Source organism: Rissa tridactyla, chromosome 1 (genome assembly GCF_028500815.1).
Source record: "Rissa tridactyla isolate bRisTri1 chromosome 1, bRisTri1.patW.cur.20221130, whole genome shotgun sequence".
Taxonomy (NCBI): domain Eukaryota; kingdom Metazoa; phylum Chordata; class Aves; order Charadriiformes; family Laridae; genus Rissa; species Rissa tridactyla.
In genome coordinates this window covers 129,948,275-130,090,533 of record NC_071466.1, presented here as the reverse complement: position 1 = coordinate 130,090,533, position 142,259 = coordinate 129,948,275, and the positions used below count along the sequence as shown (strand labels likewise).

The window sequence follows — 142,259 nt, the reverse complement described above, 5'->3', positions numbered from 1 at the left end:
TCCAGCTGACCAGACGGCAATTACCCAAAGCTGCCACTTCTCTCCGAAGCGTGTGTTAAGAGTTAAATCTGCAGCCGCAGGCCCAGTGTGGAAGAGCCAGGAGGTAGGATGCAAAAAGTTAGTTGGCAGCCCCTCGGGAAGGGGGTGTATGTGGTGGGGAGAGGGTGAAGGATTGGGGGACCATGATGCAGTGTCTCCCTACCCTACATAGCTCTCAGCCCACCCCAGATGTGCAGGTCCCTGCTTCTGGGGTCTATGTGTCTGTGGCCCCACTTTGATTTTTCTTCCCTAAATGGCCCTCAGTAAGGGAGGATTCACTTCTCCCAGGCATTCAGCATCCTTTCCCCATTCCTCTCCAACACCACCTTAATCCAAATTCTGCTTGTGTCCCTTTCATCTGACTGAATGGGACTTTGCTGCCAAGGAACTGAGCAGCTTGACTAACACTCTTGTCTGGAGAGAGGAAGTGGGTCCATGGGAAATACTTGTAGCTCCTGCTGTGCTGTGTTGTTCTAGGTAGAGATAAGTCATCTCTGTTCCAATGGGACCAGAAAATGAGGGTTTTGAGAAATCAGGTTTGTATTCTGAGCCACACATCGATCTCTTGCAGCAACCCTAGTGGATGTTTTGGTTGAGGTGAAGGTAGAAGAGCGTATGGCAGGTGGAAACCCAGCGCAATCAAATGTGGGGGCACTGTTCCCTCCTCAGGACCTGACACCATTTTCTCCTTGCCTCTCTCACATCCTGGCTCCAAAAACTCCCACCCACTGCTGACCCTGATCACTCTGTGTTTCACAGCACAGAGGCCACCATACAAGTGAAACAAAGCAGAGAGAGCTTCCATCTTTGCCCACAGGAAACTTTTCCATGACCCAGTGCAACTTTGGCCATGTAACTTTCCTGACACCAAGTTGGAAATACCCTCTTTTGCTCCTACTTATGCCAGCTTGTCTCCCCTGTCTCCTTAGCAGTCTTGCCCTTTAGCTATTGATGAATAGCTGTGTTCCCTTTTGGTCATCTATTATCCCACAGATATAGATTTAACTTCTGTAATACTTGCTGTAAATTTGACCTTCTAGTCCTCTGACTGGTCTCATCATTTTTCTCTGATCTCCAGTTCCAGAAATTGCCAGAAGTGCTACAAGTAAACAGCTGATGTAAACTCTTGCCAGAGTTAGATTATTCCTCATCTTTCTTAGGCGCCCAAAGCAACAAGGACCATCCATTTTCAGCACATTTTTATATTAAAACCCTCTGTTTAGTTGGTGCTTCCTCTCCCTAGGACCTATGCTGTTACCAGAAACATTTCACATATCTTCTATTTGCTGAGTATGTGCTAGCAATATTTTAGCCTTGACTTCTTAAAATGAATCCCATCTGGACATTTCTTGCTGAGGTTTCCAATCTCTCTCTCGCTCTGTTCTTTGCTTGCTTTGGTCTTCATTATTTCATCCCCAAGGATCCAAGAAATGGTTCTATACTCCTCCTTTGATGTTTATCCTTGTCTCCACTGCCTGTATGTTCTCCTTTTGCATCTTAGTTCATTGAGAAGTTCCTTGCTTATCTAAATGGGCCTTATGCTGAAATACACAGTCTTCCTGCCCAATCAGATTGTTTGTTCCTAAGCTCTCAATAATTTTGCTTTAAGAATCAGTCAGCCCTCCTGGGTATCTTAACCCCTCCCGGCAGCTTCTGAAGTGATTCTGCCTAGAAAGTCTCTAAAAAAAGGCAAAGTCTGTGAAAGTCCAGAGTGTTAACTGCTGTTTACCTTCCCAGCCATCCTTTAGATCTTAAACTCAATTATTGTATGGTTACTGTGGTCCAAGCTACTCTCTGTGGCCACATTCACCCTCATTTTTCCTTGTTTGTGAGCAGGAAGAAGACAATTGCTTTGTCCCTGTAGCATTTTGAGTTTCCTAGGAAATTCCTGGGTTTCCTGTTGCCCTCACAGCACGTGTCTGGATGATTGATATTCCCTGTGAGGATATCCACCGGCAGTAAGAAGACTTCTGTTAGGTGTTTTTAGAAAGCCTCATTCACTTCTTCTTCTTGGTCAGGTGGTTTGTGATGGAGCCCCAGTACAACAAGCCTATGTTTCTTCCTTTGCTGACCTTGATTCAGAGACTGACCATTTCATTGCAGTTTTGTGCAGTCAAGGAGCTCCTTTATGTAGGACTGAACTCCCTGTCCTCTTCTCCCCTGCCTGTCCTTCCCAAACAACCTGTAACTCATCCATGACCATGGCTCCAGTTGTGAGTAACATCCCACCACATCTCTGTGATCCCATATGTTCCTTCCTTGCTCACTGCAGTATGAAAGACGAAGAGGAAACTGGAGGCAGGTTCACCCTGTTCCTCCATGTGACTTCCCTTTGGGCAAGAAGCCTCTTGCACTTTGTGTTGGTTCCTGGCCATATTTCCTTACCTTGTGATCATCTGTGCTGTTCCACGCTGGTTCCTCCCCTGCTGCACTCCGAAAAACCCTATTGTCTGGTGTCACTGAGCAGAAGGAAGTGTTTTCTGAGGCATGACAGTGAAAAAACCCTAAACCAAACACAGAAACATAGATGTTCAGATTCAGCATAAGGATAAAAAGAATAAATAGGCCTTAGCAATAAAACGTTTTACAGCTAAAACCTGATTTTCACCTCTGCCCTGTAAGATGGGTACTATACCTTATATGCTGTGACAGGGTGGTCTTGCTAAAAGCAAAATGATGTGTGATGTGAGTGAGAGATTCATGGCACGTTGGAGACTGCCTTGTCTTGCTTGCCTGGCTGAGCTTTGTGTGAAACTGATACACTCTGATTATCTGTGATAATATGACCTGATGGCCAGAGGGAGCTCCGTTACGCAGCACTACAGCAGAAAGAGACTTGGTTAAACATTCCTGAGTAGGTTGAGAAACTCTGATGGAGTAGAGGACTACTTCCAGGCTTTCCTCCCCCAAGAAAAACCATTTGAATGTCTTTTGATCATCACTGGATGGACGAATTGGCAGGGAGGATGAGTCAGGCCCTAAGGAGAAATGTAAGCAGGTGAATGGAGCTCAGGTGATTTTTGTCCTGCATTTTGTTTGCCCAGAGGGACGTTGAGCAGGATTCACCAGGACCTTCTCTGCTTGATGTATTGAATGGCTGACAGCCTAAAGCCTCCCGGACCTCAGTCCAAAGCTAAACCCCAAACGCTTCCACCACATTTTACAGATAAGAGAGAGAAGCTTGTAGGGGAAAATCTCAGACAAAAGCAGCAGGGCAGGCTGGCTGATAAAACTAATCAGGCTGGCAGTGAGGAAGAGCTTTGTTGTTACTACCTGCAACTGAAGATAAAGTACTGGTAAAATGGTAAGAGCTGTTTGGGCTGAGTGGGGAAGGGGGATGTGAAGATTATGGGATGGAGCAGTTGGAGGAGAATCTCTGAAGTTGATTTGCTATGACTCTCTCCTGAACGAAATCCCAGGAAGCTCTGAACTGTACTTCAGAAGCGTAAAAAAAAAAAAAGACCCTCCCTTTTTAATTTCTTGTAGGTAGAAGCACACAGGCATGGGGGGAGAGGGGAGGTACTCAGCCAGAGGGACAGCTAGTGGGAAGAGCTGACAGCCTTAACAAGTTTGGCAATGTGTTTGCACATAGGCAAAGGCAGACCGATGCAGGGCAATGCATGGTATCAAGAAACCATATTTCTCCCCACAAACAGTCCTCCAAACCTTGGGTGAAGAAAGGAAGCAGCATATGTGTTGGTGTTCGCAGCTAACAGAGTCACTGCCTTTGCTGTCTGTTCATAGCACCCGCTGCTTCCCAAGAGCTAACTTCTGCTTTGAAGCACCAGGTGCCCTCTGCTTCACCTAGGTGATCTGCTAGATCTGCAAAGCAGAGACAGATCCATTTCCACGCCAGGCCTTGCCAGAGTGTACAGCTGATTGCCCTGGGGGAGGGATGCAAATGCAAACCTGCTTTGCCACCTCTAAAAGGCTACACACTGCTCTCTGGACTCTGGGGGCCACAGACAGCCTTCCAGCATCTCATGGATCTATTTCTGCAGCCCCAAGCAGAGGTTATTTCAGCCTAGTTGGGGGATGTGATCCCTTACAGAACTGATGGAAGCAATGTTCAACCTCAGTGAAATTAGTTCAAAAACTAAATACTCAAGGTGGGGATGAGTATCAGCCGCCGCCTTCTTTGCCTTTCCTGCTAAATGTACACTGGCTGATTCAGAGAGCCAACACCTGAAGTATCTGATGGGCACCGTGAAAATTAAAACCAAGTAGTTTCTAAAGTTGGAGTCATAGGGGAAGTGCTGAATTCCTAGCTCCAAAAAGCAAGACAATTTTAGGGGTAGAAGTTTATTATCAGAGTTCTATTTTTGAATTTTTGCTTATTACCATGTCCCTCTGACCAATTTGCTGAAAAAAAGCCAAAGAGAAGAGAAGTAAATTAGATGGAAGAAAGTCAATGCACCTTTGATGCAATAAAAGAAGCCCAGAGCCAATGTTGATAAGCTCTGATTTTAGGAGACCATTAATAGCACAAATGCATATGACCAAAATAGGACTGGGAGCAGTAGCCAAGAGAAGGACACGGAGAACAGTGTATTTTATATCAGGAAGAAAATGTGCCCTTGGGAGCCACGGTACAGTACTGTAGAGAGGCTGCCTGGCAGTAACGCAGTTCTGCAGAACCTTCAGGTCTGTGCTTGCAGGGAGAGGCCAGCATCCTCCGGCTTGCTTAAATACACAGGGAGACAAGGATACTCATGTAACGAGGTGCCACTCAATTTCGCAGCCCCGAGGTGAAAAAAACAAACAAGAAGGCGTGGAAAAATGGTTAATCATAGGGAGGATGCAATCCATGCATATGGGGAGCAACCCTGGGCGTACACTGCGTGGACTGAGGGAGGCAGGGCTGGCTGTTTGAGGTGGCACTGGTTTTTTTGCTTCCCCAAAAGTGTAATGGTTCTGCTGGGGAGCTGGTAGGTTAACCGTGCTGGCAGGCAGCCCGATAAAAGAAAGAAGCTAATTGCCCACCAGCTCCTGTGCAGCCAGCAGTGAATGAGAGAGGAGGAGGTGCTAGCTCTGGGGTGGGAAAATGTTTGTGTTGCTTCCATGAGGAAATTAGAAGAACTGGAAAGTTATTCCGGTTTATTCTTGATATAAACCTGATCACTCTTCCACAGGAAAAGAAAATAATCCCCTGATTGTATGAAGCCAGATCTGACACTGGACTTTGCCAAACACTGCACACAAAACCATGCCTAATTGCTCAACATAACAACGATTTTTTGCTCACAGTATTTAAGTTTAGACGCCCCGTCTTGCACCTAGCTATGCCACTGCCACCAGCCCTAACTCACACGCAGGAAAACACGCTCAGCAAAAGGGACCTGGTTTGCCTGCAAGGGTCACGCACTGAGTCAGCCTCGGAGTTTAACAAGAGAACATGCGACTTTACGGATGCGTGCCCAGATCTCTGGTTATACCACCTTCCCAAACCTGCCCCCGGGCCCTGGGTGGCATTTTTCTGCTCAGCCCTATGAAATGCACTGTGTATTAGCAGACAGAGGCCACAGAGAGTCTTTTTACTGACAGAACACTGCTTCACCTGAAGGATGCCAGAATTTCCCCTTCCCTGCGCTGATCTTCTCCTAAATGACTTGGGAAAGAAGCGGCTGTGGAGGAAATGTGGACTACCAGGCTGGCAGCCTTGATGCAAATGTCCAAAACAGCCAGGTCTGGATGACATTAATCCTTTGAATGAAAGATTGCGGCAATAGATCTGTGTAAGGGGCGGTGAGGTCTGATGTATGAAGACAGTTTAAAACAACTAAATATGTGTACTGTAGCTTGCCTGAACGATTCACACCTGCCAAGTGACACCCACACATTTCATTGTGCCTGTCAGTCTGCCCAAGCCCAGAAGGGGAAAAAAAAAGTGTGTTTTTATCTTGCTACTCCTGTTACTGCCCTTCTGGGTGTTTGCAGGGCAGGTAACCTCCCTTCTCCCACTGCCCCATTTGCTGAGGTGGCTCTCATGCTGAGGTACTGCATCCTCAGGAAAGGAGCCCTGTCAGGTAGGGCATTTTTGGAAAGAGCCTAGATGGAGGGTAGCAGACATGCAGCGAGGAGCCGTTGTGCTAGGAATTCTCAGGGGTAGAGCAGATGGGAATGTTAGCTTCAAGAAGCAGTACACAAAGATCACAGCTTCTTATAGGTCTGACCTCTTGAGACCAAAACTCCAGGCCAGAGAAATCATTTTTTCCCAAGCCTCATGATTCTTGTCTGACTACAAGTCCTGCAGCATTGATGCCTGTCTGAAGACAAGCCATGCCAGTGGCATGAAGGGTTCATCTTCTCCGATCTTGCCTGCCTCTTGGGGCAGAAAATGCAATGAGGGCTCCAGTGAGAGGCAGGCTTTGCCTCTGCCTCTGTTCCTTACTCCCTCCTACCTTATCATCTCCTCTCAAGAAGGAAGGAGGTGTTTTTCAAGGTAGGGGTAGAAGAGAGGCAAATAGAGAATGCATCCACCTTCCCTCCCACCTGTCCAAGTACAGAAAAATGCAATAAGAACAAAACAATGCCCAAAGTCACCCCCACTTTTAGGCTTGGGAAGGGAAAAAGGCTATGGCTAGTGCCACCTCGAGAACACAAGGTTTTAGAAAGGGGAGAGAAGAGCTCAGCCAGTAGCTGCAGGAGCAGATCTGGAAGAATGAGGTTGCTTTGGAGCTGAGGTTCTCCAAATCATCTGCAGGAAAGGCAAGGAATGCACATACAGGTTTTGGGAGCAGCAAGAGGGAGGGTACAAGCATTAATTATATGAAGCTTTGAGGGAAAAGCTGGGAACTCTTCAACAGGGGCCAAATCACTTTGGCTTTATTAATTTTGAGAGAGGGAGTGACAGGGTTTTTTTAATCCACCCTGCCAAATACACGTGGATGCAGAGAGGGGGGTGAAGTCCCTCTGCATATGTCTGTGTGTGAGAGAGAGAGAGTAAAAAACGCACAATGATCTTCTTTCCTTGATCTAAGGTATGTGGGAAGGGATCTGACTCAGCATTTGGGGTTAGGCACTCCACCAGAGAAAGAAATAACTCAAGACAAAAGTTGGCGGACGGTGCAGTTGCAGGGAAATTTAACCTAAGCAATATAGGGGCTTCATAAATACTATTCCTCCGGTTCTCAGATTGACAGCAGGTTGTGCTCCATCTAAAACCAGGGCAGCTCAGAGATGTCTGGCTGGAAGACAAGAGGGGGTGGTCCAGCATCCTGGCTTAGCACTATATCATTTAAACAGAACTCTGCATTCAATTCTTCCTGAGAGATTTCATGCATCTGATTTAGCATCCTAAATAAGATATCAAATATTAATACAAAATATTACCTCTACCTCAGGGACTTGCAAGCTGTTCTTGCCATATACTCAAGGCTTTCATTAAATAGGCCAGGGCTGCAGCTGTATTATTCTTATAGGAACAGATCTCTTTTTCTGTGCCAGGGTACTGCTGTTGTAGAGCTATGAGAGAGGGAATATGAAAGAAAACAGTATGGAGCAAAAGTGATGATGAAAGAGAAGGAGATACAGGGAACAGAAGCTGGAAAGTAGGAGCTGGGGAAAAAAAATCAGAGAAAGGAATGAAGGTGTGTGATGATGGAGAGGGGAAAAGAGGCAAAAGAACGGAAAAAGATGTGGCCAAAGAGAAAGAGAAAAGATTGTTTCTGATTCATGAGGCTAAGGCATAGTCGTGAGGGGACCAAGGGACTACTCTAGAAATGCTGGGAAACCACATATGATTAATAATTACCTGCAAGATGGAGTTCAGTCTTTTTTTCCCTTTGGCTTTTTCCATTCTTTTCCCTTTGCTCAGATTGCAGGGACAAGTTAGCCAGTTCGACCTGCAGGAGCCAGCCCCTGGGCTGGCAGGGAGAGAAACAGTACACACGTGTTCGTACCTCAAATAGGTGAGGTGCAGCGTCCTCCGGATAGTGGGCACTAGTGCGTGGTCTGTCGGTGGTGGTGATCCCCCATAAATCTAGGCAATTCTTACCCTCCTATGGCCTGTGCTATGCAGCCAGCCCGACGCGATGAATAAAACAGCCCCAAACTGTTTTGTAAGTATTATCTTGGACTGCAGTGCTGTTTTGTCCTGGGAATTAAAGATCTTTCATGGCTCTGCGGCTGCCTTTAGCACAACACAGTATTACTGAGTAATACCAAAGGGTTTTGCTTAAAGACAATCTTCCAAATGAGAGAAATGAGTTCAACACTCTCCACAACGCTGTGCCACAGATGATCTTGTTCTCATGTTTTGCTGATTTTTAGGGACCGCTACCCAAACCTCTAAAGGCAACAAAAACGAAGACAGATGAAGGAGCAGTACAGTGTTAGTTGTGATTCTCCAAGCTCCCCATCTGCTTCCATGGCAGACAGTCAGCAGAGGGGAATAACACGTTCACAGTCGGCAGGAACAGACCCTCTCTTTATTTCTTGGAGATCAGATTTTTACAGCATGGTGTATTTGACCAAGTGAACGCAAATGTAATTCCTGGGTCTGCCGAGTTTCAGGCTAAAAGGAATCACAGTTTGATCAAGCAGTCTGACCTTTTGTACACCGTGGGTTCTTTTGCATTCTTACTCTGTTGCCACTGTAACGACAGGAAGAGCTTCTGTTTGATGAAAGCATCTTCTTTTCAGATGAGTACTTAGTCTTGATTTAAGGACAGCAGGGGATGGGATGTCCATATCTTACGCCAGTGGCTGTTTCCTTGTTAACCACCCTCCCTGTTGAAATTCATGCTTCATCTCCAGCACAGATTTATCCAGCTTCAGTTTCCAGTCAGTGACTCCTACTCTGTTTTTTTTCTGCTAGATTAGACACCCTTTTAGGAGCTGGCATTTTCTCCCCATGAAGGTACTTGTACATTGCAATCAAGTCACTTCTCAGTCTTCTTTTGGTAAGCTAAACAAACTAAACACTGAGTTTTCCACTGAAAGGCACTTTCTCCAGCCCTCTAAACATTTTAGTGGCTATTTTCTCTTCTTTTTGATTTTTTCAGCATCCTTTATGTGATGGAGACCAGAACTGAACATATTATTCTAGACTTAGTCACACTAACACTGTTACACAAACATAGAATAACTTCTCTACACCAGAGAAGTAAGAAAAAATTGTTTTTCTTCTGTATTCAAGGCTCTTATTAGCCCCCTTTATCACATGATGGTGTGAGATGACCATCACTTGTTTGCCACAGCCTCTACATCCTATTCAGAGCCGATGTGTATAGAGGCACTTTGGGTAGGAATAGCTTGCACTCTTTCTTCTGAGCTTTGCATTGAACGACTTCAAAATGCATTTTGTCAGTAAGCACACACTTGCTATTGAATGAAATTCAGAGTTCATGACTGTCTTTTTTCTTATATTTACTACTCTGCCAAACTTTATGTTTCTGTAAACTTTACCGGCTGTGATTTTTTATTTACTTACAGATCATTAGGCATCAGGCCCGGTTCTGATTGTGGAGCTGTGTGAGACAATGTCCCCATTTAAAGAGTTGTTCTTCCTGACAACTCTTTTTAGAGGTCTTACAGCTGTCTAGTCTTAATCCATTCATGATATGCTTTATGGATGTTGTAAAATCATCACAGGTCTATTTTTTAATCAGAATATCATGCACTACTAAGTAAGCAGAAATCTCTGTGGTTATCTTCATCAGCTAAACTTGCGAATCCAAGAAAATCACAATAGGTTTGACATATTCTCTTTCAGTAAGAACATTGGCATTAATTATATTTCTGCTCATTACTTTGTCAGCAACTGACGTTTGGCTATCTGACCTACCATTACTTGGAACAAGCTGCTTGCACCTTTTGCTACATTAACACAGCATTAGTGTTCTCCCAGTCTTCTGAGATTTTCCCTCCATGCCAAGATTTGTTTACTGTAGATTACTGTTGCTAATCAATAGGTGACACAGCGAACTCTTTAGGACTCTTGAGTACAAGTCATTCAGGTCTGGAAACTTTAAAATATCTAACCTTAGCAGGTGATGTTTAATATCTTCAGACACTAATGGACTGGAAAGTACTTCTTCATCCTCTTACGACATTTTTTCACCCTAATATATACCAGATGAAGTACTTAAGTCAGTCTCCTTTTTTCCAACATATAATAAAATATTACCTCCATTAGTCATGAACCCATGCAATTGATAGTATTTAGTTCCTAACATCCTTAAACTTCTCCTTATTGTCCTTAGCTCTACCAGTCACTTGTTTTCAGCTTGTCTTTAGTTTCCTTTATCAATTTTCTATATTCACGACTTCTAATTTATATTGACTGCCATCTATTTCTTGATACAGTACAACCCGTTTATCATACATGAATTTCCAGTTTCTGATTGCTGCTTTGACTTTGCAGATGAATAAGGATGATGAGCTCTCAGCCAAAGCATGCCTTTTGTTGATTGCAAAGCCATACTTTTTTTTAAACAAACTCTTCTGTAAGACCTGCCAATTTTCATTCATCTTTCATGCCTAATTTTTTCCCCATCAATTTTGCTTGTATTTTTCTTCAGCTGTTGAGAAATTAGCTCTTTGTAACTGCCCTCTGTTTGCCCACATTTTATGTAATCATCATGCAGTCATTATCATCTGTGATTTTAGAAACCTTTAAACTGCATCAGCTCCAGCATATATCCTTAAGACAGTGCTTTCATTTTTTCCTTCTGCAGTAGGTATGAAGAAGATACAGGTGCTTAAAGAATAACTCACCTTATTTTCTGGTTTGATTTAGCAGTCTGGAAGATCCCTGTACCAGCTTGCCTCCCGGGTTTTGTTAGGTAACACATTAATCCATATGCATTCAGCATCCTTTGGTTCTGGTTTATCAATAACTCTAAATCAAGTAATGATGTCTTTAATGCAGACTGCCACCTCCACTTCTTTTATCTGCTCACTTATTCCTAAACTGATTAAACCCATGGATTTTAACATTCTAGTCATGCGAACTGTCCCACCAGGTTTCAGCAATGCCAATTATATCAATGAGAATTTCTAATTTCGTTTGCTTGTTACAGAGTCTCTTTCCACTGCAACACGAGCAGCTGAAACATTTCTTCCCATATATGCTGCCACATCGGTGCAGTTTATCTGTGATGAGCCGAGTTCAACGTCAGTTTTTCACTCCTGCGCTCTATGGCTTAACTCGCGGGGTGTGGAGCGTATGGTCTTGTATCAGGATTGTATCAGCATCCTTGTTTTGTAGCAGTGCTAGAGGCTAGCTTTGGAGATGGCTTGCTCTTTTGCCTGCAAGAACCATTAAAAACTACTGCATTGGAACTTGGCACCTGTCAAGTCTGTCTGTCTTCAGTGAGCTCATGATATGATATTTAATGCCAAGACATACTAAATAAAGGAATGCAACAATGTCTTTCCTTCTCATATTTACAGCTTCAGGGAGTTTTGTGCGGAGTTAGTGGAAAAGGTACCTCCGGTACTTTGGTCCAAAGATGATGAGATAAAGAGTCCAGGACACAGCTGAATCTGTGCAACTGCCCTGGAGGGCAGGGAGTCCCTTAGCTAGTAGCCGTAAGGCAAGAGTATTTCTCCCTACGCTTCAGCTAAAAGCCTGTCTTGCCTGAGTTGCTCTCCCTTTAGTTAAATATCACAGGGCTCATTGAAACTGGGCCAGTGGTGCTGGCCGTGTCACATACATACTCAGTTGTTTAGCAATAGACTGGGAATCAGTGACTTGTCTCCATTTTCCCAAGGGTTTTCAGAGGGTTGTGTTTTAAGCTGTGCAGGTGAGAGCTTCTGAGGCAGATGAGCAATTGTCCGTCATAACGGGATGTTTCCTCTGTAGCCTCCCTGGGGCCTGGGTTACAGGGACTGCTTGCTGAGCAGAGGACAGACACTTAGATGGGAGAAAAATCTTTGTAGCAGAGGGCACTGAATACCAAATAATAAATCTGAGACAGGAGATCTTGCAATACTGATAGTCATACACATATAGATAGAGTGATAATATAGATTAAAATTTCAATACAATCCCTTGAAAGAATTATTGGTTTTGTAAAGAGCCAATCGCACAAATGTTGAGATCTCATTCATCAGTTTCAAATCCTTGGGAACACCAGGAAAGAGAAACTGACTCAACTGACAAGTGGTTTTCCCAACCCATAGCGGGCTTGTTGGGTTCTCCTGTAACAGGCTGCAGGGAGAGATCCAGCGTTGGTTCTTACTGGAACCAACCAGCCAGTGTCCTCACCTCCTCTGTAAGGGAAAGACTCATTGGTGACACTGCTTAATGTTCCTCCAGCAGGGGCTAATAGGGAACAAACCAAAGCAAGAAAAAACAAATCTCCCTACCACAACACATACCTTTATCAGAAACTTGCTCTTGGTCCATGCTTATCATTAATTCAGACTCTCAGCCACAATCTCTGATGCTTTTATCACTAAGTGCAACACCAGACAGAGATCTTATTTGCTCATATGCCTCAGCTTGCTCTTGCACAGCATAAACAAGCAAACAGTAAACACCCAAGAGGGCAATGAGTGGTTTATCTGGGAAATGCAGTGTGTAAAATAGCAGTTAGTCTAAAATCTGATTCCAGCGTATGCTCATAACACAGTATCTATGAAAACATGTGGGATATTGCTGTCCAGCTTGCTGTAAACCATAGTTTCTCTTGCCATTGAACATGGGTCAATGTGGGTACCTTATTCCTTTGCCCCAAATTGCAGCCACTTTCTCTGCCTGCCTATGGCTTATCTCTTCCTCTGTCACATTCAACGCACTGTGAGCATCAAGTGACGAAGTACCAGCACTTGTGTCACTCTGGGCTGAGGAAAAGCTCAGGTGCCTGCTCCAATGCAAATCATTCAGGACATGCTTGGTCACCTCTCAGCTGAGTCAAGCATTTAAAGGAGAATATATCAGAGAAAGGGGCACATCAGCTGTTTCCTCAGCCTTTCGTACTGCTGCCCACATGATAAAATGGAAGAGGAGCTCAGCTCCATCTGAACAGTATTAATCATGGCTGGATTGTCAGCAATGCTACAGGCAGAAAGGTTTAACAGCAGTGTGGCTGAAGAGAAACATATTTGTCACAAAAGCTTAGGGTTCCCCGATGGTGGCAGGGGGTTCCAGAGTGAAACCCTAGGCTGACGAGGATATGGTGTCAGGTGGCTGTTACCTTTCCTGGCCCTCAGAGTCGTGGGGTCCTGCTGTCCCAGTGAAGACTACAGACAAAAAAATCATGGCATTGCATTGCAATACGCCTCGATGGCGCTTAAAGAGAGATCTTGCAAGGAACCACCTCAGGACATGGGCACTGCAGTTCATACTGTCTAAGCTCGGAGCAAAGCATGATTTAAACCCCAAGCCCCCCTGTGCAAATGTGCTCCGTGCCTTCAGGACTGAAGTGTCAGGATTTATTTTACCAGACTCTGAGATTATATGACAAATTTGCATTTTCAACTAGGTCTTACAAATTCCACCACTTCCCCCAGCATGTAGCTGTACTTTGCTCCATCACTAGTGGCTCTCTATTTCAGCAGGACAGCTGAGGGAACAAAATATTATTCATCGTGAATAAAAGAAATAGCAGATAACACTTAGGGAAACTAAGATGAAGAAACTGTCCTATGGGTCAGATGTTTCACCTGCAGCAGAGACAACCAGGAGTATGACCAGAAGTTTAGCTTGCAATGGGGCAAAATTCTGCAGGGTTTCGTATCAGACACGCTTTACTAATTAGAGCTGGAAAATTCTCTAGCTAGATGTGTAGTTATTTAGGAACATGTAAAATTCTCTAAGGTGATTGGATCTGGCCCCTGCTAACAAAAGCAACTGTACTGCAATTCTTCTTATAAACAGATCAAGTCTGAAGTAGCTATGTGGCTTGACCCCTCCCTCCCTTGGACCCCACATAATGTAAGACCAAAGGCTGTGAAAGACTTGGAAGCATCTAAAAAAAGAGAGGCAAAAACTGCCATAGTGGCAGAGAAAGTTCAGCTGCTGAACACTGATGCATGCAAAGGAATCACGTCACTGAGCCCTATATGTTACAGGACCTAAATTAGCTGTCCCTAACGATCAGGTTATTGAAAACTTCATTCACCGCTTCATTGCAGTGTTAGTTGAAAACAAACAGAAAGAGGAAGGAAGAAGGGTGCAGCACTTCCATCCACGTTGGTGGAAATATTTGTTGAAACTTATGTTTGTGAGTGCAGAATTTTCATTCTGCGGTGGCTTGTGCTGACTAGGAGTGGTTACAACTGACCTGCAGGATGATAAGTCTGAATGCGGAGTGGGCGCCGCTTGTCTTTAAGTCTGCCTGTAAAGCACACAGTTTTAAATGATGCTGTATTAAATAAATCACTTGCAAAATGATCGAGGTTGGGAATTTTCACAGTGTTTGTCTTAATGGAAAGAGTCCCAAGAAATGCTAACTGTACTTTTCCTGTTCCATTTGCTGTTTTATATCCCCCTAACCAAACTATTCTTATTTGTCTTTTCTTTAAGCTAAAGGATCACATCCTTCTCAATCTTTCTTTAACAGCAGCCTCTCAAGCAGATAATCATTCATGACACTGGTCTCTGAACTTCTTCCATTTCTACTGCAACCGCTTGATGGCTGGTGACTAGCACTGAACACAATATTCCAAGTGAAAGCACACTATTGATTTATTGAATGGTTTTATATTTTCAGTAATCTCTTTCACACACACTTTCTTGCTACTGATGCTGGAAGAGTAAATGGATAAAAAATGTCTCTCAAATGCACTAAAATGGAAAATCTCGAGTACAATCTCTTCCTTCCCCCTGGAAAAGTAACACATCTGACACCCTCTGTGCTGCAGAAAGCGCACATCCATCTTGGCTTTTCAGAGAAGTGAACTTTTGACTTTCTGTGTGACTTTCAAGAAAGTTGGCATTTATTGTGTTACTGCACATTTTCAAAGTACCTGTCTCTTATTTATGGAGGTGGGATTCAGTTAGCTGAAAATCTGAGTATCTTTTATTGGGCTGATGTATGTTAAAGAAGGGAATGCTAAAGGCCTTTTCTTTGCCAGCATCCATTTCTTTAGATGGATTTTAGCATTAGGCATCTGTAACTGTTTTAACAAAGGATTCTTTTTTCATATCAAATATATGGGTCATCCATAACATAACGTCTTATAAATATGATGGCATAAGAATATATACCAAAACTGAATTCCTGAAATAAGGCCCAGAATATGTATAGAGGCACTCAGATTAGGTATTAGAAACCTCTTTTTCTTTAGGGCCTTTTTTTTGAAATTTCTGTCTGTGCAAGAATCACCTCTATGAATACACCAGCCCTTGGAACAAAAAGCATTAGCAGACTAAAAGTATGTTATGCCCTAAAAAAACAATTTTAAGGGAGGGAGAACCTCCTGGTTTGTATCCTGTGGGAAATAAAAATCAAGAACTTTTAGGAAGTCAAGAGGCATCAATTTGTTCTGCCCACCTCTTCTGGATGCTCTTCTCCACCATCTTCTGGATCCCTATAAGGTGCAGTTGGACCTTAAAAGTGGGAGGAGCAGGGTCCTTGCGTCCCTAAAGCAGCAGTGCAGACACCCTCACAGGCAGCTTTGGACTGAATGTTGGCATCCTTCCTGCTGACTCTGAGAATTTTCTGCTCCTGTAAGGACTTAAGGATGAAGCTTCTAGACATACAGCCACTTAGACTCTATCTATCTTGGCATATGCCAGTGTAGATAAAAGAGTATATGGCTATGCGCTGAAGCTCTCTGCTAGAGCCAATTGACAAGAAATAAATGAAAAATGTAACTGTTGTCATTATCAGCGAGTGTTTTCTAGACAACAAGGATCACCCTCACCGGGCAGGAGCTCAGTCTCACAGAGACTGAGCATCATGAAGCAGGCAGTAAGATGACTTTGCACCCACCTTTCCATCTATTGTCCTCTCCAATGTCGAAAGTCCAATACTACAGTTTCTCTAGGTACAGCCATACAGCATGGTCCACTAATTGATTCAGGAGTTTGTCCTAATAAAAATAGGCAGCTGTGTGAATATTGACACACCTAATTTACCTTTTTTTGGTTACTGAAAACCACGTGAAGTTTTCAGTATTGGTGGAGAAGCAATCCAGCCCCGGAGAGTAACCCCAGCCTCCATTATAGCCATGACTACAGAATTGAACATTCGGAACTTGCACAGCTTTACCATTCACTTGTGATACCACACGTGTTAGACAGGGTTCCTACACACAAAGATCTCCCCCAGGTGCTTATAAAAAGCACTGAACTATTCTAATGGACTTACAAGTATGAAATATTAATCTTTAACATTGAGTGTATGTATGGAATTAAGAACAGTTATGCCTCTGAATTTTACACAGCATGTATTTGATGTCAGCTTACCTATCATCAAGCAGCACAGGTGATTAACAGACATGGATCTAAAAGAGTAATGTCTAAGGAGGTTAGGACTCCATGCAAAAAAACCTGTGGATTAAACAGTGTCTTGTAGAGTTTGCTAGACATGATGCATTTTCACGCGACAGGGAGAGCCGCTCAGTCTGTTATTTGATCTTGCTCATCTTTATCACCATGGAATCTCAATATTAACAGTGAATGCACGCAAATCCTGCAGCGAGACAGCAGGGAAGTGGTGGTCAGTCAGCAGGGTAGTTATCTGGGAGAGACAGTTCCTCTCTGAACAGCTCTTTTAGCGTCACATTCTCCTGCTATGATTGGATATATTGCTGTGGTGGGAAGATGAGTGGATAAACAGATGCATAAAATGGATGATATGGTCCAGGATGATATGGTTTAGGTCATTAACCATTAGTTTGATGGGTCAAGTGCAGTCTCCATCCTTGGAGGTTTTCAAGATCAGACTGGACAAAGCCCTGAGCAACTCAGTCTAATCTCATAGTTGACTCTGCTTTGAGACGGAGATTAAGATTAGACCAGATGACCTCCCGAGGTCCCTTTCAACCTATATTAAATTACCCTATGATCCTTTCTTTTCTTTTCTTTTCTTTTCTTTTCTTTTCTTTTCTTTTCTTTTCTTTTCTTTTCTTTTCTTTTCTTTTCTTTTCTTTTCTTTTCTTTTCTTTTCTTTTCTTTTCTTTTCTTTTCTTTTCTTTTCTTTTCTTTTCTTTTCTTTTCTTTTCTTTTCGAACAAGAGTAATCTGCATTGTCTAAGAGCCTACAAGTCAGTAAGAGCCACCTGACAGATCCTGTTGACAGGGTCCCAAATCAGTGCTATGATGCCAGAACACCTTCAAAGTCTGGCATGCTTTCTTAGCTGACTGCAATCATGCTCTTAGTTTCACTCCTTGCAATGTACACTTTGAAAGCATTCTGCATTCGATGAAGCCAAAGGTCTAGAAAAAGAATATCAACAGGGAGTCTGGGGCTGTGAAATGCACAGCCAGAGGTCAGGCTAAAATTGACGAACAGTAACTATAAACTCCCATCACTTTACCCAAACACATTTACCTTTCATTAGGACTAGCAAAATACGGTGTCTGTTTTCCACACATAATGTCTCCCCACAAATACACAGCTTTCATTTTTTTCCCCCACCTCTAACTTTGTTTCATTTAGGTATGAACCCTAAATCATAATTTCTGTTTCATTTCATGTGGACCATCTTTTTTCAGTCATATCAAACAATTTCATCCTATTTCAGTTCTAATAGAAAAATGTTTGTTTGTTTTAATACCCCTTCCTCAGCCTAAACAAACAAAAATTTGGAGAAGAATCAAGTGCTTTTTTTATTCCAAAGAATTAAAATCTCTAAGGGAACAAACATTTCTCGTGAGCATCCGTTCCTTTGAAAACTCAGTTTTTGTCCAGAAAAAAAAATATAAAAGCAAGCCTTTGATGAATATATTAGCAGCTCACTCTAACCGTAATAATAAATGGAACCCTCTGGAAGTAAAAAAAACACCCCACCAAATAGCCTCTTAAAACAGATAGCTGCCTGGGATGGCTTTTTATGGGCTGATGAACTTGGCACAGCTAGCTCCTACGCTGCTTCTGCAAGACACTCTCCCACCTCCAGCTTAGGGCTACTGTGCAATAGAAATCCCCATACCATGGCAGGAATCTCTCCGTGAATGGGTGCAATGCATATAGGGGCTATATATAGTGTGAAGTCAGGTTAATTGTCTATAATAGTACCCTTCACTCTCTTTGGCAAGTTTATTGTTGGGGAAAGATGTCAGCCTGACAACTGCTGGGACCAAAATCCCTGTGTTCCACGGGAGAGATGATGACTCCAAATGTAGGACAGGCTCCAGCAACATTTCATCCCTTCTGATGAGACTGGGTATAAAGGAGGCAACTGTGGTGACAGTTTTGTGACCCGGCGAGTTCCTCAATAGCAAAAGGACAGGATCGTCTGCAAGAGATAGCCATTAGTAGAAGGTAGCCACTAATGGTTACTTCTGAGTGGAAGAGATTTGAGGTAGTCATATTATTTTGAAGTCAGAGGCTTCACACATTTTGGTGTATATGCAGGTTTCTGTATCTTTTCAGTTCTGTGAACTCCCAATGCAACACTGAGAGTAAACGGCAACCCCTCGGAGTATGCTGTTCATGGCATAAAGCAACCAGGAGGATAATACAAGGGAGAACAAGCAGGTAGACAAGGATGATCGCAGCACAGGTGGTACCCTCACCAACCAGGCGCGGTCCCACAGCACCAGGCAAGGTGCTGATAGAGACAGGGTCCACTGACAGCCCCAGGCAAGGCCAGGTGATGAGTCAAGTCCAGGGTCCCTCCAGGGAACAAGACAAGGCTTTCTACAAGGTGGATCCAGCATTTCTCCAGAGAAAAAATTGATTAAGCCAGGACAGAGCTGGGCACTGGTACATGGGCAACATAGGCCAGGAGCTTTATTTAAGCTCAGGTCTGTGCAGAGGGTGCACGGATGGAGTGCTCAGGTAAGCCAGCCAGGGCAGTGACAGCCTGTTAGTGACTTCAAGGCATGGCAGATAAAAGTTTGTAAATAAAGGGGAGCACCATTAAACCGAGAATGTGAACACAGAATCACAGGGAGCTGTCTCATAGCATCTTGTGAGCAATTGCCTTAGGGCTAAGTGTGAATTGGTTATTCCAAATTTTTTGTGGAGTTTTTTTGGTAAAGTGCAGAAAGCATTTCCTTTTTGCATCGGCCTACAAGCAGTAATACACGGGCACAAAGGATACACATCACTCAGCAGAACAGCCGTGGATTCAACACAGAACAGCAGGGTATTTTATGGAGAAATCAAGGGCAGGGGAAAACAAAGAGGTTAGACCGTGCAAAAGAACACAATTTGCAGGTCTACCTAGTAGGTGAAAACAATCATGGCTGCCAATTGTCATGTGTCAAGGTCTAAGTGGATCATCGTCAGGAAGGCATTTCTTTCCGAAGTACACATGAAAACATGAGATGTGTCATCAGCTATTTTACTACATCTTAGAACACATCTGTCTGATCATTTTCCAGGAGCAGATACCATAATAGATGGTGAACAGAACTGCTCTAGCATGAAAATTTCCACTCCTCCTCTGGCTCCTTTGGATATGCCACGCTGCATCCCCCAGCGATACGGGGCTGGTGGAGCCCTGTCCCTGTGGAATAGCGGGAGGTGTCCCTGCCCATGGCAGGGGGGTTGGAGCTAGATGATCTTTAAGGTCCCTTCCAACCCGAACCATTCTGTGATTCTGTGATTCTGTGAATGTTTTCTCTAAACATAAGATGTGAAGATGAGGCAGCAATGGGGATTATAGTAATCAGAAGGCTCTTTATTTCTGTCTGGAAAAATTATTAGGACTTCTGTGGGCCCGCCCCTAGAAAAATGTGGCATACCACTGTCTCCTAGTGCTCCCCACACACACTTCATGTGTTATTTGCACATAAGAAGGAGACTTAGACAGCAGATGCTGCAGAAAAGGGAATCAGTGAATATTTATTCAGATTCTGCACAGCTGCTCTTCTCCACTCCTCCCCCACTCTCTTTTGTTTCTTATTCATGAGGACTGGTGTGAATGGGGTTCTGCCTGGCATGTAACGTTTGGGACACAGCTGTGGCAGGGGTATTTTCTGCATGAGGACGGAGAAATCTTGTAATTAAAAGCATTCTGACATGCAGTTCAAGAGCAGTAAAGCACAGCACACCAGCGAGGGAGCCACTTACGCGGCTCGAAGAGGAGAGAGGAGCAAGCTGCAGACACCTCCCACGGACCGAAGTTTATTTGCATGAACCATTAATGAAATAATTACCAAGAGCAACAAAAAGCAAAGTCTGTTTCCTAATGATTCATGAGCTGGATAAAGGGTTGAATTAGTCGGATAATTTATTTGTAAAAATAATCTAGCCAGCTGTAATTAGAAGGCTGGATAGAGTGATCTAGAAAGAGAAGGGAAGCATTCCCAACAGCACACCACCTTCCAGAGGGTATTGCTGTTTTTAAACAGAAGCATTCCCAAGAGCCTGTGAATTTGCCTGGGTGCAGGGTGGAGGCCTAGGAACCAGGATGCTTTTTTTTTTTTTTTTTTAAATGTAGGTATCCTTTCCTTTCTTGACTTTGGCCTATTTGAGCAGTTGGTGCTATTCCCAGTGGATTTTGAGCGTAGATCAAAGCGCTGCTGAAATCACTTTCAAGTCAAGCAGAAAGCATTTGGAATTAGCTCAGCAACTAGCTTGATTTTAAGAGAGTTAAAAATTTTCTGTTGAGAAAAAAAGGGTTTTTTTGAAACATAGTAGAGCATTAACTTTCCTGGAAGTCTCTCCATACAGTTTAGGTCTTCTCCCCAACTCCAGCTCTTTAACTATAGAAGCTGAGACAGGGAAGCCCCTCGTGTGAAGCGCCATCGTCTAGGAACAGTGCATCTAGCCCATGATGAGTATCTGCAGGCCCGTGTATGATTGATCCCAGCACCCCTCATTTAGCTTGCCAAAGACTTGAGCTCAAATGATTCCTTGTCTTCCAGCTGGCCTGACCCTGACACCAGCAGTGGAGGCTGACAATTCTGCGTTGTCCTTGGCCTTGCTGCAGGGCTGTTTTCTTCTCAGCCGAGCGGGGAGCACAGGGGACAATGAACTTGACTGAGCAACAGCAGGAGGGGAAGGCAGCCACAGGCAGGTAGGAAGCACTTGGCAGTGTTGTGATGCTGTGGACATGAGGAGTAACCCACCTATGCAGAGCATTGCCATGTCCTCCTCACGCAGATCAAGACAGCGTTTGCTATGGACCTTCCCCTGAGCACTCATCTCCAGCCACGTATGCACACTAACAACCATGGAAATGGTGGAGCAGCCCCTCTGGATGTTATCTGCTCCCACTGGGCCACTGAAGAGTTCCTCTCTGAGCACTGTCTCCCTGTTTCAGCCTAGCAAGCTGTGTGACTGGAGGCAGGACCCTCCTCTGTCAAAGGGAAAATCCTCTGGACGGAAGACAAGCGCTGGCTGACCCGAACATCAGCAGTTGTGTCAAGCTCACCTCGGCTGGTCTGTGCTTTAATCATCCCTGCCTGTTTTTGTTGGCCTGCTCTGAAGCCCTTGGAACAACACCCGAGGGGGCCTTTCCTTGAAGCTGCAGTGAAATGTTAAAGGGACCGTTGCAGCTCTCCATTGCATGATGAAGCGATGAGAGAAGATATTATGCCACTGGGTTTCTAACAAAGGGCTCTCATAAGTGTTCTCCCTCTAAACTACGCCGACTCCTCCCTTCCACCAGGACGGGCAACAAAACTCTCTTTCATACTCACGGGCTGCTGCAGCTCAAGCCAAGCCCTTCCTGACCTGCCCATTGCTGGAGGGAGCTCCGTTCCCCTGCCGGCGAGGGCCAAGACCCAGTTGGTGTCAGCCAAAACAGGGTCAAAGCTTCATCTAGGGGTTAAAAGGACCTCACATGGAGAAGCCTGTTTTTGAACAGCTATGCAAATCGGTGTAATCATTTTAAGGACACTGGAGATTGCTCTTCCAAGGTATATCTGGGAGCCACAGGGAATTTTTCGTCTCTCCCAGGAGGAAAGACAGTAACATTCAAAGAGAAGCAAGTCCCTTAGATACTGAAAAGCAACTGTTTGTTGCCATCTATGTAACAGACCCGTATGGAGGGACTTGAGAAAAGGGTGGGTGGGAAGGGTTTCCACTAGATCAAAATAAGGCTGTGAATCATCAGTGTCACAGTGTTGTAAAAAATGTGTAAGACCATACTAAGAAGTATGGCTAGGCTCCTGTTAAGTCTGGGGAAGTAATCCTTCAGCACTAGTATTGGTACGAACTCAGCTTGGCAACTGGCATCACACTTCAAAACGTTTGTGGATCAGCTGGGCAGAGTCTAGGAGGAGGGTGCCAAGAAAGGTCAGCGGTCGAGAAAACAAGATCTGTGAGAAAAGACAGAAAGTGCAGGGCTAGCTTAATCTAGAGCAGATGACATTGGCTGAGGAGGAGGATGTGATGCACAGTCTTCAATACATAAAAGACCACCGCAAAAAGGGTGGGAATAATCCTTTTTTCATATCTGTGCTGGGGAAAGGACACATAGTGACCTGCAGCAAGAGGAATTCAAGCTGGGCATTCAAGTTATTTGCTAAGGCTAGAGACGCACTGAAGTAGATTATCTGGGATGGGTGAGTTTCCATTAAGGTAAACTTAGATAAATATCTGCCAGGAATCGCTCAGATATAGGTAATTCTCCTTTGGGCAGGAGATAGATAAAACAAATGTTTGAGGTCCCTTTTAATCTATATTTTTTTATTAGTCTACAATCCATATGATAAAGCCTCACACTAGCCACACGCAGAGGATAGGATTTTGGCACTGGAATATGGGGAGAAGGAATGGACATTTGTTCCAAAGATTGCTGAGCCTTGAGAAGGGAATCAGAGAGTTTCCAAGTCAGAATATGAAATCAAAAAGAATTCATTTCATGCATTAGTATGCCAAGCAGAATGCTGTCCACACATCATTAGGAGTCAAGGCCTTTAAAATCTGCTCTACACTGGCACAGAAAACAAAAAAATTGCCCCAGTAGCCTGTGTAAAAAAAAAAATAAAAAATTAAAAAAATCTCCCTCATACCCAGCTGCAATGCACTGTCTACTGAACACAATTTGTTTGTCACCCTCCCGCCCGGTGATGGTTGCCTTGCAGTGGTGCTGCAAGTACGGCGGAAAGGTGTGCAGAATACTTCAGGATGGAAGTTTCTCCCCACAGAGCCATATGGCCACAAGCAGATAACGCTGTGAGCAGCATTCATTAACAATTTCCAAATCTGCAGCAGCTGGAGCGTGGGATCATTTAAAACATGACTGATTTACTTCCTGCAGCCTTGAAAAGGAGGGATCGGTTGGAACCCAAATGTACAACACATTTCTCCGGACTTATCAAACGAAGGCACATGCCTCTCATTACCATCACGCACACGCTCGCAGAGGCTACCTCTTGGGGAGGGTGCTGGAGAGGCACACAGGACAGATGCTTGGTGGAGCATTGGCAGGGAACCAGGTATCCCACTTGCTGGGGTGGCTCCAGCAACTGAGCAGAATGGCACGAGCGGAAAGAATATCTATAATAATCCTGCCGAAAACAAAGCGCCAGGCTACTATTTTATTTTAGCCACAGCAAGAACAACAATAAAAGCTGTCAGAGGCAAGGACCGTTCTTTCAGCAAAACTGTTCTGTGAAGGCTTGTAATGAGCTGCACTCACCTAAAAATAGTGTTCGAGTTAACATGGTGTACCTTAATTTGCGGGACAGTGATCCATCTTTGTGCCCACCAGATGTTACTGCATTAATTATTGACAACAACATGGCATTTTTATAGCACTTCATAGTATTAAAAAGAGTTTTATAAATAGATAGATAAAAAATTAATCAATCAATTTTGTTAGACAATTAACTAGCATCCACTGTTGTAGTCTGAGATGATGCCAAGATGATGTTGGTTTTTTTTAAAGCGTGCAAGAAAGGAGAGACTGAGCTTGCCAGAAAAAGAGAGAAATGCTTCCAACTTAAAAAATGTGGAATAATTTCTGAATGTTAAGCAACGGGGTTAAATGTTTAGAGCCTCCAAAAATTTTGGGCACCGGGAAGGAATTCATCTCCCTCAGCTTGATTGAATGCAGACGTTTGCAGCTAGGCTCATCATCATGGGCTCCCTTTATAGTCAGCAAAAAGAAGTGAACCATGCCCTTCAAGTGCCTGTTCCTTTCGGTTGATCATAAAAAGAGATATTGTAGACGACAAGCTCTGACGTAGGCATCGCACAGCTGGGGGAGAAGAATCCTCCCCTGACAGCTCCTTTGAAAGTCTATCGGGAAAAACATTTCAAGCTCCAGCCCTGGAGCTGCTGCAGTTTAGTCCTCTAAAGATGAGGTGAGAGGGGACCTCAGGGGAAGGACCACCGGGCACATGGTGGGCACAGGCCTTGGCCAACCCAATAAGGGCACTTCCTCTGAGAAGGTGTCCTGTAACAAGAGCACCCGTCAGATGTCACAGAAATCTGTGCTCCTCCAGCACCTCACCGTGAGCTGCACGGCTGCAGAGAATAAGTGTCCAAGGTCCGGGTTATGAGAGCTGATATTGTGCAGGCAGTACATCATGCCCTGAAGGCTGAGAGGCTGGCAGTGAAAAATGCCAGGATCTGGATCCCCTCTCTGGACAGCAGAAGCCAGCACTCACCTGATTTTTTGTCTGGCAGAAAAGGACCTGGGGATGTTGGTCGACAGCTGGCTGAATATGAGCCCAGGTGGCCAAGGCGGCCAACAGCATCCTGGCTTGGATCAGAAATAGTGTGGTGAGTAGGACTAGGGAAGTGATTGTACCCCTGTACTTGGCACTGGTGAGGCCCCACCTTGAGTACTGTGTCCAGTTTTGGGCCCCTCACCACAAAAAAGACATTGAGGTGCTGGAGCGGGTCCAGAGAAGGGCAATGAAGGTGGTGAGGGATCTGGAGAACAAGTCTTATGAGGAGCAGCTGAGGGAACTGGGATTGTTTAACCTGGAGAAAAGGAGGATGAGGGGAGACCTTATTGCTATCTACAACTACCTGAAAGGAGGTAGTAGCGAGGTGGGGGTCGGTCTCTTCTCCAAAGTAACAGGTGATAGGACAAGAGGAAATGGCCTCAAGTTGCACCAGGGGAGGTTTAGACTGGATATTAGGAAAAATTTTTACACTGAAAGGGTTATTAAGCATTGGAAAAGGCTGCCCAGGGAAGTGGTGGAGTCACCATTCCTGGAGGTATTTAAAAGACAGGTAGACATAGTGCTTAGAGATATGGTTTAGTGATGGTTTTTGTCAGTGTTAGGTTGATGGTTGGACTCGATGATCTGAAAGGTCCCTTCTGGCCCAGGTGATTCTACGATTCTACAACTCAGGATTTCACCTTCCCAGCTGGAGAGGACTGCAGGGTCTTGCTGTTGGAGGAGGCACAATGGGAAGAGAAAGAGGAAGGGAGAACTCCTACAAGCAGCGATGAAAATCCTATTTCTTCCGCCTGTTTTGAAGGCTGAGACTAGGACAGCTCTTACTGTGGGGACAGCAGCATCCAGCCCCACTAGAATTTTATAAATTTCACTAAAATCTTTCCTTGTCGTTTCATTTTAACAGCGATGTATAGTCACAGCACAATGCAACAGGTATTTAAGGGAATAATATTGTACAAAGCAAGAGCAGCAGTGGTTATCATTATCAAGTTAATACTAACAAGACAAGAACATTTTGTTGTTATATGTTGGAAGACAGAAGACATGGCCATTACATTGTAAAGGAGTAACCTTTACAGCTTTCTCCTATACAAGACTTTATGGGTTCATCTGAGTTGACACTCTCCAAAATATTCAAGTGTTATTTAAAAAAATATATCCATGGAAACTTGTTATGAGTACTCATAATGAGTTCTCACAGATTTATACACTTCCTAAATAATGCTTAAACATTTCAGAGTTCTTCTGCATTTGTGCTCCTGTGCAGTAGTCCTCAGTGGGGATTTCACTGTTGTCCCCAGGCTCGGAGATGGACACAAAGCAACACAAGCTGACTGCAAAGACAGGAGAAGCAGGAGAAGGCTACAAGGTCTTTAGTGAAGTAATGACCATTTTTCACTCCCACCCCTGAAAGAACCCTATATTCTCTCACCTTGATAGTAATATCTTGATTATGAATAACCTTTCACTGTTCTTGTATGATATTCTTCCTTTAAATCTCTATTATATTATACATGCATAAGCACACCTACTATAAAATTTTCTTTTAAGATTCCCACCAGCCAGAAAATGCTGGAGCTGCCAATGGCCAGGATGCTGATTCTTTTGCCCTGGATCTCCTGTGACTGTTGGATTTTCTCCTTTTTCTGTAGTAGTGCCTGGTTTCTAGAGGCACACTACTACATTATTTGACTTGTGCCTAAAGCGTTTGTGGCACCCTCCTGTCAGATAGACACATATAGTTCCTGCCCTGAGGAGCTCTTGACTGCAGCTAGGTTAAAAAAAAAAAAGAAAAAAAAAAGAAGATACAAACCTGATGATAGAGAGAAGAGAGTGAAATGCAAGGCTTTTAGGGAATTGCTTGTGCAGATTTTCTCTGCTCCAAGCTGGGGTGGGATGCTCTGTATCTCTCCTCAGAATTAAGGGTCTCATTAGGGAAACCGTACCAGCTCATTTGACTGCTCGAGGAAGCAAGCAGCTGTGGAGTGCGTAAGAGGGCTGTGAACAGTCTGAAGCCTTGACTGAGATAACACTCAGACCTTGTGGCTGTTTATGGTGTGTGAATGGGCCATGGGACAGAGCAAGAACAGGGTCAATAGGAGATTTCCCTTACCACAAACCAGCCTCCTCATGCTTCTTGCTCCTCTGCACCTCTCGCACCTGGAGACTTCTGCAACATGGAGACTTCCTCAGAGGAGAAGCTTGGTTCTCATCCACCTGCCAGGGGAAACCAACCCATGCTGCCTCTTCAGCCACCCAGGCCCTTTGCCTGACTTAGTAAACCGAGGAATACTTCTAAGCAGGCAGGCTGATAAAGAGGGCCAAAGCTTTTTGGCCTTTTCAGCTGAACATCCCCATATTTATCTGTTGGCCGCTCACAAATTTTGGGTTTGTTTCTGCCAAGAAAAAGCTGAAAAGGCGATTTTCAGGTGACCAGCTGAGCTTCATCCTAGGGGGAGTTAAAACTGCACGCTTCAGCACGCTCCAGAGACTGAGATATTACTCCCCTGGGAGCAAACATCATTTTACCGCACCAGAGAGTGGACTTCAGATGTGGTTTGCGTCGTAGCACATAGGGTTCACCCCCTGCCTTAATGCACACAGAAAATGGGTTTAATTCCCAGAGAGGGAGAAGGAATGGAGTTTCTCTACTTTTCTAAATCTGGAGGATAGGGTATGTGATTTCATCACCTCTAACTCACAATTGCTATTCTGATTTAAGCATTATTTTTATTTTCTCTCTCTCAAAATAAATAGGTAGAAAACAATTGCCTTAAATGCTCCAAAACTCTTAATATAATTTCTGATTAATTTATAATATAATTAATAATTAATTTATAAAATAATTTCTAATTAATAGAATTTCTGATTCTTTTCTATTTGCAGCTGTACACAGTGGGCCAAATTAATCTCTGATAAAATATTACTAATCCCTGTATACATAGTTCATCTGACATTTCCAGGCAGAGAGAACAACTATGCCTGACCACTGTCTATCTGCACAGGTTGATTTTAGCGGTAAGAAGCAGATCCTGCAAGTTCAGAGGAGCTGCTCACCCTTGCAGTCCAAGCTGAGTTCCTTAGACATAGAATCCAGCCAAACTTTTTGAGAGCATGTGATTTCCCTATGAGATTTTGACTGAAGGTTGGGCTAAAATCATGTTTCTGAAGGGATAATGATATTTTCCCATTCTGATTGTAGGAAATGTGAAAAAGTACAAAAATAAGGAATGTTTCGATCTCTTTGTAACCCTTCAGAATTGTTAGGTTGGGTTGCGGCTCACGTCACCTGAATCACTTGTCTCTTCCCTACATTTTCTTTTAATATAAAAGATGGCTCTATCTGTGCATTCATTATTCAGTTCCCAGCAGCAGATCAGCTCCATAAGACTCTCCTGGTTGCAATCATAAATGGCACCAATCAAATCTGAAGCTGAAATATCCCAAATTTCTTTAACCTCAGCCTCCCGGCAGACTTCAAAATTAACTATTTGGACATTTTCTGTTGCTTTACTTGGGTTAAGACCTTCCTGCTATTGCTTCATTAGCATGGTAAAATCATGCATAATGATCCAAGAGATCATAAGCAAAGAGATCAAAACACAAACCTTAAAAGATGTTGCTTTTCTGGATGTAATGTGGCCCAGGCCCACCTCTTAGCTGTTTTTGTCCCTTAATCAAATGGCAGTGCAGGAGAGAAGATGCGTAATACCGAGGTATGTGGCTGTACACACAGCACGGAAGTGTGGCCTTGGCTGGTGGAGGTGTCCGTTCTCAGCTTGCCTGGTCCCGCACTGTGACCCTTGCACTTTCTGGTGTGAGCTCTGGGATTATACCACACGTTACCACTAGATGTCAAACTGTGTCCCAAATCCCACAAATGCCTCCCGTGTCAAGCAGGGAAGGCCCCTACATGCTGTTCCTGCTGCAGCCATCTCAGCAACAGTGTCAGGGTAGATTTTTAATTTTTCCTCAGAGGAAAATGATTGACATGTTTAAAGGGCTTTAGCTACTGCAGGCATAGAGATTTCTAAAGGGGTACTTTGCCCAGAGAGGCAGGCTCAGGTGTTATTAACAGATACTAACCGTGATTTTGTTCAAAAATTAAATCTACCTGTTCACATCATGAATGAAAGAAGCAATTAATATAGGTCTATAGAGAAAAAGTTAACTTATCAGCAACAGAGGATATATTATTTCCTTGTTCCCTCTTGGCCAGTTTGAGCTGCTTTGAAACCAAAATCAGTGAAGAGAAAAAGCTGAGGAGCCTTTAGCTTAGGACTGCAGCTCTAGGAGCACTCGTATGTCAAGTACAAAAGCCGTGATCGGCATCTGGATCAAGGAACCCCACACACACAGCAGACCCACATGAGCAGCTGATTCATTCGAGTGGCTTACTTTAGAAGCGCTGAAGTTGCCCCTTTCAGATGAGCTGGACACTGAAGTCCCTAATGAAGGGTGTTTATTAGAAGTCCTGTGTTTCCTTCCTCAGAAAAGGTCTATGGCGCTCTTACTATGGCCAGGTTTGATCTCATTACGTTCCACATGTTTGATTTCTCAGATATGTGCTTCTTCTCATCATCTTTGTGGTTAAATGACAGCTCTGTTATCACCCAGATAGGGTTGCTTCTCAGCAGGAGGTGAAGCAATTCCCATCTAACTGAGTGCCTCTTTCCACGAAAGCTATTACGTAGAGGACAAGATCTTGCCTTTACCATGTGTAGGAAAATACATAGTTTGTTAGGTGTAGGCTTCTGAGAGGACACCGCTTGAGCTCTTTTTAGCCTCACCAGCATCCTTCCTGTTTCTACCAAAAATAAACACACCAAAGGCTTTTCTTCTCTAGCACTTTTAATCTTTCCGGGGCTTGTCACAAGTTGTGTCACAGGATGTCCCACATCACCACAATATACCACATCACCACGGCAGCATCTCAGCCCTCTCTTGTTGGGGGAAGTGGCTGGCCCCTCCTGCCTGCAGTTCCTCCTCATCATCTCCCAGCAGATCAAGTGTGACCAGGTACACTGGGTGCAGAGCCAGCACAGGCATGTGCTCCCTCCACAGCCTAATCAGGAGGATTTAATCACCTCTTTTTGACCTTCTTGTTTAGCAAGGCACTCAAGCTCCCTCCCTGCATTTAGCCACAATCCTTGCCCTGTCCATTCTCCACATACCCTGAGTGCACAAACAACATTTAGTCACGGTTCATGTCCCTTACTGGCTTGGTGCTCCTCAGTACCTCCTGTTGTCCTCTTCTGTGACCACCAAGCCTGTAAGAGGTCCTGAGGCACAGATCTGTAAGAACAGAGGGTCATGTCAAATGGCATGGTGGTGGTCTGCCTCCTGCATGGGGAACTGAGGCGCTGGCTGGAAAGCTGTGTGGGAAGGAAAGGCTGTCTTGGCCTGAAGTCCTTCAGTCAAACCTGTGACATTATCTGGAGGCCTGCAGCAGGTCTGAGAGGAGAGTCTCCTTAACCAAACAGGCTGCAGAAAAAGTGTGGTTAGAAAAGCCTCTGCTGCTGGTTACTTGTCCCCAGAGCTATCTCATCAGCCTGAAAATTTCATCTTGACGCACGAGGAGGGCCTCCTCAGCAAGTGTGATCTATCAAAACCAGGGAAGAAAGGGGCCTTGTGCCAACAAAACCAGGCCAAAACTATGCAACCTTCAGCACGTTTAAAAATATCTCTGGGTCCCTGTACATCCCACTTCTCCTGGCTCCCTTTCCGGCCTGCTTCTCAGTGCGAGAAAGGACTCTGTAGCTAGCCGGGGTTTGGGATGTGGTCGAGACGTTTCTGTGGTAAAAGGGTGAAGTTCCCTTGTTTTCCTCTTTTTCCCCAAAGTACTGTGTCTCTTGACCAGTGCCTGTTCAAAGAAATCATCACTATTCCTCTCCACCCCCTGCCTCTACTTCCGTCACTGGAAAGGTAAATTAATGAGTTCAGGGATGACAGGAGCCTGCAGCAAACCTGCGCTTTCCACCAACCCTCTCATTACAGCAAGGTGGGGCCAGCACACAACCCAGGAGGTCAGCCAAGACAAGCACTTCCCCTCAAGGGCTCTCCTTCAAACTATACCAACGTTGGGACACCCTTTCATGGGATTTCCTTACTATGGCAACCCACACAGTGTTTAGAGGAAGGATGCTTTTGGTTTTTTTCCGTGTGACTACCTGCTCCGTTTGCCTTCGGAATCACCTCCTGCTCCCTGGGTGGGGAAGTGGACATAGAAAACACCAGGGTGCCCCAGGATAGCAATGAAATGAAGTGGTTGTTGGCAGCCTGACAGTATAATTTCTCTGTTGTCATTTCTCTCTCTGAATTTTGTATCCGAGATTATATCCAATTCTGAATATAATGAAAAAGTTACTCTCATTCAATGACATGCAGTCCTATATTTAAAAGATTCTTCCTTCTTTCATGTTCACTTTCCTTAAGTGAAAGATACAGTTAGTAGCAACTTAAAGTAACAATGATGATCTTTTTGCAGTCAAACATTGGCATGTGACTATGCTCCTGATTTTTCTCAAGCCGTGCAGTCTCACTCATCACAACTGGCCCATATGCCTGAAACCACAACTAGACAAGTATCTCCCTTAAAGTTCCCAGCCAATCCATGGACGAGAGGAAGAAACTGCAGAAAACTTGCCAGATAGCATAAGATAATGACGAACCTGAGGAAATTGCCATCTGCTCTGGAATACTCCACAAATGGAAAAAGAAGCAAGATTTGCTGAATAAACAATTAATTGCAAAATTATTCACTGAGCTCTAGGCGCCAAATAAATGGAGGGAGAAGGATCCAGAATATGTTATGATAATAGAAGGTATGGTGGCATTGTCACAGGAGAAATGTACTTCCTAGGAGCGATGACAAAGAGGATCTGTCTCCTTATTGGCATTTTTCAGAAGCAGAACAAGAGGTAAGACTCTGGAAGAAAAATAGAAGCAGTTCTTATCCACGACCCATAGATCCTGGGGCCCCAGAGAGGAGCTGTCACTTCTTATTTTTATATCCTATTCCCAGTGTGTGAGTGTTTTACCAAGATGTTTTCTTTTCTCCCATTTCATATTTTCAGCAATTGCTATTGTTCTGCAGCCTACAAAGAGGCTCTGGGAACCCAAGGACAGCATGAAAAGCTGAAGTATGGGAAGCATTGTACCAGGAAAGGGCAGAGCAAGAGGACTGATAAGGGTGACAGAGACTCCAAGGTCTTCTGGAAATGTGGCACCTAACTAGCCCTGACCCAAGAGCTGTGCTCAGATGCAGTGGCACTTCAAAGCTTAGGCAGCAAGTTCAAAAAAATTTTATAACCCTCAGGTACTGAGTAACTGTGGTTTCACATGTCTGTAATAAGCAGTAGGTAGTGTAAGACTATAGTGAACAGAAAAAGTCTTGTTTCGATACTTTTTACTTCTGTTTGGAGGGTGCTAAGCACATATTAAGTGTTGGGGGTCTCCACTGCTATCCACTTCTGCTCTGTCCATAAAGAATGAGCTACACTAGTGAACATATGCAAAACCGTGTTACTTACTGCAAAGGTTAACCTGAAAATACATGATCCAGCTCAAACTCATTTGTGGGCAGCCCAGAGAGTTTAAAGGGGAGAGGACTGTGAGTTGGCACGAACCGGGGTGTCTCAGAAAACCATTTGTAAAGTTTCCACGACTGATGTGTGATAATGTCTGTTCAAGATGGTGTGATTTAAAAATATCAGATAGCAAAAAAGGATGATTGGAGCAATCTATTTTAATTATGCTTCATATTTGTAGTTATTTCCAAAACCCCATAAAAATTACCAGAAAACAAAACAAAACTAAACTAAAAAGGTTGTTTCCTGTTAGCTGGTAATTAAAGCATCCTGATTTGAAACTAAATATAGCCTTTCCACTAAATTTGGTAGCTTTTTGCTAGCCTGGGCTCTCTGCACATGTAAATAGAACAATCTAATCGCTCACATTTATTCAGATTCATAATTTGCATTTAGTTATGTTAGAAAATAGTGAATGGCTTTGCTTATTTACATGATAATTATTTTTTTACTTTGATTTGTGTCAAGCTATTTTTGGATTAGAACTGGAATTCAATTAAGATGCAGAAAGCCAGCATTTTAATTCTCCTTTTTATTAGATAATGAAGCTACACAGTAGCTATGCAGGATATACAAGACAAGTTGATCAAAACTGATTAAGCTAGGAAAGGACATATTATCTGTAGGTAGTGAATTGAATTGTTTCTTTTTGATCAATATGTCTTACAAGGTTTTAGAGCTAATAGATCTCAGCTTTTCAAGCCTCATTTATACTGAGACCAAAAGAGAAAATCCAGTCTTCCTTGGTTTTCCAACTTGCTGTGAACTTCTGATCAGAACATTAGTTATTGAATCAAAAAAATAATAATAATGAATTAATTTAAGAGAACCTTCTAGAACTTCCAGAAAAGGCTGCAAATTGTAGGAAAAGAGCTTTTTGACTTCAGCAGACTGCTCCTAGACTTTGCACTTGTGACTTGCCTCACTTTGCTGGTGTGAGCTTAGGCCTTTATTACACTGTCAAAATTCCACATTCATTTTTCAAACAGCTTCACTTTCTAAAAGGAAGATCCATTTAATTTAAAGGCTAAAAACATAATTTAAAACAAAAAAGCAGCTATAATTCCTCCCCAGCAGTCCTCCCATTGCAACTACTCCATTACACATCTGAACAAAAGTTTCTGCAAGAGGCTCGTCCCAGAACAGGGTCCACCATGCAACTACCAAACGCAGGTTTTTGCCATGGGTTCCTCAGAGAACTATCACCACCTCAGCAGCCATTTCCTTGCCATCCCACAGCTTCTCAGAGTGTCATTAATCCACCTTCTCCCCCAATCCTCCCTGCTGGTAAGCTTTTCTGTTTCCTGTTCAGCTGGAGTTCAGGTCTTCCTCCACCTGGCTGTGCTGCCACAACAGGTCACAAAAGGACCCCAAGTGTAAAATCTCCTTGACCATTGAAGCAGTCACCCAGTGGCTTTCCTATAGGTAAGGGGCTGCAGCGCTATCTCGAGGAGAGTCAGAAGAGGGAAGTAGCTGAAGGCCAATCCCTCTTGCATCTCCTAAGCAACCACTAAAATAGATGAACAGGCTTTTCATAATGGCATCGTGATAGAGCGATTTGGCAAAATGAGAATATAATTTCCTGTTGACTATCAAAGCTCCACAAATGATCTTTAGTCACTGAGCACAGTGGATCTCTGTTCTGCAATAAACAGCAAGTAGGAAATAACCCCCTTTATTATTGCAACACGAACCAAGAGGATCCCAGATTTCTCGGCCAGCCTGTGTGTACCAAATCAGGAGCTGCTATAGAGACAGGCTGTTGTTTATTAGCCTGCCATCCAAAATTTTCTGAGCTTTAGAGTTTGTGTCTTTAAAATTTCTCTGTGCACTAATGAAGGCTGTAGCTTTTTTGGTACTGCTTTCTACTGAAAGTTGAGATTCTTACAAGAAATCCCCTGACTCCAGGAGCTGGGACTTTAAGACAGTTGCTATGTATGACAACCCAGAAACCCCAACACATATGAAACTGCCTTATTTCCTATAGCAAGGGCCATCCCCAATTGACTCCTCCAGTTTTATTAGTGACATTTGAGGTATTCAAGTTGTCTTCTGTGTTATGTTGAAGTGCAACAGTGCAGAGTCCTGCTTTCTGTATCCTATAGATCCTGTCTGATAGGGGTCAGTCTGAAATGCAGCCTTTCCTTGCTGCATTCATTTTTCCCTTTTACCTGATTTGCCTGCTGTAATGCTTGAACTGCTCCCTGTACTGTCTACTCATCTACACGGTATCTGCCTAGGACTTCTGTCCTACAATGCCTGTGAATCGGTGTTGTGTGCCCATGGCATCCAAATATTATCTACTTATTTCTCACCCAGCTGCATTTTTTCCTGCCAGCATGTGTTCTCCTAAGGTGTCCTTAAAAGTTGGTTCCATTTTCAAGTTGCAAATACTCTAGTATCATTACAAAAGAGATGCTACATAACTATAACTCAAACCATTGTATTGGTCCCAGTATCTCTTAAATCTGCAGAGAACAGTGCATATGTGGTGATCAGTGGAGTGAGAGTATGACACACTGGTACTGGGAGCACACGTGGTCCCCCTATTCCCCACAGGAGATTTCCACCCCTCTTCTCAGGCAGGACCAGCGGATGCCTTTGTGGTTTGGGCAGATAGGTTTTTAAGTGATCTTTCTCTTGCCCTAAATTTTGCTATAATTCTGGTACTCAGCACCTTTCTTTCCCTGCTGGAAATGTTGACATCTATTTTTTCGTAAGCTCTGACCTCTCTAATGCTTATGGGCCTAAAGGAAAACCCAAACCAGATCCAACTGAAGGATGTTCCTGGAATCTCCCTCAGGGATACACATGTCCTTTTCTGGCTAGAGAGGGTTTGGCTCAGGAGGCCAAAAGAAGCAACAAAGCTGGAACCTAAGGTAATGGAACAAAATCTGCTTTGGATGGAAATGTACAATTTCCAGGCTCTCATCATTTAGGCTGCTGTGGATCAGGCAGACCACTCTGTCTTAAAGAAATCTCTGTTCATTCTCTTTTCTCCTAGTCTGGCTTCCTCCCCCCCGCCATTCCTCCTATGTTTTTTTCTTTGGCTCCATTTGTTTAAAACAAGCAAAAGTAATCTTAATGTGGTTCTTGCTCTGCACATCAGTAGGGCTGGGGCTGCTTTTTCTCTCCCCTTACAGTGCTGAGGTTGTAGAAAATGGTAGCCAAACACCACAGGAGTACAGAAAAGAAACACTGGGTGAGCGAGAAGGGCATCTCACCACACCTGTAACCCTATATGTACATGAACAGCTTCTACTACGACCAGGGCAGATAGCAAAGGCTTTCCAGGAACAACCTGCTGCTAAAACATGCTCTGGCAGGAATACAGGATTAGAGGTGAGGGAGAACAGAGAACAGATCTTACGTTGCTCCTTGCCACCCTGATGTTTTGCCCCTTGGCATTCTCCCCCATGTCTTCGGACACCTCCTCAAAGACAGTCCCCGGGGTAGGGCCACACCACAGACCTCTTAGCAAGGGGGTAAAAACTCCATGCTGGAGGTTGAAGCAAGAAGGACTATTGCTTCCCATTCCCCAGTACAGTATGTTACAAAGGGCCGTTGCAAAGCTTGGCCGCCTGACAGTTTTGCAAGAGCAATTGGCCCCTTTCCAAGCAATTCTTTCAGGTCTCATTGTTTGGTAGGAAACAAACAAGGGGAACAGCACTGGGTGGGCACACCAGAAGAGGGTCTAAATATAGCAGGGCAGCGTTAGGGAGCCAGGCTCCTTAGCCAAAGCTTACTCTAAAGATAACAAAACCCCTCTGCTAGCCTGCAGAAAAGACACCAGTCCTGCTGTAGCCACCCTAGTTGCAGGAGAAGGCTCCCCAGATGTCCCGATCACATTGGCCAGCTATAATGATGCTACACTAGCCATAAAAGTTGGAAGCAGCCTGTTAAGCTGTGTAAGTAATTGCATAGCACAGAGAGAATATTATTGGTTCCAGCCTGAAGTCTTCTGAGTACTTTCTGCTATAATTCACACCCAATATAACTTCAGCATAAGTCAGGAAATAATCTGAACTACAGATTTAGACAATGAGGTGTCAGAGTGAAGGCAAGCCAAGCCCTTTTGGCCTGTGATGGAAAGAAGATAACTTTGTGTCACCTTTGCCTGGAGGTGTTGAGACTCAGTAGGATTCAAACGAAATAATGTTGCTGACAGCACTGCAGGGCTGGTGACATTTCCGAAAGCAGAGGAAAAGAGAAAAGCAAGTGTGCCAAAGAAGCTTAAAAACATCCTCCACAACCTGGCACATCCCCACAGAAAACACCTCCTGCTAGAACAGCCAAGGCGCAGGTAAGGAAATGCTAAAGGAGAAACGTGGCTTTCCCTGAGGGAGCATACGGAGAGCTTTAATATTATACATCCTGAGAGAGGGGGCACTCAAATCTCAGGCAGAAGGAATCTCCCCACACAGCTGATTTCCCTGCTCAGTGTCTTCAGCATTTGAAAGCACAGTAAAAAGGCAAGTCATTTTTCCACTTAACCTAGGCACACGCCTGACCGTGAAGAGGGATGAGGTGTAAGGCAGGAAAAGAAAGGCTAGAAGGGAGAGAGGATATGGTTAGCCTTGCAGAGAAGACAATAGGAGATCATTTGTGCAGACCCACCCATGCTTTCTCTACAGGGACTTAGCTCATCGAGTAGAAATAAGAAACAACAAATGTGCCGGAGCCTGCCACTTGCAAGAACACCTGGCCTTGCCTGCCCCAGCTGCTAGCACTCTACCCATCACAGCTGACAGCCCCCTTGTAGAGGTGTTTGTAAGGGCGACATGTGGCTTTTGCAAACTTGTATTTCCTCTCTTCCCCTTTCCGGCCACCAAATCATACTTTGCCTTGCTGGAGACAGAGAGAAGGGGTGAAATATCGGTCTGCCCTAGCTGGAGACCATCATCATAGTTGGCAATTCCTCGTAGGAACTGTTCCTTCTGGTGCTAAATGGTCAGACACAATAAAAGGAGTCTTAGTTGAAAGCTTGTTCTAAAGACATAACTCTCTCACAGAAAAGATGATCCTCACAAGTGATCAAGAGAAGACCCCAGAATATAAGAAGTCAGGCTTTAAGTGACTTCTAAAAATAGTACATAACAGGTTAGCTTTTATCCCGAAAATAGTGAGCATTCCCTGAGCTATTTGTTGGTTTGGCTTTTTTTTTCAACAAATAAGATTATTACAAAACAGCCCTTATCTTCTACAGAAAGTGATCAAAATAAATTATTGCTTGAGTGGACACCTAAACTAATTTATTTCCTCCTTTCCAGCTTAGTCCTTATAATAGAGATTCTTTCTCAGTCCTTAGCCTTGCATCAACATTAAAATAACGCAAGTGCAATGGACTGCTGGTTTTATGCAGTCAGGTTAACTCACAACTTCCTTCTCCCATGGCAACACGATTAGCAGAACAGATAATAAGAGATGGGCATCTGAAGGTGGAAATACAGGCAGTGAAGTGGGTGTTGGTGTCCTCTGAGTGGTGGTGAGCCGGGCTAATCAGAAATTATACATATGGGGTCTTTTATAGTATACCAGTAAAGCTGTTGGTTGGCAGAATTGAAAGAAGGAGAGACTAAATAGTTTCTCTTTTAGAGTTATAGGCCTCTGGCTCAACAGATTTCTCATTTCTGCTAGAACAGCGCATATAGGATAAAGGGTGGGAAACTCCTACAAAACCAGTGGGGTGCAAGTGCGAGGAACAGATACTGAAAGTCTTCTGCTCTCCTTTAGGCTGTGGTAGTATAGCTGCTGGGCATGGTGACTAAGCAACGGATGTCTGAAGTGATAGATAGATCTTGGTGTTTTCTTCCCCAATTATGTTTTCTCAGCTCCTAGAGATCCTGGCTGTGCTTGAGAATCCTGGTTATCACTCGTGCTCACAGGTTGGCAAGACATGAGAAGCAATGGGCTTATAGTTAAGGCATTTCCCAAGTTCATACGTGCTGTTGATTTGGCTCTTTGCTCTGCTATAGGGTCACAATGCAGTTTTAAGCAAGTTATATAATTTCGGTAGGTCTCTAGTTACCTGACTGGGGGAAAAAAGGAGGCAAAAACATTTTCTGGTTTGGTGGGAATCCTTATTGTTGTTATTTGCAGTGAGGCAATGTGTTGAGGATATCACCTCTCTCTCTGTGACATGCTGTCTTGCTTGTACTCAGGACAGGGCTGCCAGCTGCCTTTTCCATGTTATCCAAAAAGCTGCTGGCAGAATGCTCTTGAAAAGGCCTGTGTGAGTTTGGAATGGCTTCATGGTGTGAGGTTTGTGGCCTTCCTGCCTCAACCAAATGGGTCATCTCATTGGTAAGATGCTTGGAGAAGGTTCAGAACATGCCTCTGAGATGAAGGAAGCTTTTGCTAGCTGTGTGGCTTGCCTGGTAGAGTTTTTCTCTGAATGTTTGTTTTATAATACTGCCGTATATTATTGCGTTATCAATAAAGGTTTACACTGGGAGACATAAAGCCTTTCTATAATAGTCTTTATGTTGTTTAAATAAAGAACAATTGGAGTCCCCAGTCAAGAATTAGAGTTCCTCTGTGCTAGGTGCTGTACAAACACAGGATTAAGCAACCATCACTATTCAGATAAGTTTGTGCTCTGAGTAGGGGAAGGGAGATATGTTCCTCATCTGTTTTTTTGTACACAAGACACCTCTGAAATGACTGTGAACAGTGGGAGAAGGCAGACTGGCTGAAAACATAGGTGCGTGTTTTGTAGTTGTGGTGTGTATAGTCAATAACTGAATATCATGCTATGACAGGCTACTTAGGTACTTCAGACTTTACTACATCTGTGGCGATACTCAAGGAGGTGGAATGGGCAGATGTTTATGTCTGCTCCTAATATGTCAGTGACTACACCTGGTCTTCCAGCCATTGATCATTGCCCTATGCCCTAACGAGCAAAGTGGGAGAAAAGTACCTTCCTGGCAGAAAGGGTGTCCACTTATTCTCTTCTGGTTGCCTGGCTGGCTTCTATGACATCACTGTGATGACATCATGTCATCATGCAGGCTCATAACTACAGCGTTCTGGGCATAGGGGTGTTGTATCTCCTGGTTACACCATTGTGTCATGGGTAGGCAGCCAGCAGTAAGAAGGCTTGGTAGCATGTGAGTGTGAGGTGCCTCCTTCATTTGTAACTGAAGTGCTGGGATCTGCAAAGTAGCTAACAAAAAGCTTGCATGGGGCAGGCAGACACACAGAAGAAGGTATGTCATGATGTGGGTTGAGAGGGTCCTCTGGAAAGCAGAAAGGAAGGTGAGAGCTAGGGGAGACAGGGCTTGTGGCTGTGAATGAGGTGAAATTAGGAACTGAGAGTGGTGGGTGCCCTGTGACAGGGAAGCTGAGGGGTAGCTCCATAGTTTGCCATCCGACGTGTAGTCAGAGAAACAAAAGCCTCTACGCCAGGCTTTCAGCTTCACAATACACTCCAGCTTTGGCCACGGAGATGGGAGTAGACAGGAAACTGGGCTGGAGAGGGGCAGGAGAGGAAAGAGAGTATGTTAAGGGGTGGGGAGGGAGGGTGAAGTGGCGTGTCAGGGTCTAACAATGAACCGTCTGTGTCAGGAAAACAGTCGTACTCGGCAGGGCTATTTTTAGAGGTTCAGATCCCCCACTCCCTGGGTCTTCCATTCCCCAGCCCCCCCTTTTCTTTTGTGCTGAGTGGCGCCTGGCAGATTGGTGGCGATTTTAAAGACACGGATAGGAAAGAGCTCAAACACAATGAAGGAAACGCAGCAGGGAGGGGAGAGATGGGTGCCCAGAAATAGCTGTTGTGACGCCTCCACCATGGCCCCCGGCTCTTAGAAGGGGAAGAAATACTTAGGCCTAATGGCCAAAGCTGTTGCCCAGGCTCTCTGACTGCTTCTGGGGTCACCAAAACCTCATCCATGAGAACAGAGAGAACGGAGAATTATCTGTCCTACGTTAATTTACCCACAAACACTGGCTTGCCATACCCTCACTCAAGCCGAAGGGGGAGGCATCGGAGATCAGAGAAGTGGGATGGGAAGGTGCCCCATTTTCCTGCATGAACCTGTAGCCCTCTCTGACAGGGAGGTCTTTGTGACTAACTTCAAATCCTGACCTATTTTTACGAGTTCAAAGGGAAGGAATTAAAGCAAGTGCCATGGGCCGTGACTTCCTGATTTGGGCTGCGGTACCATGGGGCAGCTGGCCACCACACTGTTTGTATGGCAGTGGGAACTAGGAACTAATCTCTATGGAGACATTGCTTCTGTGAGAGCTCTGGCTTGGCATGGTGTTGCTCTTATTCTGCAGACTCACTTTTTTCTTTTTCTATTTTTCTTTTTTTTTTTAGGAGGGAGAGAAATTCCCCTTTCTTTTCCAGCTGTTTCGGCTTTGAACTCCTTTTTGCTTTTAATACTTCTGGCCCAAGCTCTTTTCCTCTCCAGCTTTGCCTGTTCTCATCTGTGAAATCTTTTCCAGGAGGGACACTAGTTTACTCCTTAGCCCTGCCGCTCACCCTAACTATTGCAGAGACCTCCCCTGCCTCCTGGGTTGTCCAAATCCAGACTTCTTATTTTTTCCTCTATGGAGGAGAACACCGCTCCTTTCCCTCGGAAAAATCTCCTGGCTCAGCACTGATTTCAGGCTCCGATACCAAGCACTTTGTTTGTAAAGCCTCCCTTGTTTGGTTCCCTCTCACCTTGCCTGACCTCCTCCTCCTCCTTCTCCTCCTCCTTCTCCTCCTCCCGGCTACAGCTCCAGGCTCCCTGGGCAATCCTGCAGGGACCTCCCCTCTGTCCTCTCGATGAACCTCATCCTGGCACAGGGAAAGCCACCCCCATGGCCCAGCCTGCCTGGCAAGAGCTCTTCTGGACCTCCTCACGCCTTCCTTTGCTGGCCATGGCGCATGCCTCTTTCCCCCCGCCTGCCACCCCATTTCCCTCTTCCTTCCATGGGGTACCCAGCATGGGGAAGGCCAGAGAGAGCCTTTAAGAATAAAGTAGGAATCTTCTCTGTCTTGTTTCTAGCTTCTCTTCCCTGGATTTGTGCTGCAAATACTGTTTTTTCTTGGCAGGGGGGTGGCAGTCTCTCCCCGCCCCACTGTGGCACCCCAGTGGCCATGGCTGATGGTGGTTCTGTGGCCCTGGGCAGCCATCACCCACCCGCAGCCCAGCTGGGGTCAGGGCAGCCCAGCACAGCCCCCCAGATAACAAAAATCAGACAGGGTCTGGAACTAGATGACCTTTAAGGTCCCTTCTAACCCGAACCATTCTATGATTCTATGATTTCTGGAGTGTTCTTTGGCCAGTGGGACCCACCACCATGGCTCCCCAAAATGGTGCCTCTCTCAGCGGCTGCAGGGAACTGCCGCAGAGCTAACTCCAAGACATGGTGCTTTCCATTTTTTCATGAAAATGCCTCCCCGCCTGTGCGAAATGCCAAGGGGCAAGGGTGGCGGGCTGACCCAGCGGGGCTGGCCCACGGGCCACTGAGGCCCCTTGGAGCAGGGCTGTGCAAGGGAGGGGAGGGGGCCTGTGCTGCATGGCAGCCATGCCAGGGCCTGGGGCCATAGCTCCCTCGCTGGTGACGTGAGGAAGCCATATGCATGCAGGGGTTGATTTTATTTATTGTTTTTTAGTTTTGGGGTTTTTTTTTTGAAGGAGCCATCCTCTGTGGAAGACATCCTGTTCAGGTAGGCTTGCAAGGGAGGAGAGGGGAAAGTGTATCTAAGATGAGGGAGGGCATGGAGGTGAGGACAGGAGTGTGGTGCACTGGGTCACCAGGCAGAGGGCCGTGGACACAGACCCTGTTAGTGATGCCGTCTGATGTAGGGTGATGGAGGAGACCAGCACGGGGAGTTTAAATGTTCTGTTTTGTTCATGGAGGGAGGGAGGTGTCTGCAGAGAGAAGTTCGTGACTTCGAAGAAGATGGCGCGATTACTCGCTGGCTGGCATGTGTGGGAGGACATGCCTGCTTCCCGAGGCAGGGAGGAGAGGCCTTTTTCTTCCTTGAGAAGGCAGCCAGCCCCCTGGGCAGCGGGAGGATGGCCTGGTGAGACATCCATATCTGAACGTCCTGTTGTCTGTCTGCCCCGTTTGAAGCCTGCCCTTTGGCAGGCTGGCAGGATGGGCTGTGGCACGCGATGGGTCTGGCCGCATGCCGGAGCAGGGAGGGATCCTGCATGCCGGCTTGACATCAAGGTGCTGTGAGATGCCCAGAATAAACTCAAGGAAGGTTTAAGGGTTTCATGAGCACTGAGGGTCTCTGAGAACAACCACTGGTCTGGTGGTGAGGGGTCAGTTACCCCCCTTAGGAATCCAGATTCCCCCTGGGAATCAACAGGGCAGACATCTCTCTGGCACTGTTCTGCAAATCATTTTCCCCTCAACCCATCAGACAGCAAGCTGTGAAACAAGGATAATGATGATAATTACAGCGATAAACTGCACAATAGGAGTTATAATTGCTCAAGGTCCTTCACTAGGGCTCTCGGTGTTTTTTACTTGTATGTGAAGTGATAACATCCAACACTTTTGAGGGGGGAAAAAAAAGTCACCATACCAACAGACAGAACCTGGGTGGCTTTTGTCAGCAGTTGGCTCACAGTCGGAGGCTTGATTTCTTTGAAAGATGTCTCTTTGTCAAAATAAAGGGGTGAGGTGCTGATTTTGCAGAGGTCTGTGGGAGGAGATGGCGTTCCTCTGCTGCGTGAGGGTGCAGAGCCCAGCGTTGAGGAGGGAGGTAGGTTAAGGGAGTCCTTTGCCCCATTTCCTGACCAGTTTTCCTTCAAACAGAAGCTACTCTCCCCATCTTTGGTCCAATTTTTGGTGAAAAGGTACAATTTCCTGTTTTTCATTTGTTTGTTTATTTTTCACCCAGACCCATACAGTTATATTTGGCGTGGAGCAAGAGGGGATAGTGAAGCCTTAGAAGAGTTAAGTTTGTTTCCCTAGGTGAAGCATGTGGCCCACCAGGACACCCAGTCGCGTACAGAGGTTGACTTTATGGGATAAAAAAGTGGAGAAAGTGCAAGTGACTGCCCTCATGAGCAGAAATGTGTGTGTACTGAAGGTTAGACTAGAAAGGTGTTGGCAGGGGACAGTGAAGCTCAGAGTTCCAGGGCAGACCTGTCCCATTTCCCTTCTTGCTGCTACTGGGTGATTTCTGTTCCTTGTCTTTAAACCACTTTGTCTGTCAAGGGGAGCCTTTTTTGGGAACTGACTCAAAAGTACGTGAACTTAGATGCTGGGATGGCATCTGTTTCTGCTTGCCAGGGAGCTGGGTAGAAGGCAGCTGAAGGTTTCTGTCCTCCCCCCTCTCTAGTTTCCAAACTTTCTGCCCCACTTCTTGTGCTTCGATAGCTCCAGCCTGTGCCTCTGGAGAGGAAGGTGAATCCTGAAGCAACAGAGTCAAGGGCAGGAAGGCACCTTGTGACGATGGACTGGATGAACGGGAGGCAGAGATTTACTGTAGTGGCTCCTGATCTCTCTCCTCCTCACCGGCCCCTCCTCGGGCCTTTGCAGAGCTGAGCCGTGGTAGCGCAGGAAGCGCCTGACCGTGCTGCGGGCTGCGGCTTGCTGTGATTTCCTCTCAGGCAGTCTGTTATCTGTTGACTGTCAGGACAGACTTACCCTCTTCCTCCCCCCCATCCCCATCCCCGTCCCCCAACTCCTCTCCCCGCCTTCCCTCAGCCTCTCTCTCGCGCGCACACACACACATGCACTTTACTGCCAAAAACTGTCCTCCGCTCCCCCCCCGCCCCGCCTCAACTAACTTCCTTTCAGCATTTTTTTGAACTGGATAATCCTAGGATTTGTAAAACGGGGGAAAGGAGAGTGTGAGCGAGCGGGAGTCAGAACAGGAAACTGGTTTCTCATTCCTCTATAACTGTCCGAAGGCAGGAGGAGGGGAAGGGGGGGAGCCAAAGAGGAGCCTTGTGCAGACTCTTCCCCGGTCCCTTTTCATTACTCCGTTTGAACTTCCAGTCTCCTCCAAAAGCCGAGAGAAGGAAGACCAGACTGGGACGCTTTCTGCTGGAAGTGGCGACAGCGCGGCTGACAAAACCCAGAAGGTGGACGTAGCGGGTCCCGGGACCGTGCTGAGAGAAAGACGTCCCCTCCACACCATCGCCTGCCCCCAACTTGCCAACTCTGATGCGGGCACCCGTCCACCACCCACTTCCCTCTGATGAGAACCCTTCCGGGCTCGGGCTATGATCGCTGCTGCCGCCGGCTGGGGAGCCTCCTCTTGCCCTGACCTTCCTTTGCCACAGGAGAAGCCCAACATCTGGTGGGGATTAATGTTTACTTCTCCAGCTGGACGCTGTACGGGACCCCCGATGTTACTCCCTGGGAGCGGGACACGTGCGGTGGTCTGAGAAGAGCAAGATTTTTGTTGCCCAGCGTGAGGCTGGGGGGAGGGGGGCAAGGCAGGAGGGGGGTGAACCTCTTTTGGGACTAACCTCATGAAGAACAAGGGAGCCAAGCAGAAACTCAAGAGGAAGGGAGCTGCGAGCGCATTCGGCTGCGACCTGACGGAATATCTGGAGAGCTCTGGGCAGGATGGTAAATGCCTCTTTATTCTCACTCTGGTAGCGGAGGAGCAGAGCGCGCGGCTCCCCTTTTTTTTACCGGTAGGACTGCGAACCGGACCTTTCCCAAGGCTAAGGGCTAGACAACCTGGAGCTGGTTTATTCCCAGGAAGTGGAGTCACTGCCCAGTTGCTCACAATGAATGAACAATCGGAAGATTGCTTTGCTGACGCGTCTGCATGACCCTTGCATGAGTAGTGCTGTGTGTGGGGAAAAGACAGGGCTAGGGCTCTTGGGCTGCCTAAGTATGGACAGAGGTGGCCAGCTGTACGTTGTGATGCCCTCTCCCATCCGCCTGGCCATGGAAAGGGGGAGCAGGCTTTTAGGGAGCTAGGTTTGGAAATCAGAACTGCACTTAGCATTGCCTCCTGCCGGACTTGGAAATCCTCCCAAAGTCCATGAGACTAGAGTATTGCAGGGCTGTAGGGAGGAACTGGGAACGTCTCATCTGCTCCTCCTGGACTCCGCTACAGTTCCCATATTTTCCTTTCACTGCTGGATGGAGACAGGATAGAGACAGGGGGGTGGGGTGCAGTAGGGATGGGTGTGAGGTGCAGGGGGCAGCTGAGCTAATATTTTCACTACTTTGCCTGTTATCTTTTTCTCTTTTCCTCCTCCCCCTGACCTCCATGCCCCCAGATACTGCATGAGAATACGGTAGTTCAAGAGCTATCTGCGATAAGATCAGAGGGCCCTGAGCTTGAAATGGTCAGTCCTGGATGAGGGAAGGAGCAGAACAATTTTTCTTCAAGAAGGTTGGATGATGAAAGAAGCAGTTCAGAGTTTGGCATACAGAAAGACCTGCAGTTTAGCAAGAGGAAAAATAAATACATGCCTGTTACCAGCCCTGATGTGAGCATTATGTTCCAGGTTCAGCATTATGTTCCAGTTTGAATTAACTAACTTTTACCAATGTCAGGGTACTCCAAGGAAAAAAGGTTTCTAGCGGCAATGTCAGCTTTGTACGGGGAGGGCTGTACAATCAGGTCTTTCATTTGCTGATGAGCACGGCTGATGAAGTACAGTGTGGAATCGCACTAGCGGAGGGATGGACTACATAACAGTAGTCCTTTCCGTTGCACAGCGAAGAGGGCGGTACATATATCACTAAGCTAAAATCTTACATAAGTGCATTTATTTAGGTATGGGGGAAACCCAGACATTCAATTTCATTGTGAGTCGTCTGTAACAATTACTGTATCTTTTCATTTACATAGCCCTTAATGGCAATTGAATTGAAATAGCAAAAATAACAGGCATAATGAACTGATACCACTTTGCCAGGGCGAGGTACAGATAGACAAATTCCATCCAGTGCTAACATGAGCTGCCGTGGTGGAGGAACAATTTATAGCTGTTTACAGGAACACTGAAAAACAACTCAGGGAAGGCAGGCACAGGCAGTATATTCAGTTGAAGCAGCAAGGGGGATTTTAAAGAGAAAAACATAGTTACTGCAGCTGAAATTAGGCCAGAAGAACAAAATTTATTATCCAAAATCCTATAGTTTTTTGAAATAGTTTTTTAAAATATTTTTTGGGCACAAGAAAGAAGGACATTGTCTCAAGCCTCATTTGTGGGATGGTTCCCAGTTCCAACCTACTTATATCTCTGTGCTGAGGGGCAGTGGGGGAGAATATGAAGTTCCTTTCCCTTTATGCAGTACTGCTATTTGCTGAATAGCACATCCCGTTGCCCAGTGCTGTGGGATCCAGAAGTGAAAGACTCAATTGTTATAGGTTTATTGAGAAGGGTGTAAGTTAGATTGGATTTGTTGGGACAGGGAGAGAAGGAGAGAAGAACAAGTGGGAGAATTAGAGATGCTGATTTCTTTTGCTGGTAGGGCTCTCAGGATCAATAGAAAAGTGACCAAATATGCCAAAGTGATGTCTTGGGAAGAAATGAAGGTTCAGATGTCACCAGGACATCACAAACTTGCAACCTGTAACTATGAAACAAAATTAGAAGAGCATTTAGGGTATGAGAGATGTTTGATTGGGGGATAGTTGAATTGTCCTGCTAAGAACGATTTCCAGTGATAAGCCAGTGCTCCTGCAAGCAGGGGCTTTGGTGGAGACATAAAGAAATAACTTTCTCCCTGCTTTAGATAGCACTATGTGTTTAACTGGTGGGATGCAGGCTCTGGTTGTTCCCTACTTGGACGCAATGAAGATGTGAGACTGTTCGTGGTACCTGGGTGTGATGAGGAGGGGGAGAGCACTTTGACTGCTGTCCAGAAAGCGTTTTGTTGTGGACCTTTGTGAAAGCAAGTTTTAAAATGCACCCAGAAGGGTTAATTGAAAAAGAAGAGGAGGCTGTAGGACAGGCAGGACACACGTCAGATGGGTTGTGCTTTCATGCTCAGGTCTGCTTTACGCCATCCTGCAGTGCTACTTTTTGTGACTGGTCCTGCACGCTTGCACAGGCAAAGAGAAGTGGAGACCTGATTTGCTGGTGCTGGGCATGGCAAAGGGAACACAGGGGATGGCCAAGGCTAGTGTAGACAATTCAGTTTGGCTTTTTTCCCTCTGAATTAGTACACGGCCGTTACAGTTAGGGGGTGCTGCACTACTTGTGTGGTGTTTTGTGGAGGAGATGCACAACTTGAGTCCCTACATGCTTGTGGTTGTTGAAGAGCAGCTTGTGCATTCTGCAAGGACCTTACTCCCTGTGTCGTTGCCAAATTCCAGTGGACAGAATTATATTCTGCTTAAGGTATCAGCATTTCCTCTCCTGTCATTTAACTGTTTAATAACTTGTTTTGGTCTGCTTCAGAGATGGCTGAGTTTCAGTGGAGGGTGAAAAGATCCTGCTGTCTCCCTTACCAGACACATGTCTTACCCAAGACTCTGTTATAAAGAGCTTTATGATAATACAATAAAAGCTGTGGCAGAACTAAAAAGTATTTGAGAGTGGTGTAGATGAAAAGACTTTAGCAGGTACAGCGGGGTAACTCAGGAGACTAAAAACGTGATACAAAGCCTTGAGCCCTAAGTCGATTCTTCAGATCTGATCCAGGTCAGTGGTGATGGACAGATGTTGCTGTCTGCTGGCTGCTTCGAAGGTCAGATGTGTTGAATTTACTGTATTTCAAGTCAGTTCCTGTCACTACTGCATTTGGCCCTACTTGGCCTACTGGCATTCTCTACACAGAGACTGGTAATTCTCCTTATGGGGACAGACTGGTATCAGTGCTCCCAAGCATTTAAAATCATGACTCAGGCCACAAAAATAATAAGATAAAATAAAAATCAGAGCTGAGTTCTTTTTCTGCTTTCTGTTTTCTGAAACTTCAGTGTGCATCTGAGTTGCATTTTCGAGTCTTTCTACTGGCAAGAGGGCTAGAAACTTGGGGAAAAAATAGCTTTTCTTCCTTCCCACTAAAATTCTCAAACAATGACTTTAACAGCAGTGGATTTGAGGAAAAGCTCACATAAGACATAAAAGAATGGTGGCTGGCAATACCAATAAGTGAAAGTCATCTGATTGCACACCATCCCTCTTCTGTGACTGCTAGCACTGAATCTACACATGGAGGCAAGTGATCTTTTGGAGTGTCAGAGCTTCACTAGAAAGCAGCGTCAGGCTTTGGGGATAGATAGGCACACATGCAGGAGGAAGTTAGCGCCAATTTCCTCTACTAAAATATTTTCCTGTGTCAAACTTTAATAAAGTATTGTACAGGTGCAATGGAGCTAACAGATATTAGCCCTCAAGGATTAGCATTAGAACCATATTTTTGTCTCTCGATAAGCAGCCTGATTTCCAGAGGAGAAAAGCACATAGTGCCTCTACTGAAGTCAATGGAAGCTTCAGAGCAACAGTATAATTTTCTAGTGACGGATGGGCCAGCAGAGAATACAAGACTCAAGGCTGTGCACAAAACCTTAGTTGGGGCAGGACCGTTTGAACTGCCTAAGAAAACAGTCACAAAGAGTAGTCTTGCTTCTGGTTATATCACAGAATTGTTGTGAGAAGGGGCTGAAAAAGTCAAAGCTGTTACAGTGAGAAGGACTAAGTCAAAATGGAGTTTAATAGTCTCAGTACTTCAAACCGTGGGAGATTCAGACTGTAATTTCAGGTACACAACCAGATACAACTTTAAAATGGAAATAGACACAGCATCTATAAAAATTTGATCATGCTGGTAGAAGATAATCCAGCCTTTTGCATAGGAACTGCTACTGATTCAGACCCGCCTTTGCTTCATTTGCTAAGAGCCAGGTAGGACTCTTGGAGAAAGACTGAATTGTTTCCTTCATTTTTAGTATGATGGTGTCTAGATGTTGGGATAGGAGGTGCTACCAGGACTGCAAAAAGCCAAATCTCAGATTAGAAGCCTTGTTCTCAGGGTGCAGGTCAGCTCTGTGTGTCCTAGCTTTCCCTATTTGCTGTAGAGTTAATTCTGCTGTTGCTGTACCCCTCTGTGGTTTCTTGCACATCTGTTTCCTGCCTGATGTTGTCTGGTTGGGATGCAATGAGATCAGCTTTTCCCCTTAACCCCCTCCCACACTCCCCACAGCTCCCTCAATGCCTCTCATCCTGAGCCTGTGGCACCCAAAGCAATTTCTATCTCTTTGTCTAACGCTGATTATTTGCTGTGTTTGTTATTTGCTATAGAAGTGGAGCTGCTTCATTTGAAGAGCTCTGAAGCCACCGGCCCCCTCATGCTCTCCACTTGAGGCTCCTTGCCACGGCAGAGAGCAGGGCTGGCCAGCAGCACTCTCTGAGGCCTAGGAGAGAAAGGGAGCTGTTTTCTGCAAATGTAGCACAGAGAGATGGATGAGGAAACCCTTACAAGCTCCTGTATTGAAATATGGGGAAGGAGACAACAATACAGGTAGCCCACATGATATTCTTCCACAGTGTGTGGCCATGCAACGGTTGCTTCTGCCTTGTCACAACTGCATTTGAATGAAAGAGTAAAGGAAGTTTTCATTTAGTGTTAGTGGTCTCATAAAAACATGGGAGCTCCGTCTGGCACTGACTCCCCAAGCAAGATCTTAACCACTTTTAAGAGCTGCAGTAGGTCAAGACTTTACTGTAGGATAGGCACGTATTTCTGAGGGAAAACAGTAACAATAATTCAGCGGTAACATGCTTTGTACAAAGGAAAGGTGGCCTTGGATACTCTTTGGCTGTTTTGGTACAGCCCCTTAGCATCCTTCCTTCTGCCTGATTTTGATGCTATGTGTTTCATTGTGAAGCTGCCTCACTTGTGCTCAGATGGATGAGGAGACCTGTTACTCAGCAAGAAAGTAGTTTGCTTCAAGAACAGGCTCCCTTCAGAGCCAGTCGCTAAAGCTGCTACCCAGATGTGAAGCAGCTTTTCTGGGTCATGTAGCTTTCGTTCCTCACACTTGCATGCGCAGCTGCGTGTGTTTGTGGGATGAGAGCATGCAGGGATGTGCATGAGGGTGCATGCAAGTCCATAGCACATGTAACTGTGCCACGCAAAGATGCATTTGTGTCCACTTAGTATTTGTTTTTTTTAAGCTGCTTTTCCTGCATTGATATTATGAAGTCAATGCATGCCCATGCATTTTGGGTAGGTGCTTTTGGTTAGTTATGCATGCAGAAAGTCCTGGGAAAACTGCTGAAGGATCATTAATGGTAATGTGGAGGAAAAAGACAAGGCTTTTTTTTTTTTTTTCAAGTCCCTGTGGAAAAATGAAAATGCCACACGCTCATTTAATCTGCTGCAGAAGGATGAAGAGCTGCATTCATCCTGCTCTCAAAATTAGAAGCTGTGGCGCTGGGGATTTCTGTCTCAAGAACTGATCGAGCTGCAAAGAAACCCTTTTCTCTCTCTGTGGCCAGGTTGCTTCCAATCCAGATCTCTTCCCTGACCTACCTCACTCTGAGCCTATACAAACACTTGTCTTCCTGCAAGGAAGGAAGCAGCAGGGCCTTGAAGAGAAGAGGACAAGAACTGCCTCTTGGGCTGGCTTGAAATGCATTAGTCCTCTTTTTTTTTTTTTTTTTTTTTTTTTTTAATCTGATGTGCTGCTGCAGTCTGCTCTACATTTTCACCCTGCTGATATACTAAGCAGCCCCATGACCCACGCTCTCTGGGGGTCTGTCCCTGGCTGTACTCATGCAGCCTGTGTGGACACTTAAGGCTGCATCCCCTCATCTTTGTGATGGAAGCAAAAGGGACAGTTGGTCTCTGAAGTTTGGGGGCAAAAGAAGGGGGACTGTGTTATTGTACAGTGGAGGAGAGCTGTGGCAGAGCGGTCCAGAGGCTTGAGTACATGAACTAGCAGGTGGAGGAGCTGGACCAGGCTTGGGGGGAAAACAGCTCCCTGGCCTTTCAGAGTCTGCCAAGGCATGTCCAGCAGACAGGGGAGTGAGAAACTCTGCTGCCAAAATGGGTAGTGGGGGGGAAATTATTAATAACATAAAGGTTGCTTTTTCTCCACCCGCTCTCACAAGCGGAGCATCACATTATGAGTCCCAGATATCAGCCTCTATGGCAACAAAGTGAGAGCAACAAGACACTGGGAACAACGGGAGCAGAAGCCATCTGTCTGCTTCTGTTACTCCGCTGTTCCTCCTTGTTTTGGATGATGTTTGTGTTACTTCCTCAATCTGTTTCTGGTTCCTGGGAGCTGGATTTTTGTGTCTCTGTGGCACAGTGTTACTGCATTTAGACATCCATGTTGCGAGCTCAGCTCCTTGATCTGTACTGACTTTCCATTGCTAGCGCTGTGTGATTAGCAGAGGGCTCTCCCATGCTGCCTCTTGCTTCACATTTCCCTCACCAAGCGCTGCAGGAGGCACACGTGTTGTTTGCATGCACTAAGCCCCACTTTGATCCTGCCTTCTCCCCACCCCCTGCGAACAGCGTGAATCGCATGTCTTGCCTGCAGATTCTACGTTAGAAAATGTATCTTGATTTAGCAAATGTTTTCTCTTTGCTGGTAATAGCTGATTTCATCTGGACTTGGGAAACCAAGGAGTAGGGGCTTCGCTGCTTGTGGTATCACGTCTCTCAAAGGTTCAAGGATATAAGTGCAGTGGATGAAATGCTGCCACTGCACAGGTTGGTTTTACGGCATAGACCGATGCAGACGTGGTGAACAAGTAGACTGGGAGATCACTAATTGTCTGCAGTGTTTGGATCCAAAGCTTTGGTGTAGGCCTGGTTCTAGTTTGGAGAGCTCGTCACACAAACAAAATACGAGAAATCTTGCATCTGTAACTTGGGCTTTGCATATATGACACGGTTCTACAGCAGTAACATTTACTGGCAGTGGGGATTGTGCCAAAGATTTTTATTCCAGTGTTTCTCCTTTAACGGTAATAGGGGAAATAAAAACAGCCTGTCAGTAACGGCATACCCAGGCCTGCTCTAAAGAGCCTGGGGTGGGGTGGCTGTCAGACTGACTGCCCACATCACTGCTTCAACTGGATCTCTTATCCGCACTGGATGCAGTTTTCCTAAGTGTGAAACACAAATGGAGGGTGATTAAAGGACGGAGAGCTACCAGTGTCTGCCTCCAGTCCTGAACCACCAACAGGGTGCCACTGGGAGCTTTGAGACAGAAACCTACAGATACCTTGTTACAATACAAAGGCTGCTAATTGGCTCCACTGCTGGTTGTTTTAAGGGCAACTAGTGTTGCTAATTGCCTACTAGTGTCTACTTTCCATACATTCCCAGAATCTCAAGCCCCAGCTGCCCTTTGTTCATATGCCAGAGCCTTCAGCTTCTCTGCTGATAACTTCAGTGAATGTGTTTTGCATTGTCAAAAAAAAAAAAAAATCTGCAGCATGTTTACAATGGACACAGGTAGAGAACAGTGTAACATAAATTGAATTTAGTGTTAAATTAAATAATGTGGGGCAACTGTGCTTATTGTATTATTAACTTTCATACTTAATTCAATAATGTAACCCTCTGTTTTCTATATTTGTCTGAAACTACAAGCAGACTTTGTGGTCTTCTGCACCAGTGTGATTGTAGATATGAAAGTACTTACCATAGGCTTGAGACATATCTTGTTGTCAAATCTCTAGGCCCTTGCATGTAATGAAATTATAGACACCAATACTAAACTTCACCCTCACTTAAGTTATAAATCAATGCTATCATTGTGTGTGAGGGCAAGGAGTTTAGTCCCTAACACTGCAAGTCTTTTGGCACACCCCACTTAAGTGGACAGGGAAGTCCCAGTCTTCTTCTTTCTCATCCTCCCGCCTTGAACACGACCCTGGAGCTGGATTAGATTCCCCCTTTTTCAGCCCAATGAGGAGGTACTTTTGATCTCAACAGTGCATCAACAGGGATAAAGCAAAACCCATGCTTTTTGCACTTGCCTTCGTTGCTGTTCTCCTGTTTGGGAGCAGCAGCCTGGCTGAGGTTCAAACCAGCCTACCTCCATCCTGGTGCCAGCAGCTGATGCTCTGTGTGACAGCCCCATTTCCAAGCAATGCTGGCTTGACTGGATGGCCACTTGGACTTCAGTAATTTAATGTGCATGTGGGAAGAGTTATCTTAAGAGCAACAGAAAATGTTACAGAATTATTGATATAAGCAGGGACCTCTTGAGGTTATCTAGACCAGCTCCCTGCTCAAGCAAGGTCAGCTAGAGCTGGTTGCCCAGGACTGTGTCCAGTTGAGTTTTGTATATCTCCACAGATGGAAACTCCACAACCTCTCTGGGCAACCTGATTCAGCCATTGACTACTGTCACAGTAAAAAACTGTGTTCAGATGGAATCTTGCCTTTTAAAATTTATGCCTCTTGTCCTGTCAATGGGCACCACTGAGAAGATCCTGGCTCCCTTTGCTTCATTCCTTCCCATCAGGTATTTGTACACATCGATAAGATCCCTCATGATCCTTCTCTTATCCAGTCTGAACAGTCCCAGTTCTCTCACCGTCTCTGCATATGAGAGGTGCTCCAATCCCTTAGTCAGTGTGGCCCTGAGTTGGGTTCACTCCAGTAAGTTTGTGTCGTTCTTGTACTGGGGAGCCTGGAGCTGGACACAGGACTCCTGGTGTGGGCTCACCACTGGTGAGCAAAGGGGAAGGATCACATTGCTCAACCTGGTGGCAGCATTCTTCCTAATTCATATTTTCATAAAGTAATTTATACAGTTTCTATCAGAAATTGGCCATGGTCTCCCAGCCTAGGCTGGCAATTTCAGTCAATCACTAACATGCAACTGGAGACAGTGTTAAGGATCCTTTCTGCCCTGGTTAATGCTGAAAATGAATCATCTTTTCATAAAGGGCCGCTGTTCTTTAATGGTTTCTGCAGTCTTGCTGCTGGCCAGCTCAAAAAAAATTAATGTATGCTTTATAAAATATGCTGATATGCTGCATCTGATGAGGGCTTTGCAGAGCCTTGGCTTACCAGAGAGCCTACAAATAACACCATGAAGCAGCACACCTTTCTCAGGTGAGGGTTGCACGGCCCCCCAAAGGCACCGTGCACTGAACCAGGGGCTTGTGGCCGGAATTCTTCCTTTCGCGGTGGCTGTGTTAACGTGCACTTCTCCAGCACGGGGACCAAGCAAGGGGAGCGGAAATGTGCAACCCCGTGCAGGATTCTCAGCTGTGGCTGCTGCTCTTAGAAATATGCCCTGAGCAGCTGAGCTGGGTTCGTAGCCATTTATCTCCAGCTCCTCTCTCTGCCCTCTTCTACACTCAAGGCTCAGCTAACTAAAAGCCTTTGGAAATGCTATTATCTCCTGTGCTCTCTGGGGCCAGGAGCAGCTTGAAGATTTATCATCTGGAACAGGAGGCTTTGTTTAGTTCTGTAAAGCACAGAACTGTTAAAGAAAGAACAAAAACTAAACCTCAAACCAAATGAAAAGCTCTCTTTACAACTCCTGTCCTTTCTTCGCTTTCTCACATCTGGGAACATGCATGCATTTGGTTTTGTAATGTGATTTAATGTCACATGGTGAAATTGTTAGAGGAGATATACCTGCATGCCTAAAATAGGCATTGAACATCCAAGGGGTCAGGAGACATTCCTGCTGTAAGTTAGTTGTGTAGCTTGTTTCCTATAGAGCGTTAGGCAGGAGAACAGGTCAGGTTCTCCAGCACAAACTTCATTTAAAGGATGCCTCTGTGGTTTTCACCAAACACAGCAGCATTGGTACTGCCTTTTTTTCTGAACGGTGATGACATGCTCGCGAACTTTCTCTACATGTGGGATGCAGGGCTGAGAATCCCTGGGCTAGATCTGTGCCTGATCTCAGCGTCTATATTCACTGGCTCATCAAAAAATGCTGAATTAGCAAACCCCAAACGCTGGGAGAAAAGGGAGGGGCTTGTTTATTTGAATATTTCAGTTGGGATACAGTTGATACTGTAAGTATTCTGTTTGTGCCATCTCTAGCAGCGAATGTGACTGTCAGTCCTGTTGCGGACAGGCGGCTTGGCAGCACAACAGGGCCAATCAGCCCGTGGAAAGCCCTTTGCTCCACGTGCAACTGATGCTTGTTTTTCTGTTCATCTCTCATTGTGGCGCTGCTGGTAGTGCTGGCAGCCACACCTCAGGAGGTTCAGAGGTGTGATCAGGCAGGGCGAGCCTCCTTCTGGATCCCTGGCGTCTGTGCTGCAATTTGGGTGAAATAAATAAGCCGTCAGCAGGACTGAGTTGCTTTCTTTCCTTATGCAAAATCAGGGAGGGAAACAGCTTCACCATTTTGCTCTTTCTGTTTTTATCTTCCTAGTGTGCTCCTCTTGGTATTGCATTTTCCTTACCCTTGCTCTGGTCAGGTAGTTTCAGATACATGGGAGGCTGAATGAGAACAAACTGTCTTATGAGATTTATTGCATCTTCTGCTTCTAATCAAGCCAGAAAAATAGAGCAACAGACTTCCTTCTTTAATCCTGTTCTCTCCCTTCCAGTCCCGGCTGGAAACCCAAAGTACAACAAGGTAGAGGAATGCAGCTAAAAAAGTTAAAACAAATGTCCTGGAACCTCTAAAAGGGGTATGGGGTTTGGCCTGAGGCGACGGCTCGGGGTTACAGAGGGGGCATGGGGGATTCTCCCTTCTCTCGAGTGCTTAACAGTTCCCCTTACTTTGTTGGGGTTTTTTTTTTGGTTCCCCCCCGCCTCCATTTCAATAACTTTATTGCCAGGATGGCAGTATGCACATGTTGCCAAAGTCAATATATCAAGCGTCAGCGCCTAAGGCGGGCTTAAGGGCGGTAAATGGGAAGAGCTGGTTTTGATCTATTGAGTCCATCCTTCTTCCTTCCTGGCTCAATAGCAAGCACCAGTCACATACTGCTGCCCGAGGTTTGCTGTGTAAAGCCACAAACGGGGTCTCAGTCAGGAAATTTAGTTCTGGATCGCAATAGCTTCAACTTGGGGTCCCCTTCTAGACATCCTCCTAGAGCCCCATCCCTAGATCAGCCAGGCGCAGGCAACCCGTCCTCAGGGTGGCAGGCAGAGCGTGGTGGTGGTGGAGGCGGCCCCCACCCCCCCACCCTGGCACTGCTCGCAAACGTGTTCAGAGGCGGGGAAGGAACCAATATAATAAATACAAAGAAGGGCTAGGAGTCCTAATTAGTCCTCATTTCTAGCCTGCTAAAATAACCATCTGTCACTCTGCTGCAATAATGAGATTTGAGAAGATTAACTGGATACTACTTAGGTTCCTAAACATGGCAGCTCAATAAGTGTGCTGCTGTTCAGCCTTAAGCCGTGCTTGCAGCAATTACGCCCTAAGCAGGTTTATGTCTGGTTAGCGCTTGCATGGGAGTTGCCCAGAAAAATCTGCTGCAGGAACGGGGTGGGTGATTCAGAAGATGGCAAGCATAGTATCAGCTCAGTCAAGTTGCTGCCTTGGCATTAATTAGGGAAATGTTGCCATTTGGGCACAGGGTAAAACAAGGGCCCCAGTCCTTTAAAAAAAGCTCCGGTTCATCTTTCATTTCTAGGGGATAGGGATTTTTGTACATGTGTACATGCTGTGCTGTGTCTGTCCCTTTCCAGAAGAAATTTCAGCTGGAGCCATGATTTGTTTTTTTTACTCAGTGTCCTAAACTGTCACGTAGTGTTGCTCTGCCCAGCTCAACAGCTGCCATCTCCCAGCCTAGAGGTGGGTGGAGTGAATCTTGTTTTTGCAGTTTGTGAAATATTTCAGGATGTAAGGCGCTCGTTAAATTGTTGATGTTAACTCTTGGACATTAAAGACAGACGTGAACTGCAGCTCTGGATCCTAAGGGCTTTGGAGGCTTATCCCTGCCCTTATAATTGTTCCCTACCTGGGATTTTTCATGCATCTCTTACTATAGATTTGAACTCACTGCAGGATAGTGGAAGGATTTAGCAGATGGACAAAGGGTGACAGCAAGGCTTTAATTTGCAACATTATATAGCTATGAAGAAAATTTAAGTGAGCATTGGTAGAAAAAGGGGACACACATGCGTGTTTTCTTTGGGAGAATGGGAAAAATCAGAAAAATGTGTTCCTGCCTCTTGACAGAGAATGTTTGTGGGATATGAAAACAGTTTGTATAGTTGTGATTCAGGGGACAGTGCAGGTGCACCTGACATCAGTTCTTGTGGTTAGGAAAGGGTATTTTACCTTGTGACGTGCCTTATTCCTATCTCTTTCTCCACTTCTGCCTCCTTGAAAAGAGGCCGATAGCAATAGTGCTACTTGCTTCACCTCATGGTGACACCAGCGTGGAGGTTGGGACATTCACTATAGTCCTGTCTCTGCAATGCTTTCAGGTCTTTGATTGGGCTGCAGTGGTGAAAAGTGAGGCCATGGCCGATGCGGGACAAGGGAGAGAAGGCAGCAAACGCGGCACTGCACGCCGCTTGAGATCTCTGGGCATCTTCAGGGGCTGCTCGCAAGTTCACAAGGAACTGACTGCAAACAAAAACCTGGGTATGGCAGGAAAATCCTCCCCCATGTTTGACGAGGTCTCCCATATTTGGGTTTGAATTAGAAGTATTCAAGAAACATCTCCGTTCCCCTTCCCTTCCCCACCCATTCTCCCCTCCCTCCATTGGGATGTTGTAGTTGCACACAAACCTCCTGTTTATTATCGGGGACAGTAAGTGGTGAGGGCCATCTCTGACCCTCTCCTTCCCTTGGCAGTTTGCATGTTAATTAGCTTGTTCCTACGAGACAAGCGCTCAGCCCGACAGAGCGGCGATTCAGCTGCCGAACAATGTCCAATTATCCTGGCCCGGGGAGCAAGAGGCCAGCCCCCAGCACGTGGGCTCCATATCCCTGGCCAGATGGCTCCTCCAACTCCCTTGGCCAGGCCAGTAACGCTGCTTGGGGGATTTGACACGTGTCAGCGGTTTCGGCTGAGCACATTTGCAAGCTACCAGTGGCACGGTTGTCTGAAATATTGGGAAAAGCTCCACGTGACCCCCAGGCAGTGCTGTCCACTCCATGCCCTGTGCCGAGGCAGTGACCGGTGGCTTAATGCGAACATGGATATTCATGTGTGAAATGAGATTTTTGCACTTTGGCTTCCTTTGTCCCGCATCCGGTTTGGTGACCTGGCAGAGATGTAAGGACACCTTTTGCTTTTCTCTTTAAATTGCTCTGTTTGTACCTGAATGAAGGCTGATTTGCTCAGATTGGAGTTCAAATTGCGTAGAGCAAAGGAGGTGGTGAGAATCACATCAGTGGCAAACTCTGCTCCTGCCACTGCTTGACTCAGGGAGACACCTTAGGCCACACCTTTTTCCACATCCTTCTCCCCTCAGTAGTTAAATGGTGCTGCTGTCGTCTTCTTTTTGGTACAAAGCTCTCAGAATTATTAGTATTGTTTTGTTATTATTATTTTTGTTTAATGTGAAGAGTCTCAGCTGTTTTCATCACCCAGTACTGAAAAGTGGGCTCTTGCAGCTGTGGGGAGTGCCACGCTGGATGACAGAAAAGGATGGCACTCGCCCAGCTTGTCTGTGTCAGGCAGGCCTCATACCAAAAGCCTCAGAGGAAGACGTGAGGAACACTGGGGTGGCATTACATGCCTAGAGAGGAAAGTTGCTAGTGCTTCCTTCTGACTTAGTGAGGCCTCTGCCCCGATACGTGACATTTTAGCTTTGAAGAGAACATGACAGTCATTTACCAACTAACCTCTGGGTCTAGGAAATGGAAAAACAATGCAGCATCTATCTGAAATAGCAGAAGAGATTACCCTAAACTGGAATTTGGCCAGGATGCTGTCTTTAGTTCTGCTAATCTTGCAAAAAAAACCCAAGGGAAAAAAAAGAAGAAAAGTGCTACAAAGAATTTCTGCAAGACTGCAATCTTCATTTTATAGCCTCTGATTTAGAAGGGAGAATATGCAATAACACAGCTTTCTCTTTGCACGCCATGGGACATGGTTCATTACTGGCTCATGGAAAGGACTGCCCCTTACAAGCCACTGGCCGCAATTTCAATTGATTCTGGTTTTGGGACCAGAACCAGCCTTAGGTAATTGATAGAAGCTAATGATAATGCACACAAAGAAACATCTGGCTGGGAGGGAAGAAGTGTGGCAGAGAAATGAAAAAGGAGACCAGAGGGAATGAATGAGGAAAGGGAATAAGGGCAAAGGTGGATTGGGGAAAGCATGTGAGGAAATACCAATATGCTTGAAACGGAGGAGGGAAAGCTTGGAAAAAGTAGTCTGAGAGCAAAACTGACCGTTTTGGAGCAACTGGAGACTGCCACAATGAGAAAGGGCTATAAGTGAGAGCAAAATTCAAAATCCTGGCAGTTTTGGTAGAGCGGATGAAGAGATGCTTTTCTGGGTACAGGCAACCAGAGTATAGACAGGAATAGTGTATCAGTGGAGAGTAAAGGAAGATGCTCACAGTGCCAGCAATTCTTGTTATCCAAAACTCCTCTTCCAGATTCTTAAGCAAAACGGAGCCAGGGCGAGAGGTGAGGGAATTATTTCTGGCTCCTTTCAGCCCTTGAAACAAGCTTGGTTTTGGAAAGTGCACGGAGATGCCATTGAGTTACTGCATTGCGAGTGATGCATTTTTTCATCAGTTAACTACAATTTTTCATTCCCCCTTCGGTGCCTAACTGATGTTAAAATGAGCTTCAGTCTCTGATCAGTTCCAGAGTCTATGGGCATGAGCAAGAGCAGCTTTGTCTCGCTTGGATAAGCTTGCAATACTTAACATTTAGATGTGCTCAGCTTCACTGCCTGCTGAGGGCATGCAGTGCCTCAGCTTCCTTTGCTTTGGAAGCCTGTCCTGTGAATCAAAACTTCTGTGATTTTACAGTCTCCAACAAGTTCCTGCTTTTAAATCATGCAGTTCATCCCCCTTTGAAATAGCCTGGCGTTTTTTAACTCTGAAACCCATCAACCATGTACTAACATCAGGATACAGGTCTTGGCCTGAAGTGTGTGGCTCAGCTGTGTTGGCTGCAGAGAACTGCAAAGGCAAAGAGATGATTGACTTGTACGGCAGTACTGTAGCTATCAAAATGCAAGGAAGTTTGATTAAGTATGATCTCAACGCCCTTTTCCTGCAACACCCCTTCTTGTGTTTGCAATGTGTTTGTTAGTGTCTCAAAGCCCTTAGTACAGCAAGATCCAGGAGTCAGAAAGACAAAAGAAACACAGCCCAGAAACCCAACTCTTTGGCATTTGCCTTTGAAGAAATGTAGTGTATTAAAGGATTTTTTTCGTTGCTTCCTCTTTCCTTGCTTCCCCCAATCTTTGTTATTCCCAGCAACGACCGTATTTACTTATTTGTCTCTTCCCAAACCACTGGACAGACAGCAGCTTCAGCAGGGAGCAGTTTAGCAGGACTGCTGGTGTGGGCAAAACAATGGGGCTTTAATCAGGGCGCCTCCAGCAGCCGCTGCTGGCCAGAGGTTTCTCTGAATTCCCAACATGGAACAGTTGCCTCTTTCATGAAGCGCCTGTGGGATGAGCACAGGATTGCTACACCCAAAGCATTTTCATGCAGCAAGGGCTCTCTGAAAGGAAACGCTGCCGAGGACACCGCCTGCAACACCCCAAACTGCTGGGGTGTCCAGTATGAGAGCTTCTTTCTTCCAGGCCTGGGCTGTGTTTGCCTTCCACATGCAATCTGTGAATAGCTCAAGTCTGGAAAGCGTTTAGGAAAGCATCTAACTTTTCTCTTAAAGGAGAAAAAAAAGAGAAGGAAAAAAAAAGAAAACATCAGGGGTAATGAAATAGTTTCCAATGACTTGATGCAGTGTGGCCAAACTGTTTGTAATAATTTCCTTTAAATTCCTTTTATATAGAAAGAATTAAATATGAAATCATGAAGCAGGAAGCAGTCATCCTGCCAGCCAGTGACATGTACCGAGAGATCAGAGCAAAGTGAGAAAGACACAGAACAGCAGGAGACTTGCAAAAACCTTTTTCAGCCCTCTCTTTTTCTTCCTCTTTTTGTTTAGTGTACGCATCCATGTAGTACTAACATTTCTTACCCAAAAGAAGCTGCGGGAATCGCCTGCTGTTCCTTGTCTCTCCGATGACAGCCCTGAACCTTCCTGTCTTGATGTGTCTCATCTGTCTGTGTTTCCTGATGGATTTTGCAGTCCCCGAATGTTTGGATACCTGATTCATCTCAAAGGAGACTGTGAAACATTAAGTATTTTTAAATACCCAGCTTTATAATTGCTTTGTTTAACTTTGCAACATTCTGAACTCATATAAGGCAATAATAAAAATCACTGCTGTTTTCCTTCAAAGGATTTTGTCGTTGCTGCTTCTAAATTTGTGTGCGCACAATGGCTTTTGCCTTTGCTCTAGCAAGGTTATAACATTCCTGTTTCACAAATTCATATTTTTCCAATTCTCTTTTTCAAACCTTCTATAAAGATTCCTGTCAGGAGTGCCGAGGCTGTTGTGTAAAAGAGGACTGAGGTTACCCAAGTGCTACCAAATCGAAGTTAAGAAATTTCCCCAACAAAACCTGAAATCAGAAGAAAAAGACCTTGTGTCTGTTGCCTACAAAGATCTGGAAGTCTACAAAGCTGGCCTGAGTTGCACCTGAGTTTTGCATATCTCAAGAGCCTGCTTTGAGTACACTCTGGAGATCTGGCACTGGCCTCTGCTGTCTCCTGCCCAAAGTGGGAGATGAAGATGCCTGTCTGGAGCCCAGCTCATTTTAAGCCAGTTCTTCTCAGGTTGCTCTGATCAAGGTTGTATTTGAAGTACAGATGCCTGAGTTCAATTTCCCTGAAATCTGGGGTGTTCAGCTGCAGGGTTTTTATCTGAGTCTGTCTCTAGCTTGGCTCCAAGGGAAGGAGGAGTGAATACTACAGGCCAGGAGCCTACAGGTGCAAAAAATTACAGGCTTTAAAATGTCACTAGCTGAGCACATAATAGATGTTCTTTGTATTTTATGATTAGCGGTTGTGTTTTGTTGGCCAATGCTGCCTTCCTGATGCAATTTATAAAGGAGTCTCGGGTTGCAGCCAGGCAAGCCAGATTCAAAAGTGGATTCCCTGGGAACGTCACTATATTTTGCAACATTTCCTTTGTTTCTTCTGAGCAGGACAAGCTTGCTGATATACACCTGGCTGCCACTTCCACCCTTTTTGCCATCTCCACTTGCAGTCCAAGTCCAACAAGACATCACCCACCCAAATGTCTGCTTGCATACTGCAAAACCAAGGGGACAGTTAGGAACCAGGCTATGCTGCTAAATCATGACTGTTATGCCCAGCATTTCAGATCAAGGGTAGTGCATTCTGTGCGGGATTCATACAACCGACTCCCATTTCTGCCCAGAGCCATCCTAAAAGCTGGGATGGCCCGAATGCTGTCTGTGTCTCTGTGCACAAAGGTGTCAGTGCTGTGCATGCGGTGTGAAACCAGGCTCTAACTCTGCATGGGTCCGTCTGTGCACAGGGCACTATGGCATGGTCTACACTCCATGACAGCTGCGTCTGCACTTCATGCATTCATAGTGATGTGTTTCCTTGCAGCCCCTTTCCTACTCTGCTCAGGTGGGCCAGAGGCACAGCTGAGGCCTGACAGAATATCCTCTGCCCAGCTGTCCTGGTGCATGAAGCTATGGAGTAGACGGGAATGTGCAGGGCTATGGGGCAAAGTTGGATGGTGCAGGGCTGTACAAGCCAAGGGATCCTTTAGGAACATGCTCCTTGGCTGCACGGTGCACCACAGGCCTTCCCTAGCATGTGGCTCTTGGTACCCCATGTGTCCTTTGAAGTGCTCCAACACGTGAGGTCTCTCACAGAGGGACAGAAGTACAAGGGATTCACATGCTGGCAGAGAAAGGGTGTCTTCATTTCGTTACTGTGGCTCTGAAAAGTTTTTCCAGCACCTTGCAGCACTCTGACACTTTGCCTCCATTTCAGCATGCTGACTTTTACCGTTGAGCTCCTCCAGAAGCACAGCCTGCATGGCATCAGGCCAGCTTCTGACCTCAGTGACACTAGTATAAATCTGTGATGCTGCAGCCAACTGGTGTGGAAGTACTTCAAGTCTGCATATACAGCAAGTGTTCCCAGACGTAAAGGGGCTTATGATTTAGGTTTGCGAAAAGCAATGTCTACGTGACTTGGGTACTTGTGAATCTCCCCTGTGACAAAGTGCTTCTGCGACACCCACACTTTCCCTGTTACCACCAGAGTGAGCCATGAATTAGCTCCAGGGAATTCCAAGGAATGCACAGGACAGAACTGGTGTCCAGAGTGAAAAAAACACGAGTTTTAGGTGGATTTATCAACAGCGCCGTTGTAATTCACTGCAGTTGGCATTGAACATGGTGCTAGTGTCAACTCCAAGAGAAGTAGATTGTGTTGGCCTAAATCTCTTGTGGGACAGACTGCTGAGAAAGTGTTGGTGAGGTTGGATATGTGTCAGAGGAGCACTCAAGTTGAAAGCTTCAATGACAGTGCCTGGATGGGAGGTTCTGGAGACCTGGAGACAAGGCATTGTCTGTTTTGAGAGTGCTTGACCATAGAATGACCTTCCTTAAATGAAGCCAAGCTGCAGACAAATACCATCTTTTTTGAGCCATGCTGCAAAATTCCTCTTTGGCCAGGGCCCTTTTCTGCTGTAATTGGAGAAAATGAATTAGTAATAAGCAGTGGGAAAAAGCATTGTGGTAGGAAAAGACGGACTGAACAGGAAAGGTGCAGAGCAGAGAGCAGGAAAAGCCTCAGCTAATTCCTAAATATGATCACATCCTTAACATGATGGCTACCAGGGAACTGCAGTAGAGCAGCGCTACTGGGACTCTTCAAGCTGAAGCCAAGCGCATTATTTCAGAACAGCTGAGAAGCCATGGCTAATATTTTGCAGCATCTTGGTAGGCAAAGCAGAGAGAGGAGCACAAATGTCCTGGAAGCCTTGAGGCTCCCCCTTGGTACAAACACTTCAGGTGGGCAGAGGAGTGATGCTAAGGCAACCCTTACTGGCCAGCACAGCCTCAAAGTGGTTCCTGTGGTGGGGCAGAGAAATGTGGCTGGTAGCTGACCTTTTCTTTTTCCCCGCCCCTCCTGTGAACTGCCCTGCTGATGCTGTGACAGCAGGCAGGCATGTTTTGCTGGTACTTCCCACAGCCCAGGCAGAGCCTGCTGGGCTCTGATCAGGCTCTCCTTTAACCTCGAAGGGAACAACACAGGTCATGATGGCTGGCAGGGCTGTCTGCCCCAATGCTACTCCCAGGTCATCTCAGACCAGCACCAGGGGCACCTCCAGAGGTGACAGGAACTACCTGGTCTAAGGCCATGCCTGTGTCCCCCCACTTGGACTTGAGAGAAACCATTTCCACTTAGAAGTCAGCAGAGAGCTAGAATAGCGGTGAGGGCTATGAGCTCTGGCAGCCCTGCAAGTCTGTTGTCTCAGGAGGTAGTGTTAACTCATATATTTTGAGTCTTCCTCCAGACAAAGTGGGGAATGTCTGAAGGAGTGGGTACCCATCCCAGTATCCGAGGAGAGCCCCGAGTTCCCAGCATGGTTTCCTGTCCTCCTGGCAGCATCAGCAGCTGCTGGTTTGGAACAAACAGCCTGCATGTCTCTGTGTGAGCCAGGGCAGCTGGAGGTGGATTTGTTTTCTGTTGATTTCATGGCAGTGTTGCTGCTTCAGGCCACTGCCTTGGTGTGAGGAACAACAACATCCTAGAGGAGACACCCAGTGAATTGCTGACTGCTCCACGGCTACCCAATCTGCATGCCCAGCATGGGAAGCGGTCAGACCACCCTGACGGCATCAACAAAGCCATCATGTTTGCTGCCATTTCAAGGGAAGAGAGAAGGGAAAGAAAGCTGTGAACAAAAGCTAGGAACAAAAGTCTTTGATCCAGTTTAGAGCGGCAGTTGGAAGCTACGGGCCTGAATCATAAATGCCAGATCCAAGTGCCTTTTTGCTGGGGAGGGATTTTAAACCTCGGTCTAGGTCCCAAAGGTGGGGCTGGAGTTTGGTCTCCATGGGAAGAAAATTATGCTGAAAACCGAGTGCCCTGTGAAATGAAAATGAATTGTAAAGAAAGGAAACCAATGGATAGTTGAGGAGGTGGAAGAAGTCAGAAGACAGGGAATACAAGAAGTTTGGTATAACTGATCTGTGAACAGACAGGACATCTTTTCCAGTGAATTCAGGCCTCTCCTCCCACCCCCCGCCAACGTCCCTTCCCTGAAATGATCAGAAATAATGCAGTTCCTCCCCAGATGGCCTCTGGGTAGCTTCTTGCCATTATTGTGGTATTTAGTTATGAGAGAACTACTCAAGAGCAAAAAAAAGGAAAAGAATTAGAAGTGAGACAAAGCCACAAAGCGTGGATCCAGTTCCAAACATTCCCAGGCACAGGGGTACTGAAGTCTGGTCTTTTGGTACAAGGCTAACTTTTAGAACAACCAACTCAAAAGGTTGCTCCAAGAATCTGATCGGTGATCTCTGACTCAAATCTCCCTCTGAGGTTTTAGTCTGTGTATCCAGATTTTTGGCTAGAAATTTGTGTAGGGACGGCCTTTCTGATTTGGTAGAAGCCTGGGAAGTATTGAGACTCTCCCAGAAAAACTCATCTGTGTGAGATTTTCAGCTTGGCTTTCTGGGTCGGTGATTCTGATAAGCCAGTTGCAATCTCTGTGTGTTTTACCAACTTCTGAACTTTTGAAGGTAAGTTTCTATTTACCAGGAGTTCAGATACAAGAAAACTGGCGGTGTGGTTTAGTTACAGAGCGAGAATGAAAGCCCTGGGCTCTAACCTTAGTTCTTCCACTAACTCACTGCATGACCTCAGGCTGCCAACTCATTTCTGTTTCTCATTTTTTGCACCTATGGGATGAGAATGATACTTATCCTCTGTTAATTCATGACTCCTGGCCAAGGGGTTTTATTTTTGCTGACAGAAGCAAAGCACATTCTGTGAGACTGTACTGGGGTTTTATCTTCACAATGGGGGACGTCAGATACAAGCAAGATTTCAAATGAGGGTTTTTTGTATCCCGAGGGTTGAAAAGCAAACCCTGGGACACTATCCTCCTTTTTCTCTTGTTCATTGACAAGAAACACACATAATATTCTGTGCTTCAGCTTGCAAGGAACAGTGCTGCTGTCCTGAGAAGTGTACAGAGAGGAGCAAACACTAGCCAGTCATTGATGATATCACTTGATACCCATTAGACCCGGTTCCGATTTTGCACTGTGCTCGATCTTCCCCTACCGCAAGACTTCCTTTCATCTGGAATTGGAATAAAAAAGTAGAGACTTCCCCTAAATAAAAATTCTCCAAAAGGCTATACTATGTTGAAAATAATGATATGGAAGTAAACATATTTCACCTTCTACAAACAACATATTTGAGTGTTTCTTTGGTCAAAAAGTCGAACTGAATCCCTGCGTTCCAGTGAAACATTTTGATTCTGTGAAATGCACACTTTCCCACTGGAAAATCATTCTGCTGGAAGATTTTCAAGTAGTCTTTCTTCCCGCGTGCTTCAGTATCCAATTTAAACTCCAGCTGCTGGTTGTGGTTGTCCCTTGTTGTAGTGAGTGCTGGCACTATATACTTTCCTTTATAGTTAACATAGAAAGCTCTTCCAGGGGATCTCGCTGTGGCTTAAAAGGCATCGCCTGATAACGGCATGGTAAGGTCGGCAGGATTGTTTTGTCTTTGTCACAGCGGTCCATGCAGGACCGTTCCCTTCAGAGTAATCTCCTGCCCAATTTTAAATATCCAGGCAGAACGGCTCCCACCCCCTCCCTTGAGAAGGAAATTCTACAACATGATACTATGTCTCACTCTTAGGAGGTTTTTCCTACCATTCAACCTAAATTTCCCCTCATAATTTCATTCAGTCACTCCTAGTTACAACCCCTTGCTCATCCGGAACAAGCCCTTTCCCTCGGTGGTATTTGCACGCCGCGCAGGCCGCTGTTGTGCGCGCTCTTTTCTCTCCTGTTAATTTGGGCCAGCTGTGCCTATTTACCACTGCCACTTTGTTCTTCCTTGAGAGTCAGTCCCTGTAGATCATCAGAGTTTCTGCTCCTTTTCTCTTCCTCCTCCCCATATGCAGCATGGTATCCTGTTTTCCTTGTAACTGTAGCCATGCTACAGGCCTAAAAGATTCAAGGATTTTTCCATTAATAATCCCCACGCCCTTTTCCTGGTCAGTACATTGCTTAAGAGGGATTGAGGTAATTCACTCACGAATAGCAAGCTGTACTAAAAGAGAGGGAGAGCACAACGGGAAAATGTGAGCTCGGTGGAGCCTGTTCCTCTTGCGTGCTCCTTTGTCAAAATGCGGTTTTGCTCTTGAGAGCAACTTTGGAAATGGGGTCCCATCCCGCAAAGCACTACCAGCTGATGGCCAACTTCCAGAAAAGCCACTGGCACTGTGTAGGCTGGAGCTCCCTGAAAAGCATAGGGAGGTCTCCTCTCCTGGTCCCCCATCCCGCAAGGCATTGCCAGCTGATGGGCACCTTCCAGAAAAGCCACTGGCACTGTGTAGGTTGGAGGTCCCTGAAAAGCACGAGGAGGCCTCCTCTCCCGCTCCCCCATCCCACTCTTGTGTGCAAGCAGCAGCACAGCTCCAGCTGAGTTGATCCGTGCTTGGAGCATCTTCCGTGGCTGGGAATGCTTACCTAAACGACAGCACTGACAATTTCCGCGGCCCTGGCCAACCTCTGCTGTCAGAATGTAGGTGGGCTTTTTTTCCTTTGCATCTTACCATCAAGATTTTGCAATTGCACCTTGAGTAAGAATTTCTTCTTGTGAGGAAAACTCAGCCCTGGTTCACTCTCTTGCAACTCCAACCGGCTCTGCCAGACTTGGGGCCACATCTGCTGCTGGCTACAGTTGCATAAAGCTGGAGTAATTTTGTCAGTCTCTGTGGCAATTTATGGCGAGAAATTGGAAGTGTAACCCTTTGCTTAGTGCCTACAGTGACACAGGAAGGTGACCAGGCAACAGATAGGAAAAGAAGGAGAAAAATCACATTATAGCAATATATTTTATTGAAATATACATTAAACTCATCCCAGAGGACCTTTAGGAGTAGTAGTTGAGACTCCAAGGGACAAGTCCCGTCCTGGTTATTCCTAGGGATCCCTTAGAAACACCCTTCCCACTCCAACTGTGTCCATAGTTTAGATGTGGTATAGAAAATTCTGGGGGACTCTGTTTCCTCAGTCAGGGGAAACCTCTGCTTGCAGGGGTGAACATGTCCTAACGCAAGGCAGCTCCTCCCCCTGTGCTGGAGGCCGTGGGAGCCCCGTGGCTGAAACATGTCGGAGGGCAGGCAACACTGCTGCCATGGCTGGCTGTGCACCTTGCGCTCTGCCCTGTTGTGTGTCCCCACCACGACAGAGCCTGTAGTCACACGTTCCTGGGCTGTTTCTTACCCTGTGCAGCAAACTGATGACCTCCTGTTGGGAGCTGGAACAAGCCCATGAGCTTCTCTAATGGGACAAATGCAAACTTTGGATGCTGTGGTAACCAGGGGAGGTCCGAAATGGTGTCTGCCTAGGTAGGTTTTCCCTTCTCTGCTGGGGCAGTGGCTCATGCAATGGCAGTCTGTGGAGCTGAAGTGTTTCAGCTTGGCGTAAGCCATATTCTGCAATCATCGTTCAGTTTCTCAACTGTTGATGAAACGGTGCTGGCAGCGGTAGAGATTCCTCCATTTGAAAGAATAAAAATGAAGGCAGTGGTCTAGTGTAAAGGTCTTGGCATCTCCCACAGTTTATGACAGTGCCGCTGGAACACGGGCGCTGTGGCTGCAGCTTTTCTTTTGTGAGCTTGCATTCCTTAGCAGTGGGAAATCGGCAGCTGTAATTAGTCTCTGATGTTCTCTGCTAATAAGTGATTTCTCTGGTACTTGCAAATACCGGCATCCCTGAGACATAGATCTATTGTTTTGACCTCTTATCTCTTCTCTCTCCTCCTCATTGAGAGGGGCCCCAGATGTTCTTCAACACTGCTAGGAAAAAAACCCATCCACCCCTGCTCCTCCCCATTATATCCCTGTCTCGACTACTTTTTTGTCTTTTTTTCCGCCGCCCCCCCCACCCCCAGCCCCAGCCACTGTGTAGGAAAATGGCTCCTGCCAGTCCTCATGGAAAAGGACACAGATGCCGGCAGGAAGCCCATTTGCTTTGTGAGGAAGAGGGGCCTGACATCAACAGGAAGCGCTGTGCGGCAGAGCTGCTCCTGCCTCCAAGCGAGGGGGGCCTTGAAAACAATGTCAGCTTGCGGTTTAGGACTCGCCGGCAGGAAACGCAGGCACGCTGGTGTTTGCAGTGCAGAGGAAATGATAAGCACTACCTGGCCTGACTTGGAGCAGAGATAGCGCCATGAAAAAAATAAAAAAAAAAAATAAAATATGGGGGGGAAAAAAAAGGTTGTTTTTCCTCACACTGGTTCAGAGCCTGTCCTTTGCCAAATGGAAAACAAAATAAAGAGCAAAATACGGAATGTATCAGGAATCCGTTGGGGGGCTTGGAAACTGAGGAGTAAAATTGCGAAGTGAGTAGATTAACTACTTTACTAGCAGCTGGATATTGCTTTTTTCCCCCATTGTTTGCACTGAGAATGACCCTCAGTTTGATAACCCGTGACATGCACATTTATTGAGAGATGAAAGGAGGAAGAGGCTTGTATCCCATGTGGAAACAGGGGGATTTTCTGTGTGGTAGAAAAGTCATGGGGACAACTGCTCCTGCTGGGGGCAGAAAAGGAGAGTAGCATGTAGACAGATATCTCTCCTGACTTGTCCCTACTAGGTGGGGGATAAAAGCCTGTTTGGGGACTAAGATGGCATCATGTTGTAATATTTTATTCAGCTGTGTTTCTTTTCCCCTTCTATTAGGGTCCGTAAAAGCCATATCATGCCTCCTTTCATCACTGACCTTCTGACAGAACTAGTTTCTGTTTCTGACACCCTTACCACGCTGCCGGGCAGTTGCAGAGGGAGAAACCATGCCGTAGGCTCTGGGTGCATCTCAGCCGTTATGCGCCGACATCCTGGGGTGGAGGTAGACACAAAGAGCACGGCAGGAAATATTTTCTTCTAAACAATCCCAGCCCAGCATCAGCCTCTAGAAGGCTGGGAGGCTGTGTGACGCCATGCTGTTCTGCCTCCTCTGCTGTCCTTGATGATTCTCACAGGCTTTGGAGAGCGAGCGAGCTGCCCTCTTGCAACATATGTGAAGTGCTGATCTGCCACAAGGCTGGCAGATGGAGCAGAGCTGTATTCCCTGCTGTTTCTGAAAGAAGCCCTGAAGGTGCAGCACCACATCCAGATGCTGGAGCCAGGCTGCTCAGCAGCTTCTTTTACAGCTCTTTACCCTCCCTAGTATATGTAAGGGAAAACAGGATCCCTGTGATCAAGGCTGTAAGGTACACTTTAGAGGACTGCAGCCCCTGAAGATGAAAAGGTGTGGACAAAATGACCCGTATCCCACCGGCTACCCTTCTTAACTAAGCTATGGAGTGAAACCAATCCACTGAGCCTGGTTCTGGACTTGCCAATGTAGAAATCCACGCATGCTTGAGGAATCCACCCCCAAACCAACAGCTTCCCTTGGCTGGGAGTAAGTACTTTACCCAGAAAGGCCTTCAGCACAGTAGCAATACACAGGGCAATGCACTAGCTAAAGGCACTTTGGCTGGGGCCGGAGAGCATGGAAAATATGTGTGGCAACAGCTTATTCTCTGGCTGGCTAAGCAAGCTTCAATAAGGAAGAGCACCAGCATGTAGTGTTGTATCCCCCAGACCTGTGACATCAGCCTAGCAAGCCTTTTGCAGCTTTCGACTCTATAAATACCACTTTTAGGCATTAGGCTTTGATTGACACTTTATTAAAAGATAGCTATTTCTCTCAGAAGAATTTCCTGGTAATGTACGTGACATGTCTCACACACATATATGTATATGTTGATATATACATAGATATACATCTATTTGTGTATAGAGGTATGTGTGTCTGACCAGGTGCTGCTTCTGGCAGTATTTTCTCCATGCTGCTCAGACACAGAAACTGAGCCCACAGGCTGTGGCAATCATATGCCCTGGGCATTACTTAGGACGGGTAGAACAGCACCTCGTTTCACCAGGCAAACGTTAGCAATCTGAGTCACCCACAGCTTAATCCTCTTCAAATAAAGACTGTCTTGTTTTCAGCCTCCTCCGAGCAGGGCTGGGAGGAGCATTTCTAGGTGACCTTCCACTGCCAGCAGCAGCCTTAATTCTCCACTCTGTGTTGAACCTCACACCATCATTTTATGTTCCTGTAAAGCTGGTGAAAATGCTTGTATCATTCCTACACCTCGTTTGCTAGTATTTGCATGCCACGGTAAGAGGTAAGAGAGAGCAGAACAAACAGACTATTTTTTTTTCTCTTGTGGAATATGCTGCTGAATTCAATGGGATTTTTTGTATGAGCGTGGTTCTTTGGGTCAGGCCCAGACAGCCTTGCAACGAAAACACAGTCTAAATATATGCTCAGCAACCGAGCAAAGATGGAATGGATTTTGTGCTGCTTGGCTTCAGACTGTAATGACTGATTATTGCTAGTGCCTTCGCATGTTTGTTTTCAATCAGATTGACATCATAAAGCCTTATTTACTTTTTCTCAAAAGTCTGTTTTCATTTGCCTTTCACTTCTCATTTGCAGCCTTTACGGGTTTGTATTTAGGCTCCTCATCTGTCTGTCTGTGATATATAATGATCCTCAGCAATTTTCCCTGCTCTTTGCCCTAAGTTGTTGACTATCTGTAAAACAGCCCATTTGGAATAACCTCTGGAAATTGCTGTATCCACTCTTCACTAGGAGAGCCCTAGAGGCAAGATCATTGGAGAGGCCTGAGTGAAAGAACATTGCTGCATAATCTAGTGTCAGTCTGCATCAGTCCATCAGTGTGACAGAGGGCAAAATAAAAAGAAGAGAAAAGATATAAATATGTTCTGTGAGATTCAGCCCTGCATTTTTTCATCCATATGAGAGCTTGGTCCAGGGCCAGCTTCTCAGTTACTTCATACCTTTCTACCAAACATTAACCTGGGCTCTCAGTGGGGTGATTGGCCCCTGCTCTCCCTTTCACACACCTGAGCTCATTGGCACTGCTGTTCTGCATTAGTTGGCACAGTTGGACGTGCGCTTTAAAGTCTGGGAATGGCTGTCGTATATGCTTGTAAATGGCTTGCTGTGCAGCAAGCATGGAAGGAGAACCATGAGTGCTGATGGACCTCCAGCCTACCCTTGCACATTCAAAGGGACAACAATAATTTCCTGGGAAAGAACCACAGAGAGAACTGCAGAAAAGCTCACCTTGCTGCAGCACCAGAGTTCATGAGACAACTGCCCAGGTCATCGCTTTGCTCTGTCTCTTCACCAGCAGGATAACAGCAGCATCATTTTTCCTGTTGCCTCCCAAAAGCTTCTATTTGGGAATTAGTTGCTTTGTCACCAGCATGCCATCACTATGAAAGTGGACTAAGGATCTATCTAACAGTGAGATAGCATGACAGAACAGCACAGAAACTACAGACAGATTCTATATCCTATAGAGATTGCTATAGATTTCAGTGTATGGAGGTGGTGCTTGTGAAAGGCACAGTACAAAAGACTTCAAAACTGTTTAACTGGTCACTGGTATTTTTCAGATGCATGTCAAGATTTAAGCAACCATAATTTCTTTCTAACAGCCCCAAAATGCTTCCTTTTAAAGAGAAAGCTGGAGTCCCTATGGCCTGGCACACTAAAGTCTGAGTTGAAAAGGAATAAGGAACAAACTAACATTGACAGCCAGGGAGGGGATATGCATTGATCCCCTTGAACTGCCTTTCTCCAAATTCTGGGATTCTAAGAATCCCATATAAGAGTTCCCATGTGTCAAGGGAGATGTTGGTTTCTACAGTCTTTTTACAGTCAAAAAATAGGTGTAACAGCTTACAAGTCACCTCTAGAGCAATTTTGGGACTGTAAGAAGCTGAGCAAGTCTGTATCAGCTAGCAGGCTCAGGCAGAAGATGGAGACTGTGCACTGTTTGTTTTCTAACTTGCTTCTGAAGCCCTTGTAGATGAAAACATATAGATCAAAAGCTCTTGAGAAGAGGAAAAAAACTTATGAAGCCCATATAGTTTCCTTGCTTTGTTGCCAACAGTTAAGTAGGTTAGTGTGACTTACATTGGTGTCCATGCTTAAGAAGGGAGTGGAGAAAGGAAGGAAAACATGATACAGAATGACACCTGCAGTCTGTAAGCTTGTTGATTGATCTGGATGAAAGACATTGGGCACTGAAAAGACTTCAAATGGAGCCTACATCACCGGCCATCCATCCCAGCGCTCAACACTTACCTGCTCTCTTCCATTGCAGACTGCTTCTCCCATCTCCCTTGAGCTGCAGCGTCGGCATTGCCCCAGTCGCTCCTGGGCTCCATCAGCCTTTGGATTTTGTAGTGGTTTTAGCCCATGTTGTCAGCAACAAGGTTAACAGCAGAATCCCTGCCTCACAGCCTCCTTATCCTCACAGTATATAGGCAGTCACCAAGATGGAGGTAATTTCATTACATGCACTTTCAAAACTATTCTGATCTTTTCTATGTTTATACTTGTGTCCCTTTCCTGAAACAGCATAAATTGTCCCGTTGTGCCTACGTCCAGAATTAATTACCCCAATTACTCGTGCTGTGGTGAACAAAACGCTGTACAATATCCACCCTAATCTGCTGTGGATCACAGTTGTTAGGATTCAAATAGCTATCTGAGGCCATCCACAGCTTATTGTCCTGCCCTGCAAAACCTAAGCCACTGTTTTCCGAGGTGGCCATACCAGAAAGTCATAAAAGTTAGGAGTGGAGATATCCTGTTCAGTTATCTGGTCTTTTTTTGCAGGAAACCCACAGCAGGATGTTTCCCTAACAAAACTGTTCTAGCATTTAGTGCAACCTCTTTTCAAAAGTGCCTGCATGACAGAATCTGCCAGCTATGTCAAGGTACAAGTCACGTTTCAGAGGGGCACGGTGACCGCCGGGGTTGAGAGTCAGCAGTCAACATCTGCTTGTGCAGTGCTTTCTCTTAGGCTTTCTTTGATGTGCGCTGTCGATGAGCTGGCCGGGTCTGCTGCCGTCTCTTTCATTTCTGCCTGGAACATCACAGTTGTCACATCTGCTTTGGAAAATCAGGTGTTCCTACACGTCTTATTTATACATGTGAGATGTAAGCTGGGTATAACATCAATGGGAAAAAAACCCTTGACAGTGGTGCCATTGACTTCCTTCAAACTCACACTGGGCCTGCAGGCTGTGTTGAAATGCATTTGCTTGAAATCAGCGTGCCACATCCCGAACTGTGCTCAGCGTTTCCATTTCCCGCTCAGGCCACGGAGGGTGGTGATGGCTCGCGGCATCTGACAGATTCGAGATCCGTTTTTCCTATGTCTTTGCCCACCAGAATCACAACTGCACTCAGGACGGTGCTTTCATCGCAGGGAACAGCACTGTTGTGCTAACCTTTGTGACATTGCAGAGACGTTTCCCACAGAAGTAGAGGAAAAAAAAATGTGAAGAGTGTGACTTATATGGTGATTCAGTTGTGCTGTCCATGAAGAGAGGATCACCTCGGCGCCAGCCGTTTGACTTTTTTAAACTGTGTTTATGGCAGCTAAGGGGGAAGAAGGGAGGAGGACTCTAACAAGGTGATTTGTTTTTAAGCCTGTTTGGTGCTGTTTAGCTATCTCACGCTATTCAAACACAGGTGTGTGTGTGCATAGGGGGGTTGTGGTAGCTCAGTGCTAACTGCCAAACTAAACACTGGAATTTGATGGTGAGACAGTTTATTTTTTCTTCTTCTGTAAAATGAATTTAGTGCCGGTGAAAAGTATGCATAGACATCCTGGAGACTGAAGCCCTCTGTTTGTCCTTGTAGCGGTTACGTCCAGTCAGGGCAAAACCTCCCTGTCCCCAGCTCTGCCAACACACTTCATCTCTGAGCAGGAGAGATCCTATGCAGCAATTTTGGATGCTGTGGTCCCTTCCATCCCTGGCCACCGCTGACAAGGAGACCGTGGAAGGCAAAGGAGATGATACCTGGTGGCATGGCAGGATTTATCCTTAGCTGCCACAGGTTAGGGCTATGCATTGGGAAGCAAACTGGAATCGTGACTGCTGTGCTGGTCTGGGGCTTGGGGGAGCTGCAGGGAAGACAACACAGTTTGATCTCCTCTGGAATCTATTTCTCAGCCAACCTTATGCCTAGTAAAAATCAGACAAGATCAGGAAAAAAAAAAAAAAGAAATCTACTGAATCAGCATTGAAGCTCGTGATTTAAAGTAGGAAGCACCAGGAAATGCAGAAAAATGTCACATCAGAGATGCCGACTTTCAAGTATGTTGCCATTTACACAATGCTGTTCCTTTCCTGTGATTAGGACACCAAGTTAATATATTAATATGTTCTAAAATGTGTACTGTTTTGTTATTTTTGTTTGTACAAAATAGCAGCTCTTGCTTAGTACAGACTGAAGCACTTATTTTTTAGGAGGAAATATTTCCTAATTTAGTCATTTAAATTGAAACAAGAGACTATTTTGACCTTTATTGTCATGCTATTGACATAGCATGGTAGGAAGCATGCACTACTATTGAGGGCAATGGAAGACAATTTAAAAAAACGCTAATATGTAACAAAACCAAAATGGTGAAATAAAAATGCTCACAACTTTTTTTTTATGGCACGGGATTAATTTTTGGAAGCAATAAAAAAAACCCCACAAACTATTTCCTGCAAGTCAAACATCAAAAAGTTGACGTTTCAGGTGAAATGAAAGGTCTGCATTTATCCTCCTGTTGCTTGAACTAAAATAAAAATAAAATTAGAGAGGACATGAAACCTCCTCCATGTGGTATAAACCAACCACTAAGAAGGACCTGAGTAGTTCTGCCACTAATTTTTATCCTTGCAAGGAGTCCTCTGAGAGAACAACAGAAGGATAAAGACAAAAATGAAGCCTGCTGCTATTCAGTCCAGTTCAGTCTAGTGTACCCTGAATACACAACCCAGTCTGGATTAGCTAGTTTTAAGCACAGTCTTACTGGACAGTATTTGCATTGACTGGCTTGGGTGGCTGACTTAGCAACCTCCTCCCTAGGGTAGTTCTGGAGCCCTTGGAGACTAAAAGTTTCTTCTAGAAGATGGCACTGAAGGCTACAGGTCATTGCTTGCATCTGCGGCTGGACCAGAGTCTTTCTTGCTCTTTGCTGGCTTTTGTGGGAGACCAGGAGGACATCCTCCCACCGGTCGTATGATGGGGCAACTCTTCCTGGTGTTCCCTCCTACTAGGGCTGCTTGGTGATTAAGTTAGGTGCATGCTTAAAGGTCTCCCTGGCTTTTGATCCTAAATGCTCAGCCTTGTGCCAGATGAAGCCTTAGTCAGGCAGGCAAAGAGTGAGCACCTTGCTCACTGGTGGGGAGGTTTGGTGGGTGGTAACACCATGGCTGGGAAGGGACAGGAGAAGGGAGAGATGCCCCCTTCCCAGCAATGCTGGGAGGCGAGAGGCACAGCGCACATCGCTGGCGCTGGAAGCTGATGGGATCGGGAGGGGAGGGGAAGGAGGTGCCATACCTGACCTAGCAGGAGTCACACAGACGTGTAAAGGAGGTGGCATGAGCTGTGGTCACGGAAAAGACCCTGGTGAAGGTGAATGTCTGAGTACGCTGAGCTTGGAGGTGATATCCAGTGAGAGTGGAACGAGTTACTGTGCATGCCCTTCTGGTTTATTTTTGTCTAGGGGAAGAGAAGTATTGTCTTTTGTGTGCAGTATGTTTATAACTCAATTTCCCTTCTGACTGATGCCTTGCTCCATGCTCTCTTCTCCTCCTCCATCTGGTTTCTATTGTAGTTTTAAATGAGGACAGTTTGGCTGTCTGGCAGAACAAGCGGGGTCTGTGTGACACCAGCTGCCTCTTCCAACTTCTAAGCCTCCAGCACAGTTTTAATTATAGAAGTGTCAAGATTGGACACCCCCCACCTCACCCTCCCCATTTCTGTGCCTGCACGCACATGCACACCCCTGCTACAAATCACCACCCACGTCCAATCTTCCTTCAGGAGAGACCCAGCTCTGTGATTTACATGTGCCCTGTAATGCCAATAGAGTCCAGTTGTAAAGGGTGTGCTAGAGTCTGTACCTCGCTGAACACAGAGTTGATCACAGGATTTGTTTTGGTTCATCGGAGAACCACATCCGAAATAATCAAACCACCTCAGAGATGGCTGGAAGTGGGAGGGAGCTGCTCACTGCTGCTCTAACCTCACCTCCCCCAAGTGCCCAAAAGACTCAGCTTTGTAGGAGATCAGAGCTGCTCAGGAATTTCAGAGCTGCAGGTTTTGCTCAAAGAAAACATTTATTGTGCTCCAGTTTCATACAAACACTGCATTTAGGAGCTTGCTTTGCAGAAAGTTGATGCAGTCCCTTCACCTCCAGGGATCTGAGGTCAAAGTCTGTAATTTTTGGTTGCAAGTGAAATGTGTCCTATGTGGGATTTTTTTTGAATCACAAAACCACCACACATTTTGGCATAACTGGCTGTTTCTTTTCATAAGAGCCAAAGACCTGGTATGACAGAAAATCATGTACATGATGAGTGAAGGGCACTGGCAGAGGTATGTTAGAAGCCCAGGGCTGGAAAAGCAGGGAAGATTGTGGGGCTGGAAGTAAGAGATACTGGCAGAGCTCAGTGCATATTGTCTATCTGCAGTCTATAGGTTGTCTCTAACGTGGAGTCTTCACTGGCTTTCAAAAATGGGTTGAATTTTATACATTTGGTACAGATTATTCCCCTCAGGCCCCTTTTTTTGCTTACCAGTCCTCAACAGATGGATCTAGCCTTTTCTGGTTTGCATGTAAGAGATTTGCTTACCTGCCTGAGGCCTCTTGACCTAATTTATCCCAAGGAAACTTAAAAGTCAGCAAAAAAAGTAGTATGATTTAATAGCTCTTCCTTTCAAGAGGTCAAATTAATCACAACATCAGTATATGCATTTTCAGTTGTTGTGCTTATTAACACTGGGGTTTTAATAAGTATCTAAAGAAGGGTGCTGTGGGCATGGACCCCATTTGTATGTCAGCTAGGCACCATCATATGAAGTTTGTCTCTATGGAAGACTACTTAATTTTTAAACAAACCTTGTCATGTGGCTATCCTGACCAAATAGGTTTTCTGTTCAATTAATTCTTCTTTTTCCAGGTGGCATCCCACCCAAATGGATCTGAAGTGAGCATGGATCTGTCTAGCTTTCATTTTTGCTGTTTACATTAGATTTATTCCCAGAGACCCTACCAAGAAGGAAATCTTAATACGGCATGTACGCATAGCTCCTGCCACAAAGATGGTACAGCCTGACCAGCCAGAAATGAAGAAGAGGCCTGAAGACATTTCCCTTTCCTTTTTGTTATGTCTAGCATGGTCATCATCATATGATCTGAGCTCCCTACTGCAGTTACAGATAATCAGGTCTTACTCAGAGATAGGAAGGTCCTCTTTCTTGATGTGTCACTTGGACTTTTCTTGGGAGAGTTTTAAGGAAATTTCATGCTTTTCTTTTTCTCTGTCTCCTTCCACATCGTCTAGTCCTCTTGGGAAGTAGGTGCTGTAGGCACTGAAAGGAATGCTTCCCATGTTCCTTCTGGAAGGCACTGATGTGCCTTCTCCTCAAAAGTCCTTGAGAAGAGAACCCTATAACTCTGTGACTGCTGTGAATGAAGCTTTGACTCTGTAGACTTCACCTGTTCTCTTGGTGATTTCATGGTTTCCCATGAACGTTGTTGTTGTAGTAGGCTAGGGCTCCTGCCAGAAGCTGAGCTGTTAGTCTTAACCCAACAACTTGAGGGTCTTAAAAACCAGTCCAAGGGCTTTAAATGAGACACATCATGACTAATGCGCCTGCATGATTAGTCTCTGCTGAAAAAAACATGAAGTCAAATTTTCCCTGTTGTTTTGGAGAGGCTCCTTTAATTTAAGGAGAATTAGTCTGTTTGGATCATTCAGATCATTCCAAGTAACACACTTTGTGTATTCCTGCATTTGGGTTAGCCAAAAGAGAAGAGGAGGGACACACAAGATGGATCTCTTAGGGACATGGTTTAGAAGTGGCTTTTGTCAGGGTAGGTTAAAGGTTGGACTCGATGATCTTAAAGGTCCTTTTCAACCTCAGCAATTCTATGATTCTATGATTCTTTACCATCCTCAGTAAGAGCTGGGAGGCAGAAGGGTAGCACTTCCCTGACCAACTGGGCTCAGTAATAGGCTGTTACTGAGGAAGGCACCAGCTTGGGAGCCCTCCTCACCAGAGCCTGTGCCCTGGGCTGCTTGGCAGAGGCAAGTTCACCCATGAGCTGGCTCTGGCCTCAGTGGCACCAGTGAGAAATACAATAATGTACCATCTGGTTTTTGTTCAGTCTGTCCTTGGAGTGCTGTATTTGGATGCCACCTGATGAAGCACATGTTAATATGTCATTATGGTCCTGAACTTTGAGCAGAAGTAGTCAGGGAAGGTCCAGCCAGAGGCATTATCTCTGTGGTGTCGCAAAGATGCAGTCATTGCTATGCCTTGCTTTCCAGACAAATGTATGGCTTGGTCTGTTTTCTTCGATACGGCTTTCCGAATGTGCAGTGCAGCAGAGTCAGCATTACAGCGGGGAAGTTTAACTTCTGCATTTACTGACTTTTGGGCTTATGGCTGTGTGGAGCATTGCGTTAAATACACAGTAGTTTCTAGCACCTAATAAGGAAGGGCTCTCTTACTGTTATTGTTATAGCTAGGGTTGTTATAGTAGTGGGGACAGGGAGGCTTGGTCTGACCAAGAGGATGAGGGTTTCCTATACCTATATAATGGGGAAAAAATAAACATAGGCTTTGGGTCCAGGTCTAGATGTAAATGTTGTGCCTCAGGCTCCTCTTGGCTTTAAGTCTGGTTAAGTCTTTGGCTGGTTATGTTGATGGAGTTCTTTCGAAGACAATGTCAGATTTTGTCAGTATGCAGATCTAGTCAATATTTGAACTTTACACCCCCTCTGTGGGGGTTTATGAGCACTAAACTGTGGGTATGTAGGCTTATATGGAAGTGCAAATGCTTCTCTGATTTTTATCCAAGCCAATCAGACCTTTTTGGCACAATTCAGTGAGGCTGGAGCTCTGTCTTGGGGAGGGGGGAGGTTCCCAGGACCTCATGCCTTACCTCATGCTTTCAATTAGAATGAAATTACTTCTTTTTGTGGAAAGAAAAGAAAAAGGGAGAGAGAGAAACCCTTCCTTTCTTCCCACAGTGTTTCTGTGACTTCAGGGTCTATCACTGTCATACGTCAATGAGTGTGGCATGGCACAACCATAGCATATCCTCACTTTGCAAACTGGCTACAGCCATTTTATGGTGGTTGTTTTCAGCTTGCCCTGTGTTTCTCCCATTGCTATACCTTTCCCTGCATCTGCAGAGAGCCTCTGCTGTTGTTTCATGAAACTATCTCCTCTGAGGTGACTTGTGGAAGTTCTTGGTGTGTATTCATTGGGCATCTTGCCTTGCTTTCCCCTCCTAGTCCCTTACGTGCTGAAGAGCTGTGCAGAATTCATTGAGACTCATGGCATTGTGGATGGGATCTACCGCCTCTCAGGAGTGACATCCAACATACAAAAGCTGAGGTAAGGGCAATCTGTCTGAGTGCCAGAGGGATTCGGTCACATTGCTGGTACTTTTCACTGTTAGTCCCTCAGGCATAGACTGGGGTCACCAGAGCTCTACACTGATGCAGAAGATAAACTGCCTCTGAAGCTCTTAACAGGGAAATAGAACATTTCATGTTTCTTCCATGACAAAGAAAAAAATTATCTCCCTCTGCCTCTATTAATGGGAAAGGCCTGGAAGGTCTCAGCACAAATGCTGAGTTGTTCTCTCTCAAGACAAAGCAATGTCTTTATATCAGTTTGGGGTCCGCTCATGGGACTATGTTAAGGAAACCAGAGACTAGTTGAAACCTTGCAGCCTGATCCCAGGAGACAACCTGGGCCAGGCTGCAGAGACATCTCTGCTTTCCGGTTTGTTTTTTCTTCTAGCTGTGAAAGAGTACTTAGGGTGGAGTACTGGGATGCTACAGTTCTTATTCGCCTACATTGTTATGTTTCCATATTGTTTCAGACAAGAGTTTGTTTCTGACCAATGCCCGGATCTGACAAGGGAAGTTTACCTCCAGGACATCCACTGTGTGGGGTCGCTCTGCAAGCTGTACTTCAGGGAACTGCCCAACCCTCTCCTCACTTATGAGCTCTACAAGAAATTCACGGTGAGACCCTTCGCTATTCCCGTTCCTCTCCAGCAGTGTGGATGTGCTGCGTGTTCCTCCATGACAGCTGTTTGGGATTCACTCCGATGTCTTGTCTTCTGGTGCATCTATCTGTATAAACACTTCTCAGTGTTCTTCCCTTCTTGTCTTGTGCTGGCTCTCTTTCCCTGTCCTTGTTTCTTTCCCCTGTTTCATGTTTGTTTCTCTCAGTTTCTCTGCTGTTTCCTCCCCTTCATCTTGCTCATTTTTTCACCGTGTTGCTTCCCTGCTGTTATTCTTTCTCCCCACAGTGCACCTCCTCCCAGAGGTACTAATTCTCTTTCTTTTCCTCATTACTGTCCATCACTGAGAGTCTTCTGGGTCACCTGGGGCTTACGATCATAATCACAAGGGTGCAGTTTCCTCCTCCCTGTTCCTCCGACAGTCCCTGACACCTGCACAAACTGATTGCTCAGCCCATGTATAAAGCACCAACTTTTCTGCCTCTGTAGCATTTTTCATACAGTTTGTCAGAGTGCAAATGATGACACAGGTTATGCCAGCTGTGGCGTATCTGGTCCATCATGATCATGTCATAAATACAAATGGCAGAGGGAAGTGGCAGCTGGCCAAGCAGAAGTCTTTAACCTTGTTTAAAGAGATTATAATTCAAAGAGTAGTAACTCGATTCTGCAAAACATGCATAGATTATACACAGATAGAGTTGGAGCCTAGGAGCAGACTGCAGGGGAGCAGAAAAATAAGACCACAAAGCCTGAATTTTTAGGAGAGTTGGCTAATTTTGATGACAGATAATATTTTATTAAAAGGTGGCACAGCAAGCTATGCTTGTTGTTAAGGTTGCCTGCTTCTTACCGCTCTAAGTCCACTTTCAGTTGCTTATGACTCCAAGAAATATAAATCAAATCATTCAGGCTGAAATTTTTTGTGCCAGAGGTGTGCATTTTCAGCTAAAAGAAATCACCAACTTGGGTGGGGGGATAGGAAAGATTGTTTTCTCAGTGTTAGAAACATCCGTCCTTTGTTAAGAATTTCTGTCATCCTACTCTTTCCCGTTTGCTGGGAGGTGGAGGGGACAGACATCACCAAACATGTCAGATGTTGCAGAGAAGAAGTTTTGCAAAATCATGTCCTAATGAAATGGGAAGTGGCAAACAACTTTAGCTTCAGGTGTTACTGCCTGCATTGCCTCTATCCCGAATCAAGCACTTCCAAGTGGTGCCGCTATGGCACAGGAGGCACTGAGAGCAATCCTCGGCATCCATGCAAGAAGATGCCATTCTCCAAAGATTCCTTGTTGCCTGCTATGGGAAGAGGCAGGCATATCTGTGCAAGGGAGCTTGCCGTAGGGCAAAGCCCGATGGGACCAGCCAAGCAGCAACCTGCTTTAAGAAGTCAGGTAGCTGTTAGAGACTACAACTGAGCTGGGGAACACAGGGTGGGAATTGGCTCCCTGCGCTGCCTGACAGATACGCAATAGTGTTAGGTGTCTTGCTGTTTCGATGCCAAGTTTTAAGTAAGATTGGTCTGTGTTTCAAGGTGATGTATAGTCAAATCTTCAGCCGAAATTCTGAGCACATTTGAAAAATTGACCTGTACCCTCAGGATATAAGGATCCTGAGGATATAGGATAGGATCTCTAAACTAGAGACAGTCAGGATGAATAGGATCTTGAAAATACAGGGTATTATTCAACCATTCACAGTAACTGATGAGTCTCATTCTTGTTGAAGCTATTTGGCTGGTGTCTTTCTGGCTATCACTACTGATTTATGAAAGAAAAACGCTCTAAAGGAAACATGAGGATTTAGATGGAAACTTTTTTTAGGAAAGAATGTTTGCTGAAAAGTGCAGTTTTGAGATGATGACTTGCAGATTTTTGGTAGATAGATTTGGTAAATAGTTTTATTCAAAAACAAAAGGGAAAACATTTCTGTAACTGTCTAAATGTTTCTCTTACAAATACTTTCTAAAGGAAATGTTTCAACATTAAATCAACACATCTAACTCTTAAATAAAACGTCTTTCGGAAAAGGGTTAAACAGCCTCAAATTTAAATGATAATTTCTTTCACTTACGGTTGAGTGTGATGTTTTGGTCAACCTCAAACAATTGTTTTTTAAAATCCTGTGCCAGATCCCCAAAATGTTATCACTTTGGATTGACCTAAAAGGGATTTTTTTTAATCTCCGGGTTTTTAGTTTGCCCACTCAGCCACAAGATCCATTATTCGCGTAAGTCTACTCAGTGGGGATTTATAATGGGTAACCCAGCTGACAGGAAGCACAGTCAGATACCAGGAGGAAAGAAAGAAAAAAGACCAATTCCCCAAGGAGAAGAAAAACTGCTAGAAGCGTGTGTACGCGTGGGGTGTCTGGACAGGGAACGATGGCAGCTGTGCCTCAGCAGAAGAGCGCTGGTAGGAGTAAAGGATGCATGCTAATCCCAGCCTGACTCAGTCAGAGCTGTCTCTGAGATGGGATAGGCTCCACTTTGAGTCAGCAGAGTGATTCAGACATTTGTGGCTAAGGAAAGTAAAATTCTTAATGACTAGGGAGGGGTTGGCCTTTTGGTCATCGCTACGTCAAGTTCATGGATGTAACATCCCAGTCATGACCTCATTGGCTATCAACTTTTGCAAAACGATGTCCTCTCATGCTCCCCAGGTTGCGATCTTGTATTCTAGTGGTGGATACTTGTTTCACAGCATAGGTAGGTTGACTCTGCTTGGCTTGTTCTAGCTTGGACATAGAGGGACTGAGTACTCCCTCAGAGCAAATCAGCTGTAAGAAGTCAAGTCTACCTTCTCTCTCCAATCTCTATTCCACTTTTTAAACAGGGCTTATGAATTGTGCACTCCTAGAATCACCAGTGGAGTAAAAAAAATCGTAAATGACATAAATTCATACCATGATTAACAGACACATAATAAATGGAGTTATTCGTTCTTGAATTCTGAATTCTGCTGCTGTATTCCTGAATTTTGAAGGGGGCATCAGATTTCAAAGGCACAACACTTTTGGGTCATAAATGTGTCTCAGAGGTTCGAATGGGTCATGACCTCAGAGAAGCTGGTATTCACTTGCTGTCTAAGCATGAAGTCTTTGAGATCTGGAAGTTAAATATGGAAATGAAAATCAGGTCTGGGAGAGAAAATACCGTGTACAATCTAGTTGAAATCTAATGTTTCATATGGACCACTTAAAGTTTATATTTCTCTCCATCTCCATCTTTGTACAAGGCCATTCAACTGGAAACCTTGTATGAATATCACAAGAGTTCTTATACATAGGATTTCTGGGATGACGGTAATAGGCTTTTTTTTTAAAAAAGAAAAAAGGGGCTGGTGGTAAAAGGCGCTTTTTTTTTTTTTAAAAAACAAAAGGAGCTTTAGTTATGGGTATAAAGTACTAGGAGTTAACCTACCTTGAATTTCGGCAAAAACAAGTGCATCCACATGTCATGTACACCAAACTAGTGACCTCACTTGTTTTTCTTTGCTATCACACCAATGAGAAGTTCAAACTAGAGGGCATAGATCTCAATTCCCAGTGTTAGGGAATAAAACATGATTCATATTCATCTCTGGCCTTGAAACTGGCAATGTTTGGTTTGCTGTTGGTTCTACATGAGAAGTGTTCTGCTTGGAAAAGGACAGTGACCAGAACAGAGATGGCAGCATCAGCAGTGTGGATGTTGTAGTGACTGCTACAAGAAGATGCTTCTCTGGTTGTGGCTGGTAATTTCAGGTTCATAACGTATAAGCGACGGGTGGTTTGGGACGGGTTATTTCCTTCCTTTCCTTTCCTAGCAGTGCTGACGTCTGTCCGTAGGCAAAGCTTCTGCTGGCAGTGTGGGTCCCAGCGTCTTTCTTTGAACTCGATCCAAACTCCAGTGGCAGTAGGGTAGGCAGGAGGTTCCCAGTCAGTCATGCATTGTTTGAACTCGCTGGTGGTTTGTCCTCCCCCAGCACAAATATTGAAAGGGAATAGCTGAACAGATGAATACCAATGCAGTAAACTCCTAGGAATGCAGACAAAAGCTTATCGTGGCTCTCTAAGCTCTTGGCCATAGACACTTGCTCCAGACCAATTGTATACCCTTGATTCTGTCTAACCTAGTCTAACCCTGAGTATAAGAATTTATTAATCTACCTGGACAGTGATTTTGCTAAGGCTTCTCCCATCATAAAAGATGCAAACTCATACAAACCATCCCTATAGCTATCTTTATATATAGATGGGCAAAGTATTGCTTATATTGAAGAATATGAAACATGTATATCCAAGCTGTTTTCATAAGACAGGGCTTGAAAGACCTGCTTTATTTTTAACACAGGTTGTTTTTTTTAGGAGGATGGTGTTACTATTTTTCTTTTTTTTCCATTATTTTCACTTCTCTCTTTCCTGCTCTTTCTATTCCACCTCTCACTGCCCAAGTTAAAAAAGGGAAAAAGAACAAACAAAAAAATGAAAATAATACATAACTCTTAAATGAAGGTCTCAGTCCTTAAACGCCCCTCTCCCCAAGACATCGACCACCCTGTCCCAATCTGTGGGGAGGATGTACTGAGACATGAAATAATAGCGCAGCAAATCTCTGTGGCTTTGGGAACACAAAGCAACTTCTACCAATAGCTCTGTAAGGTAACAAGAGAGCATTCCCTCTGAGACAGGCTGTCTCATGTGACCCTCCTTATCCCTCTTCCTTTTCCCCTGAGTCCGTTGCCAGGGCAGACTGTTTCCTTTTATCTCCACAGGAAGCAGTATCACGCTTCCCTGAGGACGAGCAGTTGGCACGAATTCAAAATGTCATCCAGGAGCTCCCACCGTCGCATTACAGGTGAGAACATGTCCACTGAGGTGCTGAGGAACAGTGTGGTGATCCTCATCATCAGGGAATATTGCCTGAAACAACACTGGAGTTAATTTCCAGGAGTCAGTTCCCAAAAGCTGACTCACCATTTCCAAATCTGACAACAATTTGTCTGGCATTTAAGTATCATTGAACAAACTGTTGTTAGAGATTGAACAAGCCCTCCCTGCCACACTCTATCATCCTCCCTCCTCGGGTGTGATCCCCATGGCACCCTTGGCCAGTGTCTTGGCTGTGGTGGTGAGAAGATGATCTGCTGGAGGTCCTTGAGCAAGAACTAAGCCCTGAGCCTTTGCAGCACCCCACTCCCTCTCCCATCCATCTGCCACCTTCTTCGCACCCATCAAACTAAGGATTGTTCGGTCCGTGCCTCATCCTTGGCCACCCAAGAGCACAGTTGTTCAGATGTTCACTGCCATCCCATGTAAATGCTGGTGCTGGTGCTGTAAACCCTCCATCCTATGGGGCCTGTTGTGCTATTGCAGACACTGCCTTCCTTGAACAGGGGACAGCTGTGAGGTCAGGGCTGGGTCTGAGCTGTGCTGTCTCAGTGGGTGGGCATCGGTCACTTGACACTTTTTTCTCTCTTCATATGAAACCACTACAGAACGCTGGAATACCTGATCAAGCACCTGACTCACTTGGCCTCCTTCAGCAACATGACCAACATGCACACCAGAAACCTGGCCTTGGTGTGGGCCCCCAATCTCCTCAGGTACAGTAGAGAGTCCTCTCATCCAGAGCATCATTCTGACCTCCAAGGGGAGTGCCAGCACCCAAGCCTGGAGACCCATCCCTTGAGGGAAATGCAGAGATAGGGAAAAGCAGAACACCTAAAGGGAACAGTAGGTCAGAGCAAACAGCTTTTAAAAGGAGAAAGAATTCTTCCAGGTTGAATAATCTGAGGTCTTGCTGCCAGCATCCAAGAAAGCTTGTGGTTTGGTGTGTTTTTTATATAAAAAAGCTGTATTTGCAAGTTGAGCACATTGATTTAAAAATGAGGAGTTAGCTCATCACTGTGGAACGGAAATGACATTTCTGACAGTGCCAGTACTTCAGCAGTGGGGCGATGAGAGACAGCAAGGCGTGGGTGGGAGGGCAACAGGGCAATAATACTACAGGCCTCACATAAGTGAGATGAGCTTTGTGGGCTTAAGATGGCAGCTAGTGTCAGATCTCAAGACCACCAGCAAGTTTGTCATGTTTGCTATGGCTGGCACTCTGCTGGGAAGAGGCCTGGATAAGATGCAGGCAGAGGTTTGGCTGATTGATACATTGTAGAGCTAAGCAGAACAAGAAAAAATAGTATCTGGAAAAAAAAATAAAAATTTGTGTCTTGTTGAAATTCCCTTCCCTGACCATCCCGTACCCATGTATTGAGAGGAATGAACTACGCAGGGAGAGTCCAGGACTGCAGCTGGGCAGGAGAAGGGTGCTGGCTGAGCTGGGAGGTAGCCCTGGGCTGGCAGAGGACAGGAGGGAGAGACATTGGCTAGAGAGGTACAGGCCTGAAAAGCATTCTCTAAAGAGTTATCTCACCCTTTTAAATCACAAAACAGGCAGAGCAGGTTCTGAAAATGAATCAAATGTTGACTTTATTGTATATCACAAAGTGGACCTGTACTGCTGAGACATTTTCATTCTAGCATCTGCCCTTGTCAAAAATGAATTCTGTTTCCTTTTGCAATCTTTCATAAGTCCAAGTCCAAAGGAGCAAGCAATGCAACTGCAGCCTCCTTACAGGGTTATCCTCTTGGCAATGCCCCAAGCTATTATCTGACACACCAGTCATTAACTTTACAAAGGATCCATTGCCCAGAGATAATTTCTTCAGCAACACTTTGGCATGTCAAGATAAGGGATGTTTCTTTGCTGAGAGCAAGAGTGAGAATGTGGGAGTGGGGGGGGGGCAGAGAAGAGACTACTGGGGCACACGACAAAGCATTGAAAAAATTGGCATGGGGAAGACCTGAGCAGGGTTCTAAGGGATTTCACTGAGAGATGATTGAAGCATTGAGTAGGGATCAGGAAGCAGTGTTTGAAGGCTCCTGCATTGTCTTTCCAGCCCAACTTTGAAATAGCTAAAAGAGGAGCACAGAGGGAGAAGAGTGGAGTTGGAGAGACACAGTTTTGTCTACTGCTGAAGAATGTAAAAGGGAAGTATGGAAAATAACACAGGCATGAAAAAAAAGCAGCAGAGGCGACAGAGAAAACAGGGCAAATAATTTTTAAAAGAGTGAAAAGGCAGAGAGGTTGAGGGTCCGTGAGGGAATGAGAGCAAGAGGTGCAGCAAGAGTGAGGAAACCACCCCTGTTCCCAGTCTTGCAGGAAGAAAGCTGCTCTCTCCTTCCCAGGGTCTGTGTGTTGCAATGCTGGCTACTAGTATACATCTTTCTTGATGCAGGTCAAAGGAGATTGAGGCGGTTGGCTGCAATGGGGATGCAGCTTTCCTGGAGGTGCGAGTGCAGCAGTTGGTGATTGAGTTCATCCTGAATCATGTGGATCAGATCTTCAACAACAACAGAAAAGCCAGCTGTGCAGAGAACATTGGTAACAACCTCCCTGAACCACTCTAAATGTCACCTGCCATGTACTCCAGCTCTAACTGTATCCCCTTCCACTAATATTTCAAGCACATCAACCCTTACTGTGCTCGCAGACTGCCCCCAACACACCTTGAGCCCAGTCCCTCATTGTTCTTGAAGGGTTCATCCGCATCTTCAAAATTTTGTTTTTGAATACTAGTCTCCTTCAGTGCACTGCCAGGTTGCCCTATGGCTCTTCATTTGCATGATCTCACCTGACTTAACCCTTTCTGCAAAAGACCACCTGATTGCTTCTCAATCCTGGTCTAAGCTTTCTCTCTAAGCCCATCAGCCACAGTCCCAATTCTTCTCTCAGGCTCCCCCAATTGTAATTCTTCACACCGATGACACCTACCCTGCAGCCACCCTATCCACCCAAGTCAGAAGCCACACTCCTAAGATAAAATTTAAGCTTGTGTTCTAAAAACTTGTGTCTTGTACTTCGGGACATTTTATAAATGGAGATTTTTTTTTTTTTTCTTTCTGGGACATCAGCAATCTTGTGAAATGCTGATTTTTGTTATTTAGTGACAGGTTTGTTGTCAAAATGCTTTTAAGCCTGGGAAGTGAGAGGGCACGGATCCACTGTGACGTCACATAATTTCAGAAATATGCATCATTCTGTTTTACACACTAGGAAGACTTGTAATACCTGCAGAAGTGAGAGAGTAACCTTTCTGCTTTCCAGCCCTGTGTCAGTTCGTCCCATCCACCTTTCCCTTAACATGTGGCATTCCCTACTAGTCCTTGGAGTCCACAGTTCCAGTATGGTCCCTGCTCGACCTGTAGCACCCCTGCTCTACTGCTGCAGGTGCTGTTCCTGTGCTCTTGTTTATGCCCTGGCAGAAAGCATGGAATGAGGAACTGCACCTGTACTGCCATTAGCATTGCAGCAAAACACTGATTAGTAAATTACAAGGCTTCTGGTTGTATTCTAGGTCACTGGCCCAAAAATGGCCCAAGTGCTGAACACCACTGGCCTTTAAAAGCTGTGTGGAGTTGGGAGAAAATCATTCTGATGGTTCCAGTTAATTTCTTAGTGAGAAAGTGGCCCTTCAACTTGTACCCTGCTTCAGCAGTAGGGCTAAGTACTGAGCGGACTCCAGAGACTACACTTCCTTCATGCACCTTGAGGTGGTCTGTTTAGGACAGGCCTATTGGTGGGGTGGCATATGGGAAGTTGGTTTTGTCGCTGCCCATATAAACAGAGACCTTCAGTTCCCAGGGCTGTCAGTCACTCTGCTTTCCATAGCCTCGAAATGCATTAGGAAGGTAAAGTAATGCTGGTTTTCAGAACAGCATCCCTCCTGGAATAAGACAAGGAGAAAGATGTGAAAGTGAGAGAAAGAATTAGGCACCAGGTTTAGACTGGGGACTGAACTGCTCCAAAATTTCGGGAGGGAGGGAGGGAAGGAGGGAGGAGAAAGGGGAATGTATGAATCCTGGTGGGTTTCAGAGATGCCTCTTTCACACCAAAATGTCTACAGCAGGGGCAGCAAGTCTGTGCAACACAGCCTTTGGCTGGCGAGTGTGGCCCCTGCTGGGAATACACTCAGATGTTTAAGGTTGCTGGGGAGATGGAAGACTTATCTGACAAAAAGCCTTTCTCCCGGCACGTGCTGCTGCTTTCCCCCCTCCGCGGGAGCCGTTACAGTCAAATAAAGACATGAAGCTCTTGCTCTCATCCCTCCTCACCCCAGGCTGGAATCTATTTTGCTTTTCAGAGAGCGCATCGGTTGTGAAGAGTCTGACCCTCCCCTCGGCCTCCCTGCCAATGAAACTGGTGAGCCTGGAAGAAGCGCAGGCACGGAGTCTGTCGGCCTCCCACCCTGCTCGTAAGGAGAGGAGAGAGAACAGCTTGCCTGAAATTGTCCCTGTAACTGGGTCCCTCTTCCACACAGTTGTTGACCTCCCTGACAGCAAGTAAGTGCTAAGAGGAGTATAAAGTGCAAACAAAAAAGTGCAGACTCCCCAGCATGATTAGGAATGAGACTTTTGTTAGTGTGATACCACCACACCTGCACACATGATCCACTGAGACAAAATTGTGTTCCCTTCTCAAAAGAGGCACAGCTGCTCCTGAGAAGCATTACAGTTGCTGGGTTCATAGCTCCACTAGTCCTCATCCCTCCATAAGGGCAGAACCTCACAGCCCTGCAGGAAGAATTAATTTTTTGCATCCTTGGGTCAGCTCAGGATTTGGCTAAAGGTGGGCTGAGCATGCAGCAGGTCTGGACACAGCTCTCCTATGAGTTCCACCTGCTGGTGGCTAGACCATGGCGCGCCTGGTGACATTGACCTGCTCAGGTTCGTCCTCCAGCTTGCTCTGCACTCACAGCCAAGTGATAAGCCGAATTTTCACTCCTGGCTTGGAGTTTTTATTTACATATTTTATTTACATAGTGGCACCTATACCATCTGGGCGTACACCAGGAGAAGAGTTCTATTTCAGCTGAGGTTGCTGCAGTTGTTGGCAGTGCTGCCCAGCATAAGTATTTATCTATTGGTCTATCTATCTGTTAATATATGGCCACTCTACTGCCTGGTTCTGAGAGTTTATAGCCTCTGCAGCAGGAGGCTCATTAATCTACTGACCCATAAAGCACCGTAGCAAAGACATTTCTTCACACTTGATATATTAAAGCAAAAATGAGCTATCTAACAGAATACTGGCAAGAGGATAACCAGCTTAAGACAAAAGGATGTATCACCCCTCTAGAGTGCCTTTTCCTCTATCACTTGAAGAGAACAGTCCTATCCCCAAGATATTAATCCTCTTTGTAGGACTGATTTGTGCTCTTCTGAATACTGATCTGAAAGAAAAGTGGAACAATGGGGGTAGAAAGCCCATTTTGGAGAGCAAGATAGAGAGATAAGAGGTTCTTGCTCTGGAAGAGGGGAGCTTGAAGGAGGAGTCAGAATGGGTATATGAAGGAACTGAAACAGAGCTTCATTCAGTAATACGCATAGAAGACAACTGGCTTCCAGAGTAACAGCTTCTTTCTCTTTAAAGCTGGGATTTCCAAAGAGACACAGGGAACTGGTATCCCACTTCCTCTGACATTTACCAGAAATTGATTTAATTGCCTTAATCCTCCTCCTTTTGGTTAGTACATTACAAAAGCATATGATCCTGTAGCACCTATGATTAAATTCATGTTGGCTTGGGAAGTATTAGTAGCTAGTTTGTACTAAGAGATCCTTTTATTTTTGCAAATTCATAAAACTTAGAAGACACGAGGACTTTAAAGTGAGGACACAAGGACAATTTTTCTTTACTGTGCTGCAAGATAGTTCTAGCCTCGGAAACCTCTCCTTTCTGGAGACAGGCATGGTTGATCGCTTAGTCAATCACAGTTGCTGTAGCATGATGCCAAAGCCAGCTATCTGAAGAGTTGGCTTAGGTGTCTTTCCATCCATGACACTGTTAAATCAGCAATACAGATAAATCACTCATAGAAAAGCAAGAGTTGGTTGTGTAGCTATGCCTTGGATGCCTTAGAATTGAAAGAGGTGTGAGAAGAAAAGCAGGAAAGTGTGGAGGGGAAAGAGTTCAATTAAGAAGACAAAAGTCTCTGGAGTTTGGTAACCTTCTGAGCCCTTTTTCCTTCCAGGAGAAAATTATCTACCAAGTCCAAGAAATGGAAGTCGATATTTAACTTGGGCCGTTCTGGCTCAGAATCAAAGTCTAAACTGAGTCGAAATGGGAGTGTCTTCGTAAGGGCACAGAAGCTCTCTGGTAAGAACACACTTTTCAGTTAAGTATTTCTCTCTTCAGCTTTCTCCTGGGATGTTGATAGCATGGGGCTACCTGTATCTACATGACATTAATACCATTAGACTTGAGATAGTGTAATGGGGTCGTGTTGCCTTGTTTCATGGACACCTCATTTTCACGTAATAGTGAAAAGCACCCTTTCAGGAGGATATGGCAAACAGCTACAGCAAATACTCAATTTTGGTATGTGATTAACAGGCTGCCATTGCCCATCTGTCAAGCTTGGGAACTAGAAAATGCTATGTAGGTTTGGATTAATCCACTCTTCCAGTGCAGCCAGCCTCTGTCTCCTAATGTTCCTTACATGGCACTGGGTGAATGACTGTCCTTATACTAAAGGGCATTAAAGAACCAACTGTGTTGAGTGTCTGAGAAAAACAAGACGCCAGGAGTTCGTATGGCTTCTGGCTCTCAGTGCTTTAAGGGATGCCATTACTTTTGCAGAATTTACAAGAGAGAAGTTGTCTTTTCTCCTGGCTATAATCCCAAGTTTTAGCCCCTCCTGAGCTGCAATCTCTTCAACGCTCTGCTTCATAGGAAATCACACGGCAGTGCCAATTCCCAGTGTTCAGAAATGATGACTCAAGTTCTAAAAATCATGAAGTTGACCAAAAAGTCATCACAATTTGTAAAAGAAACCATACCCTTTATAATATGAGTTCAAAAAGAAGTGTTTCAGGTTTATATGTCCTAGATTTTTTTAGTATTTCCAAGACAAGAAATTTACTTTCTAAAAAGATAAAGGTGAGATTTTTTTTAGATCATCTCGTGACTCCAGGAGCTGGTGTTTGGAGGAGCACTACCAAACATTGCAAGACTTAAAACAAAATAGGTAATATTGGCAACATTACCTACCACCACATTTGAGAGGCTGTATTTGGATCAGAAGTGAGCGTGAAGCCAAATGCTGGATCCAGCTCCTTTTGGACCCCTGCCTTCTCCCATGTTTTGCATGTACAGATGGCCTTGCATAGGGTGCCCGTGGCAGACCTCGAAATAGCTCTCCATCCTATTTTCATCACGGGATCACCTTCTCACTTTGATAAGGAATACTCTGTCCCAAAATAGTGCTAACCCAAGGATGCCCAGGAATGACTGGAGCCCACTGGTTGTGGGGGCTGAGTCTTGTTCCAAGCACAGTATTGAGTGACAGGAGGCTGTACATTTTCACCAGCAGGACACAAAAATGCACAACCGTGTGCAGAGATTTAGGCATTGAAGCAGTGATTTTGAGAAGCAGTGCTTTAGCACTGCCATGTCATATTTTTGTGTACTCTCTGCTTACAGCCTAATGTGAGGAAACAGATGAACTTGCTGTTGAAACTCAGCACATGCTTTAACACAGTTTGTGTCCATGTACACAAGTCTGCAAGTCACATAAAACGCGAGCTCCACAGCTTGAATTCTGTTCCTCTGGGGAAGCGGAGCCAGTGCTCAAGACATCATGCCATATGAACGTAAAGGGTAGCCAGGACTCCATATAAATGCAAAAAGTAGCTAGTTTCTCCTACACTCATGTGAAACTCAGTCCTAGAAGCCTTAATTATATAAACAAATGAAGTCCAACAAGCCTGCTCATTTTCTGCCTTACCTACTTTGTGCAACATTGTAAACAGCAAACTTTCCTCCCAGACATTTTCCAGAGCTCCATGGACCCTTTCTGGGCTGCCAGAGACTAACTTGTCTTCCTCGCCAGCTACATTCCACCCATCTCCCCTTTTCAGACCAGTAACAGCAACAACAGCTTCCAAAACCTCTCAGGAAGAGACCTGTAGAGTGTCTGGTGACAAATGGCAGCTTGTTTCTGGACAAGCAAGTCCAGCAAGGATGATCAGGAAAATAAGTTGCTTACTGGCCTTATAAATTTCCCGGAATGCTTGCTGGAGGCAGGGCATGCTCATGCCAACAAAGAGCCTGGGAGTGCAACGTAAAAATAACCTCACATTTGCTATCAGGAATGAGAGGTGAGAAGGCATTTATGTCAGTTCAGTTAAAAAGTCCTCAGAACCAAATAGCCTGACTTGATTGGGGAGGTTCAGTGGGACATAACAGCTTTGGGGATGCTTAACTGCTTCGCAGTGGAGATGGTGTTGACTGGCTGGGTTAAGTATAGCTCTCCACATGTCCGGCAGGTGCAAAGCTGTTGTTAGCGCTAGCAGATCCCCAGCTGTGTGGACAAGTGTTGTGGGTAATAAGCCACATGGTGTGGATACAGAGGGGGAATGCTTGGAAATGGAAAATTACTTTGATGTCTGTCTGGCACACCCATCTATATGTAGCCATTGGTCTTTATGGGCTGAAAGCTGGAAAGCTGCAGGATTTAAAGCCTGTTTCTAAAACTTGTTTTCCACAGAAAAAGCAACAATTCGGCCCGCGAAGAGCATGGACTCGCTGTGTTCCTTGCCAGTAGAAGGTGAGACATCAACAGCTTATACTATAAGGGTGAAGGACTGCACCTCTGCATTCTCAGCTTTCCCCCATTCCTGCGTGGATGCAGTGATCTGTTTCTTTGCCTTACTGACCGTATTGTGTACCTTTGTATGCTGGTACCATGGCTGCTGACATGTGCCTCCACCTTTGTGTGCATGCATTTTTAAGCCTTTTCTGTGACTTTTATGTTGGTGCATGTACCTGAGAGTTACTTCTGTGCCTAGCTGTGTCTTTATTAGCAGTGAGATTGCTTCAGTTTCATTCTTGGTTATTCTGGGCACAAAATTCTCAGTATAAAAGTATAAAGCAGTGAAAAGTTCTTGCAATAAACCAACAAAGCCTGGAGTTATGATCTTTGTGGGCAATGCATGCTAGCCCTAGACTTGGCTGCATGTGATTGAGAGGGGCCTCTAATAAACGTCTTAGGTGATTTCCACTGGAGAGGATCCTATCCAGCCCTGCCTGCCAAGATTGAAGGAGGCCCCAGGGCTAGAGCCTGAAAGGTGTTCAATGCCTGCTTGTCCCCATCCCTCTGGGGAAACATGGCTGTTCACCAGGGCAGGACCTATCCTTAGAGGGACCAAGGAGGGCTCCTCACAGAGGAAGGTTACTTGCTAGTGTTTCACTTCCCACTGACTCCCTTGTATCTTCTCTTGTCCAGGGGAGGATGAGAAGAGCAGATTCAAACGGGCAGTGACTACTGGAGGGTTTTTTGTCCCAGTGATGAAGATACGGACAGGAGGCACAGGCAGCTCATATGACCTCAGCAAGGAGAATGAGTGGGAGCGGGAAGGATCTGGCATGGGGGCCAAAGGATGCTCAGAGATGAGTGGGGAGAAAGGTCCTCCCCGGACACCGCAGGCAAAGTCACCCCCTGAGCAGCTGAAGGTCTTCCGGGCAGCAGAAGATGCTGAAAACGAGCAGACTTCACCCAAAGGCGGCCGCATGTTCTACACTTCTGAAACAGCCACGAAGTCAGGCTTCCCAAGCAGCCTCTTTCCCTTGGAGGCCTCTCCCCGTCACCAGAGGAAAGCCCTGAACATCTCAGAGCCCTTTGCGGTCTCTGTACCCCTCCGGGTATCCGCAGTCATCAGCACCAACAGCACCCCCTGCCGCGTGCCTGCCAAGGAGAAGCTTTCCCTCTCCAGCCTGGAGGAGTTGTCTTCCCTGGTGGCTGAGAGCACGAGCCCCTCTGCCCAGGAAGCAGGGACCCATACGAGGACAGAGCAGGTGCCGGATCGGAAGGAGAAACAGACAGGGCCCACCCTGCCAGTGACAGCATCTAGAGGTAAAAGTGTGTTAAGGAAGGTGATGTGGAGCCTCTGTCGGGCTACTGGAGGTGGTCTGCAGCTCAGTGGCGTGGAGGTTGCTCCAGCCTGCTCTTGTATTGTGGCAGGAAAGAGACCAAACTGTGGCAGGAAAGAGACCAAGCTGTAGCAGGGTGGGTGTTGACGGCAGCAGGTCAGGTTGGTGCTTGTTGTAGTAATGACACTGGGGAGGTGGGTGGCCTCCCAGCAGTGTCCTGTTGTGCCCGGAGGGAGCTCTTTAGCTTTGTTAGTTGGCATTGGGTTGAAAAAGCACCGCTTTGTCTCAGGGCACATGTTTTCAGTCACAAGTAGTTACATCGTTCATTTGTGTTTCTGATCCAGGCTCTCACCCTGAGGAGCTGGTGGCAGCCAAGAAACCCGAGTTCTTAGAAACTCCACAGCCAGCAGCAGAAAATCAGGAGACTTTATGTGTGCAGAGCAGCAGCACAAGCAGCACCAACAGCCCCCAGCAGTCCTCGGAGCAAAGTCCCACTTTGGAACAAACACCAGCCTCTGAGGTTCATACAGGGCCACTCCCGGCAGACAAGGCAGAGCAAGGACAGCTCAAGACGAAGGATGTCTCCTCAGAAAGCAGCTGTGTCCAGCAGGAAATCGAGATGGATAAGGCAGAAGAACGGTCGCCTTTAAGAGATGTGGTAAGGAAGAAGGCATGAGAAAAAAGATGGGGGACAATGTCATGGTGGTGACTGGGAGGCTTGTTTAAGTTTCATTGTGCGTCTGTAGTCATGAAAACAGTCTATGACCCAGGTCAAGAACTGATCATGTACTGATTTCACTCCTGCCACGTGACCAAAGTGGTGATTTACCTTTACACAACTGCCTACTGTCCTGTCTTAAACTTCTTTTCTAGTAACTATACGATTGCAGTCAGAACAATTTGTCTGCTCTGAGACTCTCCAGATGTGAGACTGTCCGGATGTCTGACCATTTTGACCCATGGTCTCTGAATTCCCCTTCTATTTTTACTGTCCCATTTGTCCTGGGCAGCCTGAACAGTCCTTTTTTCTTCCATTATCTACACACGATTTTTTTATTTATTATTATTTTTGCCTCTGCTATATTTCTAGCAGAGATTTTTCACCAAGTTTCTTACAGTGATACTCATCTCTGGACAGCTATTTAAAGATTTGTTGGCATAGCTTCTTGAATAGATTATTCATTCCAGCTTGTGTGCGATTTGGGAATGCAAATCCTCTGTCAAGTCCAAGTGAGCACTGAATGGGAAGAGCTGAGAAACAGGCTGAGACATTCCAGCTACTCATTCACTTCACTCTTTCAGTACATCTGTCCAGGACTCATTTTGGCTGCACCTCCGATCTTCTCCTCCATAAACTCACTTGTTTATAGATGTATTTTCTTCCCTGGACTGGTAGCAGTTAGCATGTGTGTGTTTCTGTACCCATGAGCGTCCTTGTCCAGGAGCTCGTCTATTCTGTAAGGGCTGTTTGAGGAAAATGGAGGGTTATTTGCTTGGAAGTTGTGAGCTGCCAGGTCATGGCATTTCTTCTGTTTTTCAGACCGAGGAGGACCCTGCAAACACCGTTCTAGAACCGCTGTGGCCAGAGATACAGCAGGAACTGAAAATTATCGAATCTGAAGAGGAGCTCTTGCTCCTGCCAGCAGCTGTCCCCAAGATGGGCCTAATTACTGAATCCTCTCCTTCAGTACAAACAGATAGTTTTTCCTCTGGCCCAGAGCAGAGTCCAACACTGTCTGAGCAGAGATCTGCAAGCAGAACACCACAGACAACAACTCAGGTGCCTTTATTGGGTGCCACTGGCATGGAACGACAGGACAGCCTCCACAACGGCCAGTCTGATGTGGCTGCACAGCAGAGCTGTGCATCAGCCCTACCCAAAGTGGGTACTCTTTCAACTGGCACAGCCGCTCCAAAGAACCATCACCCAGTTGTGAAGGACAGCAGGAGTGAATGTCTCACTCCTTCCCTGGACTGGAAGCTTCACAGACAATCAGAATTTAATGAGGTTGCCCCAAGTGATGAGTTTTCTTGTTCCAAAGGACAGTTGGGGAGAGAAAAAGATAGCATTCACCAGCTGCAGAAGGAAAAGGATGGTCTTACCAGAGTCCAGACTCAGAGGGAGAAGCCTGAGATAATGACTGCTGATGAAAGGGACACATTCTCCTCCAAGGCGCTGAGTGGAGCTGGAATCCAGGAGCTGAAGGAGGGCAATGCTGTTAGCAGAATCCAAGATGCTGGTGACCAGGATGACGAGGACACCTGGACAGATAATGTCCAGAGCTTAGAACTTGTGGAGCCATGGGAGGATCACCAGTGGGTTACAAGCCCGCTCCATTCCCCTACCTTTAAGGACATTCAGGAGAAGATGATACAGGAGTTTCAGCCACAGAGACAGAGAGCAGAGACAGGCCTTTCTCTTAGACCACGGTTCAGTCGCAGCCTTTCCCTGGACAGTAAAGACACAGTGATGAGTCTGTGGACTATCCCATTCTCTTTCATAGATGCCACGGACCAGCAGCAACCATGCAGTGACATTCTGCCAGTGACTTGTGAGCTACCGAAAACACAACCCATCTCCCCCTCTAGTTCAGGCAAAGCAAAGCAAGATGAGAATGGCACAAGGTCTCCAGAAGAACCTTTGAAACCTGAGGAGCTGAGGTACCCCCTCAGCAGGGAGGAAGCACCAGCTGAGAAAGAAAGACCATCCAGAATCCCTGTTTCAGGGCCAGAGGAGAAGAAAGTGGATGTAAGCAATGAAAACCCTTGGAGCTCAAAGCCTGAGCTGCCTTTACCATACCAAAATAGCCCAGGCAGTTCTTTACAGGTGAAGAGCACAAAGGAGGAGTTATCCATATCTCAGGATGCTGCCCTGGGAGGAGAGACTGTTACCAAAGCATTGTTCTCTGCCACTGAGTCACAGCTGAGTAATAAAGATGAAGAAACACCTCGCAAAGGGAAGACTAGGCCATCATCCCTCAACTTGGATTCACTCCTTCCAGCCCCAGATTTCTTCACATTCGAGAGCCTGTCCATGCCCTCTGCCCCTGGGAATCGCCTGCGTGGGCAGAAGGAAGTAAAAACCAGTGATTCTGTTCCATCCCTTCCGACTGCCTGCCCTGCTGCCAGTAAAGGCATTCCCTGGGGGTCTCATTTCAATGCCCACGGGGATCTAGACTTGGATTACCTGGCAGTGGCCCATGCCACCACTGGCCGCCGTAACTCTGCCCCTGTCAGCGTGTCGGCGGTCAGGACCTCCTTCATGATTAAGATGTGCCAGGCTAGAGCGGTGCCTGTTATACCGCCCAAGATTCAGTACACCCAGATTCCCCAGCCCCTGCAGGCTCAGAATACTGCTCCGCAGTCCGAGAAGAAGGAAGCAGAAGCCAAGCAGGCCATCAGGCAGAATCAACGGGTTGCATGGAGCCACCTAGAGGCTCCCAAGAGCCCACTGACAGAGAAGAAAGCCAAAGCAGAGAAAGAAAACAGTGACCCAGCTCAAAAGGACTCAGCCTGTCCTTGGCACAGCAGCCTTGGCTCTCCACTGGAGCCATCTCAGTCTAGTCATCACCCCACTCTGGATGCCCCTGTTCTGCGCCGAAAGCGCACCTCTGAGGGGGAGACAGCTGGAGATAACCCGCAGTCCTCAAAGATGGAGAGGCCATCAGGGTTCTCCAAGCCTTCCTATAGATCTAGGCCTGGAAGACCCCAGAGTCTGATTCTCTTCAGTCCCCCTTTCCCCATTATGGACCATCCCTCCTCTTCAGCAGACTCGAGGGTGTTGTTATCACCCATAAGGAGCCCCACTCAGACCACGTCTTCGAGCCCCATTTGTAGTGATCTGTCTGAGACTTCGTGGACAACTCCTGAGGGGGTGACACTGCGGAACAAAATGACCATCCCCAAGAATGGCCAGAGGCTGGAGACCTCTACTAGCTGCTTTTACCAGCCCCAGAGGCGCTCTGTGATTCTGGATGGACGAAGCGGGAGGCAGATTGAGTAACAACTGCTTCTCTTATTCCTTTTCTGTGGTGGATGGGATGGGAGTGTCCAAGACCAACTCTCTTGCCATTTCGCTGTTGTTATAACTATTTTGTGCAAGATGGACCCAAATCCTTTATGGTTTCCTGCAAAGCATTTTGCTACGGAGAGTCATAGTCTTTTTGTCTTGCTTTTCCTTCCCTTTCTCACCCCTGCCTAGTCCCTCACTCTGCTTTTTTTTTGTAAGCTAGTCCCAGGGAATTTGCATTTCCTCATACTTATTGCCTAACAAGCCCTGTGAAAGTCTCATCCCCCTGATGGAAAAAAAGGAAAAATAAATCTTGGTATAATTAGAAAATAGGGCTGGGAGAAAACACTGTTCCAAAGCACTGCAGCCCAGGGTGCAGGGGCGCAATATCTGCTGAGGAGGTAAGTCCAGATGTTTGGGACCTCCTTCCATTGTTTCCCAGCCACCAGTGAAGGACCGTGCCTATCCATCTCTGTTGTCTGATTTTGACAGTGTAAATAAACAGTGCAGGAGGCTGGGGATAGCTGAAGAGGAAGGTGAAGCTGGCATGAGCATGTCACACAGGGTGTGAGACACCCAAGGATGTTCCAGTGACAAACGTAAAACCTGAAGGCGCTGCCTCCAGCTCTGTCCTTGCATCAAAGATGTGCTCTTTACAGCATGTGCAAAGGGTGGAATGAAAGTAGCTGGACAGGAGACGCCTAGTTGTTCTTTTAATCTTACAAATCCTGCTCATGAGTTTTGTTGTGTTCAGCCACACCTTCCTTGGGCAGTCAAGATCCGTGTGGTTGGGGAATGAGTGTGCAGTGTTTTGTCCAGTGGTAGAGACTTCTCAGGCTGGTATCAATGAAATCAAAGATATGGTCATAACAAAGGCCAGTATCAACTAATTTCATCATTGCTTAAAGACAGATGACACCTCTGCAGCTATCTCCAGCTGTGTTCCATGCTGTCAACAGCAGAGAAAAGCAAGAGGATCTTCTGATCTGCATGTCCTTGGGCTATTGCTCTCTTGCACCTTGACTGACATATCTTTGACCCTTGGTCTTTCGTTGCCACTGTGTGGCATGTCCCCAGGTGCTTCTTCTTCCTTTAAACTTCCTCTCCTTGTGATTTTACACTGTTTCTTTGAGAGCATGGCTGGTTGTCACCTCTCTGTCCCTCAGTGCTTTAAGACTGATTAAGAGTATGGTAAAGAGGATGATTTGTGGGACTGCAGAACAGATCATGAATGATATCCTGAGAGGGGGATTTGAAGTGAATTAAACTCTCTCCTGAAGGGCCATTATTGTTACAGACAAATACACGTTCATATAAGCAACAGCTGCCGTGGGAATAGAATTAAAGCTTTCTTTATAAAGCTTCTAACTCTATGTTCACCGCAGGCTCATCTATTGCCTGGTGACCGTGGGCGATTGCAAAGTCAGGTACAGCCTGTGCTGTCTCTGCAATTTAAGTGTCACTAGTGACTACGGAGGAAACAGGAACACAGGTGTTGCTGCCAGCACTGAGACTGTCCCAGTAATGGTGCTTGCACGGGCCATCATTCATGGAGATGTCTGAGTCTGTAGGCCCTCAGATGGGTATTATGGGCTATAGTTTAAGCAGTAAATGAGCATCTGGTAGGAAGTGCCGGAGCCACCACAATGAGCATCAGTCAGAATTTCCCAATGGTCGTATGTTTAGGGCTTTTTTTCTGAAGTACTGTCATTTTCAAGTTGTTAGCAAACTCAGCCCATGAGCTCCTGGTCTGTACTGGATGTGTCACTTAATTAGTGTCCAGAGCCTGTACAGCGCTTTCTCTTCACACTTTGATTGCTAAAGGGGAGAGATTCCAGGGTACTTTTGAGAAGTTCTGAGCCCACAAATGCAAGGCATATGTCTTCAGCAGAATTTTCTCCTGCCGTATCCAAGGGGAGTGTGAAAAAAAAAGAGGGACACCAGTTGGAGTCTTTGATCCTCCCCACTGTACTCCTCATTTGTGCATAGCACCACATAAGAGAAAGCACAGCAGAGAACTAAGTCCGTGCTGTCAGTTTTATTGAGGGAGAATATTAAACCAGATGAGAGCCTGGAGTTCTTGTTCAGGTCCATGTTCTCCCACAGATGTCAGCCTATGCTTTACCTGGGCAAGTCGTGGACAGCACGTCCAATATGCAGCTTCATGACAACTCTATTATTCTCCTCCCAGACCATAAGATGCCTGTGCAGCCTCCTATTAGAACTAGCAAATTGCCAGTCCTCCATGCTCCTCCTAGTTAGCACAGCTCTGTGCTGCGTTCACATGGTACCTGAATGCCCTTTTTACTGCCTCATGGGAAAGCTTTTAATGGCAAATGACTGGCGAAGGTGCGATACAAGGTATTGTAAGGTATTGGTAAGGCTTTAGAGAAAGTAAAAGTTGTGGAAATGATGCCCAGGTTTTTTTGGTGTCAACAAAATAGTTTACTTTGGGCAGGGATTTATATTCTCTCCGTTCCTAGAAGTTTTGACTGCCAAGGCATCTGGAATGGAGCCAGCGAAGCTCACAAAGTAATATATCAAAAGAAAAAAGAAAATGTGATGAAACCTTGGCACCTTTAAACCGTTCTCTTTTTTTCCCCTCCTTATTCTCATATCAGATGATCTATGAACAAGAAATGAGGTCTGGCAATTTGTATATAATACACTGTCTCAACTCTTAACAGCATTCCAGTAAGTAATAGCGCTTTTGGCATAAGTGGTGAAACTCCTGCAAGAAAACATTACTAGAAATCTTTACTTAATATTAAAGATCAGCCTCGACTAAAATGTGTATCCAGACTATACTTTTAGAAGATGCTTCAGAATTTGAACTCGGATCCAGATCCTGGATTTTATTTAAGCAGAGATTCTGTAATGACCTCTCTATTCTGTAGATCGATCTCATCTCTATCTACAATTTCATCTCCAGCCTTCAGATGAGGTATCAAACTTCTAGGAGCGTAACCAAGTGGACTTAATGCAGGCACATCACTATAGCTGTATGGTCACAAGTGGGCTTGTATCAAGACTGCTGAGATAAAGCCCCAGATCCTGCAGAGCTGAGAATACTTGTTTAGTTGCAAGGTGCACCATTGCACAAGTGTCACCATACCCAACCCCAGGCTTAGACTTCTGCAGAGTTTGTAATGCTTACTGATGGATCCATCTTGATACTGGTAGCTGCAGTCAGCTGCAAGGACCAGAGCTTGGTATTTCGAGCCAGAAGACAGAAGCCCTCTCCCATTAAATAGTGCTGACTGTGTGGTTAGAGCTTTCTGAGATCCAACTTTACTAAGCCATTTCTGAAGTCAGCTTCAGGGTCAGACCTGACGTCATTTTTGCTTCAGAGCCCTTAGGTTGTCCTCTGCCAGCCTGCAGAAGCAGACTGAACCTGAGACTGGAAGCTGTTCTGAAGTTCAGCGTTTTGCAGTGATACATTGTGGGTACCAAACTCCTACCCTGCAACACTAGAGGCTTCAAAAAAGGATTTTGGGTTTTTTGCTTGGTTTTGGATTTGCTCATTTTTTCTTTTTTTTTTTTTCTGTGAAGCATTATGGAGACCAGTAGATCAGATTTATGGAAGATGAGTCTGGCCCAGAATTTGAAGTTTTGTGCACAGGAGAGCTAAGTCGTTTTTTTATTGGCATAATGGAAAGGACCTTCGTAAACAGACTGTCACATGGTTTGCAGCTCTGCAAGGATCATTTCAGGGACCCTGCAGTACGTTTCAATTCTCCTGAGACTGTGAAGAGTATAAAGGCCATGCCCAAGACTGCAGATGGCCCCAGTCTCAGTCATGATATGACATCAACAGCACATGTTGGTTGTGGACTTTTACCAATGGGAGACAAGTGACTAAATTTTACTTATTCTTTCCATATAGTCAGGGTGCTTGTGCAGCTTCTGTTAAGTGTAGCTCAGAATGAAAAGGTTGGGCTGGCAAAGATGCGAATCCCCTGATGGAAAAGAGGGACATGGGTAACGTTAGGTCATGTGGGAGCTGCTTTATTGGTGGGAGGGTAAATAGAAATGAGGATTGTAATTTACCTTATAAACCTCACTCCTCTGGGCTGTCCATCCCATGCTGTCACTTCAGAAAGACTGAAGAGCTTATTTTTTCACCTTTAGAGCTTCAGAGGAACTTAGGTCTGCATTAGAGAGCATCCATAAAGCCCTGAAACATTTTCCCTCATCTAGAGTCCAAATGGTGCAATCAAAGTCTTTTTTCTTTCCTTTTGAATTCTGAAATGCCTGTAGTGGTGAATATTGTGTTAAATTTATATATATATATATAAAAAAGAACATTCTATATAAATATATTAAAAAGGAAATGTAATTAAAATGAAGGAATTGCCTAAATAGAATCCTGCACATCTGTGAAGCTTGGGCTGATGCATGGAACTGTTTTCTGCTGCAACTTCTGTAGCACTGAAGGTGTGAGATCAACTGGCTTTTTGCTCACAGAGGAGAAGCTAATGAGCTCTGGCTAACCTGTGGTGGGCAGAAGGCCTGAATCTGCCTTCCTGAGCTGGATAATGTCCTGGGAGAGGAGGGACAAGATCACAGGAGATGAGAGGACTTAGCTTTCCACCACAAGCTTCTCCCCAGTCCTTGAAAATGCAAACCATCTACTGGAGCATATATTACCTTTCAGGCATGCCCGTGTTTTTCAGTTGTTCCTTTTGCTTCTCTCCATCTCTAGAAAAAAAAATAATCTCTAGAGGTGAAGGAGAAGCTGTAGCTCATCCTTATTTGGTTTAGCTTTTGCTTGCTCCTTATTAATGTAAAGGCTTGGTGATAACTAATTCTGCTCCAAGCAAGGGATGGAAAACTTGCCACTGAGTTCAACTGGAGATGGAGCAGGGCTTTAAGAGCCCTGGCAAGAAGGATGGCAGGAGGCAAGTGCTTCCTGAGGGCTCCATGCAGCAGCCCAGGCCTTAGATCTTGTTCTTGCAGGCACTGGTCCCCTTTGAAATATTATTTGCTGCCAGGTCAAGGGAAGGGCTGGAAGTCAGACACTGTGAAAAGGACTGTCCCCATCCCACTGGCCCTGGTTTGTGATTATTTCTCCTGCTAGGTCTGATGGATTGTATTTTTGTTAAGCTTTGTGCTCTGTGTGGACTTGCCTGCCTTTGTGCCTTATTGCTTTAAAAAAAGAAAGAAAAACAACAGCCCCAAAAGAAAGATGTTTTGCCAGGTCTCAGCCATGAGATTAAACTGGAGTTTTTATAAAAGCAGACCTGTGCCCTAGTGGTGTTTTGGAATGTTTTCTTTTTCCTGGTTTTGGTTTATGAATGCAGTACAAATGCTTTGTCTTCCTCTGACATGGAGTTGGAGCCCTTCTTTTGTCATGTGAGTGGCCAGAGCATGACGGTAGGTTTTTCTGGGTTTTGACTGGGGAGATGAAGGTCAGGGCCTGATCACGCATTTGTCTGATTGCAGGTTATGAGGGCTGCAGCTGCCCTGCAGCTCTGAAAATGAAGTGAGGGCTTGGAGACTTCTGTAGAATTACCATTATCTGAAATGCTTTAAATTTTCCAAAGGTAAAATTAGTCTTTTTCCTTACTGTTTCTAGTTCTACCAGACTGAACTTTCAGTGGTGTACAACCACGTCCTCCCATTTAGCGCATCTCCTGCAGAATTCTGCCTTGCCTGTGATAATGCAGAGCAATGCAGAGTAGAGTACAAAAATACTTTGGGATCCCGGTGCTTGTAGAGGGGAAGCCAAGCTGGAACAAGAGGAGTTACTATGAAGCCTCTGGTGCATTGTGTATGCACTTCTGTTGGTCTGTAAAGAACAAGCAAGAACTTAAAAAAATTATGAATTAAGTCCCCTGGTTCTCTGGATTCTTGCAGTGCCCTCGTTGATCCAATCTCTGAGCTGTAGCGTGGAAGTGAGTATTATTAGTATTTGTCCATTATTCTACCCTGGAACAAAAAAAGGAAAAAAAAAGAGAGGGTTTCTCATGGTTTTAGCTTCAGTGGACATACCTGAAGTTCAGCCTGCTGTTTTTTCTCCCTGAAAAACAGATGAACCATTAGGTTGAATGGAACGCTTTTTTTTTCCTACTCAGCAGCTGAACTCAGGGCTTGACTCCCTTTCCTACCTCCTTCATGACTTCAATTTCCCTTTAGGAAAATGCCTGGGTTGTGCTTCCTGCTTACCATGGCAACTGGCACACAAAGTGAGAGAGAAAACCATGTCCGTTGAACTCTGGAGTTGTTGTTGGCCATAGCCAATTATTAGTACTGAAAGAAACAGTGTTTTTGTATTCTTTGTGCCGCAGAGTCTAGCAATGACTTGGCCATAAGACTAGAGGAGAATCTCAGACTGCCCCTCAGCATTCCCACGGTTATGAAAATCAAGCAAAAGGCACACTGCAGACCCGCTCATGCTCCATTCGGCGCTCTGCCCTAAATCAGGGTGCTTAAACACGTGGAAATGCATGAACACAATTTCAGCCAAGTCCTTTTGCCTGCTTTCCCATCACCACGAGTTTGAAAGTCTGACTCAGGACAATCATCTGTGTAGGTTGTATTGGAAGCAACAGCTATAACATCTTGGATACTTTCAGCTAAGCCAAAGCCAGGATTAAGCAAGTTCCCAAACTGGCTGTCAACCAGGAAACAATCTAACCCAGCGCCAAAGAGCATTTGATACCGGTGTCTCCTGCATCCTCCTTGCAACACAGGAGTCCAACAGCTACGGGCAACAGGACGTCTACCTGGTATCCCACTGGATGGAGCTAACAGTCAACTGGCAGCAAAGGGAAGGCAGGCAGTGCAGGGAAGGAGATTTAGCCCAGTGAAGGAGACTTAGGCCAAGCTGGCACAAGGTGTCAACAACAGCAAAAAGAACAGGCTCATAATGTCCAAGATAGAGAAAGGCAGTGAGATCTCTGAGTTCGTTTTCTGTCTGAGCCGGATGAACTTTTCAAAGAATACGTCTCACCACAAGGGCAGGGGATGAACAGTTTCAGAGTTAAGAATTAGAAATGAATGGGAGCTGCAGAGCTGAGACATGGCCAAGTCCCAGTGCCCCCGAAAGTTATCTAGAGCATGAGTTTTAAAACAAGAATGTTTTGTTCACTCCATAATAAAAAAGGATAGCTATTTTCTCATGTCTGATTTGCAAACTTCAGTGTGAGATGAACTACTTTTTGCAGACCTAGAAAATCCATAGGGATTATGCAATGCCCTTTAGGTCCAGATACACCTTAAAATTGGACCTGTTTTCTTCCGTAGCACATCTGCTGCAGGGAACACATATAGCTCTGTCATTTAAATCCCTTATCTGCAAAGACCAGGAAATACTTGAATTCAGTGAGAGGAAATGACTTCAAAGAAAACTTAGTGGCTGCTTAAGAATGAACCACAAGGAACAGGAACATGGGAATGACCAGAGCTGGAGAAAGGAGAATAACACACATGATGGTTATTAAACAGGGAAAGTTTCCAGATAAGTAAACCTGAAAAGGAAAAAAAAAACAACAAACCCCAAACCCAGCCATAAGATAGAGTAGAACCAGTCTGAAAAATATCAGGTAACTTCTTCTTTCCCTCCTCCTTCATAAGAGTCAGGAAGAAGCTTAGATCAGAAAAAATAGGTGCTCACAACCTGCTTTACTCACCTTTTTTTTTTTTTTTGTATTGTGAGATAATTTCTTTAAATACCAAGGGTCAGGGAGTGGAGGCAGAAGAGAGATGTAAAAAGACTAGGCTGGTTATTTGCAGGGATTATTTGAAGTGGCTTGGCTTTACCTTCCCAGCCTCCGTGCTAGCCACAGTACCCTGCTAAAGGTGAGCGTTGCATTGGGAAAAATAGAGAGAGGGAAGGTTTTCAGTCCTGCGTTCACTCACAGTCAGTAACAGCCCTGGGTCACTGCTCATCACTTAGCTCTCTTGCAGAGTTTATCTCAACTAGTGAACATGCAAGAACTGCAGATGACCTTGCCTATGCTGGAATTTCACCTCGCGTGCCAGCTAACACAGTCAGAAAAACCCTCACCTTTTTTTTGCTGTTGAGGATAAACCCTTAGCAGTCATCCTCAACTCCTCACGCAGCCGGGTCTCCCAAAGACAGATGCCTGAGATTACAGGGAGAGTCCTTGCAGGAGGTTCCCTGCATACCACACGTTGCAGAGGCTTTCCCCAGTTGCCAAAGAGGGCAGGGCTGCCAAGGGGTGGGAGAAGGAGGCTTCATTTATGAGCTAGTTTTAGGTGATACTTTGTCCCAATAAACGTTTGCTTGGCACAAGTCCCTGCCATAAGGAATGTGAAAAAATAAGATGCCAGGGCAGCGAGCAGGATGAAGAATAAATCATCTGAGTCAGAGGACAGGAAACGCCACCGACAGCCTGGATGCTGGTTTTCGCAGTGAGGCGGGTAGCCAGGTGCAAGCACGGCACATAGTGGGCATTGCATGTCGCAGATGAAACAGCAAGGTAAGGAGAAATAGAGACTGAGAGAGCCTGTGCAAAGAGATCTCATGCAGAAGAAGAAGAAGTGAGGGGAAAGGAGGAAGGGGTAGGAAAGCCTGTTGGAAAAATGGGGGCAAGGCACAAAATACACAAAGGCAGCCCCACGTTGCCCCACTGCCTGAAGGAACAGAGACCTTCGGTACTGCCAGCCACAAACACTCAACAACGTGAAAGACATCAGGCTATGTCTGTGTGTGTACGGGAAAGGAGCAGCTGAGGGTTTGGTATTCTTGTTGGTTTGGAGGCCACGCTGCTCTGTAAGTATGAACAGAGTATGTTTCTCAGCAGCACTCTGATTTCTCAGAGGTAGGAATATTACGATAAATTAATAATCTAAAAATACAGTTGGTAACTCCGTGGGAGAATTGAAACATGCCTTATTTTTTGCCAGGAGAGAACTGTGATTATTCACACCTACAGAGAAGAAATACACAGAGCAAATCTGAAAACAAACCACACAGCTTCCACCTAGAGAATTTTTTTTTCATCCTGTCATAGTCCAGCAGTTTTCATGCATCTGTGGATATTGCCTGCTCTGAAGACCACATACATCCATACCTTCAAGCAGCAATCCAAACAGCTGAGAATGACTGGGATTTCTTTACGAGCCTCAGCCAACACATGAACCTGTTCACCACCATTCCTGTCACGGACTCCATCCCTTCCTCACCCTCCCCTGGCATCCCAGGTAGGGAACTCGCAGAGATTGGAATCAACCTCCAGAAGCTGAAAAACCAGAAAAAGCTGTGCAGGATTTTTCACGAGCCTGCTCAACATCATTCTGCCATCAGTCCAGTCTTCTTCTTCCTCCATAATTCAGGCAGATAAAGCTGGGTTTTTCTGGTTTGCATTTTGCCATGCTTGGCACTTCTGCATAGATCTACCATTGCCTAGATCATTTGTTCATCATGGCTTTTATTTTTGCAAAACATAAATGATAATGTTCCACGTGAGGGGAAAGGCTCAGGAAGCAGAAGGCAAATTAGAAGAACTCAAATGATTCTATGATTCTATGAAATGGTTTATAATGTCACTTATGCAATAGGTAAATGGTATCATTTGCAACTGGTTGCAGCAGTTAATACTGCAATAGTCATAGTCTCAGTTCCTCTTCTCCTGCAAAATCCTGCAGTATTTTCTCTATATTGAGTGCAGTGCTATAATCACACCACATTTAGATGTAGCAGGAAAGAAGACACCTGTGGGTCTGAAGCAAAAGACCAGAGGAGGAAAATAATATTTGAAATCACCTGCTTCTGTGGTCCTAAAGTTTTCTACAGGCCGTATCTCCAGTGACATCTGGAGACCAGATGCAGAAGGCCTTGCTAGTCTCTAGAAAGTCCCATAGCCAGTCATTTCACCCATTCGCAGAGCTACTTGAGTTTCAGAAATAACTTGAGCAAGAGACTTTTACGCAGGTGTGCAGCTATCCATGAAGGCTGCTGTGACTGAGGAGGTATTGGAGGGGTTTGGCCAAGCAAGGACGGAGGCTGTGTGCTTGCACTGTCCCGCCTCCCCCATTTCTCTCCTCTCTGCTCTTGCAGTTGGCAGGCGTTTGCAGCTCATGCTGAGTAGCACAGGACCGAGGCTTTGCTCTTGCTGCCTAACTTAGGCAGACACCAACTCTCTTTAGATTTCTTTAGATTTAGGTATTATTGTAGCTTTCAGCAACATACGTGTGCACACACAAATGATGAAAAAACCAAAGCCAGGCCACTTCCATACAGAGTCCCCATGGTCTATTCATATACTCAAGTCTCACAAAAAAGTGCTCGAGACTAATTTCCTAATGGAAAATGCTGAGAGTTTAGGATCTCCAAGACAGGCACCATCCCACTGAACCAGTGGAATGGCTGATCCATGGGCATTTTCCTTTCTGAAGGCACATTCGTACAGAAAAAACCCTCTATGTTGCAGGGACCTGTTTCTCCTTCAAGCTGTTCACCCTCATATCTGCCTCCTTCTCTCCCCCACTAGCCTAGCGATGGACTATTCAGCTACAGAGTTTCTGTAGCACCGTGCACCACAGTGCTTTGCACGCTGATCTTCAGGACAGGGTTACAGGACTTTCAAAACTGCCTTTGCACTGCCCCACATGTCCCCAGTGCAGACCTTTATCATTTCCCCTTCCCAAACACACAATCTTGAACAAGGAAAAAAAAAAGTAAATCACTTCCACTTCTTTTTAATTAGTATTTTGGTGAATACACAAAAACCAAGAATCAAGGCAGCTGGCAAGCGTTGGGTCCTGATCCAATACACCTTAGGAAAAGGCTTCACCTTAAAACGCTCTATACAGGAGTATATTTCACACGCCACATGTAACTGCTGAAGTGTTCACTAGGAAAGACAGCAGATCAGTCTGGGCCAAAGTAAACAGCCTCTGTTGAACTGAGTGAAAACCATGACTGCTGATGCAAGGACTGGATTTGGTTCAGTTAGCTCCCTGCTTGCGTTTTTCACAAGAGTTACTCATTACCATTATTTGCATTTGTCCTACCTGATCGGGGGACGTGGAAGGGAAGCATACAGGGGACGTGACCATACACCTGGACGTAGCTGAAGCAAGAAGCATAGTCGTCTAGGGGTGTGAGACAGCCACTTTTGCAAAGCCAACTACAGCACGGGACCCCTTGTATTCTGCCCACATTCTAGCCCATAGTTGTGTGAAATCTTGTGTGAAGTACATAACAGCTTTTTGAAGGAGTCGCTTGTTAGCAAGAGGAGCTTTTTCTGGACTGCCACTTCTGAAGGTAGGAGCGCATGCAGTAGTTTCCTCAGTGACAGGAGGTAGGCTTGAATACAGGCAGCATATTGCTGAGGAGTGAGCTAGCCTTTTATTGGGCTTGACTAGCAACAGACTTTTTATCTGTGACGTGCCTTTACTGCTGACACACTTAAACTCTCAGAGAGTCTGCCTTATTCTAAGGCACGGGGTGACAGAGATGAGGAACAGAAGTTGAACGATAAAATATATTAGAGAGGTCTGCAGTCTTCTCCCTTGCAGCATCCGTCTTTATTGGTCACAGGAGGTTACAGTTTTGCACACATAGCCCTTGCCGGTGCCTTGCGCATTATGATTTACATTCAACTTAGTTTTAGAGAGAGATTGTTTTGGAGCAAGTGTATATGGACATTTTCCTTTCTGATGTCATCACAGAACAGATCAGATCACTTCGTATCTTATGCTCCAAAGTCTTCTTGCACAGGGAAAGAACGATTGTGCCTCAGCCAGGAGGCATTAAGGCTGCAGAACAAGGGGCAAAGAAGGGACAAGAAGATTCTTTCCTGGAGTCATCAGCTCTGTGTGTCAAGTTTTTGGAGGGGCAAAAGTATATATGGGAGAGGTAGTGGGAAAACTTCAAATCCTCCATGGCACGAGGAGAATGGAGCAGGGGATGAACAAATGCAGTTTCACATGGTGCTTCAGGACAGCGCTGAGGACACCAGGCCTTCAGTATTCAACTCTGCTCCAGTAGAACATGGTACCAAGGAGGACGAAGAACTGAAAAGACAAGACTACTAAGATTCTTTGCTCCCCGTTTCCTGCTCCCCACCTCTACCCCAGCCCCATTTAGTCCTACTGCTAGAAGAGGGCGACAGAAATTCTTGACAAGCAAAGTCCGTTCAGGCAGAGGAAGCTTAAAGCTTTTTATCTGCACAGAAGCTTCACAGTGAAGAAAGAAGATATGTGCAGCCATAACTATTTGACTGGATCACTCAGCTCTCTGGGGATTATCTATCACGAAGCTGCTGAACCCTAAATACCTAAAGCACTCATAAAAAGTCTTCCAACTAGAAACTGAATTATCTGTCATGATTACTGTTTCAATGATTCAATACTCTTCACAAACAGGTTATCTGTGAGCTGTGTTTGCTGTGTTGTATTGCTGAGATGGCAGCAGGCCACAGCAGGCTGGAAGGCCATCTAGCTCCTCACCTGTGGAAGTCAGAATTGGGGGGAACTTGTAAATATAGCCCTGTTAGTGGAACAAGCTACAGGCAGATTGGTGATGAATGAATAACTATAATCTAGAGACATTTTAAATGCGTCAGTCCTGTCATCCTCCTCCACCCAAATGGGTGTGGAATAGCAAGAAAAGAGAAGAGGAAATAAAAGCAGATATTAAGTACTCACAGTCCAGCAGAGGATGGCAAAACCAAACCAGGCAACACCCCAGGCATGTGTGTTCATTGGCCCAGAAATAGCGTCATAACAACCCTGTAAGACAATCGTGAACGAATCAAAACCAGCTTTGAGCTTGTACCTCAAGGCGACAAGCTTATCCAACTCTGAGAGAGACTGAGGTAGCATGCTCCTTGCCTATTGCAATTTGGGTAGCTCACAGGGTCTCAGGAATAAAAGCTTATTGACAGCTTGCAGATAGCCTACCTATTTCTAGCTCCAAATACAAAGTAGACCCATCTTAGACATTTCAAGGACAACTTCATGTGTCACCCACTTGCCAAGTATACTTATACAACCAGACACAGCCAACACAGAGTTGACATCCAGAATCAAGAAGCTGCAGGCAAATTGGAATACCTTCTAGAAGTGCTTGCTAGTGCAGAAGTTGCTTGTTCAAGACCCAGCAATCTGTCTGAATAGGACAAGCTGGTCTACTGAAAAGTTCTACCTTGAGGAGGAGAACTTCTGACTTGCTCATTCATATTGTATGCACACATCTTTGAAGTAAGTTTGATTTAGCTACTGTCCATCTACGTGTTGGAGATGTCTCTTCTTACTGGTGGCATTGGGAGAGTGTTCTTAATAGTTCTCGCTCCATCACAAAAGCCTTTACTACAACCTGTCCTCTCTTCAGCAACATGGCCAGGACCTTACAGGAATTGCTTCTCCTCCAGAAAGCATTTGAGCACCTGTAGCTCACAGTGGAGGAGGAAGGCTATTCACTGTTTCCTTCCCTTCCAGCAAGGCGCTTTTGACCAACATATGCTAAGTGGAAAAAGCAGAGAGGATCTTACGTTGCTGTTATAGTAGCCAGGGACTCCAAGCTTGCAGCCGTCAAGGTTGATGGGAGACCCTTGGGCATTCATGATACAGCAATTGCGTGGCCAAGGGTAGTCAGCGTCACTGTGTGTCCTGCGGAAGGCAGACGTGTAGTCCTGCCAGTCGGAGGCGCCGTGCACCCCACAGCACTGGTTCTGCAAGGCAAGAGAAGAGAACGGTTTTTATGGGCCCAGGTCACAGCCCTGCACACGGCCAGACCCTGCACTTGGCTGGTTAGGCATTAACCACAGATTTATGGGAGAGGTTTTTGAAGTGCCTGCTTTTGACAGTCTGCTATCTGATGAACAAGCAAAACAGGGAGTGTGGCAGGACTTTCTCTAAGGTCCAAGGCAGATGCCGTCCTCTTTATTACTGAGCGGCCCCAAGGAGGACTTGAAATTCCAGGGCTACAGAGCATTTAGTAATTAGTGAGGGGTTCCAGTGTTATTATTACCTGAAGCATGAGTTTATCCCATGTCTTTGTGACCCCTTCAGTCATCCATTTGTCATTGTTATTGTCTGCCTCTGACTTGTTATACCTCTCCAGCATTTGCTTCAGGAAGAGATTTGGAGTGAGCTAAAGAAAAAAAAAAACAACCAGAGACAAATGCAGGAACTATGTAAATAAGTGGCCGTGTAAAGCAAATATAGGGTTATTTGGGGTGGGTTTGTTTGCTTATTTCAGTGTCCTGATGGAGAACAGGAATGCTGCTTCTCCCCCAGTTTTACACACAGGAGAAAAAAGAGCAAGATTTGAGGAGCAGAAGCAACAAAGATGTAGATCTTGAGCAAGACTCTTAAGCAGGCTCTTCCAGATCTCAGATCACAGGAGATACAGAAACTATGGGTTACATTTGATATGTTGCTTGGAATTAAAGCACCACAAGCCATTTCTCTCCCTCCTAATAACTCCCATAACCCAAGTAATCTTTCCCTCACAGTAACACTGCCTGGGGCAATGCTGAAGATTTGTCTTCTGCATGTATGATAGATTAATCAGTCTGTAGCTGAAAGACTAAACACTGTATTGATGATTCAGCTAACCCACGCTCTTATTTCCTTAACTACAAGGTTGTGAACATTTTAAAATGTTAAAAATAACAAAACTATGTTAAAAAGAACAAAGTTATTTCCTTGGTTAGAATAGTGACACTGGAGACTTTCCTTGTGGGGTCTTGTTCTAACTCAGCGGTGGTCCTTTGAGTTTACCCTGTACCACCACACAGGCCATTTACTACACTGAACAGGACCACTGCGTGCCCTAGAACTGCAATGTTTCCCAGCACGGTTGCAAGAATACATGAGGAAAAAATACTCACAAAGTCTCGCTGAGTCGCTGCCGTGATGCAAGAAGCCATTTCAAATGCATAAGTGATCAGCATCAGAATAATATACTGTGGGAGACAGGCAGCAGAGTTAGCTCTTGGAGAAACCATTTTTTTCAAGATTAAGCCTGAAACCCTGCTCAAGGCAAAGGAGGGCAGGCCATCCTAGTCTCCCCAGTCCTCTCCATGCCTCCGAACATTCACGCAGCCCTTCCCTGTGCCTGTTCCAGTTTGCAATCTGCTTTCTTGAAGCTGTATGACTGGAATTGTTCTCCATCTCACAGATGAGTTTTCTTCAGAACCTCATGGCGTTAATACCACCCTGCCTCTATGGAAAATACTTTGCCTGATAGGTCGTAAAATAACATTTGCCCTTTTCTTTGTTGCATTTCATTTGCAACTGATGCCTATGCCATGTGTCCTTCCACTTCCACTTGCCAGCTATAAGCTTTTCAGCAAGAAGCTTTTCACTCCTAGTGGTAGAGCTTTGGAGAAACAGAAGGTGCAATTTAGGGTGTTTTTCAGGTCCTCCTGATTTTGCATCATCAAATCTCCTCAGCATTCCTATTTTGTCAGCAAAGATCCTTCATGAAAACAGATCCTGAGCACCACGTCTCATAGTCTATTTCACTGTTTCTCTTCCCTTCTCAGCACAATCCCTTTAGCCTTTCCCATATTCCCTTTGGAGTTCTTGTGTCTCTATCTCTTCTCCCACACTTTTTAATGTTCTTCTCAGATTCAAGACATTTCTTTCTTTCTTACTCCAGCTTCTGCTCCTTGTACCGTCTCTTATCTCTTATACCACAGTCTTGGGTTTCAGCCAAGACACCAAAATTCAGAGTTAAGGGAATTTTCTTCCCTCAGCTGTTTGCTGGCAAATTCCCTGGCACAAGAGTTAAGATCTCTATGTGTTTCTTGTTTAAAATAGACACCCTGCCATCCCACATTAATCCAAGAGAGTTCCAATTCCAGAGTTTCAGCTCTACTGTTTGTTAATGCAAGCACTGATTTAATTTCGCCACTGACAACCTAAAGGACTAAGTAAGAAATGGTACAGAGATTTGTTCACATGTTAACATTGTCCTTGGCTTATCCAAAGCTCTCTGTCCCCACCCCTGTAATTTCTGCCTGCCTGCTGATGTCTAATGTTCTCAGTTGCACCCATATTTGGTATACTAATACGTACTAATGCCTTGTACAGAAGTCATTACTTATCAGCTCCTAAACTGAATGGTGCATGACAGCTGAAAGGCAGTAAGGGGTGGGGAGAAACAAGGATCTAAACCACATCCCAGCTACATCTGATTGCACAAGTGCTTCTGCATTGCTTCAGGGCAAAGTCAGGGTCAAGCCTGTCAGCTTAAACCTCCATTGTGGCTCTCACTATTAATTCCCTCAACCTGGTCCAGGAGCTTCTCCTGCACGTGTCCTCGCAGGAGTCACCTTGTGGGACACCACAGCCATCATCAAGAAGAACCTTTGTCTCCTTATGACTAACAAAAGCTGCCTTTGCTTAGTGGCGGATTACCAAGGTGAGCAGGGAAACTAGAGCGACGCTTTTTCAGATTGGCAGCAATAGGTAGGCAAACTTTGCTACACTTACCACCAGCAGCAAGGTCCTGTTGGACTTAATGACTGCAACGATACCGAGGATAGACAGAGCAAAGAGTGCAAAGCCAACAAAGATGCCAATCCAGGCAGCAGCATAGATGTCATCATTTTCTGTGGCTTCCAATAGAGGGTAGAGACCATGGGGATCAGACACAAAGAAGATGCACTCTGCTGTCAGGGCAATGCCGCACATCTGAGAAGTGCAAGTTCGGGAAATCCATTAGATCAAGCTTCCCCAAAGAAATAGCAGAGACAGAAAAAGATGGAGACTGCTTTCCTTTCATTTAACTTCCTGCCAAACAGGAGCTACTCAACTGCTCCTCTGCCCAACTCTACAATCCCTTGTGTTGTGCCTTCACAGAAGAATTGCAGGCAAAACTCACCCTGCCTAGACCTGAGAGGTCAGGCCTAGGGCTTGAGGATGTTAAGAAAGAATTAACAGAACCTTTCCCCTCACGATATGGAGGGAGGTGGCTGCAAAGACGTTGGTCAACAGCAAAGGCTCTTCCCTTAGAACTCATGTTGGTCTTGTGGATCAGCCCCTGCTGTCCCTTGCTGTCCCCTCCCCACCCAACTGATCATCTAACACAGCTCTCCTTTTCTTCTTCTCTCACACTTTACTGGTCGATTTATGTGTGGAATTCACATGTGAAGGGAGATTTCATGGCTGGGAACTGCTGCTTTAAGAAATGTCATACTGGAAGGAAGCCTCCACCCACATTGGTCCCAGTTCACTTACCCCAATGACTACATTCCCAAAGACTAATAGACCCTGTAAGATGCGTATGCCATCATCACTTTTTGCCATCTTTAATTCTTCATGCAACCTGGGAAAAACCAAAGAGTCTTCAGTTAGACCAGTACAACAGGCTTCACTCAGAAATAGAAATTATCCCTGAGGAGAAGGATAGACAGAACCTGCCAGCATGTCTGTACAGCTCTCACCCCTTGCTTCATAGTAGTTTCAAAGGAGAAACTTCCCCATGTGAACCTGGTAACTCAAACTCTCCCTAATACTTGAGCTAAAGAAGATTGGGACCACTCTGGGGGCAGCCAGTGTCTTCTGCTCCCTTTTGGGTAGGGTTTTCATCATCTCAACCCATGAAAACCTCACTCACGGTGTTGCACTTCTACCTGGCTAGAAACACCATCTATACCCAGATGGACAGGGGACAAGTTCAGGGCCCTCGCCTCACTCCTTTTCCAAAGGAGCCAGGATTACCCCAGGGTATGCTATCCACCCTGCTGGTTGTTTCATTTTGGCCAGCACTACCATGGGACTGAACTGGTAACCATGGCACTTCAGCTGTATCCCACACACATACCTACGGTGCGCGGCTTGGCAGCACCTTGCTAAGGGTAGCCCCATCTCCCACCTATGCCGGGAACTGGAGCTGGGCCCCCCATTCCCGGTCAGGTGCGAGGGAGGGAGGGAGCAGCTCAGGCTGCAGCTGGCGCACGGGAGCCGGGCCAAGTAGCATTCCCACCAAATTCCTGAGAGCGCTATATCCTGCAGGCTGGGGCCAGGCGACCCGCATCGAATTCATCCTCTTCCAGAGAGAGTAGCATAAAGGCACTAGTCAGAGGTGTGAGACTTTTTTGAGAAATAAGCCCAGATACCAGCCCCAACCAAGTCCTTCTTTCAAAGGGACAGAGCGCAGGTGTGCATGGAGAGGGGGAGGGGAAAAAAAACCAACCCTGAGACAGCTGCGTTTGCTGGGTGGTTAAGAAAATATAAGCTGTGAAAGAAAGGCTGAAGAGGGCCCAACTTGAATAGACAACAGGAAAAGCACCTTGAACAGCCCTCTTCTGCCACAGTACCTGCACTAGTGCCTTCTCTTGCTGGGGTTACTGACTCCGGGATTCTTCAAAGAAGCTGTTGGAAAATAAGAACAGACAGCTGTCAATGAAGAGGAGTTTCTTGAGGAACACAGCATCATGGGACCTCTCTAACAATGCCACCTTCAGCCTCCTCAGCAGCTGCCCTTTTAGCTGCCTACCAGGCAGGACTTCCAACAGTGACAGTGGGTAAACCAGAATTTCCTAACACCCTTTCTGCAGTGGTTTGAGGGTTAGGCATGGAGACATCTCCAGTGCTCTCACCATTATACCAGCAGCAGAGCACATAAGTATTTCCCCATGATAGTGTGAGTGAGGATGGCCATTATTTCCAAAGCGAGAAGACATTTTTATTCCCAGCCAGGTGTTTGGAGGCCAGCCCAATACACCTGAAGCTGTACGGCTCTGTATTTGAAAATATCAGGCTCAGGAGGTCAGCCTGAAGCTCTGTCCCTTGCCAAATTTGTTGACCAGCCAGCATGTCCAGGGGGCCACATCAGACTGCCTTGCAGGTGAAATCTGGGTTTGGGCAATGTTTGGCCACATGTGGTCTGCAGTACAACACTGCAGAGTCTGCCAAACCTGAGGCGGACACTGGTCCTCTACTCATCTGAAAGCTGGAGAGACCACTGCCTGGCTCATGGATCTTTGTGCTGCAAACTCCAGAGATTTTTGAAAAGTTTTTAGTTATTGCTGTCTAAGAGACATTACAAGTCAGGGGGCAGTCCAAAAAGCAAGGAAACCTTCCCTGCTCGAATGCAGGCATGTGAACTCTGACTACTAGATGGAAAAGCAGGTCTGCTCCAGCTGCCATTTGGATAGCAGGGTTGAGTGTTCCATGTGGCTAGCTCAACAGTTCACACCAAGTGAGATTAACAAAGTCACAGCCCTTACCTTAACATTGCAGGAACATCTTTTGCCCTCCCTTTCTCTCCTACAGGTGCCCTTGCAGTGTAATGACAGCACTCACACCTTGTAGGTGGGCTGCCACCCGGCCCATGCACTTGCCTTCCCACAAGCTGGCTTTCTCCTCCTCCTCCCTGGCAGGCAGGACCCTGGCTCACTCGTGCCTCTCCTTGGGCAGGTATTACTGCAGGCATGCCATCCAGAGAAAGCAAGCCTCTTCTCCTGGGGCAAGCCCATCTCCTAGGCTACTGTAGCTGGGAGGAAAGCTGGACACAGTCACCACCACACAGATATCAGCTGGGGCGTGGCAAGCTTCTAGGCAACCTAAGGCTCTCCAGTACCTTACCTAAGTCCAATGGGATTGCAGGGTGGGGGGAAGCAGAGAGACTGGGAGAGATGAGGAAAAGGGAAGGAACAGCCTTTACTGTAGACCTAAAAATAAACACTGTAATGATGTTGCCATATTAGTATGAATTCTCCCTCTGCCTCCAAGTGATTGTCACTGAAGGAGTCCATTTCTTGGTGTCATTCCCCTGTGCCACAAGTGGCAACCCCTTGTCTGTCCCCTTCTCCATTGTAGAAGGTCCAGTATCAGCGTCACAGATGAGAGACTGGGGAGGTACTCCAAGGCCATGACAACAGCTGAGCAGCTGGAGATTCAACGATCCAGCATGCTCCAGAGGAGAAGCCACGTGAGATCCAGGGCTTTCCACCTGCTGCCTGCTCCTCACGCCTCAGGGGTAAGCCAGGTTAAGCAAGAGCAGCTTGCACATCACTTGGCGCAGGTTCATGACTACAGAGGCATGAGGCAAACTTTGGCTGGCTTGCCGGAGGCGAGCTGCCTGCAGGTGTGACTCACCCATGGGGTGTGACACCAGTTGGCAGTCCTCCTCCCAGCCCCCCAGAGAGACAGGCGCCAGCAGCTCCTGGCTGCGGACATAAATCAGTTTGGAGGTAGAGAAGCCTTCTTCGTGGGCTGGTTAAGGTTATTTTTACGACCCAAACACAGTTCCCTGGGGCTTCAGGGAAACTCCTGAGGAAATCAGAGCTTCAGCTGCAACCGTTATCCAAAATCTCCACACAAGAAGGTGGCCAGGTCCTGGGATTTCAGCCCTGAGCTTGCATGGACCTGGTGTTCCTCAGCACATCCCAGGCACCTTGCAGTTTATCCGTGACTTGTCTAGGTCCCACGTATTCAGTTACCACTACCACAGACTTTGGTCCATGCTCCAAGCAGCTTTGGAAAGGTGTCTGTTGCTCCCATTGTACCGCAAAAACCTACATCCCTCCTGAAGCACATCCTTATTCCTCTTCCTTACACTCTGGTCACAAGCCAGACTGCAACTTCTCCCCTCTACCCTCACTCTCATGAAATGCTCCTGACACCCATGGGGGTTCAGGTGAACCTGGCAGAGCCCAAGAGCAATGTTAGGCCTGCCTTCCCCTGTTCCTCCACAAGTTGCAGACATATCAGTTATTTCCATGCCCTTGGAGCTTTCTTGACCTCTCTTCCCTTCCTCCACTCACAGTGTCTCTGCAAGACCTGCACCACAACTGAGAGAGCCGAAAAGGAAGCTCCTTTCTGCAAAAGCTGACTTCTGCCCTTGGATTTTAGGTGGCAACCCCATGCAGGCTTTCCAAGTAAGTTCTGCTCGCAGCAGGTCCTGGATTTAAGCAGGATTCAGTCTCTCTTGTGCATCCCTCACACACATTGGGCTGGTTGATCTTCTGAAGCCTCCGCACACTCTTTCTATAGATTGGGACAGGATTTCAGTAGCATTACAGAGGAATGCCCCCTGCTCCACCTCTAGACAAAAAAGCCAATGGGATAAGAATTGGTTTGGCATTGCCCCATGCAGAAGCAGGTCGCATTTTGATTGCCTCGCATTTTGTGCCAGTTGTCATGGTGGAGTCACAGCACTGTGACCAAGGGATGTCCAAAACACCCCTGTGAGCATCATTTGTTTCTACACCCTACTCCTGGAGGTCTCTCAGGGTGGCGGCAGGGTTTAACAGGGGCTTCACCTCACCCCTTGCTACCCACTTTGCTTCAGTGTCCCTGTGCAGGGCATTGCCTCCTCATCCCCTGGTGTAAGGAGGCAGAGACAAGAGATGCATTTGTTTTATTACTCATGGGCTCCACATGCCTTGGCCGAAGGGTGCCACGCCGCTCGAGCGCAACTAAACAAACCCAGACGTTCAACAGCAGAAACCTGGTCCTTGCCGCTACCCCCTCCAGCACAGAATCCCAGGCACTTCCTGCCCCTCGCACTCCCTCAGCCCCGGCTGGAGAGCATGTCTCTACAGGCAGGAGAGAGATGCCTGGGCTGGGGCCGGGGTGCTGATGGAGGGAAGCCAGCGGGGTGGAACTGCTGCCAGAAGTGCCGTGCCAGAGCCGGTGCCGCAGGAAGCCCCCATGAGCCACAGACCTGCCCAGAGCCTGACCTGCTGAGGCTCTGATGCATCAAGAGTTGAGGGGCCAGACAGCAATAAACGTACTTTTTTTTGTAGTTGCTTTTCATTTGGATTTAGTGGAAAATTGAGCCCCTAAGGGTCTTAAAAAGAAAGTAGTTTCTAAGTGCCTGGGAGATCTTCAGAGTTATAGGGCTTTTAAGAGGATGCGATTAAATATGCTATTGATGAATTGCTTGGACTGGATATCAGGAAGAAATTTTTCACCCTGAGGGTGGTGAGGCACTGGACCTGGTTGCTCAGGGAAGCTGTGGATGCCCCATCCCTGGAAGCATTCAAGGCCAGGCTGGATGGGGCTTTGAGCAACCTGGTCCGGTGCAAGGTGCCCCTGCCCATGGCAGGGGGGTTGGAACTAGATGATCTTCAAGGTCCCTGCCAACTTAAACCATTCTATGATTCTATGATTCTGTGACTCTGCTGTAAGAACCCAAATGCTTAACAAGTGTCAATTCATTATTCGTTTACTTATTTTAAAGCAAACACCTCCAGTGCACACAAAACCACACACTCCTCCTGCCCTGCTGGACTTTCTTCATCGCTCCACCTGCCCTGAAATGCAGCCACCTCTGACAGAGAACAGCTTGTGCGCCAGGACTCAACCACACTCAGAAAAGGAAAACCCAGCCAGTTATTTTGTGCTACCAGGGGAGAAAAAATAAAGCAAAAACAAATCTCAGCATCGAGCAGGGGTCAGAGACTAATTAAGTTTCCTTTTGAGAGAGATTGCTATGAAATGAAGCCTCTGTGAAGAGTGGAGTGGCTGGTAAATCATCATCAGGCATAATTACCTCAGAAATAGAGCTGGGAGGTAGGTTTTTCCTCTCTCCCTCATTAGTTCAGCACAGCCAAAACAAGAGGATTTTTTTATTTTGCCTTTCCTATTTTCACAAGTGAGGGGGAATTACAGGATTCATCTTTCTCTGCAACAATTTTTCTTTTTTTTTTTACACTCAGATATATTTGCAACAGATTTAATTTTCCCATTCCCTCCTCCCCAGTCTTTAGGAGAAAAAATATGAAACAAATTAGAACAGCCATAGAGAAGATACAGCCTGAGGTAAGAAAAATGAAATACTTAATAATCTTCTGCAGTTAACCTTATCCAGGTACCAGACTCCCCCATACTAAACACAGCCCAGGGACTGAAATAAAAAACATTAAACATAAAAGCTTCCTTTTCTCCTAACAGACACTTATTGCTCACGTGCCTCATTAAGGGTAAGACGATGACCAAAGCAAGGCACTCACCTCTCCCTTCTCGTGGTGCTTCCCAGCGCAAATCCTGACCCACCTGCAAAGCCGAAAGAGCCCCTTTCTCCCAACTCCGCTGGGCTTTAAAAAGCCCAGGTTGCTCGAGAAAAGTGCTGTGTGATTGGTAGGGTGCCCATCACATGAGGACAACTTTTTTTTCTAGCCAAACCTGTTCCCCGGTCCTCCATGGGACTGGAGGGTGTCTCTGTGATTCTTAGATCGTATCGGAATGCCGTTGTGCCGAAAACACAAAGCTTTGAAGAATTTCTATTATTAAACTCTCGAAAGAGTGGACGAATGACTCACTCGTGTGAGGTACTTGAACTTTAAAGAGGATGGGCAAGTTGGAAGGATATAAGTATAAATATTGGGATTGCTGGGCTGCTGTTTGAGTATAAGAAGAATGTACTGACTAAAAGAAGAGAGTAAATGAATTTTAATGTTTTCATTTAATTATGTTGCACGGTGAAAATCCGGTGGTTTGGGTTGGATCCATTTTCATTTTATTTAGCTTGGCATTTTTTTTGGAAACAGAAGTGTAAGTGTTGGCTACTCTGTAAGACACTGTGGATAACATGAAAAATGGGGAAGTTGCTGCATTTCCTTGGTATTGTGAAGGACACAGTTGGGATGGGGGTTTTGTTTACACTTTTTTTTTGATGTGTGTTTTTAAGGGCAGACTATGAGTTGGCATGAATTTGCGTGCAGAGCAGAGGGTCGGAGACCTTGCCTGAGCACAGGAGTGTAGTGGGGATGACAAAACATGCGGTGGGGAGTCCAGGCGCCACCGTGGGTACTTCCAGTGGGGTGCCTGCAGATGCTTAACCTCCCCAGTAGGTCTGCGTCTGCGCTGGCATGCTTCAGATGAGAATGTACCAACACCTCTATATAGCCAGAGACATTTGTGCAAGCTCTTGCAATTGTGAAAGCTACAGACTCACGAGTGCACACACCCCGCCACAGAGCCATAGGTACGCATGCATGTATATGTACATGTACAAATTCACACATGCATGTGCTTTCCTCACATGTATCCAGACATAGGTACACATATGAGCATCTCTATTGCGTGTGGGTTGAAGGCAAAGTGTTGACTTGGGAGTGAAGAAACGCTGCAATTTGGGGTTTCATCTGGAGGCATGGTCAGATGCTGAGGCCACAGCCTGGCCCATTTTCAGATGGAAGTGGAAAATTAAATTTCTCCAGCGATCTATCACTTGACTATGGCACTGTGCTCTATGGGTGACAGGAGGATGTGAGAACATGCCTGTCACTAAGTCTGCTGTAGCTTTTCAAAATTGGCATGGGATGGATGCTGAGGATGCTCAAAGAGAGAACAAAGATGCTGAAAAGGAGTGGTTAGATGCTGTAGGTAATTCCAATTGGCTGTCTCTGCTCCTAACTTCTGAGAATACTCTTTCACATTCCTGCGTCATTTGAATTTCCTTTCTTCATAGCATGGAAATAGTGAATTAAGACAGAGAGTGTGAGAGGGAGGAGTTAGGGAGGGAGTGAGGGAGGGAGCACACTGGGAGGACGAAGAAGTTATGGCCAAAGAAGCAGGGTCCCAGGACTCATTTCTGTGACCACCTCATGCCAGCATTGTGAAGGAACCACTCCCACCCATGAACAGGAGGCTCCTAACTGCATTTGTGATGTTGAACAGGAAGATCACATCTCGCAGTTAAGGGAGAGGGCTCAGGAAATCCCACACCACATCCCTAGCAGTGTGGCTGCAGTGTCGGCTGTGCCCCTGTCCCCGTGCACAGGTTCAGCTTGACACACATCGTCTGTTTGTCCTAGGGATGGGGACTTTTTTGGTGATCATCCCTGCCGGAGGTGAGGCCGAGCATCTGTGACGCAGCGTGCTCCAAAGACGTTGCCCATGGGCAGAGGGGCTGCCACCTTTCCCAGCAGGGTTCCCCTCACCGTCTGGGTCAGCGACCTCCCCCTGTGGGCACCGCCACCAGTGGCCCCAGCCCCAATTCCTGCCACCTGGCTTTGCTCCTGCATTCCCGGGAGGGCTGCAAACAGCTGCATCCCGGTCCGCAGTTCGACCTTCCTTCCCTCGGCCAGATTTGGGTTTGAGGCTCGCGCCTGCCGCCCAAGGCCTCCACGTGTGGTGGCCGGGAGCCAGCTTCTCCCCGGAGGAGAAGGGAATTCCTCATGGCCGCCTCCTCTCCCGTCTCCGTGCATCCGCACGGGGGGTGAGGATGCAGGCCGTGGGGGGACAGATGTCCGCTGCGCCCCTTGGGTTTGCAGCTGGCCTGGCCTCACGCCAGCCTTCCCTCCTGCCTCCCCAGCCATCCCGTGGCTTTTGCTACAGCTGCCTCCCCCTTTCTGCAAGGTTTTTGCCCTTTTTCTTTTTTTTTGCCACTTCTGTACCTCTCAACCTCAAGAGAGAGGGATAACTGCGGGGTGCGGAGAATAAATAAGTGAACACCACCTAGGGAGATCAGGGGAGAGCAACTCTGTCCCTGAAATTGTTTACCAAACAGTGCTGAGTGTGGGGAGACAAATGGCATACCGTTAGCAACAACCACGGGCTAATTATAGTGGGTTAGGATAAACCACTGGGTAGCCACTCCAGCTAAGCCGGCAAACATATAGACTGAAAAGCAGAACTGTATGTATATATTTAGTATAATGTGGAATGCAGTAAGTAACTTCTTTCTAAAACCTCAGATACCTTGGTGAAGAGTGTTACAGAAAACCCAAATACAGGCATCTTTGTGATGCTGGTAATCCTGGTATTTTGCATTTGGCAATGCATAATCCACCCATGAATATGGCATTGCACGCTTCATTCCTAAGAGGAGTGCTATAAAGCATGCTCTCAAGGATTGGGGTTTCTTAATATTTTGGGGAAGGAGAGGGATACACCTTATTTTTCTAATTTTGTAGGGTAGTTTTATTCATGAGCTTATAACCAAGGCTGTATTTTGGTGGCATTAAGATTTGCAATTTTGGCTTTTTGCATAAAGCTCAAGCTACTGGAATCATGTGATTGCATGAAAACTTGTACTTTTAGTCTATTAGAAGAAATCGTTTCTTCTCCTGACAAGCAAGCAAGCAGAAAGGACAAACAACTTGTAGGAAACTGCTCTGTCTGGTAAAGAACTGGGTTCAGGCAGGGAACTGCTTCCCCAGGGAGTTTTGGGCTAGTGCTCATAGTGGAATTTGCACATGTGGGTAAAGGCAGTAACAAATTAAATCTCGGTACCCCACTGCTAACAATTAGGCCAGCTGCTGTGGCTCCCTTCCTCAGTGGTCTTAACCCAAAAGCTTAGAGAAATTGTGGATGTTTGTAAGGGCTAATCTCTATTGGCTGCCACTACTGTTAATAAAGACGACCCTCAGGGTGCCTTCTTGCACACATTCAGAGGGATTTGTGGTCTAAATCTCCCCCTAAGGATGCCTCTTTTACTCTGCTCACTATGAAGGAAACTCGTAGGAGAGCCTCATCACAGGCCTGAGGCTAATTTCTGCAAAGGAAAATCCAGGCCAAAATATCTGCATCTTGGAGCTGCTGATCTCACCTAGGTCTTCCAGCAACCTACAGGTCACATTTTTGTACACACAGAGACCATAAGATAAAACAAGCACGGAGGAGCCTGGGGGAGCCCTGAGGTCAAGCCCTGCCCTGGCTCCCCTCCCACCAGCAGCAATTTCTTCTGGCAGGGAAGGGGGGCCAAGCCCTGCAAGAGTGGCGTTCCCCAGCCAACACCCTTGATGGAGTAAAAGGGTCAGCAAATGGGATGTGGCTTGCTCTTGAATCTCATCTTCTGACGTGGGCAGGCCAGCTCACTCTGAACAGGAACGTGACGACAGGGAAGGCTCATGGGAGGCTAGAAATCTCACCGTGCTTGGGATCTTGAAAAATACATAGCAGGAGAAAAGACTTTTGAGAAAACAGAAAATTTCTGCTTGTGTTTTAGATAGCTTCTTTAAAAGGCTGACAACGTCCAAGGAATTTCTGCTAGAAACTGTCTCTATATTGCTCTTGGTTGTGCTCTTTGTTGTGAGTTTGAGGGCTTTCCAGCCTTTGAAAGACTGCATATCTCAGTGTCGATCTATCTATTAGCATGAGGTCCCAGCTCCCGAACGGCCTTGGCACTGTGACGGTCCTCTGGTGCTGGTGGTTCAGCTGAGTTTTATCTAACAGACTGGGAACAAGCTGTTCTGTCTAGACCTAGTGACTGCATCGCTCTTGCTGATGGTTAAAAACCTCTCCTCCAAAATCCCGTGTGTCAGTCATGAGCCACAACATGGTAGAAAGAAGAGGTCTTGTTTGCTTCACTGCTTGTTTGCAAGGGGCCAAAGAAATTTGTTCACTTTAATTGTTCCAGCTCTTTGGGGATACCTCATTCCTCCCAAATCCGTCCTGCTTGCCACCTCTGCATTAGCTGCTTCTGATCTGGGAGGCTGTAACGGACTGGCAGTGGAGCACTGCCATCTACATACGGTTGCCTGTCACTATCCAGTTTCCAACGCTTGCTGTAAGCCAAGTGCTGCAAGCATTTGTCTGATTTATCTCAGCATCTCCACCTTGCCAGAGGGCTGGAGCACGCAAGAGAAAGAGGGAGCACAGTCAAGTTAAAGCTGGATTGCAAGAGTCTCGGCAGCAGGAAGGAAGGGGAACAGCCAAGGGGTGTTGGCTGGTTTGGTGCTTAGAAGCACTGGGATGGAAATAAATAGCACGTATGCCTTGGGCGAATTTATAGTGCTCCTGGGGTGACAGCCTCTGCCTTGGCAAGGGTGCGGTTGATGTCTTACGCCGACTCATTGCTTTGACAGAACTGTTGGCACTGTCCAATATTCTTCCTCTGAAACTCTCTGTTAAGGTTTCAGTAATTAATTGGAAACTTTCCTGAGAAATCTGTGAGACTCAGACCCTGTCATGCGCCTGGGGTTTCACCCAGTCAATCCTGTAGCCAGCTGTAACTGTGTTTTAGTTTCAGGTGGGCGATGGATGGAGCTGTGCTTTGGGCCATCCAGCTTTTTTACGTGGGCCTTTTCTTCTCTACTTGTAGCTACTCCACGGAGGGACACAACTCTCGAGTTGGTCTCCCTGCCTCTTATTAGCCTTCAGCGAAGGCTCAGCCGGTCTGTGCTGCCCTCTCATGGGCACACACAGGAAAGGTTAAGTTTCACCCTTCTTCAAGATGCTTTTTAACCTCCTCCTCAAGCTCCGTTTTTCAACACATAATTTCTGAAAAGCCAGGAAAGTTTATGAACAAATTCTAAGAGGTCTATGAAAGGTAACTACGAAAAGTAATTCTGTCTATAGTTGTGGTGTACCCTGCCCAGCTCGTACCTTTTTAAAGAGCTTTGCACTTCATTTGGAAACATTTAGACATCTAACAGGGCAAAAAGTAGGGAGCTGTTGCTCCCAACAACAGGCTGAGCTTCTCCCATATGCACTCCCATCTGCCATGTCAAACACACAAGAGTCATGGCATCATACCATGGTCAAGGAGTCCCTCAAGATAGCCCTGCTATGCTACCAAGGATTCAAACAACAGGGCCAAAAGCTGGGTTCTCCAACGGGCAGTACTTGCTTTCCGTACTGTGGGGTTTCAGCAGGCTGGCATCACTGCCCTTCCCTGAATCTCCTTCCAAAGAGGCAGGATATTCTGCTAGAGCCAAGGGGGTGCTTAAACAATAGTGGGACAGAGCAGGCATAGCTTTACTCTTCAAAAGGACTCCTGTGGTGTTCGTGGTGTTTATGCCACTTGGAGTCACTGTAAATTTATCTCTCTGACCACTTCCCTGCATTTAATATAGCCTTTCCCCTAATGTCTACTAGTCTGTCCAAATACCAAAAGCTCCTTGAGGTGGAAACTGTTTTTCTTCCAGGGCTGGTATGACATGCATTTTTCCCATTAACAAACAATTGTGCTATTCCACATGTCTTTATTCAGCTCCGTTTCCTGTTTTATACTAGAAGATAAGATGAGGGATGGGAAGGAGGAAGGACAGAGGTCACCTCCTGTTCTTACAAACTCACTAACCCTAATATGGATCCTGCCTCCTAGTTTATAAGAAGACTTTTTAAGTGTTGGACCAGGTGATTCCAAATAAGACATTTGCCTTAAAGGCTTGTAAGTTTGTAGTGAAGTTTTCACGTCCAGTGTAAACTGGGTGTTGGACTCCCTTAGCTACATTGCCTGGGAGGGTGAGCTCTTCCCACCTGTGAGAGGAGTTGCATGGGGATTTGTAACGATAGCCTTGAGGGAGAAAGGAAGAGCCACTCCATTCATTCAAACTAGGCATTTCTGTTACAGACCAACTACTGCAGTGTCTGCAGTCAGTCTCCAGTCTTGAATTATGTGTATAGAAATCTCTTGGGATTGCTTTGCCTAATTTCAGCTGTTCTGCAGTGACATTTCAGGCCACCACCTTTCCCCAGGAGAAGATGGCAAGTGACTGTTCAACCAACCCATGTCACCTCAACAACTCAAAGTTCTCTTTTTCAGTTGTGTATGTTGAGGCATGGCCACGAACTTTTGATACTGCTGCTACACCAATGTTGTCCATGAAGGCAGTCCCAAAAAAGGAATGCAGCCATGGATATTGATGCCTGACCTTAAGGTTTCTTCTTTTTCTTCTGCATTTCATCTGACTGAAAGAATGGTCAAGAGAAGGTTTCCCTTGAATACAACCTGAAGGTATGTCAGACAGGGTTTAATCAATTACCCTTTTCTAAGCAATACCCTTTCTAAGCACTCCCACATTCTCCACTCTTTAGCTTGAGCTCTCTCTCGAGCTAAGCTCTTTGTCAGACTTTACGCAGGGGTTAATTTCTTCCATTTCAGACATGCAAGCCCTGAATGCAAGTTGCTGCCTACCTCGAGTTTCACATGATTGTGAAACTTTGAAATCAATGGCATTAAACTAGTTTAAAATTGGTGTTATGTAGCAATGATTCATATCCAGTGAGTCACAATGAAATGTCTCATGCTATAAGTAGCTGGCCATTTGAAGAGCTATTCTGCTTGTGCCCTGTGCCTAACTAAGAAGCAGAGCAGAGTCTGTGTGAACTTTTCAAAGGATCTTTAACCAGCAGTTACAACATTTTTTTTTTCATTGGTTAGAAGCAGTACACAGGCAACTTTAGTATTGCTTGGGGCATCTGAGTCATTTTAAGTTCCATACCGAGATGGCAGAAAAAGAAACTGATGTTTTGATCCAAGACACCTATTTAATGGTGAGTGCACTTTGCTTCTGGTTGGCCCTTGTGCATCCTGCTTCTGGGGGAGTACAAGGTTCACAACAGAAATGGTCTATGCACCATAAGGTCATGCTATTTGGCAGCTGAACTGGATGTCACGCTCCTGTGCCAGTCCATGGATCAACAAAAAAATCTCATCTGTGAAAACACTGCGCTTTCTCAGTGCCCAGCTCAAACTACAGAGGAAACACCCTTGGGAACGACAAACTACTGCCAGCCTCCCTACCTTCCACTCCATGACCTATCCCTATTCACTAGAAGCACAGAGCAATACACAGGTGTGGGTAAAGAAACAAAATACCCTTTTAGAAAGAATGCACTTCAGTGCACAGACATCTCCCTCGTGGAGAGGAGAAAGAACAAACAACAGATGTTAGTCACGTTGCTTAGCACACTACTGGAGGGCATTCAAATATACTGTGACTAGCGTGCTATAAGGACTTATATGGAATAGTTTCGGTTACACACAATGAACTGTTAATTCCTTCAGAGCATCCAAGGCAAGAAATTTAATGACAGTTTAATGTCATGTTGATAAATGTCCACTTATGATGAAGAAACACGGATCCAATGGTTTGGGAAAGAAATATGGGACAGGGACAGTCACTCCGGAATTAAGACTACGATAAATTTCTCCATTTTAAATCTAACTTTTCTCCTTTTCTTCACCATAGAAAGGCTTTCATGCACACAAACAGCAGTGGTGCATTAGTGCCTTAATGTGAGGTAAAATTTTTCTAGAGCCAAGGTGCATTTTTCAGCAAAACTCTGAAGCAAATAAAAAATGATAGTTGTGTGGCACTATCTTAAACACAATCATCTGCATACCTTCTGGATGATGCTTTTTCATTTTAATAAAACTAAGTTCCTGGACTTTTTTCCTTGAAGAAATGCCGTTCAAAATACAGCCCAATCATCTGAAAGGAGGTTGTAGAGAGGTGGGAGTTGGTGTCTTCTCCCAGGTAACAGGCAATAGGACAAGAGGAAATGGCCTCAAGTTGTGCTGGGGAAGGTTTAGATTAGATATTAGGAAAAGTTTTTACACTGAAAGGGTTACCAAGCATTGGAACAGGCTGCCCAGAGAAATGGTGGAAACGTCATCCCTGGAGGTATTTAAAAGACAGGTAGATGTAGTGCTTAGTGATATGGTTTAGTGATGGTTTTTGTCAGCGTTAGGTTGATGGTTGGACTCGATGATCTGAAAGGTCCCTTCCAGCCCAGGTGATTGTATGATTCTATCTGAGAGGCTTGAGGAGGAGTGAAATTTCTACTCAGTTCATTATGAGTTCCCCGAGATTTCTCGTCAAAGCCCTTGCTCAGAGCTCACCAACTCCCCCCTAAGTCTGTGAAAGCTGAAGGGTTGTCCTTGGCCTACTGCCCTCCGCTGCCCTCCTCTTGCCATCTACACATGCCAACTCCAGACCCACACGGTTGTCCTGTGTACAGCCTCATTCATTTCTATACAACTACTGCTCCTCAAAGGTGAGGAACCTCATTCCTGAGAAACAGAGAAGACAGCTGCTCTTTTTTACATCCACTGGGGAGGACTTTTTGCTACCACACTGCAACTTTGTTAGCATGAGATAAGATGGCCAGGCCACCAAAGGCCCTGAGATTGCTGAGGAACACTGGGTAGGGCCTTCCTTGCAACACTACTGTCACCTGTAAGAAGACTACTTTCCAGCTCACTTCAACTTATCTGAAAGAGAAATGAAGGATCTTTCCTTGCATAACTCCCTTAATGCTGACAGGAAGCTGAGGGCATACACCTGTAATCCAAGAACATATTACAAGTCAAAAGTTTTTTGTGAGTAAAAGAGAACAACAAAATACAATACACAAATGACAGAAGCAGGAAATTCGCAGCTAAGGCTGTACTCAAAAGCACCCTAATCCCATTCTACAACAAAATGCCAACTCCTCCATCTCTTGGGAAAACATGCTGACAAGTGACGATAGAGAGGAAAAGGCTTCAGCCACTATCTTCATCTTCCATGCATTTCCTATTTCACAGAGCTGCATTAGCACTTCTCTTGCATTCACAGGGCACCTATGCACAGGGCTGCTTATAAATTCTTGATCAAAAATACATCAAGCTGAAAGCCAGTCAGTCTTTCTGTTTCATTAAGTGCCCAATTCTTCCATAAGCTGGGCTTTCAAAAGCATCTCACTGCTTCAATGGGACCTAGATGCCTAAGTCTACATCAAAACTCTTACAAAACCCATGAAGGTTTTATCTGAATCTTGAGCCGTATTTAGGCTCACAATAACCTTGAAAATCTTCCTGCACTATGTATGACAGGGGTGCTTACCTGCCTTTAACCTGGAAAGACATGAGTTAACTGATCTTTTTTGGGAACTGTACATAGAAAGGCAACTCTTCTCAGACCCAGAATTTGTATGCCAAATACTTGCCTCTGTTATTCCCAAATTTTTGGGGCCCAAGCTCTGCTGTGGAGTATCACACAACCTAATCATCAGACTTTTAGCTGAAAATAGATAGATGGAAGATAAGTTTCTATGGTGCTCTCTTCATAGCCATAGAGACAGTCATTTGGGAATACACTACCATCCATCATGAAATTAGAGCACTTGCCTAAAAAAGAGAAAAGTCTGTTGTGACAAAAAACTTTCTGGCATCTACTGCACATACACTTAAATGAAGCCAAAATAACAGCATGCTCTGTTGCACATTTTCAATAATCTTCAGGCAAGAGACAAGAAAAAGAAATACAAAGTTTCTTTACAGGGTGGAAACAAACACTTGGGTAGTATGAAAATGAGGATTGTAAGTGTTTTGAGAATCAAAAGCAGTTCGAATGGCATGTTTGCAAAGTGTACCTTGACTGAATTTCCTGGGATACTGGTGCTTGGTTTTGGTTTGTTTAGTTTTATTCACCTCCCACATTCCTGAGCGACAATGTCTTCTGAAGCCACAGAAGGTGGGTACAACTGTTGCTTTACTGTTCTACTTATCAAAATATACACTGTAATTGCAATAATACAATCAGGGCAACCCCAAAAAGCAGCATGATCAGAACCTAGCAGGGATGGTTAAGGGTGAGGCAGCCGCACCCAGTGTGTGGAAGAGGCAAAGAGACAGCTTGCATCAGAGGAGCTCTGGGGACAGTGGGAAAGCCACAAACCCAGCTTCTCAAAGTATTAGATGGGGATAGGCGCGGCTGCATAGCTGGAGAAAGTAAGCCACCAACGGAGCATGAAAAAACAGAGGACTGTGGGTTGTCCAGGGCTGCTTTATAATTCTACTTGGTTTTGTGCTTGCATTGTCTGGGCTGTGAGGTTTCTCTGCATGGAAAAGCAAAGTCTTAGGGGTGGCCTAAATGTGGGAGTTCAACAGACCTGCCTCTTCAAGGTGCGCCATACATGGATGCAGGTCCACGCACACTTTAAGATTTGAGTTTGTGCATCAAACCCAATATTTGGTCACAGGATTTAAACCCAAGGGGAAGCACAAGCATACAGAATAGAAAAATCAGGAAACAGAGATACAAGCAGACATGTTCCAAGTTACTGTCAACGACTACAAAAGCATGGTGCTGTGAAGGCCCCATGCAATACCACAATAGCAAGGTCAGTAGGGGTCAAAAGGAGGGTACAGGATCTCTTCCAGAAAAACCTCTGCATCTTCGTTCTCCTCCAATATTCCCTCCATTTCTGTCTGCCTGGCATTTATCATAGACTGCACCTGGGCAAAAGGAAAAGGAAAAGGGTCATTTGGGAGCCTGTTTCCTTAGCACTGGTGCTCAGAACTGACCTTGCCATTCCACTGCAGGATCTGCTTTCAGTATAGCATGAACCCAGCAGCAAATCACAAAGGCGGTTCTTCCCCTGACTGACCAGAGGGCAGCAAAGATTCTCTTTCTCTGTTTGCTCTCTTTCCTCTAACCTCCTCCTTTTCCCAAGGAGCTCCCCACACTTCTAACTCACTCCCAAACTATCGCCTCACTCCACTGACTTTGAATTTCCTGCGTTTTAATATCCCACAGGATCAACAGAGACAGCTCTCCTGAATAGGATCCCAGTGTGGGACAGAGGGAGCTGGAGAAGGGTCACAGGGACACACAGTGGCCCTATCTCTGTCCCCAAGCTTCTCTCACCTCTCAGATAACAGTCCTTCAGGGCACATCTACCCCATTCTCCCCCCACATCCATCTCTTCCACACACCCACTCCCACTCCTCCCTCCTCCTCTCAGAGCACATGTGGTTCCGTGCACCCTGGGCACTCTGCTCCTGCCCCATGCTTCTCCTCCTCCCAAGTGAGCAGACACACAGTGAGAAAAATAGTCATGGGTTGACCATATTTCCGGAGTGCTCAGCAAAGCTAGCTTTCTGCTGTGGCGCTAACAGACAGTCCCCGCAGAGCCCCAGCAAGACACCATACCTGCAGCAATATGAACTGCAAGGGGTCATCAGGCTTGTGGTACACCAGTTTTTCTGTGATGTCCTGAGACAGACAAACAGACAGAAGGAAAGAAGTATTGATCCTTGGACAGATCGGTGGCTGCAGTTTCTGCTCCAACACTAGCTGCATTTTTAAAAGCAAGCATCTCTTTCAATCCCCAAAGATGATCAAAGGTCCATTTCTACTGCTTTTCTTAAGTTTATGCTTAAGAAAGCACAGGACAAGGAGGGATCTGGGGAAGGGATAATTTAGTCCAAGCTAACTTTAGGCCAAGCTTTGCAAGCAAGCCTCTGGAGGGAGAAGGTAAAGAGAAATTTCACCTGAAATATCTGCAGAATATTGTGTTTCTCCATGTACCTAATGGAGACTTCAAAGGGGTCTTCGTACACCATTGGCTGCTCCGATATTTCACACGTAGTCTCTGTTGGCTTGATTACAGCTGCTGATGACTGAGCCCCAGGCGTTTTACTGCCAGCCTGTGCAGAGTCAGACACGGACATCTTGACTTTGAAACCTGGCTCTTCACCCACAGGTGATCCAATCTCATCAGAGTTTTCCCCGGATGTGAGAAATTCAACGACAGGTAACTGGTCATCAGAACCTGGTGGTTTCTCAACAACCAACTGGTCTGCAGACACTGGCAATTCCACTACAGATGGCTGGTCTGCAGATGCTGGTGTTTTAACCCCAGGTAAGTCATCCAGTGACGGTGGGGGTTCAACTATATGTGTCTGGTCCTCAGATGGTTCAGCAGCTGGTGGTATGCCAGGTTCATCTACTTCATATTCTGAATTATTATTGGGCTCTTGCTAAAATATTTAACAAATAAAGAGCAAAATATGTTTTAAACATGTAGCCTCACAGACCACACACATCACATTACTGCATCCTTCTCTAAAAATGTTGCAGCCCCTCTTGGAGCAAGCACTAATAAGCTTTAATTTCTGTGACCGGTCTCACCCACACCCTCTGCCCATGAGCCCAGGAACTCCATTTAAGCTCAGGCCCAAGCCTTCAGGCCTGGTCTGATCTATGGAGTGGGTGAACCGGTGACTGATCCTCGCCCACTGGCTGGTTTATTTTAGGGGGACTCTAAGTGTATGTTGTACGCTCCCTGAGGCAGAGGGGGCAGGAGCCATGTTGGCCACTCGCTGGTTTGGGGGTTCCTGGTTGCAGCTGTGTCACCTGAAGCAGGGTGCCGGGGGGAGGCCAGAGCGGGAGAATGACCAGCGCCCTCCCCTGTAATTGGGAAGGGGGGTGTTACACCTGGGGACGAGGGGGGACAGGACGCTTCATGGGGAGGGGGGCATGGCAGTAGGCCGCGGGTGTCTGGGGGCTTGGGGGCATAGGAGGCCGCGACAAGGGGCCTGGGGGCAGCGCTGGACGCAGACAGAGAGGGCGTAGGGGCGAGCCCCGGGGCTGGGTGTGCCGGGGGGATGAGGTCTCCGGGCCCGGGGCCGCCACCGCCCGCCCTCACCAGCCCCCGACTCTCCATGGCAGGGCAGGGTTGCGCTTCGCCTTCCGCCGGCGCCGGGCCTCTTCTGCCGCTCGTCGCTGCCCGTAGGCGGCAGAGGAGGTGGAAGACGCCGGAGCGGTTGCCGGGGAAACCGCCGCCCCCCGGCCTCGGTAGGCGGTGCCGCCGGGGTCAGCTGGGCAGCGAGTGCCGCGCCGCCATCATGGGTGAAGGCGGAAGGGCCGCGCGAGGGGCTGAGGCGGGGCTTGGCCCTGGCCCCGGTTCTGCTCCTGGTCCTGGGCCTGGGCCTGGGCCTGGGCCGGTCCTGGGCCTGGTCCTCATCCTGGTCCTGGTGGCTGCCCCCTTGCCTGCATTATTCTTCCCCCTGCAGCAGCCAGAGAGGTCTCTAGGTGCGTGTTACCAGCCAGCCTCTGCGGGGGCCTCCGGCTGCCTGTGGCCTGGTGGAAGCAAGGGCAGAGGAGGGGTGTGGGGGTTGGCCATAGCCCAACCTGCCACCTGCCTTTCCTTTTGCAGGGAGCTGAGTCACTTCATCGTGAATTCCAGTGGCCTTTCAGCCTTAGCATGCTCCTATAAAGGACGAAAGAAGACCAGGATAGCCATTTGCTCTTTTTGGACCTGCTCTTAAGTACTATGGTAGGGAGGAGGCCTGGAGGAGGAGGGCAGAGACAAACCGTATCTGGAGGGTCAGATGGCAAAGGACATGTCAAATAACTTGTAAAGAGAAGCAGGGAAACAAAAGGAAGGGTAGTAAAGTGCTGAGAAAAATATTTACATGTGCATTCATGTGAGGGATACTTTCTCCTCTCCTCAGTTTTACACAGATCCTGACAGTTGGTGTGCTGCGTGATGAACTTCGTCAGAAAAAGCAAATAAACAGATTGCCAGTTTTCCCTAAAGAGGAGATGAAGGGAATAAAGATAAAAGCTGTGCTGGGTTACCACAGTAACAAGCTTCTGAAATACTCTGGTTCATGCTCCAGTGTGACAAGAGCTGGGATTGAAACATGAGTGTCTGAAACTTCCATGGGGGTTGATGGGGGGTGAGAGGGAGGGAGATATAGGAACTTCAAAGCCCGTGCTAAACTAACAGATGTCATTTCCATTCAGAGCAGCTCCGTTTGTGTGTGTTTTTCAGGTTACGCTGTTGGCCTTTTAAGAGAAACAGCTTCCCCACTGCTCCAGTCCTAGGTTCATGACAGTGTTGTCCATATCCTCAGCCACGCTGACCGCTCAGATCATCTTGCACTGGAGCACAGCTGTTTGCACTCATGGGACGCCAGGTCATTACTGAACTCCTCTAAGCCCATCTTACCTCTCCTGCTTTCCCATGGGACTGCGATGGTTCTGGACAGCATGCGACTGCTGGCTTTTTGAGTGTGGGGGTTTATTTGGTCTAGTGTTCACTTGGAAAGATCTTGAAAGATGCTGGGTAAAATCTGTAAAATTGTTGAAGGGTCTTAGGCAGTTGGTTGGGTGAACTCTCAGGGAGATTTCAGGATCTGACTTCTCAGCCTCCACTGGTTATCCTGTCCTCACATGATGGGACAGGATACAGTATACTGCCTGGTGCTCAGGATTGTCAGTCTTTGATATTTCCTCTAGGAGCTGTGGACCAATGGAGCAGGCTTAAGTTTGTAGGTAGAATATCCACTGGTTTCTTTTGTACACTCCTTAGAAATACTGTTTGTTCTGCAGTGATTGGTGCGTGTTTAAACTCACATTTGCAACCCTTGTAGCTGTGAAGAAGTTTTTGCTCGATGAGGTCTTGCTGCCAGTCAGTCTGGAAACTAAGACAGCAATGTCCAGGAACAGTTGAGGTGTGAGTTAGTAGATCTTCCCTGCCTTGCAGTTAGGTATTTCTGCACAGCTGTAATGCTCACAGAGCTAGTTTATCGAGGGTCTGAAAGGAAAGCTGTAAACTGTTACATCCCTGTCATACTTCAGGGGCGCGGTGTTGGCTCTAGTGACTGCAGTTACAGTTTTAACTGAAGTATGCGTCTGCGTTCGGTTGTGTGTGTGCGAGGAGTCGTGCGCTGAGCCATCCCAGTGCTGTTTTCTGCACAGCATGACTCCGCGCAGAACTTCTCCCATGGGTTTCTCCTCTCCATCCTTTACTGGACAAGTCTAAGCAGTTCTCAGCTGCCTGCTGGCTTCAAATAGCATCCTGCTGTGGGTAAATCTCAAGCCCCATGTCTTCCTTTCATCTGTGCCTCATTGGTAAACAGCAGATCTCTCCATTTCCAACCCCACTGCCTACTGCAGGGATCTGGCTGCTGAGGCTGGAAAGCTAGGATTTTGTAGAAGGAAGTAAGATGAATGACTCCATTAAATAAACATCACTGCTCTGTTTATTCTTTCAAAAGAACAGATTACAAAAAGCAGAAGATGCATTTTAAATGCATTAAAAATTCTGGGCAAAATAATGCCTTAAACACAATGCTCATGTAACATAAATCACACGGCTTTTTTTCTATCCAGGCACATGGAAAGCAAAAACGTATTATTATATCATTATTTATATGGCACCATATGCTAAGTCTGGAACTTAAAGACTTTGAAATAAATAAGAAAACACCAGCTGTAGATCAGCAATACGCTCCTTTATTGGGAGTCACTATGTAACTGTGGCTATCATTCCTGCTGTTAAGTTAAAACTTAAATAAATTGTCAGAGAAATAAGATAGCCATTAGACATTCAGTGTCTGTCTCCTGGGGACACTTTTTCTAACAGCTGTAACAAAGATCTGCTGCTGGTTTTGTCCTCTCTGTGTAGTAACTCATTGCATTTGTCCCTGCAGTATCACAGTTGTTCAGTAGACATGGTTGAGCTGTTCACTATAAATAATGTTGGTTAACAATGCGGCCCCTTTTGGGTTAATAAATTACGCTCAAACCACTTCTGAGCCTCTTTGATTGGTTTCTTGCAAGTCTTCAGTGAAGACTTGGAACAATTCACTTTCCACAGTCTGTTCACTTTGAATATTTCTTCTTATTTTATTGAGCTGTAAATATTTATATATAATAGCCAAATCCTGAAAATACCTGTCTTAAACTCCTGTCACCTCATCCGGTACTTGAAAATCAGAATGAGATGCCTGAGATGAAACACATCAGAAAATTAAACATCATCGCTTAAAGGGGCAGAGGGCCCCAGTCAGCACCAGGCTGGGGAATTCATCTCCCTCCTTCGTGCCGGAGCTGCTGTCAGGGCTTGGGCTTTCTCCCAGGCTGAGGTGGCGAGCTCACCTGCTACAGTGATACCCAAGGACGTGGCCTCGTGCTTCCCTGCATGCTGTGGCTCCGAGACTCTCTGACCTGTGGATTCGCACAGTTGCAGCCAGATGTAGTTAAGACCTTCTGGAGGTCTGCAGAGCAAAGAACAGCTTTGCGGCATGGAGCAATGATCAAAAAAACAGGAGGAAGAGGAAGGGGGTCTTTGGAGAGATATTGCTGCTCATCCACGTGCCGACCTGTGACTCTGGGAGGGTCATGTGGTCGATCCAAGTGTTGGTGGGGATGACTGCTCTGACGTATGGTGGGGTGATTGCTCTGCCCTCTACCCAGAGGGTTTTCAAGAAAGTAACTGCATTAGAGGCCGGGAGGAGAGCGGGCATAAGTGCAACAGAGTGATGTGGAGAAAGCCAGCTCCTGCATGAAGTAGAGAGGGCTGAGAGGCGAGGGGCTGGGGCTCCTGAATTGCACCCAGAGTGCTCCTACATCAGCAGCCTTTGATGTGGGCTCACTTCCCGCTGCGACATTGAGGAGGAGACTGCGCCCAGGTCTCTGCTTTGGTGCAGGCGGCTCTGAGTGTTCGTGTGCAGAGACCAAACCAGAGCATGCTGGCAAATCCAGCTCTTTTCCCAGCGTGGCCTCTTGCTAGGGCTCTGCCCGCGTTTCCCAGCAGAGAGCAGCAGAGCCTCGTAGCTGCTCGCAGGGGCTCCGAGTGTATCCTCCAAGACCTTCTTGCAGCGCTTGCCTCCACAAAACGCAGCAGTAAACCTTCACTGAGCGCGCAGGCACATGTCAGACCTGTCGAGAGCATTGGTGTGGGCAAACAGAAAACACGTGCTCGCAATCCCGAAGATTCAGTGCTTTCCTGAAAAACAAGGTGCTGGCGGAAATCAGAGAGACCTTTCTTGAGGGGGTGGTCTCCAGGTTGTCTTTGTGCTCAGTGCCAAAAGGGAGCACCTTATGTATGGCTTCAGAAAGTGGGGAATACCTGCGTCAGGTTAAGCAAACGTCTTTCACAGATGACTGGCATGGACTAGGTAACCCCTTGAGGTATCCTTCAGCTCCATTTTTGGCAAAGCAGGAAAGAAACATGTTATTAGCTTCTGTGTTCTGAAATAGTTGTTTTGGGAACTTTTTTAGCCTACTTTAGCTTTAACCCTTGCTATTAAAAATAAAGTTTCAGCTGCCTCTTTCTTGTTCCCTCATTTTATAGTGTTACCACGAATGTTACTGGCGGTACAGATGAATGGAAAATGTGAGATACTTCTTCTTTGCCAAGGTGTAAAAACTAATTAAACTGTGTCTAATTTAAACAACATTTTCCATAAAAACAAGGCTTTTTCCCCTTCTTGGAAACTTACCTGCTGTTCCCTGGGAGTCTAAATAAGCCAAATTTGGGATTATACTGGAAGCTTCACTGAGATATTACCTGTGTTGGCTTCTGTCATTCCTTAATTGTCCCATTCTAATTCCTGAAACTGTTATGGTTTTATACATTCCCTTGGGAAATAACCGTAGATCTGGGAGGCCCAATCCTTGTGAGGGAGAAGTCTTCAGTTTGATCTCACCATCACATGGCACGAGAGGCAGGGGATGCTTGGTTCTGTCTGTAGTCCACAGTGAACCTACATCGCATCCTCTCCACATCAGCTGTGAGAACCCTGAAGGAAGAGCCCAGGCATCACGTTCACCTGAGAGAGTGGTGCCTGTGGAGGATGCTGGGGATGAGGGTAGCAGCTAGGTGGTGGGAAGGCACAGGTTTGCATCGTCATCCACCCTGCAAACGCTGCCTTATTGCTGTGGTCCCCTCTGCTGTGAACCCATCTTTCGCCATGGGACAGAGAGGCAGGCATGGTACGGGACAGGCTTTTGGAAGGCAAATGTATCGCGCAGTGACAGCAAGGCCCTGGATAACCCTGTCAGTGGGTCCCTCTTGAAGAGGTTGTAGTCCACAGGCAATTGTGAGTGGCTTTCCGTATTCCTCAAAGCCTTGTGGCCGGAGCGCCCCCTCCATCCTTGCTTCCCCACACCCCGTCATTTGGCCTGTACACCAAGCTAATTTAAAATGGGACGCAAACCACCTCAGCCCTGGGGTCACTGAGCTGTTCTCCACAGCCTCCTGCCACTCACCCTAGGTAGGCTCTGTCCTTCTTTATTGATGCAAATGATGCTTCGTCTCTGAATCGTAGCTGTACATGGGAAAGGTGCAATTAGCTGCTGCAAGGAGCTGGGCTCGTCTGCCTTGCCTTGTTTAACAGAGGCTTTAATTAAAGACCCCCTGATGCTAGAAAGCCACATTAATTATTCATCTGAAAACATTTACATAGAGTCCCCCGTTTCCCTTCTTCAATAAATTATCAACTTCACGTCTCCATAATTCATCGAAATGACTAAAAATACATTGTCTCAGCCTCCATCACCTCCCTCCTCGCTCTGGCTTTGTCTG

The 142,259-nt window shown here is 46.0% G+C and overlaps 3 protein-coding genes across 5 annotated transcripts; 1 reads left to right on the top strand and 2 right to left on the bottom strand.

Moving 5' to 3' along the window:
- The first annotated feature begins 44,016 nt into the window (after positions 1–44,016).
- ARHGAP31 (Rho GTPase activating protein 31) lies at positions 44,017–105,796 on the top strand. The gene is made up of 12 exons (XM_054218249.1): positions 44,017–44,822; positions 80,834–80,936; positions 81,430–81,574; positions 86,334–86,416; positions 87,057–87,164; positions 88,854–88,999; positions 90,759–90,957; positions 92,649–92,773; positions 95,166–95,225; positions 95,904–96,530; positions 96,892–97,205; positions 98,088–105,796. Exons 1-12 carry the CDS (start codon positions 44,723–44,725, stop codon positions 100,548–100,550), a joined length of 4,473 nt encoding a protein of 1,490 aa, XP_054074224.1. The 5' UTR covers positions 44,017–44,722; the 3' UTR covers positions 100,551–105,796.
- A 5,915-nt stretch (positions 105,797–111,711) lies between these two features.
- UPK1B (uroplakin 1B) lies at positions 111,712–123,491 on the bottom strand. Of its 2 annotated transcripts, none has more exons than XM_054216050.1 (9): positions 123,449–123,491; positions 118,805–118,859; positions 117,723–117,810; positions 116,976–117,176; positions 115,367–115,441; positions 114,502–114,624; positions 114,023–114,202; positions 113,178–113,261; positions 111,712–112,544 (listed from the first exon to the last, which is right to left on the bottom strand). In XM_054216050.1, exons 3-9 carry the CDS (start codon positions 117,789–117,791, stop codon positions 112,494–112,496), a joined length of 783 nt encoding a protein of 260 aa, XP_054072025.1. In that variant the 5' UTR covers positions 117,792–117,810; positions 118,805–118,859; positions 123,449–123,491; the 3' UTR covers positions 111,712–112,493. The 2 variants fall into 2 exon arrangements, with proteins under 2 accessions (XP_054072025.1, XP_054072014.1); XM_054216039.1 differs by having other exon boundaries at positions 118,777–118,859; positions 123,449–123,488.
- Positions 123,492–133,083: 9,592 nt separating this feature from the next.
- Positions 133,084–136,667, bottom strand: TEX55 (testis expressed 55). Of its 2 annotated transcripts, none has more exons than XM_054219815.1 (4): positions 136,587–136,667; positions 135,430–135,918; positions 135,089–135,232; positions 133,084–134,391 (listed from the first exon to the last, which is right to left on the bottom strand). In XM_054219815.1, the coding sequence occupies exons 1-4, from the start codon at positions 136,602–136,604 to the stop codon at positions 134,278–134,280; spliced, it is 765 nt and encodes a 254-aa protein (XP_054075790.1). In that variant the 5' UTR covers positions 136,605–136,667; the 3' UTR covers positions 133,084–134,277. The 2 variants fall into 2 exon arrangements, with proteins under 2 accessions (XP_054075790.1, XP_054075800.1); XM_054219825.1 differs by having other exon boundaries at positions 135,089–135,151.
- Positions 136,668–142,259: the final 5,592 nt, after the last annotated feature.

Excerpts from the sequence above, each read along its gene's own strand:
- ARHGAP31 (XM_054218249.1), top strand. The coding sequence starts at position 44,723 with ATGAAGAACAAGGGAGCCAAGCAGAAACTCAAGAGGAAGGGAGCTGCG. Across the intron at positions 80,937-81,429 it reads TCCAACATACAAAAGCTGAG|ACAAGAGTTTGTTTCTGACC; the intron begins GTAAGGGCAATC and ends ATATTGTTTCAG. Across the intron at positions 95,226-95,903 it reads GTGTTCCTTGCCAGTAGAAG|GGGAGGATGAGAAGAGCAGA; the intron begins GTGAGACATCAA and ends TCTCTTGTCCAG.
- TEX55 (XM_054219815.1), bottom strand. Across the intron at positions 135,233-135,429 it reads ATATTCTGCAGATATTTCAG|CTAGTGTTGGAGCAGAAACT; the intron begins GTGAAATTTCTC and ends TTAAAAATGCAG. Across the intron at positions 134,392-135,088 it reads TGCAGTTCATATTGCTGCAG|GTGCAGTCTATGATAAATGC; the intron begins GTATGGTGTCTT and ends CCTTTTGCCCAG.
- UPK1B (XM_054216050.1), bottom strand. The coding sequence starts at position 117,791 with ATGGCAAAAAGTGATGATGGCATACGCATCTTACAGGGTCTATTAGTC. Across the intron at positions 117,177-117,722 it reads TTGGGAATGTAGTCATTGGG|ATGTGCGGCATTGCCCTGAC; the intron begins GTAAGTGAACTG and ends TGCACTTCTCAG. Across the intron at positions 115,442-116,975 it reads ACAGGACCTTGCTGCTGGTG|TATATTATTCTGATGCTGAT; the intron begins GTAAGTGTAGCA and ends TGTCTCCCACAG.